Raw genomic sequence first — 137,364 nt, forward strand, 5'->3', positions numbered from 1 at the left:
AGGCTCCAGCCCCCAGGGGCAAGAGTGTAGGACTCTTCAAGAGTGCCTCTGGTGGCAACCTCAGATGGCCACATTGTTGTACTTATGGCTGTGATTTATTGTGGCAAAGAGAACAAATAAAAATCAGCAAAGGAGAAAGGCACATGAGGTGAGGTGCTGAGGAAAAGGCACAAACTTCCAGGGGTCCTCTGCACACAGGACACGTTTAATTCCTTCAGCAATGGGCTGTGGCGTGTCTTTTCTCCATGTGTGCCATTCAGAGTTTTTTCCTCCCGTCATCTTTTCTCACCCAGACCTTTCATGTGGAGCAGTTGTATGTAAGAGGGACGAGAGCATTTTTATACAACCTATAGAATAACACATCATATTCTGAATCAGAGCAAAATCCTGAGTTTTCAAAAATTGTCAAAGTGGGCTTAAAATCACTCACTCTTTTTCATCCTAATCATCGATGCATTGAGCAGCCTATAAAAGGTCAATCCCTTTCTTGGGAAAGCTGCATTTAATAATCAAACTGCCTTACAAGGAAAAAGGTGAGGAAATTGTATTAATCCATTTTTTGTTGTTTATAACAGATTACCCGAAACTGGATAATTTATAAAGAAAAAGTTCAGCGCCCATAGCTCAGCGGTCAGGGCGCCGGCCACATATACACCAGGGGCTAGCGGGTTTAAGCCCGGCCCAGGCCTGCTAAACAACAATGACAACTACAACAAAAAAATAGCCGGGCGTTGTGGTGGGCTCCTGTTGTCCCAGCTACTTGGGACATTGAGGCAAGAAAAAAAAAAAGAAAGAAAAGGAATTTATTTCTTACCATGATGGAGACTGAGAGTCCAAGGTCCAGGGGCCACATCTGCTGAGTGCCTTCTTGCTGGTGGGGACCCTCGGCAGAGTCCTGGAGTGACGCAGAGCATCCCATGCCAGGGATGCTCAGATCTCTCTCCCTCTTCTTATAAAGCCACCAAGTTTCTCTTACTTTTGTCATTTTTAGGGTCCCCATTGACCTCAAAAATACCTGCATGGATGGTGGCACCTGTGGCTCAAAGGAGTAGGGTGCCGGCCCCATATGCCGGAGGTGGCAGGTTCATACCCAACCCCGGCCAAAAAAAAAAAAACTGCGAAAGAAAATTAAAAAAAAAATAAAATAAAATAATTCTTTAAAAAAAAAAATACCTGCATGGGCTGATGGTCTCACAGGAGCTCATTAGTGACTAATCCTAATGTTAGTTTAAAAGCAACTTTGCTTTTTAAAGCTTTACAAGTGTCCACCTAGAAGTTGCTTCTCTTTTCATATTGTTTCCTTTCCAGAAGATCCACTAGATAAAAGTCATAGCAAAAATCATCAGTTGCACAGACTTATTTTTTTTATGCTCAAAGAATTTAAATTCCAACCCACTCACAGGTGGCAGAAAACTTTTTCTTTGCCACCTGTGACCCTTTTTCTCTGCAGTTTTCTCTACTCCTCTAGTATTTATGACGTTACAAGTATTAACCATCTTCTATCAATTTTATTACCCTTCCAAGTATAATGTCTACAAAATCTGAAGGTATTTTTCTTTTTTTTTTGGTAGAGACAGAGTCTCACTTTATGGCCCTCAATAGAGTGCCGTGGCTTCACACAGCTCACAGCAACCTCCAACTTCTGGGCTTAAGTGATTCTGTTGCCTCAGCCTCCCCAGTAGCTGGGACTACAGGCGCCTGCCACAATGCCCGGCTATTATTTTTTGGTTGCAGTTTGGCCGGGGCCGGGTTTCAACCCACCACCCTTGGTATATGGGGCCGGCGCCCTACCGACTGAGCCACAGGCACTGCCCCCTGAAGGTATTTTTCAAAAATGACTTCCCTGGTGTGGCTCCCTGTCATCCCAGGACTCCTCTGCCCCCAGGTCTGCCCTTAGGCGTGCAGCTCGCACAGCAGGTCCCCACAGAGCTGGGGGAGGAGGCATCATCAGTTCCTCTATCCATTACCTGCCCTGTGTTGGTTTCCTAGGGTGGCCACCACAAATGGTCACACACTGGGTTGCTTAAAACAACAGAAATTTATTGTCTCTCAGTCTGGAATTTATATCCACAATAGAGTTACTGATAGGCCAGGCCCTGCTCCTGCCCAGGCCTCTGGGGAGAACCCTTCCTCGCCTTCCTATTTCTGGTGGCTGCTGGTGTTTTCAGGGCTTGTGGCTTGTAACTCTAGTCTCTGCTTCTGTCTTCACATGACCTTCTTCTCCTCTTTTGTGTGTCTGTCATTGGTTTTAGAGCCCACTAGGATAATCAAGATGGTCTTAAGGTCTTCAATCACAGCTGCAAAGACACTATTTCCAAATAAGTTCACACTCACAGGTTCCAGGTAGGCGTATCTTTGGGGGCTTTGGTGGAAGGCTGGCCTTTATCCAGTGGCTGCTGTGTGCCAGGCATATGCTCAGCACTCAGTGTGCGCTTTAGCCGGCGCGGGAGGGGCTGTGCTTGTTTTTAGGAGATGAGGCCTTAGGGAGTTGCTTGGAGCTGACTGCACATAGGGTTTGGACTTCTTAATCACTCTTTCCTGCTTCCTGGCACCGAAGCCTGTACCTAGAGCTCTGGGTATGCAGGACACCCCACCACCACCACCACCCCGTCTATGAGGGAGCAGGAATAAGGCAGAGTGCGGGCAGGACTATTAAAGCCCTTTCCAGCCACAGTTGTCCTGTGGTTGCCTCTGCCTCCTACAGCAGCAGGTCTGCTCTTGGAGAAAATGAAGAAGCCCTTCAGGACTGCAGCTCCTGCCTCATGCTGTGGTTTGAATGTGACCCTTCCACGATTCAGGTGCTGCCAATGAGACAGTGCTAAGAGATAAGGCCTGTAAGAGGTGATTCGGCCACCAGGGCTCCTCCTTCGTGAATGGGACCAGGTGCCCTTGCCCAGGGGCCCAGTGGAGGAGCTTGCTCCTCTCTGCCCCTTCTGCTTTTCACCATGTGGAGATGCAGCAGGAAGGGAAGGCCCACACCAGACGCCAGGCCCAACTCTTGGACTTCCCAGCCTCCAGGACTGTGGGAAAATAAGTTTTTGTTCTCTGTAAATTACCCGTTCTCACGTGTTCTGTTACAGCCATACAAATGAACTAAGATACCCCACCCAGCTGTGGACCTACCCTAAGATACCAAGCCAGGAAGAGGGGGGTGGTAGGGCTGGGAGCAGCCCCTAGGCCCCATGGAGTAGTGCAGAAGGAGAAAAGGCCACATGGGGAGGGAGAACCCCTGGCCAGACCCCAGTCCCACCAGCTGCTCCAGTGACCGTTCTGTGCTGGCTCCAAACTCACCAGCCGCCAAATTTGAAAGGCAGCGTAATGTGGCAAGGCCACCCCAGCATTCTGTAGTGGAGGAAAGCCCAGGTCACGCTGCTGCCCTTCACATTCTCTGAAGAGGACGGATGCCCCCCATGAGTGAGCCCTCACAAGTAAGGGAGGGGCCCTTGCATTTTACTTCTCCTAGGCCACAGTGGGGCTTTCCAATCCACTGGTTCTCAAAGGGCGCTTCCCTGCACCAGCAGCATCAGCGTCATCAGGGAACCAGCCTGGGGCTAAGTCTTGGGCCACACCCCAGAAACTCAGATCTACTGAGTCAGAAACTCTGGGGATGGGCCTAGCAATCAGAGTGTGGTTTTGTTTGGGGTTTTTTTGTTTCTTTGTTTTGAGACAGGGTCCCCAGGCTGGTCTCAAACTCCTGAACTCCAGTGATCTTCCTGCCTCAGCCTCCCACGTAGCTGGGACCGCAGATACAAGCCACCACACCTGGCTTCACATCTCCTGTGGATGATTCCAAAGCCTGTCTAATAGAGGGCTCTGCCTGGTTTTGTTTAATCACTCAGAGCCAGTGGTTCTTGAACTTAGCAGCACATTGGAATCACCTGGAAAGGTTTTTTTTTGCAATTTTTGGCTGGGGCTGGGTTTGAACCTGCCACCTCTGGCATACGAGGCTGGTGCCCTACTTCTTTGAGCCACAGGCGCCACCCATCACCTGGAAAGCTTTAACAATATAGAGGCGTGTAAGAGGGTTTGGACTTCTCAATCACTCTTCTCTGCTTCCTGGCACCAACGCCTGTGCCTTGACTTCTGTGTACCCAGGGCACCCAGATCAATTACATCGGAGGGTTTTACGGCTCTCCAGGTGACTTCAACCTCCAGCCAAGACACACACGTAAGGCTTCTGGAAAGCTATAACAGGTGAGCATGTCACTGGAGTCCTTCTCCTCCCATGGCCATGAGTTTGTGAGCAGCTTGAATTCTGGATAAAGGAGAGAAGGGGGACTCCCAAGTTGCTGTAACACGAAGAGATGTCATCGTATCTGACACGTGGTGAGAAATAGGCGTGTTCAAGGGTGTGTGAGCGCACACATGAAGGTTATTTCCTTCAGTGAATGCACTTTTCACTTCAGTGTTGAAGAAAAAAGTCTCATTTACAATACAAGTGGCCATGGCCCTGGATCCTGGGACTCCTCTGTACTTCCTCTATTTGTATAAAAAGGTTTAGCCCCAGCCACTTTCTATCCCTATCTTTCTCTTCAGGGTGTGACTCCCACTTGAGGACAGAGTCTGCTTAGTAGCTGGCAGGAGTCCAGGCTGACCAGGAAGGGGGAATGGTCCCAGGGTCACCCGTTCCCTCCCCGGCTGGCCCACTCCCCATCTCCAGCTTCTGTATGGAATAATGGCCAACAGCTAGCACCAGCTTTATCCCTGAGGCTGTGCCTGCAGGGAGGGAGCTGAGGAGCAATGGTAGCACCTAACAGCTACTGAGGGAAGTGCCTGGCTGAGCATTGGATGTCCATTTGTCTGAGCTCATCCTCACAAGATAGGTACCTAACCACAAGGTGGGATGGGCACACCCATCTTACAGGTGAGGAAACAGTCTCAGAGACTCTCAGCCAGTGAGAGGTGGGGCAGAGATGTCCGGCTCCACCTCACTGTGTGTCAGATTTTGAGCCCAGAAAGAGGCTTCAGGGCATAACCACTGCCTCTTCCTTTCACCACATGCTGTGCTTTTTTTTTTTTTTTTCTTTAATTGAGACAGAGTCTCACTTTGTCACCCTGGGTAGAGTGCAGTGGCATCACAGCTCTCAGCAACCTCAAACTCTTGGGCTCAAGCAATTCTCTTGCCTCAACCTCCCTAGTAGCTGGGACTACAGGTGCCCGCCACAACGCTTGGCTATTTTTTTTTTATTTGTTTAGCAGGCGTGGACCGGGTTCAAACCCACCAGCCCTGCAGCATGCGGCCAGCACCCTAACCACTGAACTACGGGCACCCAGCCACATGCTGTGCTGCTGACAGAGTTGCAGGTTCTCCACACCGACTTCCCGAAACAGCGGAGCACTGCCGCCCACCACACGCTGGACTTGTGGCTGAGCAATGCTGTGCTCCACCCAGGGCAGGTGTCTCACCTGTGGCTGCTCTGGTGACAAATGTGGACCCACAGGTACGCACAGGTAAAGCCTCAGGCCCTTAGTCATGTCGTGTGGGGTTGTGGGCTTCTGATCCTGAAGGGCCCTTTCCTGCAAGTCTGAGCCAGGAGTGCCTTCACCTCCTCGATCCTCAGTTTCTCCATCTGTAAAGTGGGAATAACAGGGGCATGATGACGAAATGGGAGCTCAGTCAGGACCTGGCACGTAGGGAGTACTCCATCCACAGGTGGCCCTGTTCCTTGGCCAAGCAGTGGGGAGGGATGGGGGGGGCAGACCAGAGACACAGCAGCTCAGCAGGCAGCTGCCTAGAGGGGTCTGCAGCACTTTCTGTAGATAAGTCGGTCATAGGGCTGAGGTTTGCTGACACCAGAGCTGTGTGAGCTAGAGGCAGGCCAGCAACAATGATTAAAAATATCACACTGCAAATGCAAAGACAATAGGAAATGGCTCATCCACTGCTTATAGTAAGGAAAAGATACAGGCAAATGTACAAGTAGGGGACAGACAGGAGGTGGTGTGTTGAATCTTGTGACGGGTGGGATAATGGAAGGGGTCTTGCTTCTTGAATGTTTTTTTTTTTTTTCAGAGTAATATGAGGATACTTTCTTTAATATTTCTAAGTTTTAGAAGTAGATTCCGAGATCCCGGTAGATCAGTTTACAAGAGCGGTGGCTCCACTTCCCAGGAGAGAGCTCCTTTTGCTCCTTCTCTGAGTGAACAATAGTTGTAGGGTCCCCTCTAACGTGCTGGTGGAGATCACAGTTGAACAGCATCCATTCTCTTCAGCCAAGATGAAATAAGCACCTACTGTGCGTGTGCCAAGGGCTCCCTGCTCAGCACATGGACAGGACTTCACTGTCCCTGGTTCTGTGACCTTGTGGTGCCCCTGGGCACACTGTCTTCCCCCACCCCAGTTCACTGAGCACCCAGCAAGGGCCAGGCCTGCACTGAGCACTTGGCACGTATAACTGTGTCTCTTTCTCATTCAGCAAGTTTCCGTTGAGACCCATCCCTGGCTCTGGAACCCAGAGGTAGAGCAGGTCGCTGCCCTCCTGGACTTGAAGGACGGCAGGCAGCAAACAGGAGTAGTGATAATTCCAGACAGGGCCACATGCAAGGAGGACTCTACGGCAAGAGGATCCTCTAGCAAGAGAGAAAGCAGTGGGTGGAGGCGGGCCTCGTTCAGTAGGGGTGAGAAGGGTGTTCCTGGGAGGTGACTGCTCAGGCCTGCGTCCCATTCAGGAGCCACCTTGTGACGAGCCCAGAGCGGGTGCTTCTGGCAAATGCCAGGGCCCTGAGCAGACAACACGTGTGGGCACATGGTATTGTCACGAGTCCTTTCTCTGGAGACCAGAAACCCAGTTGTGGTGTTGAGGCTGTGAGGACAGCAGGGGTAGGGTGGAGAAGCCTTGCTGAGGGCCTCCTGCAGGCTGTGGTAAAGGGTTGGATTTGACTCCAGTACTCCCTGGAGTAGTGAAGGGCTAAACAATTCATGTGGATTCATCACAAAACACATGTTCCTCTCGAATTTCATATAAGAGATAACTGTTGCCAATACCCATGAAACAAGAACATTTGTAAATCCAGGCAGGGCTCCCAGGAGGGTCTGTGAAATGTCAGAGCTGGTTCAACCATCTTGTTCACATCTGAGAAAACTGGTAGCACCCAGGGTGGGTGGAGATGCTGGCTAGGACTTTTTAAAGAGATGGGGCTAAGGCTGGGACTCCAGGCTCCTCACCCCACTCATCTTCTTCCTCTGCCCATGTCAGCTTCAGCTGATGGCATGTCTATATGTTTTTGAATTTTCCAGGTTGGTGCATCCTGGTGAGGCCATCCAGTCGTAAATAGAATGCACTGCAATGAAAACTGGACCCAGGACATTCATCATCAAGTTTAGTTCCAATCAAGTGAAGATTTGTGCTCAGAGGATTATTCTCACCGACTGGTTTCTGCCTGATGCTGTGCACCCAGCTGCTGGAGCCGCTGGTTGAGCATTTCAGCATTTCCTGTTCTGCATGTAGGTTCAGATCATGGGTGGTTAGATTTGATTGTTCATATGAGGGCAGAGTGAAGAGCCAGCAGGTGAAAGGTAAGGAGTTCAAAGGCAAGTACAAACCACAGGCAGCCCGACCCAGGAGGCCAGGTCCTGTGCTATCACAGAATCACTTTTACATCTGGAAAAACACAGCCTACGCCACATGATCCTCAACCCCCAACCCCTTCCTGACTCATGGCCTCAAAAAGCAGGGCCACCATTGTCTAGATTCAAATCCACAGACATACAAATTTACAGATTCTCTCCTTGGAGCGGCTGGCTACAGGAAGCCCAGGGCTGTCACCTGATGGGGCCCTGTGAGAACTGCCATCTCTTGAGGCCATGGGCTTACCAGCCCTGAGGGCATCTGCCAATCAGACTATCATCTCAGCATAGGGTTGGGCCTGCTGCAAGTGTATTCTCCCTCTGTCTCCTGCCTGAAATCCCAGGGGTGCCTCTTCTGGTGCTCCTTGCCCACTCTCCTTGGCTACCTATGGGGGACCTACTCTTGAGGAACAACAGGTGGACTGGTGGCCTTCCCTGTGACATCTGCATACACTGATCCCATGGCTGGTCCTGCCCACTGAGCAAGAAGCAGGACTGAGAGCCATCTGACATTGGGTTGGCCTTTGTCTCCTACAACTTAATGTAGCTTGAAACAATGGCACCATAAGCCCACTCCATGGCCCCTGTGCGTCCCCAGGTCTAGGTGAGCCTTCAAGGCAGTTCAGTAGGGATTCAGTCTCCCAAGTATGAGATCTGTAGGCACTGTCAGATAGTGGGTGACCCAGCAGCCCCTCTGACCTGCCAGCAATGGTGTTGCTGAGTTAAGATCTGAGGCTTCAATGAGAACAATGAAGAGAGGAAAAGAGGAGGTGGGGCCGCAGCCGTCCTGGTGAGGGTAGCTCACCACCACAGGGATGCCCCAGCGCCACCACTCCATACTGGCCTTGAAACTTCTCCACTTGGGTCCCAGCAGACATTTCACTCTCACTCTCCAATACCAGAAACATCCCCGCTCCTCCAGGCAGCATTCAGAACACGTGTCCCACCCCCAGGCTCCACGGGCCATCTCTTCCCTTTGAGGGAGGGGCTCTACTTGAGAACCATCTTGGATATGGGCCTCGGGCCAGTTTGTGAATTTGCTGAACCTTTGTTTCAATCCTTCCCTCAATTTCAGCTTGCTCACTGCCAAGGAGTAAAATCTACCCCAGCAGCCTCACCTTCAGCCCACCATTACCTAGTAGTGATGCTGGCTGCTTTTGGCCCTGTGGGCCTCTACCTTAGGGTGGGGGGCGGTCAGGCCAGCCATAGACTGACTTTGGCCAGTCAAGGAGAAGGGTTTAAACAAAGGTCCTCCTTCCTGACCTTTGGGGTACAGAAGATAACCTTGAGGGGTGCACCCTGGAAGCCTCTAGCCTTGGCCACCGCCTCATCTCACCAGTACAGGTGAACCCCAATGAGGCCTTGCAGGAGACCTTCCCGGCCAGGTGACAGACCCTCCCTCTCCTGAGGCTCCACTCTCGCTGGGGCAGGTGCCTAGAGCTGACCAGCAGGCAGGTCCTGAGCAGGTGGAGAGGCCCCACTGTCTGCCTCCCCTTCCTGTGAGTAGGGGGTCTATGCCAGGGGTATGTCAACCTGGGGAAGAGCCTCCTTGAGCAACAGAAAGCTCTTCTTTGTTAATTGAAGCCCATTCTTTGGTTCTGCCCTCCAGAAATTTGCTCACATGATCAATATGCTTTTAATTAAACTTTGACTACGTTGAGATGACTATGTGGTCCTCTGAGTCCTTTTCTTCCTTATGCCAACAAACTTCTCAAAGTATCCTGTGGTGGGGTGGGTCATGTGGTCACAGGGAGCTGTCAGATTCTCAGATCTTCCCACCTCCAAGGGGTTGGCTCCTTTGTTCTGCCTGTTCAGGACATCCAGCCCCTCTTGAAGGCTATAACCTTAGTTGGACACACCCTGGCAGAGGCACAGATGTAGCGAGAATGAGGGTAATTTGGTGTGAGATTCATGGGACATGTAGGGGTGAAACACCTGTCATCCTCTCTCTTTGAGGCTCTCCAAAAAAGCTCAATCCTAATTACCCTTGTCCCAAATGCCCACCTCCCTGGCACACAGTAGGTATTCAATTAATTCTTTTTTTTTTTTTTTTGTAGAGACAGAGTCTCACTGTACTGCCCTCGGGTAAAGTGCCGTGGCATCACACGGCTCACAGCAACCTCTAACTCTTGGGCTTACGCGATTCTCTTGCCTCAGCCTCCCAAGCAGCTGGGACTACAGGCGCCCGCCACAACGCCTGGCTATTTTTTGTTGTAGTTTGGCCGGGGCTGGGTTTGAACCCGCCACCCTCGGCATATGGGGCCGGCGCCCTACTCACTGAGCCACAGGCGCCGCCCTCAATTAATTCTTATTGAACGAAAGGTGATTCAGTTTCCCTGCAAGAGGGGTGACCCACTGCAGCACTGTCCACCTGAGAGGCTTCACCCCTGCACAACACTCTCCTGTCTCCCACACCAGGAATGAAGAAAGTCTCTCCTAGAAGTGTCCTCAAGGTGTTCCAAGAGGAAGGATGGTGCCCAAAGGTCTGGACTGGGATCTCCTGCTGAGAACAGAGGACTCTAGACATTAAGGTTGAGCAAAGAGCTTTTTATTCAAACAAAGAGGCAAAGGTTTGCACCCAGCCTCCTTCCCTATCAGTCCTCATCAGTTGCAGTACTTTCAGTTGAAGGCTAAGCAGAAGAATGTTATGCTGTCAACAGCTGCCACAGAAAGAAGGCCACTGTGTCACTGGCATGGGGGGGGGGGAGGGCTCAGGATATTGGACAGGTTATTACCCACTTAATCCTGGCTGAGACCCAGTTCAGTGCTTCCCGGAACAGGGCTGACGGATGTGGCTGAGGTCTAGCATGGAGGCTGGATTGGTGCAAGGAGGGGCACCGTCCACTTCTCTACTCCAACTTTCCATTCTAGAGCAGCCGGTCTAAAAACAGGATTGGCTTTGGGGCTGGGGAGTATGTCTGCTTTCAGGCCAAGCTGGCCCCCAGGAGGAGCAGTTTTAACCCCAATGTGAAAGGACATTCCTGCCATGAGGATTTGCAGACCCCTCTGACCTTGCGCCTGAACTCAGCACAGAGGCCAATGTTAGAAAACAGTGACTGGAAAACCCTTTTCCCTTATTCTGATTGCTGCCTCCTGACCCCAGGGGGCTGGCACTGTATTCCTGCCTGGCTGCAAGCCAGTTAACTGTCTTTAGAGCTGACTTGGGCTGCTTATGTCATCATCACTAAATATTAAAGCTGATAGGGACCAAGAAATGGGGCCCGCAGAATGGGTGGGAGGCCCCCACCTTCCCGGTTCCCTGTTAGTGCTGGAGTCCTGTCATCACACTTCTGGCCTGGACACACTGGAGAGTTTTGAGCAAGATTAGGCTGAGGAGGCTTTGTGAGCACTGGCCCCTCTGAGCAATGCCCCAGACTCTAGGGGGTCCCCAGAGTCATCACCCTTCACGGACTGCCCGAGTGCTGTCTCCTGGGCTCTCCCTCCTTTCTCAGTTTGGAGGCCGTACCTCCCAGCACTGACCTTCCCCATTGAACTGGTGCAGCAGGTCCCTTTAGGCCAAGACACAGGCCCTTTGCCTGGTGCTGGAAGTGGGGCCCTCACACAGAGGTCTGGCATGGGTAGGCTCTGCCTGGTGCCTGTGCCTTTCACTGATGCCAGCCCAGAGGGGGCACAGGCCAAAGAGAAGAACGGAGGCCTAAGCCGGGGATTGCGGGGAGGGGATCCATTTCTTACACTAAATTGGGATATGAACCCTTCTCTTGGACTTGGTACAGAAACAACCACTGGAATGGGGTTCAGGAGCACCAGGACCTCTGTTCAGTCCTTCGGCCATGCTCACAGACTCCCCAGGCTCAAATGGGGTGACTAGGGTCCAGGTTACCCTGGTGGAATGTATGTGTCTGTCTCTGTCTTCCTGGTTCATCAATCTGCAGGCCCTGGCCATCACTCATCGTTTCAGAGAGACAAGATGGGCATCGTCTTGAGAAAACTGGCCTAAAACACACAGGTAGGATTTCTGGTCAGTTCTACCCACGTGTGCTATGAGACTCCCTGTGAGAGGGAAAGTTAAATTAAGTTCTTATGGGGGATGTTAGTACCTCTAAATAAGTCCTTCTTCTACCCACACCTGTGGGTGGATAGATTTGCAGCCACAAGGTGGGACAGCTCCAAGCTGACTCCATGAAGATTCCAGTGTCTTTGGAATGGGAGCTAACTTTTGGTGCTACCATCCTAATTCAGGCTCATGTCCATGGGGGGCATGTCCCCCTGTGTGCGTGTATAGCTTTTGTTCAAACAGAGCCTGACCCCTTGAAGGTAGATGTGGCAGCCACATCTTCCTCCTAATTTCAATAGGCAGAGAGGGAGCCTTTTTCAGGATTAGACAGGCATCTCAAGGAAGGCCCAGGGAAAGCCCTTTGCTACCCTGGTCAGGCTCCCTTTGCTGGGCAGAGCTATGAAAGCTGCCCAGCCTCGGAGAACAGCTCCTTCTCAGGAAAGACTCTTCTTAGCAAACTCAGAGAAAGTCTCCCACCTCCTCTGCTGTCCCCAGGCCACCCTCCCCCCAAATCATGGGCAGCAGGCAAGGGAGGGCCTGAGGGGAGCACCATGCCCATGAGTCCCTACAGCCAGAACCCAGTAGGAAGGCAGTGGGCACGCATTGTGTTTGGTCCACTCCCCACAGCGGCATCTATTCATCTATCACCTCCACAGAGTCCTCGTCCTTCATCTCCTCTGACGGCTCCTCCGTTGTCTCCGTGCAGTCGGTGTCCGTCAGCGACGCCACCTGCCGCACCAAGTCCTTATTAATGGGGATCTCCGGCTGACATGGTCTGGAGAAGGGGTTGAACCAGTTCAGGGAGAGGTCCCCACCAAAGGTCTCTTTCACCGACTGCCAGCTGCCCGTGTGCGTCCTGGGTTGATTCTTTCGTTTGAGGCGTTCAATGCCCTGGGGGGAGAACGGGACAGAGAAGGTCAGTGTGGTGGGGCCGGGCACCTCCTGCACACACCTCAGGGTCTGAGAGGGCACAGCCTGCTGTGGCCTAGGTGGGCCCTGGGAGGCCTGCAGAGGGCTGCTGCTGGGGGCAGTGAGGGGGAGCACAGCTGCTTCCCACCATCAGCCCTGCCCTTTCTTCCACAGGCGCAAGGCCCCTGCAGGCACCAGCTGGACGCCCATCTGCTGAGACCACCAGCAAGGCTGACCCTGCCGAGTATTCTGGACCACTCCCACCAGGGTCGGTGCTGCAAACATAGCATGAAGGAGGCTGAAGGGGTTAAGGGAGAGCATGGCATACAGCAGCATGCCAGGGAAGCAGCAGACGCACGCGAACTAGTGCCAGCATGCAGCAGGCAGCCGGGGGGCACAGGGTGGGCGCGGGGACCTGAGGGCTGGGGCCAGGCTTGCTCATGCAGTAGACGCACCCTGCCGCCTCTCCCAAGCCGCCCACTCACCTGCCTCTGGGTGTCGGCTGCGACTCAGCCACCAAGCCTCAGAAGGAGGGTGTTGGAGTTGGGGAGAAGCCCAAAGGAGTTACAGACACAGCGAGGGTGTCTCTCCAGGCCCACAACACCCTCCTCAGAGGCTTCTGATCCCCCCCTTGAGGCCACTGCTTCTCCATCTCTTTTGGAAGCCAAGGGAAATTTGCTGTGGATTTGCTGGCCATGGGCACTGCTCTTTCATGTGACTTAAGACTACCTTAGAAAGATCTCTGGGTACCTAGTTCTACTTTTCCACACAAGATCCTTATATAACGGGTATAATCCTTTGCTATGCAGATAGAGAAACTGAGGCACACATAGTTGGAGACCTGGCCATGCACTAGGTCAGTTCTTCTCCAGCACTTTCTTCCCACACCGTCTCGGAGATTTTCCTCGAATTCCAAAAAACTCCAAGTTAAAGAGTCTGATCTCAAAGTATCTCTTCATAAGATACTTATTAATTACTAAGCAGAAAAACAGTACTTTTACAGTAGGGTTAACTACTACTTTGATTACCTAATGATATGAAACGTTACCGACACCACATGCCTGATACGGTGCTCCTGCCCCAAACACATGACCTCAGTCTGACTGTGAGAAAACATCTAACAGACACAAACAGAAGGAAAGAATACGACCTGTAATCTTAAAGGGTCTAACTCGGATGAAAACGTTTTCGAACCTGATAGCAATGTTAGCTTACAGCACTGTGAGTGCACTAAATGTATGCTTCAAAATGGCTCTTTTTTTTTTTTGAGACAGAGTCTCATTTTGTCGCCCTCGGTAGAGTGCCATAGCATCACAGCTCACGGCAACCTCCAGCTCTTGGACGTAAGCGATTCTCTTGCCTCAGCCTCCCGAGTAGCTGGGACTACAGGCGCCCGCCACAATGCCTGGCTATTTTTTTTTGTTCTTGTTGCAGTTTGGCCGGGGCTGGGTTTGAACCCGCCACCCTCGGTATATGGGGCCGGTGCCTTACTACCCACTGAGTCACAGTGCCCTAAAATGGCTCATTTTATATGATTTCACCTCATTTAAAAATAAAGGACATGAAAGACAAAGGCAGACTGAGGAATGGTCACAAACTGGAAGACACTAAGTAGACACGTACAATCCTGGGGCTCTTGGGACAGAAAAGGACATTAGTGGGACAGCTGGAGAAATCTGAGTAAGGTGCCCAGATTAGACAGTAGTGCTGTGTCAGTAAGTTCCTGGGTTTTTGTATTTGCATTATGGTACTATAACATGTTTGCCTTTGGTGAGGCTGACTAAAGAGTATATGGGAAATCTTTGTACTGTTATGGCCACGTTTTTTGTAAGTCCGAAATTATTATACAATAGAAAGTTAAAAAATAAAAAAATTACCAATAATGTGGGATGCAAAGATTTATGCAATACAAATGTGAACAATGAATTATAAAAATGAAAAGCTGGAAACCACCCAAAGGCCCAATAATGATGGCAAAGTCAATAATTCAACAAAGCAGAACCCTGTGCAACTATTAAAAAAATGGCGTTAATACAGTTTTCCATAGCATTGGAACACTGTGTGGTTACCTTTGGGGATGGAATTTTAGATAATCTGTTTCTTTTTGTAGACTTTTCACACTTCCCAAGTTTTTACCAATGAGCAGGTGTTACTTTAATGATGAGAACAACAAAGGCTGTTTTAGAAAATGGACTTTGTCGACACAAGTCGCGAGGGACCCTCCTGTGGGCCATGGGCACAGGATGCCACACTGTTCCCTGAATGACCCAGGTATCCCTTTTTAGCTGAAGTAGCAATGACCAACCCAGGTAACTTGCGTTGGGGCCTGCATCCCTTCCTGGGTGATCATCTGTAGGCTGTCAAGAGATCTCCTTTAACTTGATCACATGAGAACTGGGACATTACCATGTGGCACACCAGGCTACAGAGGAGACACCCAGAAATGATAGATTGGCTGTGTCCATAGTGACTTGGACTCATTGACGTCTTCAGGGCTCTTTGTGAGGAGGTGGGCGTTAGTACTGACACTTGGCAGACGGGGAAACAGAGCTTCCAAGAGGCCATGCTAGTGGCCAAAGCGCATCTGACTGGTTATGCAGCAGAACTGGATTAAAGTGAATGACTTCTCCCCATCTAGTGTATTTCCAGCTCTAGTGCAAAACCCCACTCTGCCTGTGCTGAGCTCAAAGTCAGAGGCAAGCTGGAGAGAGGAACGAAACCAGCACCCACGGGATTGCTATTTCCCCCTCATGTGGCATGTTCCCAGAGGAGCACTCTTGGACTACACACGAAAGCAATAAATATACATGATACTTCTATGATGTGCTAAACTCAACAAGGGCATACGGCATTCCAGGCAGATCCTGGCCTGTCGCCAAAGTCCTCAACCGTTCAGCAGACGAATGTTAAAGTAGTGTCAACTTTGAGTCTGGAAAGGAGAAAATATTCCAAATGTCTGATGTGTAAAAGGGCATCAGGGCTGCTTTTGTTGGGTAGGCCTCAATTTTGAGTTCTATGTGGAATTAGTGGTGTCCTGAAGGCCAAGGTTTTAAGCTTGAGGTTTGCAGAGGAGCAGTAATACGCACGTTAGCTCCAGAGAACACAAACAGTTGATTCCTGGTAAGCAGGCAATGGTTTACACCAGCACCTCTCACAGGGTGTGTGTGACCTTGGCATCTTGGCCCAACTTTGCCTGGGTAACACATGAACTGTGATCTGTGAACAAACCCACCAGGACACCAACATAGATGCATGAGGACTAAGGCTGCAGAGGGAGGCAGATATCTAGGCATGTGCCCTGCACAGAGGCAGCTGCGACCCCAGAACAAGAAGAGGCTGTCTCCCTGCTCTGCACATCGGCAGACGGAGTCAGAGCCCATGCCAATGTGCCTGTTTGTAGCTGGCCAGATAGCACGTCTCTCTTCATTGTGATTTCACACCTTCACACTGTAGCCCAGAACATACGTGCACGTACATGCTGCCAAGTTTCATGAAAGAATACTTATCTTATGATGTATAATGCATATGAAAACTTTCTTTCTTTTTTTTTTGTAGAGACAGAGTCTCACCTTATTGCCCTTGGTAGAGTGCTGTGGCGTCACACAGCTCACAGCAACCTTCAACTCCTGGGCTTAGGCGATTCTCTTTTCTCAGCCTCCCGAGTAGCTGGGACTACAGGCGCCCGCCACAATGCCTGGCTAGAAAACTTTCTTTTAAAAAATGCTACTTGCAGGCTCGGCGCTTGTAGCTCAGTCGAGGTAGGGCACCAGCCGCATACACTGGAGCTGGCAGGTTTGAATCCAGCCTGGGTCTGCCAAACAACTACAACCAAAAAAAAAAAAAAAAAAAAAAAAAAAAAAAAAATATATATATATATATATATATATATATATATATAGCTGGGTGTTGTGGCGGGCACCTGTAGTCCAAGCTACTTGGGAGCCTGAGGCAAGAGAATGGCTTAAGCCCAAGAGTTTGAGGTTGCTGTGAGCTGTGATGCCACAGCACTCTACCCAGGGCAACAGCTTTAGGCTCTGTCTCCAAAAAAAAAAAATGCTACTTGCAAACCACGAGCAGTGGTAGCCCATGATTTGAAAAGTACAGCTGTAACATAATGTTTACTAAAGGCATACCACAGCCAGGCACCATACATTTGCATTCATTATCCTCCCTGAATCTTCACTCTTACCAACCTTGTGATTTGGATTATCATCCCCATTTTACAGATGAGACAACTGAGACTTAAGTAAATTACTGCCCAAAGTCATACCTTGGTAGCAGATGTGGTAGTTAGTATCCAAGCAGGGACTTGAACCAAGGGCTTAGGGCAGGACCCAAATGCTTGGTCATCTGACTATATCACCTCAATTGATGAAATTCAGGGCTTCCTTTAGGTCTGTCCCAGAGCATGCGCCTTCTCCAAGTTTTGTGGTAAACACTCCTCTCCAGTGCCTGCCATTATTTCTTGAATCAGCTTCATCAGCTCCCCCAGTGTGCGCTGTGTGAGGTGGGGTGGGGGGGCTCCCTAGGGGCTGCTCTCTGCTTTGCTATGGAAAGCAGCTGCTCAAGTCAGCAAGGATTTCTTTTTTTTTTTTTGAGACTGAGTCTCACTATGCTGCCCTCAGTAGAGTGCCATGGCATCACAGTTCACAGCAACCTTTAACTCTTGGGCTTAAGTGATTCTCTTGCCTTAGCCTCACAGGTAGCTGGGATTTTTTTTTCTTGAGGGAGAGGGTGAGAAAAGAAGCCTTCAGTTTGAGAACAGACTGGTCAGTGGCTTGTTTCTGTTTCACTATGAATTCTCTATCTTCTAGGACAGCGGTTCTCAACCTGTGGGTCGTGACCCACAGGAACGGTATAGAAGGGCCATGGCATTAGGCAGGTTGAGAACCACTGCTCTAGGAGGTGATCCTCAGGTCAGGCATGTGTCTAAAGCAGCTGTCACGTGGTTGAGGCCCTCAGACGGGAAGCAGTGGCCAGGACACGTGCAAGTGTCTGGGTTGGTACAACGCTGCCGGCTCGATTACTTGCCAGCCACCTCTTCCATCTCCTGGCTCCCTGGTGGCCCTCTTCTTTCTCTCTCTCCCTTCTGGGCTGGTTCCTAATCCCCAGGGGCCTTTGGTCCAGAGATAGGCTTGTCTGATGAGATGCACAAGGAGTGCCGGGCAGACTAATGATCTGGCTCTGCTGCAGACTCTCAGTGTTTTTCTCAGCATTCATTGGTTAGGGGGCATGGGCCACAGGTCATGAGAAAAGCAGGGCTCAGTGGCTTCTCAGCAGTGGGAGTGCCTGTCCATTTCACAGTTGGCGCTGAGTCCAGCAGCACACAGGACACACAGCATCAGGGGTCACTGAAGGCTAATTCTCAAACTGGAGTGTGCAGCAGAATCACCTAAAGGCTAGTAAAATACAGGCTACTGGGTCCACGCTCGAGGTCAGGTTCGGTAGGTCTGAGGTGGGCCTGGGAACGTGCTGACAAGTGCCAAGTGCTGCTCCTGGGCTGGGAACCAGGAGAAAAGCCTTGATGAGGATTCTAGACAATTTTTCTTTCTTTTTTTTTTTGTAGAGACAGTCTCACGGTACCGCCCTCGGGTAGAGTGCCGTGGTGTCACATGGCTCACAGCAACCTCTAACTCCTGGGCTTACGCGATTCTCTTGCCTCAGCCTCCCAAGCAGCTGGGACTACAGGCGCCCGCCACAACGCCCGGCTATTTTTTTGTTGCAGTTTGGCCGGGGCTGGGTTTGAACCCGCCACCCTTGGCATATGGGGCCGGCGCCCTACCCGCTGAGCCACAGGCGCTGCCCTAGACAATTTTTCTTTTCATGCTTCTTTGATATCTAGGGTGGGACCTCTGCCCTCTACTGGCTGGTTCACCCTTTAAGTTCGTGCACTGCAAGTTTTGAAATAAGAGAAACTTAAAACCCATTAGCCTGGCTGGGAGAGCCCAACAGCCTTCCGGAGATGCCAACCTCGCACAGGTGTTTAATGTTCGTTAATTTACCTCACCAGAAAGGTTTCTGTGTCAGGATGGTGGACTTTAAGTATGCAGCCTCGCCAGGTGAGCAAAAGCTGGTAACACTTTGGGCTTTCCCAGGAAGGAAGTATGGTATTATAAAGACAAAACGGTCTGACTGAAGGGACACTTGGCATGTGCGTTTCCACCCGAATGTACTTTGCGTACACGTCACCAAGCCCATGCAAATATGCAGATCTGCTTACGCCTAAGCCTTTTGCATGTTCACTCTGGTTTCTATGACACAAACCTGAAGATGACAGATGGAAAGGAACCTGGAGATCCCCTAATTCAACACACGACATCTATATTTTTCATTTCCACTCCCAAAAGCTCACGTTCTGAAAGACTGGCCACTGCTGTTCATTTTCCCATGAGTGCACCATTTAGCGTTGTCAGAGCTGCTGTGCCACCCTTGTGCAGAGAGATGTCCTTTTTCATTACATCTAGAAATGCTGAGGAGAGTTCAGGGAGCCTTTTCTTTCTGTGTGGACACTAGGCTGGGAACCAATCACCATGTTGCAAATGACTGCCAGGGTCTCAGTCATGGTGGTCTCAGAAAAATGTTATCAGTTGCAACAAAAATGAAAACTGATATAGGAAAAACATAGGAAACCTTGGAGTATTCTTATCTTCTAAGTACAGCAGGCTTGAGAGCTGGGGTACATTCATTATTTCCAGCTAAAGGGCTTGTAAAAGCCCAGAGGTAGGGTGGTGCCTGTGGCTCAAGGAGTAGGGCGCCGGTCCCACATGCCAGAGGTGGCGGGTTCAAATGCAGCCCTGGCCAAAAACCAAAAAAAAAAAAAAAAAAAAAGCCTGGAGGTAGAATCGTACAGGGTGTCTGAAGGAACCTCTTTCTCTGGGAAAGATAAATATAGTATGTTCGAGCTTAAATTATGAGTTTCTATTTTTAAGATTCAAAAAAAATTCAATGCACCTTCAGCACTACTTACTGCATTTCTTAGAAATTCCATGGGGATGTTATGGAATTGAGATTAAAAGAACCAGGCTTTTAGAAATTAAAGAAATGTGTGTGAAGATGGAGTCTTTTCAGCCTCCTTCCCCTAGAGGGCGGGCCAGAGCTGCAGCACCCTTCCCTCGGGGCCTGATTCAGGGTCTTAAAAAAGGCATGTGGAGAACAAGCGCTATAAGCTAGATCTAAAACTGCATTTAAAAAAAAGACTTAGGACCTCAACCTTGACTCTACAGCACGGATAACACAGCAGAAGCAAGTCAGAGTTAACTTAGAGAGAACGCAGACTTCTTTGATTAAACACCTGAGGGATGATCTTTCTCAGCTCTCATGGCTTAACACCAGAGGCGCGTGCTCCACAAAGCAATGGGCCAGGACGGGGTGGAGGTTTTCTGCACTTTCCTACGGCTGGACTTTGCTTGTGGTGGTTGGGCAGAGGAAAATGGGTCTCCCCCAACCTCCCACTCCAGGAGCAAACTCTACAGACTTGATTTTTCCAGTAGCAACTGAGAGCCCAACACCATCAAGGAATCAATTCAGGCTGCTGACAGCCAAGGGAGAGGCCTGGTGGGGTGACACCATAGGTGTCCTTTAAGGAGAACGAGATGTAAAAGCCTCATTCAAGAGAGAGAGCAATGAAACAGACACTCACCCAGAGAAAATGCAAGCAGACTATGGACAGCCTGAGGGTAACACGGCCAGAGATGAGAGCTAAAGCAGAACAGCTTTGGAAAAACTTTATTGCATTTTGTTTCCATGTGGAAGCACTGACAGAATTGAAGAGGCAGCATGTTCCACTTTTCTGAAAAAAAATCACATGGCTAGATCAACTTTCTCCCTACCCAGGACCAGATTGAATGTATTATCCCCCAACCCCATCCCAAGCAAAAGCTAAAAAAGGGGGTTTGTGGCAATTGTTTAAAAAACAATGTGTGAGAGGTGACAGATGATCAGTATGGGGATCTGTTATCTTTGCAGGGAAAGGCACTTCCTGCCTCCCTCCTCTCCCTGTCTCCACCACCTCTTTCAAAGACCAACACAGGGATCACCTCCCAAGCGGAAAGCCTGTTCCCCTCAGTGTGGCAGGCTCAGGTGTATTGACAATTCTAGTGAGTGGGACGGCCACCTGTCAAAAGGGTTGGGGGCTGTAACGTTACCCCAGCATCAGGGTCAACCCTATGCTAGGACAACAGCCTCCCAGGTTAAGATACAGATTAAGACATGAGTATGTGTACATTTATGGGTCTTAAATATCAGAAAGTGACCCCATTTTGGAGGGTTACAAACTGAGAAGGGGGTAGATGACAGGGCCATAGGTGTTGGGCATCGAGGCCTGTTAATTCTGTTACCCTCAGAATTCACACTACTTAACTGAAATCTTGCTGGGGAAGGGAGGTGGGACGGTAAGAAGTAGTAGATGTAACAAAGGAAAATGTAGCTTGCCTGAAATTGCATGATTTTTTTTCTCTTTGATTGTATAAGGCATTTTGAACTGCAAAAACTTCTTTTGTCACACACTTCCAAATAATCAGAGGGAATATAATTGCTGATTCCAATACAAATAAGACCCCTTTTATCTCTCTCCCAGCACCCCCCAAATCATTCTACACCCCAAGCCCATAAAGTACAAGGCAGGCAATTGATTTTGTGAATTAGGAGGCAAACTGTGTCCACTTAGGGGCGGAGGCCACTGTGCAAAGTGCCCTTGCGAAGGCTCCTGCCCTGATCCTGCCCCTCCTGGGCTTCAGAGGATAAGCATCCATCTTCAGTGAGGTTTTAAGTCACACTGGGGGGCCTGCCACGGCCTCCGGGGCAGTGGGAGGTCAGGCCCTTCCTGGTTTTCCTACGCATCCCCCACCAGGCGTCCAGACTGGTCCATCCACGCGCATCACGTCTCAGTTAGTAGAAGTGGGCACAGCTGGGAGACTGCACCCTCCACATTAGTCATGCCAGACAGACAGCAGAGAGGAAACCAGAGGCCAGAGAAGTGATTTTAAAAGAAAAAAAAAAAGAGTAGCTTCGGTCACCAAAAAAATTGAAAGATGATTTTTAAAAAATAAAACATGGGGCTTTTTTTTCTCTGTAATGCTCAGCCATTTTACTTGAGACATAAAAAAAGTTTTAAGAGTAGTTGTTTTGCTTTTTCTGTTTAAACATTCATGTGAACAGACTGGACGGTAGTGCTGTGATGTGGTTTGTGTCTGAGTGGCAATGCTGGTCAGGGTCCTTCAGACCACATACTGGTACGGGTCTGCCTTCCCTTGGTCTGGCGTGGCAAAGGGGCTGGCCCAGCCTAGAGAGAAGGGATGGCCAAAAACGGCTTTCATGTTCATCCATTTTGTTTTTTTAGCCCATCTTCTCTCTTCCTTTTTCAATTGTTCTATTCCCTGAAAACAAGAACAATCATACTTTCAGTCAAGTACTTCATTGCTGTGATTTCTGGGGAGGGATGGCCATAGCTTGAGGTGAATGGAGTACATGCTTCCTTTGTAAAGCAATAAGACTAGCTACACAGTACATCTTTCTCCTCTTTTTCTCATAAAAAATACTACTAAAAAAATCATACTTTTTTTGGTGGGCACACATCTACCCATTTACCTCCAAGAAAGGAGGGGAAAATGAGCAAAATTAGCAGGCGCCTAAGCCATTGTTCCTAATTATGCCGATCCGGTGTGTTTTAAGTCAACAAGCACATCATCTTATCCAGACTTGGGTCCTCACTGGGCTCTGCAGAGGGGCTTCTAACGACCCCAGAGCTGGGCTGTGCATGGGTGTGCTGTGAAGGCTTTGGCGTGAGAAGCCTCAGAGCTGGTGGGAGAGCTCACAATCATGGTAACCAACGACGGCCATTATTCTGGGATTGGTTCCTAAGAAGTCTGAAGCTACTGTGACCAATTTGTAGACCAAAAAAAGAAAAAAAAAAGAAAGAGTAACAGATCAAATTACTGCTCTGGCGCTGTGAGTCTCGCCAGCCTGGGGAATCAGGAAGCACCGGCTTAGTGGGGCTGAGGAGACACGTCTGAAGAGGTCAAGCAGGAGCGAGAGACCACAGGTGAGGGGAGAAGTCACCACACAGGAGGAAGGAAAGGGATTAGTGTAGTTAGAGGGTGGCACGGCCAGGCCAGTCAGCCTCCGTCATGGCAGGGTCTCTGATGCTCCCTGGGGAGAAGCACGGCCGAGACTGATGCAGCAGCAGCAGCTGTCCCACAGCCTCTGCTGCTTCCCCTGCTAAGTCTCATGGGGGAAAAGGGGCTGAGGGGAAGCTGCTTCCTCCTTTCTTCAGATGGAGCTGGTCAGCTGCCAGAGGGGGTGACCAAAGGGCAGGGCAGGGCCTGAGAATGGGGCCGCTGCTCAGAGGGATAGGAAAGCAGCAGCCTGGTGGGAGCTTGGCCAGGTGTCTGTCTGCTGTGGTGTCTGGTGAGGTGGGGCCTGGGGGGCAGCCAAAGGGGCTGGGAAGGTACAGGGAAGGGGAAGACACCTTTGCTCACTGCTGCAGGGCCTGGCATTACTTTCTCCTTTCCTCTCCAACTTGATCCCTTTAGGAATGGCCTTGACAGGGAGGAAACTAGGACTTGTGCCATGGGAGTTTGCCTTCTGGATCTCCCAGACCAAGGCCTGCATGGCCCAGCAGTGTCCCTGCAGCAGGTAGGGCCTGATAGTCACCTCCCAGGTCCCTTGGAAATCTTACAGGTCTTACTCAGAGAAGTTGATCATATTTACTGCTTGGATACACAGCTGGATCTACACCACTAGCTACAATTTTTACAAAAACTCTTTTGCAATGATATTATTTCTAATAAAAGTTGGCCCCCAACCCTCTAAACCACCAGGAACTCCCACAGATCCAAACAACAGTGCCCTGGCCCACTGCCTTGTTACTCCCACGGGAGGGCAGCCCAGCACAGCGATGAGGACTGTCTTCCTGAAGCCTGCATCTAAAGCTGACTACCCAACAGGCCCAATGCCCCCACCCAGTGCCCTTAGACCACAACTGAGAGCTGCTGCTGGGGGGACCTCAGGACATGGACCACAACCTCACAACTCCCCTCTGCACACTTCAAGCTGTGTTGCTCCTTCTACCTTAAGCCCCTTATCTGGACCCCAAGCCAAGAAAGAAAGAAACATCCACACTGTGGCCTTGGATTGACAACCTTGAGGCTTTCACACTCAAGAAGGTCAGGAGGTGGCTGGAGGGGTACCAGAAGAGTGGCTCTAGTCTAGCCAAACCAGTAGCTTCAAAGCTCCCACAGAAGAAGCTGTGGGCAGGATGGGAGAGGGTGGGAAGAAGGCAGAAGAGAGAGAGCCAGGGCTGGACCAACCAGAGGTGACCCAGGGGCCAGGCAAGAGCCTGCTGCCCTGGGGCTAAAGGCAGACCTGGCCCTAGCTGCATTAGGATACCCTGTTGACCAGCCCGTCACCAAGCCTGTGGGCCTGAGATGAGAAGGCTGTCCTCAGTGCCTAGTGAAGTGCTCAACACAGAGCAGTGTGTAAGGAAGGACCATCAGAGGGGATGGAAGGAATCGTGACAAAGAGCCTTTCAGTCAAGGCTGCCGGGCCCCATTCCTGGCATGATCTGCCGTGGCTGCCCCAAGGCTGGAGGACTTGTGTATGTAAGAAGGCCCAAGCGTCAGTGCAAATGAAAACTATGCCCTGTGCACAGGGGCCTGGCTGCTGGGCTCTCAGGTCTGGCCTTGAGTAGCCTTACTAGCAACACTGTCCCTGGAGCCCACCCCAGCCCGAGGCGCACTGGTGGTGGGCAGGGCCACCCACTTACCGTCTCATCCGTGCAGATGGAGTGCACCTGGGTCCCAAACATCACTGATGTGAAAATGAGGAAGAGCAGCCCCTCAAAGCACAGCAGGATGAGGAGGATGACCGTGGTGGGTGGAGAGAAGGAGCTGCACTCTGAAAGAGAAGGAACATGTGGGGTCTGGGGCTGCCACCCACTGCCTGCTGCTCAAGCTTGCTGCCCTGGCCCTGCGTCTGGACCTTGGCAGGGATCATCCTGGGTTGCCGCTGGCCTCTCACTCCCTCAGGGTCACGCTTCCCTTTAACACAATCATTCCTTGATTACTGTCCCTGGTGCCAAGCACATGGAAGGGACTCTTTACTGAGGCATGAAGGCCTGATGACACCATGGGAGACCCTTCCCTCCCCGGAGAGTACACTACAGGACACGGGAGGAGAGGCCTGCTGGGCCTGCTCTCTCGTGTGGCTTTTCTGGGCGTTCCTATATGGGGAGCTGCCCTTCTCTGCACCTCCACCTGCTCACAGGTGACAGGGAAGTGCAGATCTGGAGGATCATTGGTGGCTTTGGCAGAAGGGAGTCTCACTGCCAGTGTTCACCCTGACTACAATGTGAGTAGTGCCCTCTTCAGGGTCATCTGGATCACTGAAACCTTTAGGCTCCGAGGCTGGGAGTCAACCAGAAGAAGAGATGTGGGCCAGAGTAGGTACTTTCACTGTCCTGTCTCCTTCCGTGAGCCCACCCTAACCTGGGGTGTGACATGAGGCAAACCTCCACCCTCTCCAGGTCCCTACCCATCCACTGTAAAGCAGGGAGGTTTGACTAGAGGTGTGATTTGATTTTAAGCAATTGAATCCTTTGTCTGACAAAGTCTAAATCAGAAACCGAGGAGAGGTAAGGTGCTATGGAGGTAGCGAGGGTGAGCAGGGAGGGGAGCCCCTGGAGATGTGGGCCACATGTGGGTAATGGCTAGCCCAGCTCTTGGCACCGATGGCAGAGGCTAGGCCCCATGGTCAGTACTCATACCTGAAGACTCTTGCCCTTGACTGTAGCTGCCCGCTCAGGCAAGCTGGGGTTGTTTGGTTTCCTTCCTCCAGTGCTCAGGCTGGGCTGGGGAGGTCTGATGCTGGAGGGCAGAGTTGAGCTTCTGGTTTTTGGATTTCAGGGAGTAAATGCCCCCTTCCAAGTCACCCTACTGGCTCCCTCACAGGAGTGGTGGGAGAGGAACTGGAGGTCAAGTGTGAGCACATGGGGTGGGGGGAGGGTAAGGAGTGTCTCATCTAAATGCTTTTGTCTCCTCCTGGAAACTTGGTTCCTTGCTGGGCAGGGCTTAGCCAGGGTGGCCTACCAGTCTGATAGGCTTGTCTTGGGTGGCCTTGGTCTAGGCAGGGTGCTGAGAAGAACTAAGGTTCTGAAGTCTGGCAGACAGGGCAGAGTGTGAATCCTGACAGCAACTCCTGATTGAGCTCTAACGCTGATGCTACTACTCACGGTCTGTCCCTGCCCCGTCCTTCCTAGCCCTTGCATTGTGGATTACCTGTTTCCTTCTGTACTGCTTTCAGACCTGCCTCTTCCATACACTTCCCACTGCAGGAGGACAGGAACTTTGTGTTGTTCAGGTGTGAATGGACAAGACAAAGTTCCTGACAACAAAAGAATCTGGGCAAGAGATTTGGGCTTTCTGAGATTTTGTTTTCCCTTCTGTACAGGGGAATTCATGAGTACACAAACATGTTCAATGGACAGAGGCACCTTCCTCCTCCTCACCTGCCTTGACTACCCTGGAGCTAGAGGCAGAGCCCAGGGCCGTGACCTGTTCTTTCTCCTTCCAAAGCTATAAGCATCCTTCCCCACCCTGGGATAAGCCCCAGGAATAAGAAATGGGAACCAGATCCAGGGATTGTAGAACCACTCCCTAACCCTTCTTCAAACATCAACTCAAGGCATCTGCATTCCGGGGGGTGGGGAGATGGTGGAGTGTAAATGCTGCCCCCTCTCACATAAGCTCCTATGGCCCTAGAGCTCCACTAGGGCCAGGAATAATGGCAGTAACTGTCAAGGCCTCCACTTTGGGACTGTCTGTGCCCTTCTAGTCTAACTGACATAAGAGCTGGGTGTCTGAAACCCACTCAGACAGGAATCTTGACGAAAGGCAATTAAGAGTGTGGCTGGGAGGATGTTAGCCATTGGTATCAGCCAGATAAGAAATCTCGCTCCATACCTAGGCTTGAATTGTAGCCCTCTTCTTAGCTGGGTGATCTTGGGAACTCGCTCAACCTCTGTGAGCCCTAGCTTGTGTCAACTGCAAAGTGGGGAGTGCTTTCCTACTGTGCAGGCTTATTGTAAAGGGCAAAACAAAGCAGTGTTCAAAAAGCCCTTTGTGCCATGCCTGGCTCCTGGTAGGCATTAATAAAATGGTCCTTGTTGGCACCATTCCAAAGACAGGGACATTGTACCTCATCAACAGTCTCTGTCACTCCCATCACTGCCCAAATCTGTTAATCTGATGACAGGTGGGAGGTGTTTGAGATGATAAAATGTGTTTGTTAAGACTCCCCTATCAAGTTGCCAAGGCCACATGTGGAATTGGTCGGGCTCTGCAGAGCCTGTGTGCACTTCTAGAATGTTCACCAAGCTATTCAGAACTTGTTGGCAGCTGACCCTGCTATGCAGAATGGCAAGTTCTGCAGATGCCCATTTGCCCCCACCCTCCTCTCCTCTCCCTACAGTCCTCCAGCCTGACACCCCCTGCTCCAGCTTATGCCAGAACTATGGCAAGAAAATTCTGAAGTTGGAATGTACAGGGAGAGCAAAAGTTCTGAAGATGGTAAAAATGAGAAAGGGACTCTCTGAGGGAAAAGCAGAGAAAATACGATGTTCCTTGCTCAAGATATCTGTCCCACAGATTGTGAGTACGGAAGACTCACAGCCCACAGGTGGCCTCTTATTTCTTTTTCTCCAGCATCTGTTTTTTCCCTTTAGGATTTGTGTCATCTTCTGGCTGAGTTCCTTCCTCAGCATGTGCACATTTAAATGGAATAATTCTAAAGAAAATCAATTTGTCTACAATCTTGATGTAAATTAATGATTCAATATAAACTATGAACAATGGTTAAAAAACCACCACCACAAAAAACCAAATTAACAAAACTCTCTGTGTCCTAGCCAAAAAGTTAAAAATGGATCTCTGCAAGATTGGGAAAAAAATGACCTTTGATTAAAGTGCTTTGCTTGAAGACACAGAAGCAAAAGGTCTCTCCTAGCACGGCTCCCCCCACTGGAACTCGCCTCTGTGCTTACGTGGGGCTTGCAGTCTCCCTGGGCACGCTCAGTCCAGACTTACTACTTTACCTGTTGTACTGACTTTAAGGGACTGCGTTTTTGCATGAAGAGAGTTTCGGGCCTCTGCTGTTTCTTCCCTGTTCAGTCCATAGGCTTGCAGGAGATCTAATAAAACGAGGTTGGCCCCTGGCACCATGAAGGAAGCCAAGAGCCTCCCTGCCCCCCACTTGGGTCACACATCTGCCCTGGAGCAGGAAGAGAAGCCCTGGCACATACTCACTTGTCCAATCTTCTTCAAAGCAATGCAGGAAGTGGAATCCCACCATGATGAGGGCGTGCAAGGAAATGAGAGCTATGTACATCTGAAACAGGAAAGCAGTGTGGAGACCATTGTTGTGAGAACTCTTTGACCTCGAAGGCTCCTGGGACATAGGCTCTCAGAATCTCCCACTCAGGAATACTTAACTAGGCAGAGGCCTGACCTCAAGGGGGTCAGAATGACATCTGGTGATTCTCCCCATGGTCCATGCCCCTCAGCACTGGGTCTGACATGAGCAGCCATCCTTGGGAGGATGTGGAGCCAGAATGGAAATGAAGTCCAGGCACTAGGCAGTCTGGGCTGTCTGGGTGGGCGCCAGACCTGCTGCTTCTTAAAAAAGTCAGGGTGCTGACTGCTGATGGCCCTCCTAGTCCTTGCACTAAATTCCTCCTATCTGCAACTTGGGAATTAAAGACATTACCAAAACTACCTTCTTGAGCCACTTAGATTCAACACTTGGGATAAGAACCAGAACACAGGGTGGTGCCTGTGGCTCAAGGGAGTAGGGTGCCAGCCCCATATGCTGGAGGTGGCGGGTTCAAACCCAGCCCTGGCCAAAAACTGCAAAAACAAAAACAAAAACAAAAAACAGAACATAGCATTTGAGCATAACTAATCATGCTGAAATCAATTTCCTAAATGCTCAAGTGAAGGAACAGGACCTTGACCCAGGGAGACCTTTGGCAGGAAGTCAGAGATCTACAGGGCTAGGCAGTATTCTGAACAGCAGCAAAGAACATCATAAATGCTGAGAATTTTCTTTTCTTTTTTTTTTTTTGTAGAGACAGAGTCTCACTTTATGGCCCTCGGTAGAGTGCCATGGCCTCACCCAGCTCACAGCAACCTCCAACTCCTGGGCTTAAGCGATTCTCTTGCCTCAGCCTCCCGAGTAGCTGGGACTATAGGCACCCGCACAACGCCCAGCTATTTTTTGGTTGCAGTTTGGCGGGGGCTGGGTTTGAACCCTCCACCCTCGGTATATGGGGCCGGCGCCTTACCGACTGAGCCACAGGCGCCGCCCAATGCTGAGAATTTTCAAAGGAACAAAGTGCTCCATTGCTTTGCAAAGAGTGGGGCAGAATTTGGAAGGTGACTTACTGTAAACAGGACGAAGTACTTCTGGTTGTTCTCGCCGACACAGTTATTAACCCAGGGACAGTGGTGGTCCATCTTGCGAATGCACCGCTTACAAACACTGAAATAGGCCACAAGTCAGATCTTTAGGCATCCTCACAGTGTTGGGAGGGCCCCCAGGGAACCGTGACCCATGGATGCAGCTCCACTGCTCTGAAATGGCTGCCTCGGCCACTGCCAGGGGGTTTGCTGGGTGTATGTTGCAAGGGGTTTAGAAGGCAGAGTCAGAACCCCTAGGGTCACAGTCATTCCAAACAGGGGGACAGAGTCATTCATCTTCAAGGTCTCTCATCTTGTTTAACATAAGTAGGATGTAACTGGCATGGCTGAGACAGAAGCTGCTCTCCTGAGGTAATGTGGAACTTAGAATTTGGTTTACTGAGGGAAAGAATGAAGAAATAGTTTGGAAAACTTGACCTAGTGGGCTACGATACAGAAAACAGTTACTTATTTTCCCTGAAGACCAAACAACCAAGGGAGGGGTAGGAGTTCCTGATGCACTACTGTGTGCTACCAGGGAGGGCATGGCACCTCTCCCCTAGAGCGACAAAGGGAAGGGCTATTTCAGAGTGAGGTCAAAGGGTAACAGGAAGGGCTGGGTGCAGTGGCTCACTCCTGTAATCTCACTGCTTTAGGAGGCCAAGGTGGGAGATTCTCTAGACTGGGCTGGCAACATACCAAGACCCCACCTCTAAAAAAAAAAATAAATAAATTAGCCAGGTATGGGAGTGTGTGCCTGTAGTCCCAGCTACTTGGAAGTCTGAAGCAGGAAGATTACTTGAGCTTGAGAGTTGCAGGTTGCAGTGAGCTGTGACTATGCCATTGTACTCCAGTCAGGGCGACAGAGTGAGACCCTATCTCAAAAAACAAAACAAAACAAACAAACAAACAAACAAACAAAAGTTAGAAAAAAAGGACAGCAGGAAGCCCAGTTCCCAGAACCTTATGGCTCTAAGACAATATCGTGCCTAGACAAAGCAGAAAAATCATTTGAGCTTAGCTAACTTTATCTAATTAATTTGCATATTTTTAACTTGTTATTGAGACAGTTTCAAACTTATTTGATAGCAAACATTACTCCCACTCCCCTTGAGACAATCTAATGATATGAAACAAGACTGATGGGAATCTTGAAAGCCGCTGCTTCCCAAACTCCAGTTAGAAAGAGTCATTTGCCAACAGCTGTCCTCATTGAAAATCATTCCATTTTTAAAAATTCATTATTTTAATGAATTTTAGGCTCTGTATCTTTGGGGTATTATTTGTTCGAAACTATTTAAAATATAAATATATACAAGCTTAGAAAGAATATAATTAGATTTTCTTTTAAAGGTTCCTTAGTTCACACCAACTTTTTTCTCCACTAGTTTCCACAACTAACTTTATCTCAGGTTCCTCAAAATGCACACAGTGGACAACGGTGGGCAGACCCTGCAGGAAAGGCTGGGCCTTGGGTCCTTGCTGGATCACACTCACACCACTGTGCTGGCTAACCTCTTGCTGATCACCTGGAATGGCAGGGAAAGCATGTGAGCAGGTCTGCTGGGTGGAGGTGTGGTGGTGTCTGACTTCCAGGGCCCAGGAGCTTGGACCACTCCAAAGAAGTCCTCAGGGCAGGGAACAACCACACCCCAAGGAGATGTGTGCTTTCTAAGCCTGACAGAAACTTTGGTGGCAAGGTAAACCTGGGTCTGCTAAGCTGCCTCAGTCTAACTGGCGAGACCTCAGCCTTTTGGTTTCCCTGTACAGCTATAAGGAACACATGCAAATAGATACCGGGCCTGGCCTAGACAAGTGGTGGGTTCATACTGGTCTTTACCTTTGCTCTTCTCCACAATATCAAAGACCTTGCTAACACAGGTATGTTAGGAATAGGTATATCTCAGAGATGCTGGCTAGGCTCCAGAATCTTCCTGGGGACCAGGAGGGCCAGGTGAGAAACTATGAAAGGGTGACAAATGGAAAGCTAGATACCAACAACTCCATTACCCAGTCCCTGTCTCTCTGCTGCCAATTTAAAAAATACATATATATGCGACTGTGTATACAGAATATATATAGTTAAACTGGTAACACCTGTTCTCAGTAGACAATTTAAAAAGTACAGATAAGTAGACAGTGAAGAGTGAGTTGCTCCTTGTATCCTAGCCCTCAGCCACCAGGCACCATGCTCCCTTCACGAAGCCACTCACCATAGCCCATTTCTTGCATGTTCTTCCTAAGACCATCAGCTCTGGGATTCCTTAATCCCCTCCCCATGCGGGTAACCACCTCTCTGCTCCAGCCTCCTGAGAGTTTCTTCTCCATCTGCACTTATTGTTCAAAGGGTTTTCAAGGGGGTACTCTTGAGGCAGCGTTGGATGAGTGTCAGGGAAGTGCCAAGTGGCCGGACATTCTCTGAAACCTGCCACAAGTTTAAACAAGCTCTCACAGCAAAGCCGTCCTTCACTCCCCTCCCAGCCTCTCTGAAGAGACAAGGCATGAATACCAGGAAGCTGGTTTCCCAATAGGCTGAGTCTCACTGGGCATCCAAATCCTTCAGGGTGAAGGGAAAGTAAATACAATCCACTATAAAAGTTGGTCTAAAATGCTGGTCCCTGAGTTTCCTGTTTGCAAAGATATGAAATGCCAAGTTGGTACTTTTCTCCTTGGGCCAGGTGGCAGCAGACAGTGAGTGGGGTGAGGCCAGCCCACTGTGGCTGGAGGCACTGCTTGGAGGTTGACTTGCTCACAGAAGACTCAGCTTGAATAGCCTAGGGCTAGAGCTTGGAGCACGTAATGGGAAGGCCTGGAGGCAGTTCTTGGAAGGGGGGAGAGAGGCCATTCCATACCCTGTCTGCTCACACAGACTCAGAGCCGGCCTGGTCTCCAGTCACACCTGCTGGCACCTTCCCTGCTGTGGCTGTGGATGGCCTGTGCCTGAAGGACTTTTCTGCATTCTGCTCTGAGGTGCTCTGCTTGGCTTCCCTTGCTCTTGTCTGTGCCCATCACCTGGCATTTCTTTCTAGCACTAATTCCCGCATGTAGTGGATGAGATGCTGTGAGCGAAGTCACAGGGACTGTGCGTGCAATAAGAAATGTCCCACACGGAGGTCGTTTTTGCATCCTGGCCTTCCAAGTTTTTCTGGCCCCTTGCAGTTTCTCAATCACTGTTTCATAAGGCAGCACAGCTACTCTTTGCTTCTTCCTCTAGGTGCTCTACCCCTTTTCGGGGCTCACCTGCAGTCTGCTTCTCTGGAGCTTCTGTGTACTCTCCGGGAAGTATGAGGGCCCTTACTTGAGAGTCAGCTCCAAAGGATTGGAGGGGGTGAGGCTCTCTTGCCCATCCTGGATGATGGCTCAGCACAGAAACACAGCCACTTCCCACGGGGCCTCTGCTTCTCCCTAAAGTAGCACTTACCAAGCGGTATCATGGTGGAGGAGCGTGTCTGCCCTGCCTGGGTGGAGGCTCCTGGGGTCAGTGTCATGTCTAATCTACCCCTGTAAGCCCAGAGCCAAACCCAGGGCCCTGAGTAGAAGGGTCAGTGAATGAAGGGAAAGAGCAAGCCTGGGAAATGAGCTCAATCCCATCAGACTGGGATGCTCCAGTAGGGAAAACAAAAAGAAAACAGCAAGAAGGTACTTCATGTATAGTATTTCATTTTACACCTTATGGGCAGTGACCACAACCATCAGCAAAGAGGACAACCACACCACACGCTGAGGCTGGCCCAGAAACGGCGCTGGGAACGACACTGCAGTGCAGAGGCCACAGTGCATCGAGGGCGGAGCCTCACTTTGAGATCTGGCCAAAGAAACTTAGGCTCTCCAAAGCAGCCTCAGCAGCACTATCCTGATCTCTTAGGGCTGTTGTGAGCACCAAATAATGTTATGTAAACTGCTTACAAAACAAAACTAGTATTGTTTATAAGTAATCACAATCATGAGAAAGACCGAACAACAAGAATGGGCAGGGGCTCTATGCAGCCTGTAACCGTGTCAGCTGCAGTGTATCTGGGGCGCCGAGTGGGATGAGATCTCTGCCTCCTCATGTGAGCACCTAAAGCAGAGCCTCATGCCCAGGCCATCCAGAGCAGCGTACATGGCTCCCACATGCTTTCAAGGTCCTTCTGAACAGGAGAGTGGACATCAAGCTGAACACAGCCTGGCGTTTCAGAGTGTCTTTCCTGGGAGGGAAAGACCCACCCACACACCACAGGGCTGGAAGGAACCTCTACAGGGTGTACCTGTGGACCCACCAGACCAGGGACCAGCAATAGTCTCAAATTCTATGAACTCTGTTGGGCAGGGAGGAGCCAAACAGCTGGGTACGTGTGCCCACGTACCTTAGCCTGAGTGGATGAAACTGACATCAACTTTCTCTAGCCTCTAGCAGCCTCTGGCCTCAATTAACCAGAAACAAACCCAGTTTGTGGAGATTCTGCTTATCCAAAATAATGGGTCCCCACATGGCCTGGGCCACCATGCGCCATCACGAAGGAGCAGTTACCAGCACGCATTCTGAGGCAGAGCTGGCGGCTCTCAGGCATCCTCAGATGAGTCCGTCTGAACCAGCAGATCTTGTTTTGCTCAAGTTGGTTTGTGAGAGGAAAGGAAGAGGTGGTGAGGAAAATGCCAGGCAGGGAGCAGCCAAGGGCACTCAGGGAGGGAAGAGAAAAGAAACACTGTGATGGACAAAAAGTTCTTTTCTACAAAGTTAACACCTCCTAGCTACTGGTCCAGCCTGTATAAACCCAGCACATCCCTAACTCCTTACATTCTCCTACTAACAAGTATCTTCCGCTTGTTGAGCTAGGTGACTCATGCAATTACTCATATTCAGCCTTCACAATGAGCTAGGATGGAATAACTCTTTTTACAGAGGAGAAGGCTGAGGCCCAGAGAGGGGCAGCACCTGGCCTGAGGTCCCACAGTGTGGCTAGGGACCACACGGGACTTCCAACACTGACCTCTGCAACTTCAAGGATGATGCCCAGCCACACTGGGCTACCCAAGGAACCACATAATAAGAAACTGGGTTTTTCTGTTCAGGTGGTGCTTACTTAGAAAACAGCTGGCTCCTTTTCCTGTGGCCGGAAAAGGCTACACTGACACCCCTGTCTCAGGCACAAGAAGCCAGCCTTGAATTAGATCTGAGAAGGAAGCTGATCAGAGACCCAGTCAGGAGACAGCAATCTCCACCAGCCCTAGCCCAAGCTCCTCGGTCCTCTCGCTCAAGTAGGCAGCAACCAGTTGGGGAGGTCTGCAGCTCTCTCTTTTTTAGAGAGATGAAAGTTGTTATTAGATTATAAATAAACAAAATTATACGAGTCATCCCCAAACTGGAGTTCGAGTGCACAGGGCCCTGTGACAGAAAGTCAGAGCCACTGTGACTCAATCCTGTTTCTAGTACTTACCAGCTATGGGAACCTGGAGCAGTCACTTGAACGCTTTAAGCCTTAATTTCCTCATCTAGGCAGGAAGATGAAAACAAGATGACTAAGGAGGAGACAGGGCGGGTTGAAGGGCCTGGGACACAGCAGGTGCTGAGGAGCTGACCATGGAATCTGACTACTGGCGACTGATGACTCTCCTCCAAGAGGTGGGTGCGGGGCCCACATGGAAATGCTGCCTGTTAGCTACTCAGCTCTCTCACAACCCAATATCTCCATAGCCTCAGCCTGAGAAGGATGACCTCCAGCACCAGGAGCAAGTTCCTTCCTCCACAAACCCTCCCCACCACAAACACACATACCAGTCTGAAAAGGAGGCCAAATGACATTTCTATAATTTAGCATTTATAGTTCCTTTATAATGATACAGTGTAATTTTTAGCTAGGTGTTTTCTCATCAAGAAGACTGAAAACAAAAAAAAAGACGAAAAAAAAAAGAAGACTGAAAACAACAAACAAACCGAAAACAAAAGGGAAAACTCACCACAGGTAAGATGAGGAAGTGGCCTTTTTAGTTTATTTCTACAACAGTCATAAACTCTAAAAGTTTTGTTTTAAAAGAAAGCCTGCATTCAAGGGCAAACCCTCCAGGTACTAGATGTTCACAGAATGATTTTTAAAGTTTTGTTTATGGTACCCCTGTAAGGTAGGAAAAGCAGGAGTCCCTTCGATTTTTTTTATTTTTTATTTTTTTTAAATTAATAGAGACAGAGTCTCACTTTATGGCCCTCGGTAGAGTGCCGTGGCCTCACACAGCTCACAGCAACCTCCAACTCCTGGGCTTAAGCGATTCTCTTGCCTCAGCCTCCCAAGTAGCTGGGACTATAGGCGCCCGCCACAACGCCCGGCTATTTTTTTTTTTTTTTTTTGGTTGCAGTTTGGCCGGGGCGGGCCCGAACCCACCACCCTCAGTATATGGGGCCGGCGCTCTACGGACTGAGCCACAGGCACCGCCCTCCCTTCGATTTTATACATACCAAAACAAAGGAGGGGACAGTCAAGGGCCCACCCAAGTCCTACAGCAGGTCCAGAGCCAAGTCTGGTAACGGGTATCCTGAGCCCACACCAGATGCCCTTTCCCAGCCAGAGGGGCAAGTGTGAGCATATGGGGGGTGGGGAGAGAAGAGGAGAGGTGGGAAGGGACACGAGGTGGACCCCAGCAGTGTACCTGCAGTGGTGGGCTCGGTCGGGCTTGATGCTGCAGCACTTGGGACACTTGTACACCACCTGCCCTGGCTTCAGCTGTAAACTCTCGATGAACTCTTTCGTGGCATTTCCTTTGGGCACTGCCCCCTGGAGGAAAGACGGAAGGCATCACAGCTAGGCTGGGGGTTCAATCGGTTCTAAGGTCTGCAGTGGGGAGAAGCAGCAACCACACACAGAGACAGGACATTGTGATCCCAACACGTGGACTCTGTCTTCTGAATTATGTCAACACCAAGGAATATTTATTAATCAAGAATTTTCTGAGGAAATGCCATTAGCCCACATTAATTCCTTGACGAATTTTCTACACCGAAGAATTACATTGTTCTTTATTATTTTCTTTCTTTTAAATAATAGGGTTATTTTATTTTTGCAGTTTTTGGCCAGGGCTGGGTTTGAACCAGCCACCTCGGGCATATGGGGCTGGTGTCCTTCTCCTTTGAGCCACAGGCTCCACCTCTCTGGATTATTTTCTATTTTCATTTGCTAATGTTTTCATTGAATCCACTCTTTCCTATATAAATATTACTGAGGATTTGACTGCCTATTTTTTGGTCTACATTAAATTTCCTGGTAACAGCTCCTGTCTTTCTGCATTTTCATTCATGAGTATGTATCTAATTAGTCCACTTTCCCCAAATCAAAATTTGCAGCTCTGGCTGGGTACCTATAGCTCAGCGGCTATGGCACCAGCCACATACACTGGAGCTGGGGGGTTCGAATCCAGCCCAGGCCTATCAAACAACAATGACAACTACAACCAAAAAATAGCCAGGTGGTGTGGTGGGCACCTGTAGTCCCAGCTACTTGGGAGGGTAAGACAAGTGAATCGCTTAAGTCCAGGAGTTTGAGGTTGCTGTGAGCTGTGACACCACTGCACTCTACTGATGGTGACATAGTAAGACTCTGTCTCAAAAAAAAAAAAAAAAATTGCAACTGTACATGTTAATGGGTTGTTTATTGGGACCAAGTTTTATTTATTCATTTATTTTTACCAATACTGTTGTTATGAAGGATTGGTAACCTGTATTTAGTTCTCTGTGAATCCACAAGCAACTGGGAGCCACTGCCCTCAGGTATCTGACTAGCTATCCAGCCAGAATGCTCTGTGACTTGCTGGCCAATCCCATTAGCATGCTCGTGAATACTTTGTGTTCCCTGGAGCCAATGGCACAACCAAAATGCCATAACAATGTGCTCTCACTGTGTACCCATCCAAACAGAAGGGAAGTGGGCAGTGCACAGTCCTGAACAGGGTCTTGACAATCAAACCTTCACCAAGTACCTACTTGCTGCTGAACCTTCTGCTCCCACCTACTTGCTGTAGACTTCAGGAATCAAAGGTCTCTGCTCCCAAGAGGCTCATGGTCTTTTTGAGGCTAACAAGCAATTCTAGTAAAAGGGGTTACATGCTGCGGAAGACATTTGTGTGTTTGTGTTGAGGGAGCACAGAGGAGGCAGCAGCAAATTAACCAGCAGAATCAGAGAAATTTTAAGAAGAGATGTTTAAGAGCTATCCTGAGGAAAGTGCAGAGGCTTGCTAGGTAGGCCTGTGAGAAAAAAGGATTCTAGCAGAGGGGGAAAAGCATAGGCAAAGATGTGAGGGTAAGCATGGTATATTTGGGAGATGATGAGAAAACCAGTGTGCTAAGCCCATGGTATGCGTTATCAGCAGAGAGGCTGGATTGATGGGCAGGGGCCAGTCATGTGGAGCACTGAATGCCAGGCCCAAAGGTTGGGGTGAGATTTTTCTTTATAGGCAGCCCAGAGCCATTAGGTAACACTGGTCTTCAGGAAGAAAGCTCAGTTGCCTGTGCTGTATGGATCAGATGAGAAGGAGAGATTAAAAATCCCAGACACCACTTAGGAGGTTACTGTTGATGATCTAGTAAGGAAGGACTGAGTTATGAAAAGACTGAGGCTGGAAGAGAAGAAAGGGAGAAAAATTCCTAGATCTCAATCTATAAAAGGTGTGGAGAACAATTTAAAATTGTGATAGTGGAGGGGGTGATGAAAGGGAGGACATGAACCTCAATAAGGTTTCCATTTTTAGCAGCTGGTAGGTGATGGCACCCTTAAGCCATTAACAGAGCACAGGAGAAGTTAAGTGGGGGAACTCTACCTGCTTGGCCCAGCTCTCAAACAAGAACCAGGCCAGACACCAGGTCAAGTGACCTCCATGGGCTGAGACTGGGGCCTCACCCTCTTGCCCGAGGGCCCTGTGTCAGGTCTGCACAGCACTAGGCCCACAACTCAGTGGTCATCCATGAGACAGCACAGTCATGCAGTCAGAGCAGCATCAGAACAAGAGAATCCAAAATTGCCCCAAGTCCTGAGTGGGCCCAGGAGAGTGTGGGTTAGGTGACAGGTGGGGGTTTTAGGCAGAGCATCCCTTGTTGCCCCGAAGTAGGGCTGACGGGCTACACCAGACCAAATGAGAGGTTCTCAGAGCAGAAGGGATGAGGACTGGGTGTCAAAACCTTTCCTATAAAAAGAAATTCTGGAAACTTCCTACAAAAGAATTCTGAGGCGTGGCACCTGTAGTTCAGCAGCTAGGGTGCCGACCACATGCACCGGGGCTGGTGGGTTTGAACCTGGCCCAGACCTGCCAAACAACAATGACAACTACAACAACAAAATATATAGAGAGAGACAGAGTCTCATTTTGTCGCCCTTGGTAGAGTGCCGTGGCGTCACAGCTCACAGTAACCTCCAACTCCTGGGCTTAGGTGATTCTCTTGCCTCAGCCTTCCAGGCGCCTGCCTGAACAACCAGCTATTTACAAAAAAAAAAATTTTTTAAACTGATTTAAACTCTTAAACTGATAGAGGCCATCTATAGCAAACCCACAGCCAATATTGTATTGAATGGAATTAAATTACCACTCAGATCAGGAACCAGGCAAGGTTGCCCATTGTCTCCACTGCTTTTAACATTGTAATGGAAGTCTTAGCCATCACAATTAGGCAAGAAAAGGCGATCAGGGTATCCATAGGTCATCCATCAGGTCAGAAGAGATCAAACTTTCACTCTTCGCAGATGATATGATTGTGTATCTGGAAAACACCAGGGATTCTACTACAAAACTCTTAGAAGTAATCAAGGAATACAGCAGTGTCTCAGGTTACAAAATCAACACTCATAAATCTATAGCTTTTACATCTATCAACAATAGTCAAGCTGAAAAAACAGTCAAGGACTCTATTTCGTTCACAGTTAGTACCAAAGAAAATGAAATATTCATCTAACAAAGGACGTGAAAGATCTCTATAAAGAGAACTATGAAACTCTAAGAAAAGAAATACCTGAAGATGTTAACAAATGGAAAAACATACCATGCTCATGGCTGGGAAGAATCAACATTGTTAAAATGTCCATACCACCCAAAGCAATATACAATTTTAATGCAATCCCTATTAAAGCTCCACCGTCATACTTTATAAAGATCTTGAAAAAATAATACTTCGTTTTATATGGAATCAGAAAAAACCTTGAATAGCCAAAACATTACATACATCAGAAATAAAAACAAAGAAGGAGGAATCCTGCTACCAGACCTCAGACTATACTGTAAATCGATAGTGATCAAAACAGCATGGTACTGGCACAAAAAACAGAGACGTAGATGTATGGAACAGAATAGCGAACAAAGAGATGAACCCAGCTACTTACCGTTATTTGATCTTTGACAAGCCAATTAAAACATTCAGTGAGGAAAAGATTCCCTATTTAACAAATAGTGCTGGGTGAACTGGCTGGCGACCTGTAGAAGACTGAAATTGGACCCACACCTTTCACCATTAACTAAGAGACTCTCACTGGATTGATTAAAGATTTAAACTTAAGACATGAAACTATAAAAATACTAGAAGAAAGTGCAGGGAAAATTCTTGAAGAAATCGGCCTGGGCGAATATTTTATGAAGAGGACCCCCAGGCAATTGAAGCAGCATCAAAAACCCACTAATGGGACGTAATCAAACTAAAAAGCTTCTGCACAGCCAAGAACATAGTAAGTAAAGCAAGCAGACAGCCCTCAGAATGGGAGAAGATATTTGCAGGTTATGTCTCCAACACAGGTTTAATAACCAGAATCCACAGAAAACTCAAACGTATTAGCAAGAAAAGAACAAGTGATCCCATCTCAGAGTGGGCAAGAGACTTGAAGAGAAACTTCTCTGAAGAAGACAGATGCACGGCCTACAGACATATGAAAAAATGCTCATCATCCTTAATCATCAGAGAAATGCAAATCAAAACTACTTTGAGATATCATCTAACTGCAGTAAGATTAGCCCACATCATAAAATCCCAAAACCAGAGATGTTGGCATGGATGTGGAGAAAAGGGAACACTTCTACACTGCTGGTGGGAATGCAAACTAATACGTTCCTTTTGGAAAGATGTTTGGAGAATAGAGACCTAAAAATAGATCTGCCATTCAATCCTACAATTCCTCTACTAGGTATATATCCAGAAGATCAAAAATCATATTATAACAAAGATATTCAAACCAGAATGTTTATTGCAGCCCAATTCATAATTGCTAAGTCATGGAAGAAGCCCAAGTGCCCATCGATCCACGAATGGATTAATAACTTGTGGTATATGTACACTATAGAATATTATGCAGCCTTAAAGAAAGATGGAGACTTTACCTTTTACATATTTACATGGATAGAGCTGGAACACATTCTTCTTAGCAAAGTATCTCAAGAATGGAAGAAAAAGTATCCAATATACTCAGTCTTACTATGAAAACAATTTATAGCTTTCATAAGATTATAGCCCAAGAATATGGGGAAAGGGGAGAAGGAGGGGAGGATGGGTGGAGGGAGGGTAATTGGTGGAACACCTATGGTACATCTTACAAGGGTACATGCAAAATTTACTAGGTATAGAATATAAATGTCTTAACACAATAACTAAGAAAATGCAGTGAAGGCTATGTTAACCAGTGTGATGAAAACATTTCAAATTGTTTATAAAACCAGCACATTGTACCCCATGATTGCATTAATGTACACAGCTATGATTTAATTTAAAAAAAAACAACAAAAAACCTTTCCTACAAAAAGAATTCTGGAAACTCTTCCTACAAAAGAATTCTGAGGCTTGATGCCTGTAGCTCAGCAGCTAGGGTGCTAACCACATGCACCAGGGCTGGCGGGCTTGAACCTGGCCTGGACCTGCCAAACAACAATGACAACTACAACAACAACAAAAAAATAGCCAGGAGTTATGGCAGGTGCCTGTAGTCTCAGCTACTTGGGAGGCTGAGGCAGGAGAATCGCTTAAGCCCAAGAGTTTGAGGTTGCTGTGAGCTGTGATGCTACGGCACTCTACCGAGAGCGACATAGTGAGACTGTCTCGGAAAACAACAACAACAACAAAAACAAAAAAATAAAAAAACAAAAGAATTCTGAGAATGAAAGAACCACTGAAGAAACAGAAAAATCTTCAAATGCAGAGAATGCAAAGGAGCTGCAGTTTTGTCTTTTGCTAAGAAAATGACTCACCATGGGTAAAGATTGCAGCTAAGGAGACTGCAGAGACAAATCAACCAACAACTCCCTCCTCAAAGTACGTGCCATGCCAAACATCCTGGGAAGGATGAAGAATCTACCGGAGCCAGGCCTCAACACTGAGTGGACATCTAGATGTGCATCTGCAGCGAGGTGCCTGAGGCTGAACACTGGTGAAAGGCACAGCCACCAGGGCATCAGGAGTGCAGGGAGGCAGGAGGACTGAGGAAGGCTGGGAAGATCCTGGGAGATGCTGCTCAGGGGACGGGCACCTGGGAGGAGAAAGAGGCCTTCAGACCTCCCAGCCTCCTCTGCATGTGGCTCTGCTGAGCCTCCCCTTCTCCTGCCTCAGGCAGGACCTGTTAACTCCTGAGAAGGACAGCGTGTGGCTGCCTTGTCAATCAGAGTAATGACGGCTGCCCCACTGATGTGTCTTGAAGATGAGGAGCTGAGGGTTCATGAGGAGCAGGAGACAACGAGGCAATAAGAAAATCTAAAGGTTACTTGTTCACACACACGTGCTCGTTTCACTGGTGAGGCTCAGGACTGACAGTGAGATGGAGATGAGGTATGTTACACCCTTTCAACTCTCTGAAGTGTTTCATTAATTATTATTTTGTAAACATGATCTTTCTGTGTTGCCCAGGCTGGTCTCAAACTCCTAAGCTCAAATGATCCTCCTGCTTTGGCCTTCCAGAGTGCTAAGATTATAGGTGTGAACAACCGTATCTGGCCAAAAATATTTTTTAAGTTCAATGATATAGAAATAAAATCTGGCCAGCAAAATGCAGTCAGAGATCAGGAAAGTCTATGAGAAATTTTAAAAGCAAACAAACTTTGGTATATATATGCAAGGACCACAGGGTGTGTACAATGCCATTTAGAATATAGTTTTGGATATAATAAATATGCTATAAAAATACATAACTATTGACATAGGAAACATCTATGATAGCTTTATATATATATATACACACACACACACATATGCATATAAACACGAAAAAAGACAAAGATACACCCTTAAAAAAAAAAAAAAAAAAAGCCAGGCATGGTGGCACATGTCTGTCGTCCCAGCTACTAAGGAGGCTGAGGTGGGAGGATTGCTTGAGCCCAGGAATTAAGGCTGCAGTGAGCCCAGCCTAGGGAACAGTGAGACCTCATCTCTTAAAACAGAGAGACATGCAAAAGTCTTAGTGGTTATCTTCACACAGCAGGATCACAGGCACTTTTGGATTTTCTTGAGTATATTTCTTAAATGTTCTATTACAAACACGTATTTCTTGCAATAAGGAAATACAGTAAAGCCCTGAACAAAAAAATAAACCTCAAGAAGGCTCTGTCCAAAGAAGGAATATGACCATCTTCCCTGAAGTGTGTAACCAAGACAGTATTACTAGCTAATCATGAGACATCCAAGGGCCCCCACTGAGGCACTGGCGAGGGCCCAGGTCTGGAGGTCTTCATGAAGGTAAGGCAGAGCCCAGATCACACAGCATGAGTGGATGTCCAAGTGCCTGGGAAGGGCACTGATCTAGGCAGAGGAAAAGGTCTCTTAAAAGCCCAGAGGGTCTTATTTTTCATTGTTTTTAATTTAAAAAATAATTTGGTTTTGGTAACTGCATGACTTTTTGTAGATCCTGAAACTACCACATCACAGCTGAAGTCACTACTGTCATAAGCATAAGAGAAAAACGTGCAAAGGGACATCATTTCCCCAAGAACATGAAGCAGTGTGGCTAAATTTTTCTAACTGAAAGCCCAGGTTGTTTTTGTTCAGGCCTGGTGTTTGAGAAAGTCCCAGTCACCAGAATTTGCTGTAAGCCCCAACGACCCCATGTAAAGGGCTACAAGAGGAAACCTCTAAACCAGCAGTTCTCAACCTATGGGTCGCAACCAACAGGAACTGTATTAAAGGGCCACGGCATTAGGAAGGTTGAGAAGGGCAATCAGCTCTCATGTGGTATTCTCATCATTGCCTCATTCCAAACCATGATTAGAGACATTATTTAGCAGCTGAGCCTTTCTAAAAGTGTGCCCTTCTAGTGTGACTCTATTTGCATAAACCTGGAAGGCTTATTCCCATCCAGCACAGGCCCCACCTGCCAAGCCACCTGGCCCATCTCTCAGAGCCAGAGAGCAGCTGGGCCAGCCTGGAGACATGAGCTTTCCAGGTTCTGTCTCAGACAACTTTTCTTCCCTCCCTCCCTCCTTCCCCTTACTCCCCTACCCAACCCCTCTCTTTCTTTCTTTTGAGTATCATGCTCTTCCAGGCTTGTCTCCACAGATGAGATGAACTAAGAACTCCTTGTTCTTAGTTCATGGTAAGGAACTTTTCTCTGTACAATTCCGGACAGATGGCAGGGGTTGGAAGGCCTGCTAAGACGTTTTTGCCACTGCTGTCTCACTTGCACTACCGAGACACACCTACTCCTCTCATTCTTACACACTTCACAGGGATGTCTTAAAGATTCCACATCACTACAGCCTGGCAGATCCAAATGTGCTGATTTTTTTCCTTCCTCATTTCTTCTTTTTTGAGACAGAGTCTCACTATGTTGCCCTGGGTAGAGTGCCTTGGTGTCACAGCTCACAGCAACCTTAAACTCTCGGGCTCAAGTGGTTCCCTTGCCTCAGCCTCCAAGTAGCTGGGACTACAGGTGCCTGCCACATGCCCGGCTATTTCCTCCCTTATTTCCAAAGTAATACTTGTTTGTGATTTTTAAGAAAGAAAATATAGATGAAAAACTAAAAAAGGAAAAATTCACACTTTGATAACCCAAGATTAAGTACTATTAACATTCTGAAGTATATTCTCTTTGTACACAGAAAGTCAGAAACATAAAAAAAAAAAAAAATCATACCACTGTGTATATTGGGCCCATAGTGGAATAAATTATATATAGTTTAAAAGAAGTGTGTAGAAACTGTGAAAGTGTTTCTGCTGTGGTCGGGGCAGAGCTCTTTTCCTTTCCAGCCTCTGCACAGAGCGCTGAGTTCCTAGTAGGGAGAATACGTAATGTGTATGTGTGTGTGTGTGTTTGGGTAGTAGGGGTAGGGTGTGATGTGATGCCACCAATCATTCCTCTTAGTGGCTAGCCCACACTTCTAGTAACCACCTCAACCTTTTCTATTTCAGAGACTATTGAACTGCTGGAATTAAATGCCCTGTGTACTCCTTACCTCCCTGGACCCACCAGTCCCACTGTCCTGGGGGATTAGGCTCCCAGCTGACCCTGGCTCTCAGGGGCCCCTTATTATTACCTCTGACCTTAGCCCCGTGTTCTCAGCCTACCCCACACCTTCCCTCCGCTTCGTAGCTAAGCTTCCTGAAGCCCTGCGTGCTTGATGTCTCTGTTCACCTTTCACTTACTCTGTAGTCCACTACTTTCTGGCACCGTCCCCTCCACGCCAGGGAATGAGTCTCACCACTGAGCAATTCCCAGAGGCCAACTCTCAGCCCTCTTCTCCCTGTCTGGGGGGCTGTACCTTCCCCTTGCTTGTGAAATCGCCCATCCAGCGACCCTCAGGCTCTGATTCCCTGCTCATTCTGCATTCTCTTCTGGACAATCTTTCAAATGTTGACCTCCGCATCTTCAAGAGGCATCATGCATGCACAGCTAAAACTGAACACACTCCTTTCTCCCTGGACTTTCCCCCCAATTCTCTCTTTACTTGCCTGTGGCACATCCATCCATCTTGTCATCAGAGCAGAAATCCAGTAGTCATCCCCGATTCTAAGCCTCTGCCCCACATCCTACCCACGCCACCAGGTTAATCCTGCCCAAACTATACCTAGAATCCTATGTGTGTAGCTCTCCCTGCCGCACCGCTATCATGACTGAGTTCAGATGATCTCCCAGACCTTCCTGCCTCTAGTCTCTCCCTTGCATCCTGTAGCCCTACCTCTGTCCTTTCTCCCCACTGATTTCCAGAGTTTACCTTCTAAAATGTGAATCCAGTGAATCCAATCACTTATTCCCCTGGCCTAAAAGCCTTCCATGGCTCCCTAGAGGCTGTGCACTTGGGCAGGGCTTACAAGGCCACCACAACCCAGCCCTGGGCCACCAATTCAATGCTATCTCCCTCCCTACACAGTCTCTTGCTGTGGTTGACCTAGAGTCTCCCAAAGGCACCATGGGCTCTAAGTTTTTCTTTCTGCCCTCCAGTGCCCCAATCTACCCTCCTTTCCCACCTGCCAGGTACCACCTTGCCTCTCATAACCAAATCAAAACGAACCTAGAGATCACCCCTTCTGCCTTCTTTCTTACGACCCCAGGCCACACCCATGGTAGAAACCATCACTGAGCCTTTGTGCTACCACAGTTTGTATGAGTATTAGAACACTTAATTTAATTACATTGTATGTAATTAAATTGTATGAGTATTAGAACATTTAATTACATACCATCTCTTCTAAATGACTGTAAATTCCATGAGCACGGACAATGTCTGTCAATTTGTAGCCCAGTAAATTGCCCAGGGCCTGGCATGAAGAATGTATTTAATAAACCCACACTGAATAATAATGATACAACATTTATTGAGTTGCCAGGCACAGTGCCAAAGGCTTTATAACAGAACTGTGTTTTGTCAGTTAATTCTGACAATAAATCTATGAGGTACAGACTCCGATATTACCCATTTTATAGATGAGGTAACTAAAGTACGCAAGTCAAGTGACTTCCCAAGATAACATGGCTAAGAAGTGGCAGAGGTAGGATTCAGACCCAGGCAAGTCAAATCTGGGCCCTAGGCCACTACCAGAGGATGAACATGTACTTGTCAGGTACTTCTTATTAAGTGACTTAGAGAAGATTTTTTTATTTTTATGCTTTGATGCCACAGTATCATTCATTCTACTGCCAACAATTATGTCAGCACACTAATATTAAGAATGAAATAGTCCTAGGATAATAAGTCTTGTTCCAATAAGTATCTAGGACAAAAATGAGTGTAAAAAGGACACAGTGGAAAGCAGTGAAGACAGGTTCTAGAAAATTGCCAATGATTTTAAGGATTCAACATTTCCCATCCACTTCAAGCAACAACAATGAAAATTACTTTAGGACCATGGGATTAATGTGTGACACGCTCCCTCTAATAACTCTCCCAGGAGCACAGAGCACTGCTCCAGGTGCATAGCCTCTAGGGAGCAGAGTGATCAGCCTCAGGCCTGCATCACAGGACCATCTGTCTCCTCCACAGAAAAGTAGGAGGTATGTGGTCCACAAATGGGTCACTTTCTCTCTCTGGAAGCAGAAAGATTTTACTACTGGAAAATCAGTTGCGCAGCAGCAGATGTGGAGTTGCCTGGCAGGAAGGAGAATGCAGCAAGCTATCCAAATGGACCCTGGGGCAACTCCCCTCACCTGACCCAGGCAAGATGCCAATAACGTAGGGCAAGATGGGCGAGGCCTTTCTCTGGCTGCACCCTGCACTACTCAGCCTGTCACAGGAGGACGCACATGCTACTCTTCCTCTGCTCCCCCCCACCCTGCCCCGGACAGACATCGTGCCAACTGGTTCTGCATATAAGAACCAGTTGCTCCTTACTGCACATGCTCAGTAAGATTGTGAAAGAGACTCCAAGAGGGAATACCAGCTGCATATTTGATGTGAGCCCCAACATTTCCACTGATGGTTTTTGGCAGCTGAAACTAAAATCAGTGGCTGAAGTGATCTGAGATTGTCATGGCAGTCTGTTTATAGAGAGGTGTTCACAGGGTGAAATTCCAAGGGAGGGGGCAGTGGCAGGCAGACAGATGAATTTTGTTTCTCTTGACAATGTGGTTAAGTTGAACGGATTTACAGTCATATGTTTGGGTCAAAGATGGACCACATGTAAGACTACACCGTGTTTTTACTACACCATTTCCATGTTCAGATGCACAGGCACTTACCACTGTGTCGCAGTTGCCTGCAGGATTCAGAACGGCAGCATGCTGGGTAGGTTGGTAGCCTGTATACCATCCGGCCTCGCTGTGCAGCGGGCTATCTGGGTGTGCGTAAGTTCACTCTATGGTGTTGCACAGTGATGGACACAGTGATGAAATCACGTAACAGTGCATTTCTTACAGTGCATCACCATCATTAAGCAACACATGACTCAGAGTTGATCCAAAGAAAGGAGGGGTAAAAATATGCTGATTGTAAGGGTTTATACAATTGCTGTGATTGTGTAACTCTTGGCTTCGAGCTTCCTGGCAGCCAGGACAAAAAGAAACAAGCTATGTCTGTCAGCAGTAAGCATCTTCTGGGAGACAGGCATTGTCCCAGATCTATAATTTAAAGGGAATCTCCTCAGGATTCCTGAAGGAATTCAAAGGATAAGAATTAAAAAGTATTTGGAAAATAAAATGTGGTGAACTGGGAATGAGAAAAAAGAGAGACATAAAGGTTTCCGAGGCCAGGTTATCTTTAAGAAGTTGCCTCCTTGGGGCAAGAGGAACCATTTTAGACCTCTAGATGTTTGAAGTGTTTCGGGAACACAGAAAGCTCCTTTAATGCTATTACACAACCTTGGAGTAGGTAAGGAGAGGGTATCAGGAGAGCAACACCAGTGCAACTCACACTCCGGCCGCAATGCCTCCAGCCCAGCCTATCAGCTGCGGACCTGCTCCTCTTTCCATTTGTCTTCCTCCCTCTGTTTACAGGCCTGTCCCTTTAACCCTGTTTCTCAAATGGTGGTCTCACCTCCAAGGTGGCCGCTTACATATTCGCCAGTCGTTTCTCTCTTCCCTTTCTGTTCAAGTTCTCTGGGGACCCATCTACTGCTGCACTGGAGTAAAGGGCTGCTAAGTCATTTACTTACACACAGATGGCGGTGGTGGTTGCAAGTGTTCTGATTTTACACTTGGAATAAGAATTTCCAAGCTGGAAGTGGCACAGTAACTATTGCAGGGAGATTATAAAAGTTTTGTTTTTTTTTAAACTAGTAATGCTAATGAAACAAAATGATACATAATGTGTACACTGTTAAAAACCTTTGGGGCGGCGCCTATGGCTCAGCGGGTAGGGCGCCGGTCCCATATGCCGGAGGTGGCGGGTTCAAACCCAGCCCCGGCCAAAAAAAAAAAAAAAAAAAAAAAAAAAAAAAAAAACCTTTGGATGTTAAGTTCTGAAAAATGTGTGCAACATGAGTTCTTAAGATACAGAACATTATAATCCCATTAGGGAACTCCTGAGAACCTTGAAGCAACCCCTATCTACAGACAGATCCCTGCAGTAGCAGTGAGGAAGCTCTAACTTGATCTGCTTTTCATTTGGGCTCAGATGGGAGCTGGGAGCTCCCATCTCTGCTGCCCCACTTCTCTGTTTTACATCCTGGATTTTGCATAAGATATCATGTGCTGGGGGTGGGGAGAGGGAGGCGTTGACATGAAAATCCTGAGAGGGGCCACATTTGTAGGACATGCTTTGAGTTGGTTGCCTTACTAATGATATTTAACAAATTCTTCATTTTTTGGCCCAGTTTTCTTTTGGGCTACCTATGAGAAGCTAACTTGCATTTGGGATAAGTCTAGAGCTCTCACCCATTTTGGACTGGAAATGGAGCAATACACCACAGCGAGAATCCTGGTCTCCTATATCCACTGCAAGGGCCAGCCTGTGGAGGTGCGTGGAGAGGCTGCAAGCTTCCATGTGGTGTATAAAAGAATAAATACACTTGAGGGCAGTGGGAATGGCAGGGTGAAGCCTCCTCTCCCACTGCCCAACATCCAGTTCCCTGATTTCACATGCCTCCTATAAACCGAGAACCTCTATATTCCACTCTCTGATCTGGACTTCCTCCGCCAGCTCCAGACTGGCTGTCTACTGCCCACCTAGCATCTCTGCTTGCATGTAATGTAGGGGCACTCTGGCCAGAACACAAGCCTCTACAATCCGCTCCTCCCCAGACTTTCCCACCCAATAAGAGGCACCTGCAATCCCGCAGCTGCTCCAGCCAAGACTCTAGAAGGCACACTCTGTGACTATCTGCTCCGTCAGCTTTCTGACAGCAGCGCTCAGCCTGGAAGAACAGGAGAGATATGGGAGCTTTAAAGCATCCCAATACCCAGGCTCTCTCCCTTAGGCCAATTACAGTAGATTCTTGGGGATGGGGCCCAGGCATCAGTACTTTTTTTTTTTTTTTGTAGAGACAGAGTCTCACTGTACCGCCCTTGAGTAGAGTGCCGTGGCGTCACACGGCTCACAGCAACCTCTAACTCTTGGGCTTACGCGATTCTCCTGCCTCAGCCTCCCGAGCAGCTGGGACTACAGGCGCCCGCCACAACGCCCGGCTATTTTTTTGTTGCGGTTTGGCCGGGGCTGGGTTTGAACCCGCCACCCTCGGCATATGGGGCCGGCGCCCTTCTCACTGAGCCACAGGCGCCGCCCAGGCATCAGTACTTTTAAATAGCTCTCCAAGGGATTCTACAGTACAGCCAGGCTTGAGAACTAGTGGCCTCAGTGACTCCAAAGCCAACAACAGCTTCTCTCTGGCTTCACTGATTCCACCTTGTGCGGAGCCATCAGCATATCTTGTCTGGACACCCGCAACACCTCTAGTCTCCCACCACTACTCGTTGCTCTTCAAACCTCCATCACAAGCACAAAGCAAACCAGATCACATCCTGCCTCTCTCATGGCTTCCCACCACACTTAGAATAAAAACCAACGACCTCACGAGCCCTACCAGGCCCTCTCCACCTCTTCTGGCCTCTGTTTCCCCACATTTTTAATAAACCAGGTCTTGTAACCTCCCTTCCTTCTTATTTTTTTGTTGAGACAGTCTCAGTCTGCTGCCCTGAGTAGAGTGCTGTGGCATCATAGCTTACAGTATTACCTCAAACTTCCAGGTTCAAGCAATCCTCCTGCTTCAGCCTCCTGAGTAGCTAAAACTATAGCTGCATGCCACCATGTCTGGCTAATTTTTATATTTTTAGTAAAGACAGGGTCTTGCTCTTGCTCAGGCTGGTCTCGAACTCCTAAGCTCAAGTGATCCTCCCTCCTTGGCTAGGATTAAGGGGTGAGCCACCACACCCAGCCCTTGTCCTGTTTCTTGAACATGCTAAGCACATTACTTAGTAGTAATGACTTAGTAGTGACAGAGGTACCACATGACTTAGTAGTACCACATGACTTAGTAGTCACAGAGGTCTGCAGGCCTCAGGAGTTCCTCTCCTCTGCCCTTGGGTCTTCATTTGCAATTAGGGGTGGTAAACCTCCAGCCTTAAGGTCTTAAGGCCACAAGTGGCCTTCTAGTTTCCTTAAGTGAGGCCTTTTGACTGAATCCAAATTTTACAAAACAGATTCTTTTATTAAAAGGAGTGTGAGGCTCGGCACCTATGGCTGAGCAGCTAAGGCAGCAGCCACATACACCTGAGCTGGTGGGTTCGAATCCAGCCCAGGCCGGCCAAACAACAATGATGGCTGCAACAACAACAAAAAAAAAGCTGGGCATTGTGGCAGGCACCTGTAGTCCCAGCTACTTGGGAGGCAGAGGCAAGAGAATCGCTTGAGCCCAGGAGTTGGCGGTTGCTATGAGCTGTCATGCCACGGCACTCTACCCAGGGCGACAGCTTGAGGCTCTGTCTCAAAAAAAAAAAAAAAAAAAAAAAAAATGGAGTGTGAAAGAGAAAGATTTTCTTGTCTCTTTTGGTGCTTAACAAAGAACAGTCTTGAAATCAGAAGGCTGTAGTTTCCCCACCCTAGAAAGAGGCCTTCTGGGACTACCTTGATCCACTTGATCTAAACTAGTCCCTCTTCACCCTAAAAAGTCATTACCATATCACCCAGGTCACGTGGTTTTATGAAACAAAGCCCTCCTCAATTTTCTGAAATACTTCATTCAATCATGTCTTCACTGCCTGACCCCACCATGAGAATATGAGCTTCAGAGGGCAGGGACTGTTGTCTGTCTTGCTCACAGCCATATCTGTTGCCCTGAAAGGAACCTCTCACAGAGTAGGCACTCAATAAACACAGCCTCTCATCTTGTTCCCCCACCAGTGCCACTCCTCCTCACCACTGCCAGAACAATCCTTATAAAATGACAACATTGTGTCTAATTTGTTTAAAATCCTCAGGGGCTACAGCCTGCCTCTCATCACCTAATTCCCTCGTCTTTGGCATCCCCACGTACATCATAAACCCAAACCTATTTTCCTCCTCAGTCCCTACCATCCCAAACAGCTCCTGGCTGCCCAGAGGTGTCACACACTAGCCTTTCAAAGTCTTTGTGCACGCTGCTCCCTCTGCCTGTCTTCTTGTCCTCAACGTCCCCTGCTTTGACAAGAACTGGGTCGGGCATTACCTCCTTCAAGCAGTCACCCCTCCCCGGAGTGGTTAATGTCCTCGCTCTTGTTCTCGACTAGCAATCATGTTTTCTTCTGCCATAGCCTTGATCACACAGGACCGTCCTCACCTGCATTCTCTAAACAGAGGGCACCATGCCTGGGGCTTAGTAGACACTAAACCATGAACCGAATGAAATAATGTCTTCTGCTTCTGTATCCCCAATAGCAAGAACAGCATAAGAATTTGTAAGTCCTTAACTTGTTTTCAGAACGACAACATTGATGTTGCTGGGAAAACTCTTTTTATAACCCTGTGCTTGGGTCACTTAAGTTATACCCCCGTACTTCATTTTCTTCAGGAGATGGCTGTTCCGTGATCCTGTAAGCAGGACTAACCTCACAGTGTGTTTAGTCCCCCTGGGGCACATGCAGGAGAAGAGGTGCTGTCTGGACCACTTGCTGGTGTGTAATTGAGCTGGGAGAGCTGCCTTCCCTTGGGACGGATTAATAATGCCCCTCCTGAACCAGCAAGAAATGGAGCCCTTCCACGACAGGAATTCAGGACCCCATCGTCATCACTGCGCTTTCCCTGGGGCTCATAGAAAGGAAATGTACGTGACCTGTGTCGCTGCCGCTGGCAGTGCTCTCCCTCTTGACTTAAACACGCACACCCACACACTGAAACAAGCCACAGGAGGTCTTTATCCAATAACGTACTGTTTTTCCCACACAAGAGAATGAACAGGAACAGAGGGTTGAATCCCAGGGTGCACAAACACTCACTAGCCACGTGCACAGCGTGGTATATTTAGCTAAGTCATCAAGCAGAACACCACTGCTTTACCCACAGATATTCACCAAGAGGCACTTGCTGTAGCCTGAAATAGGCTTGTCCAGCTTTTCAGGAAAAGATGAACCTCCCCAAGCAAAGTGAAGGCCATTTCCGTGCAGATTCCTGGAATTGGATGTGGCTTTAATTTCAAATCCACCCAGTTCAAGCCCTATCTGCATTGGGAAGCCCCATTCCGACCCCACCCTCCAGCATGCTTTCTCCTCTGAACATCTGCCCCAGTTTTCAAGGTTATCTGTACTTCTCTAACCAAGGTCCAGGTTTCCCCTGGATCAACTGATATACATGTCAATGTACATACAGTGTCATTCAACCAAGTCAGACAGATCGTGGTACATGTGGTGACCCCTCTTCCCTAATCAGAATTTCACAGAACTCTGAACAAGGGGATCCACTTCCCCAGCCAGCCCTGGCTCTCCTGTTTCCCAAATTCCCAAGGTCCAAGGGCAGCATGCAGGCTGTGGCCATGCCTGGGCCAGAGGAGGAGAGTGTGGGCTGGTCAAAACAAGCCCAGACATACTCACGGGATCCGTCAGCATGGCCCGGCAGTGGGAAGCCAGGGCCAAGAAGGCCAGCAGGTTGAACACAAATCCGTTGATGATGCTGTACACGTAGTCTCGGGATGGAATCAGCATGACAAAGAGGACCACAAACTCCGCATAGAGGACCAGAAACCAGGTGACAATGGCACAGGCGATGCCACAGCCATCACGGATAAACCACATGGTTCCCACAGGACCAGGGTAGGGTGGTGGGACACACTTCTCCGGCTGGAGGTATTCTGGTTTCCGCTCAATGTCTCGGAAGTGGTGGGTGGGGATAAGCATCATAAGCTATTCTGTCCATACTGGCATCTGCAAGAAAGAGGAAAGAACCCAGAAACTTGGTGTTATCTTATCACCAAGGAGACTTGACAAAATTCCCTTTCCAAAGGGAGCCATAAGTATCTATGTGCAAATCCCTTGCAGAAAAGTTGCTAAACTCCTTGCTCATTTAAAATGTGAGTGTTCAAGGCTTCTCAGCCTTTTGGCTAAGATCAAATGTAGTAAAGTTTGAGTTTTCCCTACTCCTGAGACTTAACTTAGCCTTTGTGAAACAGGACCACTTTGTTCCAAACCTTCTTGTGACAGATAATGAAAAGGGAGCCTCCAGCAGGGGTCCTCAAACTACAGCCCGCGGGCCACATGAGGCGGTGTGATAGTATTTGTTCCCGTTTTGTTTTTTTACTTCAAAATAAGATGTGCAGTGTGCATAGGAATTTGTTCACAGTTTTTTTTTTTAAACCATAGTCTGGCCCTCCAATGGTCTGAGGGACAGTGAACTGGTCCCGTTTAAAAAGTTTGAGGACATCTGCTAAAGGGTAAATGTCCTGCCCAAGGTCAGCTGTCCAGGAACCGCAAACTCAGCATGTCAATGTGAGGCAGGACTGGAACCCAGGTCTCCTCCATATAGTGCCTCCACAGCTAGGGAGGGGAGAGTTCCACGAGGTTTTTGCACCACCTGGCCGTGGGCTTTGTGGGCCTCTGTCCCCTCACTTGAGCAAGCACCCACATTGCAGTCCTGGCCACTCTGGTGAGGAACCTGTGGCCTTCTGATTTCAAGAGTGCTCTTTCTAAAGCACCAAAGGTGGCAAGGAAAGCTTCCTCTTTCTCTGCTGCACCTCTGGGCACCTTTTAACTTTTTGTTATGTAAAATTTGAATTCAGTCAGAAGGCTACAAGTTTCCTTAAGGCCACAGGTTCCCTACCCTCTCTAGGAAAAACATTCATTCCTTCAGAAATAAGTGCTGAGCAAAGCAGCCTTTCTAACAGCCGCAACTCAAGTCTTTGGGGACAGCAATGAAATAGCTAAGATGACTACAGTCTAGGTGTCCACAGCATGTGCTGCAAGACAAAGAAAGCTCAGATTCCCTCCTCTTCTCTCTTAGGCTGACCTCCTTGGCCTGCTGCATCACTAAGCAGTTTCCTCATTTAGAAATGGTGTTGGCTCAAGCTTCCTGCCAAATGTAGGTACTGTGGAAAAGCCTCCCATAATATAGACAATGACACAGTAAGTGATACTCCAGTCTTTTGAGAACTCAAGTAACTATACAGCAGGAGAAACCACTCAAAAGCCTTCAGGCTATGTGTGAAGACTGTGGCCCTGAAAGGCAAGGGCAGGCTTTCAATTGTTGTGCTGAGTTATCCTTATCCTTTTTTCCCAATTTTCCTCTTCCTCTGATGTCCTCACCTCCATCAAAGAAAGAACACCTGGGGGCGGCGCCTGTGGCTCAGTGAGTGGGGCGCCGGCCCCATATGCTGAGAGTGGTGGGTTCAAACCCAGCCCGGGCCAAACTGCAACCAAAAAATAGCCGGGCGTTGTGGTGGGCGCCTGTAGTCCCAGCTACTCGGGAGGCTGAGGCAGGAGAATCGCCTAAGCCCAGGAGTTGGAGGTTGCTGTGAGCTGTGTGAGGCCACGGCACTCTACCGAGGGCGATAAAGTGAAACTCTGTCTCTACAAAAAAAAAAAAAAAAAAAGAAAGAACACCTGGAGTGAACAGAGTACAGTCATGGAAAGTAAGGACGTGTTCATAAAGCTGAAAGGGCAGAGCAGTAACGACTACTCAAAATGGCAGGCATTATAGAGTCACAAGTTGCACAGACTAATAATGCAGGGTGGTCCTTATAGGCTGAAAGGCAGTCAGATGTGTACCACGTGCTTGACCAAAGGAATATCAACTCAAGAAATACAGTGACTATCACACCTTGTGTACACTGTACGAGGGAACAAGAGGTCATGACCAATACAGAATAACCATCTCCAGCACAGTGAAAGCCTTGCTGGTCCATCAACCAGAATTTTCAACAAGGCAATCCTGTGCTCTCTGGAGGACAGTGGCAATTAAGTGCTGCCAGACAACTTAGAGGCATTAGAAGATAGGGGTATACCTTCTGAAACACCAAACAGAAGGACACTAGAAAGTCACAGATTAGGGGTATCTGGGACCTGATCTGTGCCCAGTAAATTCTAAAATCCTGAACTCTGTTTACACAAAACCAACCAAACAAAGCTGATAACCCATAATGATTTAAGAGTTGATGGAAGCTCAACAATTTGACAACTTCCGATTGTAAGGATTCTTTTAGATTTTCCTGCTGCCATGCAGATTTGTATGTATATCAACCATGTTTCCAGAATTACTATTTAAGCTGAAAACCAACAAAGTTTAAATGGACCACAGCCACACCTTTATATATTATCTTTGGTGGCTTTTGTACTATATTGGCAAGAGTTCAGTAGTTGTGACCCACAGGCCCTAAATATTTACTCTCTGGTCTTCCAGAAAGGCCCGCTAATACCTAGTCCACGCAGTTGTCGTCCACCAAATAAACAGAGCCACCATGACTCTGCTTCTTCTGCAGAACAGGCTGGTGGGACAAGATGGTCAGTTACAACTCAATCCACCCCACTCCCACCTGTGCCCAAGGGCCATCTCCCCATAACCTACGTATGCTACCAGATTGTTCTTTGAATATCATAAATGGCAAGGCTTTCATAAGTGGATGTTCAAATAAATTTAGAACAATTGCCTTCTTTAAATACTTCTAGTGACTAAATTGTGCTAATAGCATTTTCAGAGGAGCTGATTGCATTCTGTCCTTTGACAACTGCTCCTTCTTAATTGTACTTATGGCAATAACTTAACTAAACTAGTGTTATGTTTTGTATACTAAATATTACAAGATATGGTATACCTTCTGAAGGAATAAGCCCTTTCACAAAAGTAAACTTCCCAGGTAACTGTCCTTGTTTTAAGGAACAGACATACTAGGATGGTTAACATGCAAATCTTTCGCCCCCCAAGACAGGGTCTCCCTCTGTCACCCAGGCTGGAATGTAGTAGCATGATTATAGCTCACTGCAGCCTTGAACTGGGCTTAACTGATCTCTTCACCTCAGCCTCGCAAAGTGCTGGGATTATAGGAATAAGTTACCATGCCCACCTGGAAATCTTAACAGAACCACATTTAAAGAAAGGAAGGAAGAAATGAAAAGAGGGAAAAGAAAAGGACAGGAATTATAGCTTTTCCTGCCATCCACTTCTTCTGGAATGATTTAGAGTTATTACCAGGAACATCAATTACTGGAGTATGTTAGGCAATGCTGTCCTCAGGGGCTACCTGAATTCACTCAGTCTCGGCCCCACACCAACTGGTCTGTTCAGATTATTAGAATTCTGGCACTTCTGCTGTCTGGTTCTTAGTTTTCCTTCTCCATTCCTGCTACTGTCATTTCTGTCCCTACAGTCACTAATCCTACCAACATACTCTTTATTTACTACTGCTAATGGGCTGCAGGCTAAAAAAGCAAATAAAACTACATCTTGTTAGATGTATTTATAAAAGGCCTTGTGTACTAGGCCTTTAGAGGATACCTGCTATGATCCCCCAGCAGACAGTCCTTGAGGGTGGAAGCTGCCTTAGTATTAGCCCAGGGCCTGGCGCAGAGTGGCCACTTAACACACACGCTGATTAAAGGAACATATGAGCTTTGTGAGCCCAGGCCCACTTCTTGGAGACCTTGTCTCCTTTCTTTCAGGGCTTTAGCTATATTCTGAATGGTGAAGGGTGTGCACCAAGTAGGACCACAGAGCAGGTGAAGTGACCATTACTCAAGTAGCCAGAATGTTCCATCTTTAAAACAATGTGAGATCAAAGAGTATAAAGGGCTCTGCTTTCCCCCCCACTGGTAAGTGGGAGTCTGTGATCTGAAAAGGACCCAGCCAAAGACACACCTGCCGGAGCCAGACACTAAGTGTGAAATGAAGGGCACATTCCAGCCCACATTTCAGGGTTTCAAAATACCCCAAGTGAAACCAAGCAAGACATACTACTTTGTAAAGTATATATACTTGACTTAGCCCCCAGGCCTCCCCAAAGCAATGGAGGTAGCTTTCCAACAAGGATTTGCTCCTTAAACCAGCCAACTGAAAAGCTGAGAGATATGGGGGAAACCCCACTGTGAAACAAACTGTACATGTTCCCTTCACCCTGCCCCTAATCGGAACAACAAAAAGGGCAAATATAGCCGCCCTTTCCTTTCCTGTTTTGAATTAGGAAATTCCAGTCCTTAGGGTTGAGCAGGAACTCTTTGCCAAGAACCCACCTACACACATGAGTTCTGACTTCTGGGGAGCTGGGCAGAAATGGTTGCTAGGCCTCTGTGAAGGCTCTCAAGGAGGATGGTGGACCCCAAATCCCCAATACCACCTGCTGCCAGCACATGCCCTCTGAGGGCAGCCTCCTCCAGCTCCCCCTCTCCCAGTTTGCTCTCTAAGGTCTCCCATCTTCATGGAGCAGCCACTAAATGCAAGGAACTGTGCAGGGTCTCACACACGAAGGACGATGAGGACAATAATGTGTGTGTGCTGCTCTGCTCAGGCCCTGCCATTTCCCCTTCTCTGGTTCCTCATATGATACAATTAGTCTTATTTGCTTTTTTCTATTAACCTGCAAGTCCCATTTTGTTTAGCTCTGTAACCCAGTATCTAGTATGAACATGTGCTCAAATTAATAGTTCTTGAATGAATAGACCCATAAATCAGACAGATATACAAACAATAATGCTAACACATAGACGACTGATGAATTGCACAACAAAGGGGCAAACAGCACACACACCCCCACAAACCCAAACGCCCAAATCCCCAACAACCCAGAAGTGAGACAGACTTCATCATGGAAAGGAGTTTGGAAGGAGTTGGATCTGAGCAGGGGACAGAGCCATGTGAAATGTACTGCTTAGACAAAGGGAGGAGGGGTGGGTAGGGCTGGCAGGGAAAGTGGTGGTGCTGATGGCAGGGTTAGATAAGCAGGATATAGGCTGTATAGAGAGGGGGCAGGGAGTGATTGGAAATAAAAGCTTTATGGGTAGGAGAAGGCTGTGCTTTAGGAAGCCTTATCATTTCATGAGTTGGGATTTCACCCCAGAGGTACTGGTGAGCCATTGAAGCTTCTGAGGAAAGTTGTGAGAGGCTCACATCCGTGCTGTAGCCAAGGCCACTGTGGCAGTGTGGCAGGTAAGATAGATGAGAGGGCTGAGTCCAGAGGCTGACAAGCCCTGGAGGCACTAAAGGACTGAGTCTCATTTTGGTGGTATGGAGTTTTCTTCTCCTACAGGCGGCTAATAATTTTCCAAGGAAAGACCTAGAACAATGATCATTTTGTAATTGTAACTATAGGAATATATATTGTACTTTTTGGACTCTGGGTTTTATGGCACTCTTTCATATTCTTTTTTTTTTTTTGGAGATATAGTCTCACTCTGGTGCTCTCACTAGAGGCATCATAGCTCACAGCAACCTCAGGTTCTTGGACAAAAGTGATCCTCTTGCCTCAGTTTCTTTCTATTTTTAGTAGAGACAGGGTCTCACTCTAGCTCAGGGTGGTCTTAAACTCCTGAGCTTAAGCAATCCACCCACCTTGGCCTCCTAGAGTGCTGGGATTACAGATGTGAGCCACTGTGCCTATATTCATATGTTAGTAATCCACGTTCAAAGAACTTTTTCTTCTCACCTGACATAAAAATGTACTGAAGCCCAGAAAGGCAAAGGAACTAAGCCTGTGGGGTAAGGAAGTCATAGGAGAAATGGATTCCCAGATTTGGAGCTCTGGAGCTCCCTAGAGCTAGCAAGATACGGTGTGAAGATACGGTGTGATGTCAGAATGATGATCTGCGGAGGGCAGTGTACGGGACGTCACAGGAAATCAGCTAGTCTTCTTTCCTAGAAGCCCAAACTAAGAAATGACTAAAGTGCTCATTTTCTAAAAACAAAAAAGACCTGCTTATGGTCCAGAGAATTGCCTCCAGATCTGTGTACAATATATGTGCTTCATGATACCTAATCACAGGTGTGCCCTTCCACTAGCCAGAGACATAAATGTATTCAGTGAAGCAGAATCTGGTGCCCCATGAGCCCATGGTACTGGGTTGCTGGATCAGCCTTGAGGTATACCACCTCTGACTCAATTCCCATGTTGCCTTTCCATGACTGGACAGCTCAAAGAGTTTGGAAATGCTCATGCTAAGGCCTAGCTCATAAGCCCATTCCACTGTGGCACATCACAGGTTCTCTAGGCCAAACTCCCAGCCTGGCCAAGTGTGGACCATTAGCAATGGGCAGAGTCCTGCTATAGCACCTCAATCGGTCAGTTGCTGAACAAGGGGTAAATCCCTATAAATCTATCACTTGGCCTAAAAAACTATTCCATAGTCCATGCTTTATTATAGATAAGAGTCAAAGGATGACTATTACATAAAACATGAAAGTTCTGTATTGGATGTATGAGGGTCCTAAAATACCACTGTTTTCAATCCATGAGTGTCTCAAACATTCTTTTTTGTTGTTAAGACAGAGTCTCACTATGTCGCCCTTGGTAGAGTGCCAGGGCATTACACCTCACAGCAACCTCAAACTCTTGGGCTTAAGTGATTCTGTTGCCTCAGCCTCCCAAGTAGCTAGGACTACCAGCACCCACCACAACGCCCAGCTATTTTTTGTTGCAGTTGTCGTTGTTTGGCTGGCCTGGGCCGGGTTCGAACCCGCCACTCGCGGTGTATGCGGCTGATGCCGTAACCACTGTGCTACGGGCGCCAAGCCATGTCCCAAACATTCTGATCCTCTCAAACTGCCAACAAGTTCTACCCTGTTTTCCCGAAAATAAGACCTACTTACAGGAAAGATAAGACATCCCCTGAAAATAAGACCTAGCGCGTCTTTGGGAGCACACCTTAAAATAAGACACTGTCTTATTTTCAGGGAAACAGGGTAGTTCACCTGCTTTCTTGAGACAAGATCCTATAATGAAGTCATAGAGTAACTCTTGTTTAGCTAGTCCAAAACCAAATCCTTAGAAGCAGCTCAAAGTACTTGGTGAAGATTCCTTTTCTATAACACCATGCCCACCCACATTCTCACATTACATGTGTTCATGAATAGCATGTCGGGACTGTATAAAGTAACATTAAACAAAGGGCAATGAACCAAACCATTAAGGTCATGACATACCTGTACACAGACTTTTTTAACGAAATCAGGTGCAATTATTTCCCTTTGGCTTAGAGATAAGGATCATCTAGATCAGCGGTTCTCAACCTTCCTAATGCTGCAAACCTTTAATATAGTACAAAGGGATCACGACCCACAGGTTGAGAATCACTGATCTAGATACTTAAAAAATAAAGTAAAACTGGGGCGGCGCCTGTGGCTCAGTGAGTAGGGCACCGACCCCATATGCTGAGGGTGGCGGGTTCAAACCCAGCCCTGGCCAAACTGTAAAAAAAAAAAAAAAATAGCCGGGTGTTGTGGCGGGAGGCTGAGTCAAGAGAATCACCTAAGCCCAGGAGCTAGAGGTTGCTGTGAGCTGTGATGCCACGACATTCTACCAAGGGTGATAAAGTGAGACTCTATCTCTACAAAAAAAAAAAAAAAAAAGTAAAACTAAAATCCAGGCATTAAACTTTCTGAGTTCCTATAAGCAACTATATTGTATAGTTGAAAAACTCAAGCTTGGCGCCTGTAGCACAGTGGTTACGGCACTGGCCACATGCAATGAGGCTGACGGGCTCGAATCCAGCCCGGGCCAGCTAAACAATCATGACAACTGCAACGAAAAAATAGCTGGGCATTGTAGTGGGCGCCTGTAGTCCCAGCTACTCGGGAGGCTGAGACAAGAGAATCGCTTAAGCCCAAGAGTTTGAGGTTGCTATGAGCTGCGATGCCACAGCACTCTGCCAAGGGCAACATAGTGAGACTCTGTCTAAACAAACAAACCAACAAACAAACAAAAAAAACCTCAATTTCATCAATTCCTTAGCAGATGTCATGAACATCTGCAAGATAGTAAAAATTCTAAAATAGGAGGCTTTTGGCTTAAATGTTTCACTTAAAATGTTTCAAGTGAATATATATGAAATCTTAATAATCTAGTATTATGCTTTGACTGCTGTTGGGGGGGCTAGTCTGGTACTCTTTTCAACTTTCTATAAATAATGTATTCCCACCTAAATTATTTTTTTGACCATAATTAATTAATTCAGCTTGTGGTTAAACAATCACTTAAAATGTTCACTCAATCTTTCAGGGTAGTATCTGATATTTCTGTAATAACTCTCAAATGAAATTCATCCTAATGAGTATAGCATTAACCTTCTATGCCTTAAATCAGGGGTCCTCAAACTACGGCCCGCAGGCCACATGCGGCGGTGTGATTGTATTTGTCCCCATTTTGGTTTTTTACTTCAAAATAAGATATGTGCAGTGTGCATAGGAATTTGTTCATAGTTGTTTTTTTTTAAACTATAGTCCGGCCCTCCAACGGTCTGAGGGACAGTGAACTGGCCCCCTGTTTAAAAAGTTTGAGGATGGGCGGCGCCTGTGGCTCAGTGAGTAGGGCGCCGGCCCCATACGCTGAGGGTGGAGGGTTCAAACCCAGCCTCGGCCAAACTGCAATAAAAAAATAGCCGGGCGTTGTGGCGGGCGCCTGTAGTCCCAGCTGCTGGGGAGGCTGAGGCAAGAGAATCATGTAAGCCCAAGAGTAGAGGTTGCTGTGAGCCGTGTGACGCCACGGCACTCTACCTGAGGGCGGTACAGGGAGACTCTGTCTCTACAAAAAAAAAAAAAAAAAAAAAAGTTTGAGGACGCCTGCCTTAAATTATATAGCCTTAAAAATATTCCTCCTCTAGGACATCTCACATTTTAGAGTGATAGACTTAAAATATAAAAGCATTCACAAGCTAGCCCTGCAACATCGAAGATGAATAAACAGTCCATGGCCTAGACACTTAGAAACAAGTCTGGTCAAGTAGAAAATTAATTTACCTGAGTTACAATTATCTGTGTAAGTACCCAAAATATACAAATGTTATGCCCATTTTTAGATGAGTCTCAAAAAAAAAAAAAAAAAAAAAAAGAATGAACCATGAATCACTGTGTTTGAAATATTTCATTAAAAAATAGAATGAGTCACTTTTTCAAAAAGGTAAGGGTGTGGTCCAAAGCCTAACAGAGGAAAGGTACCTTATCTTCTGCATCGCACCTGCCAGGCAAAGCAAGTGTCCAGACAGGCAGAGCAGGCTGGTCTGTTTTTTTTTTTTTTTTTTGGCCGGGGCTGGGTTTGAACCCGCCACCTCGGCACTGGTCTGTTTTTAAAAGATCTTTACCAACAAGAGTACATTATTTCTCTGTCCACTTGCCTCTTATCTCTGTCATACCCAATCTTCCCCTCCAAAAAGTAAAATACCATACCTTCAAATCAAACTTTGTACATATTCAAGTTCATTGAGGAAACCAGGAAGTGGTCAGTACGCTAAATTTTCCTTCTTGCTTCGTAATCAGCCACCTTCCTATAAAACCCATTCACACATACTCAGACTCCTGACATTGATCCTTATTTCTGAAAAAGTCTAGGATTTGGACAGCTCATGGAGCCTAACAGTTCTACTTACTATAACAATTTTACTACAGTTGGCTATTTTACCACTTATGGGATTTATTGATGTATTAAAAAAATATACACCCACATACAGTGTGACATAACACAAGGGACAAATGTTGGAGATCAGCAGCAGCTTTGAGTAACACGTTCTACTTTCCCTTTATACAGGCATGTCTTACTATATGCTGTGATGATGAGAAAAGCTGTGACAACTTTAAGACAATACTACGTACCAAATTAAGTGGTAAATTACTATCTGAATAAGAATTTTAGAGCTGGAAGGAATGTTAAAGACCATCTAGTAGATTTTAGTAAAATTTTTCTGTTCTACAGATGTAGAAATTCCATTTGATTTTCTGTCTAAAACTTATGTTTTAGGCAAAGCATGTAGTAATTGCAGGGTGTCCAATCTTTTAGCTTCTCTGTGACATATTGGAAGAAAAGCTGTCTTGGGCCACATATTAAATACACAGACACTAATAAAAGCTGTTAAACAGAAAGAAAGGTACAGGCAGCGCCTGTGGCTCAGTGGGAGGGCGCCAGCCCCATATACTCAGGGTGGCGGGTTCGAACCTGGCCCCGCCCAAACTGCAACAAAAAAAATAGCTGGGTGTTGTGGCGGGCGCCTGTAGTCCCAACTGTTTGGGAGGCTGAGGCATGAGAATCACCTAAGCCCAAGAGCTGGAGGTTGCTGTGAGCTGTGACGCCACGGCACTCTACCAAGTGTGACAAGGTGAGACTCTGTCTCTAAAAAAAACATAAAAAAGGTCCACGCATAATTTTCATGATATCCGCCACCACAGATAAGCAAAAACATCCTCACATAATCTACACATGGACTGGAGGCCCATGGGAGGAATGGACAGGGCCACCAACATGAACTGAATGTCTATTATGCTTGAGGACTTTACAAAGCTGCTCGTTTTAAGGTTTACACAAAAGCACAGCAGCTTTTATTATTCTCTATTGCAGAGGTGGAAAGACTAAGGCTCAATATTCCTAAGGTCATAGAGCTAGGCAGTAGTGGAGCCAGAATTCAAAACCAGCTCTGCTTGTCACCACAGGGGCTCACACTGTTGTCAGGGTTAGAGCACAATGGTGTCATAGCTCACAGCAACCTCAAACTCTTGGGCTAGAGATCCTCTTGCTTCAGCTTCCCAAGTAGTTGAGACTACAAGCACAGGCTACCACATCTGGTTGTTTTTTTTCTACTTTTTGTACAGACACTATGTTACCTAGACTGGTCTCAAACTCCTGGCCTCAAGAGATCCTCCTGCTTCAGCCTCCCAAAGTGCTGAGATTACAGGCATTAGGGATTTATAATCCCATACCCTTCAGCATAGCATGTGGCTTCTTTTTTTGTGGGTGTCCCGAAGGTGGGGGGATAGGAGGAGTAAATGAGCAGGAAATGTGAGTTCTACTTCCCAGTTCCTCACATGAATTTGAGGGGCCTGAGAAGTCTCTTCAACTTGGCTGTGCTGTCTTTATCTCTAAAGGAAAGAGGCTGGACTAAGATCTCTAATATTCAGGCCTCTTTTTAAAAAAACTCTCCTGGTGGGCGGTGCCTGTGGCTCAGTGAGCAGGGCGCTGGCCCCATATGCCGAGGGTGGCGGGTTCAAACCCGGCCCCGGCCAAACTGCAACAAAAAAATAGCTGGGTGCTGTGGCGGGTGCCTGTAGTCCCAGCTACTCGGGAGGCTGAGGCAGGAGAATCGCCTAGGCCCAGGAGTTGGAGGTTGCTGTGAGCTGTTGTGTGACGCCACGGCACTCTACCGAGAGCAATTAAAAAAAAAAAAAAAAACAACTCTCCTGGAGAGGGGAAAATTCTCCTGGAAGCCCGTAATACCCATTTTTCTTTTTTTTTTTTTTAAGCATTCCTTTTTCTTTGAGCATGGCACCCACTAGACAACCTCACACAGCTGTGCCCTTGAAGACATAGCCTTTGGGAAAGAGACTGAGATTTAGCAGGCCTCTGCCAGACTCTGGGCCAGCCTGTTTTACAGATGAATAAAAAAATGAAGCTCAAGGAGCCAGTGGGTCTTGGACAAAATGTTTATTGAGATGGCTAATTTACTTTCTAGGACTATTGGATGGTCTGGATGGTACCTACCATGATCTGTTTAATTGTGCTGCCATCTCCCTGCATTATATCCTTGTTGAAGGAAATCTACAAGCCGGCGGGAAATCTTCATGAAAACAAGACACTACTGATCCTGCCACCCAATGAATACTTATTAATGAGTGTGACACTCTCATAGGTTGTGAAACCCTTTGTAATCCTGTGTGTGATCTCATGTGACGCTGAATTGTCATCTGTGTCCATCAGGGTAGGTTCTGAGATGGACATTTTGCTTGACTGTTGCGTAGTGTGGGGCATAGTGAATAGAGGGTAGGACTGATTCTTTCAGACCCTTACTGAACATCTGCCTCCCAGGAGCACTGGGCTGCACACTACACATGTCATCCTATTTGATTCTCACATCTACTCTATCTCGTAGGTATAAACACTTACTTTCCCATCCCCCTGTTACAGATTAGGAAATTGAAGCACAGAATTTGCCTGTATCCATGTTTCCAGGCAGCAGTGGAGATAAGATACACTCCCAAATCTGCTCTCACTCTAGAGCCTTCTGCTTTTAACTATTTACTAAAACAATTAAATTCTTTTTTTTTTTTTTTGTAGAGACACAGTCTCGCTTTATGGCCCTTGGTAGAGTGCCGTGGCCTCACATAGCTCACAGCAACCTCCAACTCCTGGGCTCAAGCGATTCTCCTGGCTCAGCCTCCCGAGTAGCTGGGACTACAGGCGCCCGCCACAATGCCCGGCAAAAATTCTTTTTTTTTTTTTTGCAGTTTTTGCTGGGGCTGGCCTTGAACTCACCACCTCCGACATATGGGGTGGGCGCCCTACTCCTTTGAGCCACAGGCACCATCCAAAACAATTAAATTCTAATAAGTAGAATATAAAAGAGGGAAGGGTGCTGATGTTTCCACCAGTGACCTCGAGTTACTTACAGTTTGGCCATCTTGTCCACACATGGCTATACAAAGATGGTGTTATCGGGTGGGCTGCATGCAAAGGTGTTCATAGGCCACAGGCCTGATAAGCATTCTGTACTCTAAAGTGGGACCCTGCCTAACATTTAGAAGACTGATTCTGCCCAAACTTAGAAGGCAGAAGGACTGTGAAGCCTCAGCCAGAAGAGTCACCCTAGGATTGACTCCAAAATCTGCTTCTGCTGGCAAATACTTCTTGTAGGGTCACGTACAGAATGCTGATTTTTCTAAGAGAAAGCCCACCCATGCTAGGCAGAGACCAACCACCAAAGGCTCCCACCCCAGTGCTGAGAAAGGCACCTGGCTTCACATTGTGCCATGCGCAGGCATGTAGCCACTGTGACATCACCCAGCAAGGGCTTGGCTTATTTAGCTAAAAGTAAAAGTGCTTGGAGGACTCTGAAAGACTAGCTAGGGAAGGGAAAAAGAGAAGCAGTTATTGGAATTCTACCTGGCTTCAAGGGGAGTCACGTGGCTTTTAGGTCTCTGCTGAAACCATTTATCTCAGGCTCTGTAAGCAGTCATGCAAGAGCAGAGCCTTGGGAGGAACCTGGGACTATGGAAAAACAAGGCTTACCTACCTAGGGAGGGACTCTCTGGCACCTGCTAGAGGGCTTTGGAAATAAATGAGAGGCTAAAAGGAATGGAGACTGGGTTTAGAGTCAAGAGGCCAGAATCTATTCCTAGTCCTGCCATTTACCAACTTCCTGAGCCTGAGTCTCCTCATTCTATAAAACAAGGAGGAAGAGCAAGCTGATTGCTGAGGTACCTTGCAAGGCTGAGATTCTATGGGTCCTCTGTTTTAGGATTAAACCCAACAATTTCTTTGCTAATTCTTGGATTTAGTATTTTCACCAAAAGCTTCCCTTAACTTCCTTTCCCTATTCTTTGCTAATATTCAAAAAGAAAGATATCAGTAGCTGTCTCTCTTAGCCATTTTCCTGAGCATGTTCAGTTTTTTTTCTGTCAAGTATGGCATGTAATTACCATTTCTTTTGTTCATTCATGAAACTTTTTTCAGACTGGAAAAAGCACTATCAAAATGGATCAAATATTACAAAGTGGTAAATGACAGAAACATCAGAAACCTCAAGTTAAACATGGCCATTTTCAAGGCTTAAATGTTTGCATATCTGGGATCTATTCTGAATTTTACAATCTGGCAAGATATTCCCTTTGGGGTAGAATGTGGCTTAGGCTAACAAACTTGTTCAATGATATAAAGTAAGTTAATGGTAAAGACCAAATCTTAAAACTACATGCTGCCTAGTCTTTCCACCATAGATTGTTATCTTCCTAACCAACCTTTCTGCAACTTGATTCTCTGCTACTATTTTTTGGTTAGAAACATACACTTCACATATCAAAGTTAAGACTTATTGCAATAGGACTATGGCTACAACTATCCTTACCCCCTGTAGGCTCACCTTGCTAAGGTAAGAAATTGATCTCCCCCAAAGGCATTCCATCTCCATTGACCCTGAATAGGAGACAGTCATGTCTCTGATAGCACAGAAAATCCAAAGAGTTCAATTGCTAAGTCTCTACGTACTAGGAAGGCTATGGTGTGGAGAAGACTATAAAAGATGAAGTTTTCCCTAGTATTTCAGGTGTATTGGAACGAATGACTATGGATTAGGTAGGACATGCAACTATAGCCTTCTCACCTTCACAGTGGCCATTTGTCTCTAGAAATCTGCTTCTAAAGAAGAAAGCAAATGTCTTTTAAAAATGCAAAAACAGGAAGGAACTAGAAACAGCAAGGTATTAGCTTCATTTTTTCCCTCTGCAGGTCAATATTGAGACATCACTCCTCCATTTCTGCTTCAGATTCTGTTCTTTTCTATGGCTATCAGTGTGTGGGGGTACATGTGTATGCGTTTAAATACTTCCATATTTGGTAAGTAGGATATGCGATCCCCTTTTCTCATACCTGCCTTAATGAGACATAGGAAGCACCATGCCATGCTCTCAACATGAAACACACACGAAGATCCTAAGACTCTTCCTCTACTTGGGAATTTGTCCACGCATTATTGTCATTTTTTCTACAGTAATCCCAATATGGTGGATTACTTGTATTTAATATTCTTAAAGACAAGGGGCAAGCAAGAGAAATGCAAAGTGTTTGAAGCAAACAGATCGATAGCTCACATGGTACTTTTCCAGGGTGTCGGACTAATGGTGAAAATGCAAAGGAAAAGGCCTAAAACTTAACCATGTCTGCTTAAGACTGGTAATAAAATGTTTCCTGCTAGGCTTCTAAGAGCTCTCTGTAACTTCACCACCAAAGACTCAGCACTGCCCCAAAGCTCTTTTGTAATTGGCTTTTATTGCTTTAATTATCCAAGGCAAGGTGGGACAGATTTACTCCACCTATAATGTTATTATCTTTGCTCACTAGTGACTAGCAGCAGCTCTTTACCTCTTGTACTTGATGCCTGGCCTCCAGAATTAGCACCTTATTATAGGCAGGCCTTTCTTCCAATTACCACACATCTCAATTAAGCAGTTATTTTATTGTCTTGTTCACACACTAGTTCAAGGTCTTGGGCTCCCCAACTATAATAAATCCTAAACTTCTCTAAGGCAGTTGCTGTGTTTTGGGTTTCTTATCTCTTTAGGCCCATGAACCCTAGGAACTTGCAGTTATGCAAACACTGATTGTCTGAAGAGTTTCTAGATGTCTTTTCTGAGTATGGCACACACTAGGAATCTGGTCTCTACGCATGCCTACTCAACCCTCCTACCAGATCCACAGGCTTCTTTGCTATTGAGGACTCTCTCCTTAGCTACCTGGAGTTAAGCTCTATTCTGTCCCTGTTCAACCTTTTCCCTTATCTGAAAGGGTGGGCAGAAACAAACACAGGGACTTCCCATCGGTTCCATATTCCTCTAGAACAGTGGTTCTCAACCTGTGGGTCGCGAGCCCTTTGGGGGTTGAACAACCTTTTCACAGGGGTCGCCTGTTGTAGCCTGTCGGGCCTTTTTGAGCATACTGAGTTTTTTTTTTTTTTTTTGTAGAGACAGAGTCTCACTTTACCGCCCTCAATAGAGTGCCATGATGTCACAGGACTCACAGCAATCTCTAGCTCTTTGGCTTCCGCGATTCTCCTGCCTCAGCCTCCCCAGCAGCTGGGATTACAGGCGCCTGCCACAATGCCTGGCTATTTTTTGGTTGCAGTTCACTGGGGCTGGGTTTGAACCCGCCATCCTCGGTATATGGGGTTGGTGCCCTACTCACTGAGCCACAGGCGCCACCCGAGCATACTGAGTTTTGGAACTTCTAAATCAGCGGTTCTCAACCTGTGGGTCGCAACCTCTTTGTAACAATGAAAATACATCCTGTGTATCAGATATTTACATTACGATTCATAACAGTAGCAACATTACAGTTATGAAGTAGCAATGAAAATAATTTTCATGCTGGGGGTCACCACACAATGAGGAACTGTATTACAGAAAATTAGGAAGGTTGAGAACCACTGAAAAAGGATTCAACAGATGTGAGTTTATGCCTGAAATGACTCCTTGCTTTTGGAATTAAGATTATCTCCCTTATCAAATACTCTGATGAATGAACTAGAGCCTGTGGGGAGACTGTATAAGGAGATGGTTAGGAGCAAGTGTCCTCAAACTTTTTAAACAGGGGGCCAGTTCACTGTCCCTCAGACTGTTGGAGGGCCGGACTATAGTTTAAAAAAAACAACTATGAACAAATTCCTATGCATACTGCACTTATCTATTTTGAAGTAAAAAAACAAAACGGGAACAAATACAATCACACCGCCTCATGTGGCCCGCGGGCCGTAGTTTGAGGACCCCTGGTTAGGAGTACAGGCCTGACAGCTAGAATGCTTGGCTCAATTCCTGGCTCTGCTATTTACTAGTTATATGACCTGTAACCTTGGTAAGGTGTTTAACCTTCTGTCACTTAGTTTCCCAATCCATAACATAGGGAATAGTACTTGCTTCATAGGGCTGCTGTGAGAACAGAATAAGTTAATCTTTATAAAGTGCTTAGAACAGTGGTTCTCAACCTTCCTAATGCCCCAGTCCTTTAATACAGTTCCTGTGGGTGGCAACCCACAGGTTGAGAACTGCCGGCTTATAACATTGCTTGGCATGTAATAAGCATTAAGTGTTAAAGAAAATTAATAGTATAGGCTTTTAGAATATACAGACCTACAAAATAAAGGCCCCAGATAATTTGATAGTGACAGAAAAACAAGCTGGTTTAATAGAATAATGTCACCCATAACTTCTTGTTCTTTTTTTTTTTTTTTTTTATCAGACAAAGTCTCACTCTGTTGCCCAGACTAGGATGCTGTGGCATCAGTCTAGCTCACAGCAACTTCAAACTCTCGGGTTCAAGCGATCCTCCTGCCTCAGCCTCACAAGTAACAGGTGCCTGCAACAATACTCCAGCTAATTTTCTCTATTTTTAGTAGAGATGGGTCTGTTCTTGCTCAGGCTGGTCTCAGCTCAAGTGATTCTCCCACCCTGGCCTCCCAGAGTGTTGGGATTACAGGCATGAGCCATCATCATCGAGTTTTTGATTTTTCTGGCTATCATACATTCTTTGGATTGCTTCAATAAACTGGAAAAGAAGTCTGAATTTATGAGTTTTAAAGATGTCTAATGCACTATCACAGCAAAGGTGATAAAAATGCTCTGGCAGCATTTAAGTAGACTAGGGAAGGTGTCATTGTTTTAGTAGACAATTTAAAAGGAACATTTTACTGTTTATATCTCTCATATCTACTTAGTCTAATATGTCAGACATTATTCATAACATTATTTAATAAATACTGCTGACCCTTTTCCAGCATGGAACCTTTTTTCAATTGTCAGGGGGACAGTTCAAATATTCCACATTTTAAAAAACATATTGAAAGATTTTTATATAAAGATGACTCCATGGTATCCAAACTCAGACTTTTTTCCCTGTGTCTTTTCTGATCTGTCAATCTGCTGCCATATTTTAAATCCTCGGTCCCCTTAGATATACCCTGGCTATTAAAATTCTATCTCCAAGGTCTTTTCTTTCTGAACAATCTCAAGCACAAAATATCATTTCTAACATCAGCAATCCTTGTTCTCACATAAGAGTTCTTCACATAAAATCCAGCTGTCCAACCACACACAAAATCATCTATGCACCACATCAGATGGGGCAAGTCTGCCTTCTAGAAAGGAAACTTCTTCTAGCTTCACTTCTCTGAGTTTCCCTGGAGGACAAAGTCCAAACCTGTAAGATGAGTTCCCTTTAGGTGCACCTGTAGAAGACTTTGCAGAAACATTAAGAAACACCTAATGTCCAGACTATTAAGAAGTGATCATCTATTTTGGAGATCAGAAGTTTAGTGCTTAGAAATGTGGGCACTCTCTATACTCTTCCTAGCCCTCCTCCCAGGCCCACTGATGTCACCGTCATAGCTCTAACCACCATGTTCAGTGGTTACCTTGGCTCTGGAGCCTTCAGCTCTGCCTGGGAGGCTTCTCTGGGTATAAAGTGTGTCTTATCTTAGGATTTCAAAGCTAGCACAAAGCCCATGCATAGTAGTCTCACATTAGTTATCTGTGAAATTGTATTTGAAGCTATTATCTAAGAAACATCAACTTTTTTTTTTTTTTGCAGTTTTTGGCTGGGGCTAGGTTTGAACCCCCCACCTCCAGCATATGAGGCCGGTGCCCTACTCCTTTGAGCCACGGCACCGCCCAACATCAACTATTTTTGATGGCTGGGCTGTCAAGGATTATTTTCACTTTCGAGAACAAAGAAGTTTCTTAAAAATGGGACATCAGGAGAGTCATCAGACACCCTTCTTGCTTCAACCAATTTGGGTTAAATTTCCCCCATTTATCGACAAGACTCTTTTAAAACTTGTATCTTGCCCTGTCTGCCATGTGTTCATGAGCTCCTTCGGTGACCCCATCTTCACTTAGCAAGTAACCTCCCTGGATATTCAAGGCCCATACTCGGCCACTGCACGGGTTGCCCCCCTCCCTCCCTGTAGCTGTCTATAGCTACCATTCCCATCAAACTGGGACTTCCAGTTAACGCTAGGAAACCCAGGCATTGCATACCTCGCCATCGCCAGTTACTAAGACCTCCCTGACTCCCTTTAGGACAATACTCTGGCGACCACCGAGGCAAGGGGACCCTGCAAGGTAGTGGATCAGCGTTTAGTCTGCCGGGGATTGGAGAAGGGGGGGGGGGGAACGAGCCAGCGAGAGAGCAAGAGATATTCCTGGGTGGAGGGGTGGGGATGCCTCGTGACTTAAGTGCCCTCCACTTCCAGCCCGGACCTTCCTACGGAGAACGACCTAAAGAGGGCTTCATCGCCTTTCTTCAACAACCCTAGGGACCAGGGAAGTGAGGGGAGGGGGGCGATAGCCCCCCACTAGCCAATCACGACTTCCGCCTCTCTCTCTCTTATACACACACACACACACACACACACACACAAACACACACACACACACACTCCCTCTCTCTCTCTCTCACGATCTGCTACTTCAACTCAGCTCTGAGCAAAGTATGCCGCACGCCTCTCCCCGCCTCTTATTGCGAGCTGCCGGCCGGTGCTACTCGCCTCACCCCAGCTTCTTCACTGCCACCCCAGTTCTTCCTCCCAACTGACCGTGAAGCCGGAGGCAGTTCCCCAGTCCCAGGCCCCCCGTGGGGCTCCTGCTGCCGCCGCCGCCGCCTCCTCCCGCAGCCCCCAACCTGGGACCCGGCCCCGGGCTGCGGTGATAGCTCCCTGGCACCAGGCGCCGCGGCTCGCTGGACTCGGCCAGACACCGGGCGGCGCGCAGGAGAAGCCCATGGAGCTCCGGGCAGTGGCAGCGGCCGCGGCTGCGGGAGCGGCCGCCGCGCGAGTTGATGACGCGTGGACGGTGGGGGGGAGCGGTCGGGGCGGCGGCAGCGCGGGCTGATGACGTGTTTGCTGGCGGGGCGGCTCGGAAGCATGGCGTCGGTGGCGCTGAGCGAGGCGGAGAAGGTTTACATCGTGCATGGCGTCCAGGTAACTACAGTAGCGGCGTCGGCGGCAGTCGACCCTCAATTCGCTGGGGAGGAGGCAGCCGCTAGTCTGGGTTTTTGCAGTCCCACGCCTGCAAAGGACTGTTAGTCTGCTTGCAGCTTTCATGGTCAAGAAGATTGCGAACCCGGGCAGGCGGCGTTGGGCCCTCTCGGAGGCCTTTCAGCCATCGCTCACTTCAGGGGGCCGAGCCCCAGTTTTCTCTTCTAGGAAATGGGAATTTGGAGGTGGGCTTTCGGCTCGCTTTTCCTCACCTGGTTGGGAGGCGCAGAGAGAAAATGCACCCGAGGTGAACGCGGTTTGAAAATATAAATCGCCTTACAAATAAAAAGGAAAGAGTGTTTAAAAAGCAGCTAAGGTCTTCCGTGCGCAGTCTTCAATCCCAGATTTAGATCACTCGGGACGTGAGTTGACTGTTGGACCTGGTGACGAACTATCCCGTATCTCTCTCTGGCTTTGTCTCCACTTGTTAACTCAGGTACCGTCTTCCCGTCAGAGTTCTGGCGGCATCCCCTCCCTCTTTCCTTCATGCCTGTCCTCAGCCTGGACCAACTGCAGTCAGTGGTTCGGTGATGTGATGTAGCCATCAGATTAAGGCGGCCAGCTATCATTAAAGCTCCACAGTGCGTCAAGGCCATGTTCATTGTTAAATTGTGCCTTTGTCTTGCTTATGATAGAGGAGGAAACGTCAGTATTTAGCCGACAGATTAAATTTGGATAATAAAGTCAGAACTTACAGCCATATTTTAGTTATAAATCAAGATCAGGAATAATGATATAATATGTGTATTACTGGGTAACATGTCTGTTATTTGTATTTGGGTGGCATAAAGATGCTTAAAAGCAATTAGATTTGTCTTTTCCTGTCTTGTTTTCGTGTCTGCTTTGATTTTTATCCTCAAAGGGTGCTTCTTGGAAAAGTATTAAGGATAAATTTTCATCTCTAAATCGGAAAACCATTGGTTTTCTTTCTTTGTTATCACAGCTATGAAATACTGATTCTGTCCTATTTGCTCTCATATTCCATCTCTGAAAGTGGCACCAAGGAATGGGGGATAGGAAAACCAAGTGTGTCCTTTTTGTCTGTAACCTCCTAGAGTAGAAATGTCTCCCAAACATCCAAAATTTCCATGGCAACTCACTAGCTATTCAGCAGCAGAGACCCACCTGGTAATAAGTGCATCTTTATTACTTTATAATGTGTCAGTAAATCACTTAATATTTATTACACACGTGTTATTTGCTGGGTGTTGAGGGGAGAAAAGGAACATAAGCCTAAGTTCCTGGCCCTTGAGGTGCTTAGGTTCTTGTTTGGGCAAAGTTAGTTTTTTTTTGTGTGTGTGTGTTTGTTTTTTTTTTCGGCCGGGGCTGGGTTTGAACCCGCCACCTCCGGCATATGTGACCGGCACCCTACTCCTTGAGCCACAGGCGCCACCCTGGGCAAAGTTAGTTTTATTTACCATCATATATACAGCACTTAGCATATATGTGGGAAACAGGATGCTAAAACATAGTTGTGAAGTAAATAAATGAAAGATAGGACAGAGTAAAGATGACTAAAAGAAAGACAAAGGAATATAAGGTATATCCCAAGGAATAGTATAGTTAATGGGAATTAACTATACCATTAAAAGATTCTTAAAAGATTTTAAGAATACCAGGGATTAGTAATGCTCCAAAGGCTTCCCTAAGGAAGTGAAATTGCTTCACTAAATCCATGTCATGTGTCCTTCTTGTGTTTCTTCTTCAGGACTCAGTAGTCACTCAACACAGAACTGAGCTAAACTTGGGATGGGAAGGAATCTGCTCTTATATAGCTCCCATGCTAAAACACAGATACAGAAATTACAGATTTGTTTGTGTGTTTATATATAAAATTGTACTGAGTGCTATGAAGGAAACACCAGGGATGCAGTCAGTCTCCCAGGTCAGAGGAAGCTTCCCTAAGAAAATGGCATTTTAACTGAGCTCTCAGTATGACTAAGAATTAAGTAGACACGAAACTTCCAGAAGGAAGGGATGGTGAGTCCACAGGTCCTCAAGTGGAGGAGGAATTGTGGAGCCACAGGGTTGGACTGGAGGCGGAGGTGAGAGATCAGTTTTTAGAATTGTCCAGATGCCCTGTCCTAATGGTCTTGAAGTCTCAGTTACTCCCTCATGGTGGATTTAGGACTTGTCTGTGGGAGCCCCTTAAGTCCTAGCCACTTGGTAGGTACTCAGTAACATTGAATGAGTAAGGAGGCTTTAAAGGGGCAATGGCAGTGTTTTCATTTTTTTTTCTTGTTGTTTTTTAAGAGATGGGGTCTTGGTCTGTCATCCAGCTTGGAGTGCATGGGTGCAGTCATAGCTCACTGAAGCCTCAAACTCCTGGGCTCAAAGGATCCTCCTGCCTCAGCTTCCAGAGCAGCTGTGACTATAAGTGCACCATTATGTGTGGCAAAAATTTTTTTTTCTAAAGACTAAGTCCTGCTATGTTGCCCACACTGGTGTCCAACTCCTAGCCTGAAATAATCCTCTCATCTCAGCCTGCCAAGATGCTGGGATTACAGGTGTGAGCCACCATGTCTGGCTATTTTCACTTCCTAAATTAAACCTTCCTCTCACCAGTACCATGGACATACTTGCTGGAACACTCAGCTGTATATACATCACAGAGCCATGGAGAATATAACTGACTTCAAATCAACCTCTTCATAAGGACCTGTAACTAATATGCTACATTTATGGAGGAGCAAAATAGAATATACACTGTCTGAATAAAGGTCAAAATGCAGGTGAATGAACCTACTATGGAATCTGTGCTGATTCAGTTCTAAGTTTTTCTAAGCTTTTGTTTAGTTAGTTGGTCATAGCATGCCAGCAGGACATCTTAAGCATTGCCTACCCAGAGTCCTGTTCTTAACTTTATAGCCCTAGTCATTTTGTGTTTTACTTTTTGTCTTTGGTCCAGTAAGGTTAGTTTCAGCTTCTGAATTCCCTTTCCCTTCAGCTTTTGATTCCTTCACTATTTTAGGGAATATTTTGTCTTGGTTTGGTGATAACCAGAAGCAGCTGAAACTAACCTGATGATGTTGTGTTGAGGTCTTAGTTGCTAGTAATGGTAATTAACAAACTGGCTCAAGCAAAAAAAAAAAAGTATGGATAAGAAGTCTCCAAATATTTCTCCAGAAATTCAAGGGCACTTGGATTTCAGCTTTCCCCTACTCATCTATTATGCTTTTTGTGCCTTTGCTTTATTCTTAACTCCCTGCAGTTTGGCTTTCTGTTTCTCAGGCCAGAGGTAGAAAAAAATGTGGTTACTTCCCAGCTCCTGGGGTTATAGTTCTTCTGTATAAGACTCTAGTCCTTCTACATCAGTTCCAAATTTATCTTCCCAAGAGAAAAAATCTTTTTGGTTCAGCTTTGGTAGGGGAAAGGATGGACAGAATAATTGTGATAATGGCCCCTAGGAGATGTGGCATAGTTGGGAGAGGGCCGTTGAGGGGAAAGGAGTCCGGATCCTTTTAGGTCCTGGCAGAGAACAGAATCTAACGTAGATTGTTCAGGAGACTTCTATGATGTGACTCAATATAGCAGTATGGACAGGTTTCAGAGAATCAACAAGAGATGTTGAGAAACCCAAAGACAAGCAACCAAAGGGAGTAGCTGCCACTTCTAGACCAAAGGGGTCAAGGGAAGAAATACAGTAGAACCTCCATAGTGACCACCTCCCTATATTGACCACCTCCTTTTCTTTTCTTTTTTTTTTTTTTTAGACAGAGCCTCAAGCTGTCATCTTTTTTTTTTTTTTTTTTTTTCACGTTACACAATTCAGTTTCTTTCATTTTATTTTTAAGATGACTTCATTTCTCAGGACAAAGTGACACAAATACAAGCAGCAGTCCTTAGGGCTGGCTAAGTCCATGTGTATCTGCTCTCTTAAGTACTAGCTCAGCCCTTAAATGAGGAATTACAAATTTAATAAGTGAGGGGAAAAGTATAGAATAGGGATTCTAATCAAACAAGAAAATCAAAATTAATGACACTGGTACTCTATTCTTCATATCAGTACTAAAACAAACTCAACCCTTTCAAATCAGGGAAACTGCCATTCCATTCCTAATAAAGGGGATTTTACAAGCCCTATAAAGGAAAAGAATTATAAAAGATGTAAACCAGTTTGCTTCCTTTAAACACACTGCAATATAGAAAAGAATTTTTTTTGTAAGCTGCTGCTTCTGAGTTGTGCAGACTTCATGGTACCTCAGAACCCCAATAATTAAGCAGTTCATGACAAAAGATAAAAGTGAAAAAGTAGACACAGAGATCCGTGAAGACTTCGCCCATTTTGCTATAGGTATCCATTGATCGATTTATTACTTCAGCAGGAATTCCAGATAACAGAAGTGCAGCTGTTAGTACTGTTGTCTTTACTTTCTTTTCACCCTTAGGAAAATATTTGTATAGTCCCATGTACGCAAGTTGTAAAGTAAGAAATGGAGCAAATATGGACCGCGCCCGCGGGCCTGTGAAAGCCCATGATCCGGTTGATGCGCTGTTCCGAGTTCATGAGCAGCTTTCTCCGCCGCAGTTCGGCTCGACGCTGGGAAGCTGACAAGCCTGAGCCTGCTGGGACCCCGGACCTGTCCCCACCGTCGGTAGCGACGGTCACCGACTCCATCCTCCCCTCCAGAATCTGGGAGTGGTGACGGTGGCTGCGGCAGCAGCTGCAGCTGCGGCGCGTCGCCTTTAGGCAGGGCCGCAGGGCGCGCGTCCTCCTCCCTCAAGCTGTCATCTTGGGTAGAGTTCTGGCATCACAGCTCACAGCAACCTCCAACTCCTGGGCTCAAGCAATTCTCCTGCCTCTGCCTCCCAAATAGCTGGGACTACAGGTGCCTGCCACAACACCCGGCTATTTTTTGGTTGCAGCCGTCATTGTTGTTTGGCGGGCCTGGGCTGGATTCGAACCCACCAGCTCAGGTGTATGTGGCTGGCGCCTTAGCCACTTGAGCCACAGGCATCGAGCCAACCATCTCCTTAAGTTGACCTAATTTTCGTAGACTGGATGTGCATCACATGTATTATCAGTACAGTAGGCTTAGTTCCTTATGTTGACCACCTCTGTATGTTGACTAGTTTGTTACAGTCCCTTGGGTGGTCAACTTACAGAGGTTCTACTGTAAGTGCTACTAGGTGCCAGTGGTGGTTGGAACTGTGGAGGAAGGGCTGCCCAGTGGAAGTTGTAGTCTTGGATAGATTCAGGCACTGTCAGTAATGTGGTCCCAGCTTGGTTGGGGCTTGGGGATACCCTCTGATCTTCTTCTGATATCTTCCATTGGCCAAACTCAGCCTGAATCAGCAAAGAAAGTTTGGGTCAACCTAGCACACAGATTAGGGCAGGGAAGGGCAAAGAATGGGTCCACCGTGGGGAGGCGGATTAAATGGAAAGGTTGATAAGGAGGCTGAGGTGGGTGGATTGCTTGAGCTCAAGAGTTTGAGACCAGTTGGAGCAAGAGTGAAAACACATCTCTAAAAAAAAATAGCCGAGTATTGTGGTGGATGCCTGTAGTCCCAGCTACTTGGGAGGCTGAGGCAAGAGGATCACTCTACCAAGAACAACAAAGTGAGACTCTGTCTCCAAAAAAAAAAAAACAAAACAGAAATGTTGATAAATCAGTATTTTGATATTTAATTTGGTATATTAAGTCCTGTCTCAACCTTTAAAGCAGCGGTTCTCAGCCTGTGGGTCATGACCCACAGGAACTGTATTAAAGGGTCGCAGCATTAGAAAGGTTGAGAACTATTGCTGTAAAGGCTGAGATGTCCCATTCTTGTTAGGTACATATTATGTCACAATTTATATCTCACTGAATTTTTTTTTTTTTTTTTTTTCTTTGAGACAAAGTCTTACTCTGTCACCCAGGCTAGAATGCAGTGGCATCATCCTAGCTCACTGTAACCTCAGACTTTAGGGTTGAAGCAATTCTCCTACCTCAGCCTCCCAAGTAGCTGGTACTAAAGGCATGGACCACCATGCCCAGCCAATTTTTTCTATTTTTAGTAGAGACAGTGTCTTGCCGTTTCTCAGGTTGGTCTCAAACTCCTGAGCTCGAGTGATCCTTCCATCTCAGCCTCCCCAAATGCTGGGGTTCCAGGTTTGAGCCATCACCCTAGTCTTATTGCATCTTTATAACAGTTCTGTAGGTAAGTATTATCTCTTCTTACAGATGAGGAACTGAGCTCAGGTTAAGTCACTTGTCTAAGGTGATGCTGTGTGTGAGTGTGGAGCTGGGGATCCACATTTGACTGACTGCAAAGCTCCTATTCAGCTCTCATGCCAACTTTCTGCTGCAGTGAAAGTCATCATCTTCCAGTCCCTAAATAAGGACCCAGAGGCAAAAGCAGGAGAGAATCCCTGTTTCTCTACTTCTCTTCCTTTCTCCTTTCCTTTAAAGCTTGTGGTGATACAGGAAGTGGGGGGAAGGCCCTATTGACCCGCTCCTCCCATGTTTTAGGCCTTATAGTATATGATATATGCTGAGGCATTATCTTTTTTGGCAGTATTTTTTTCCACCTTGATTATCAGTTGTTTTTTTTTTTTTTTTTTTCTCCAGACAGAGTCTCACTTTGTCACCCTTGGTAGAGTGCCGTGTCATCTTAGCTCACAGCAACCTCAAACTCTTGGGTTCAAGTGATCCTCTTGCCTTAGCCTCCCAGGTAGCTGAGACTACAGGCATCCACCACAACGCCCGGCTATTTTTTAGGGACTGGGTCTTCTCCTGCTCAGGTTGTTCTCAAACGCGTGAGCTTAGGTAACCCACCCGCCTCAGCCTCCCAAGTGCTGGATTACAGGTATGAGCCACTGCGCCCGGCTCTGATTATTGTAAGTTTCTTCAGAACCTTATTTTGCCTTTGTATGTATAGCTTTTGTCTTTCTAGTATCTCGAGCTATTTTTATTCTTTGTTCATACTATTCAGGAACTTGGGGGCACATTTCAGAATTTCTAGAATCTAGTATTTATCCTCTTTTCTGGCTTGTTTAGCTGACTAGATGTGTTTTCTTCCACAAGAAGATACTGGTAACCTCTTCTTAGTCCAGGAATCCTAAAGCCTTAAAGTATGTTTTACTCACCTGTAAAAACAGATTCTCAGACTTTGCCTCAGCCGTCTGAATCAGCCTCTCCAGGGTTTGGGCCTAGCAATGGACACTTTTATAAAGTGTTGGGAGATTTTGAAGCGGCCACTAAATATTGGCCTGTGGGCCAGCCACTAGCCTGAGAGAGGCCAGAACCTGATGTAGGTATCTCTGCTCCCTCCTGCCTGAGGTCAGATGGTCTCCTGCCTCTGTTTGAATGAGGTTTTGAAGTCAGACTGAACAGGCTTCCTTTCCCAGCTTCATTGTTTACAATAAGTGATTTTATCTGAACAGCTGAGCTTATTTTGCCCTGTGTAAAATGAGGACATATCCACGCAGAGGTGGAAGGAGGTTAGAAGGCATGATAAGACCTGAGATGCTGAGCACCAGGCATGTGGTCAGCCCTAAAAAAAAAGTTGGCTCCCCAGAGTTCAAGTTTTATTTTCTCCATCAGAAGTGTGGCTTTGTTCTAAACTATCCACGCTATATCCCCATTCTTCACAGTGACCCCTTTAAGGGTTTGTCTATGGCTGTTGATAGGTTAGGGATTCTCAGATTATCTCAAGAAAAAGGGGTATTTGTGACCAGAGCTAGAAAGTCCCATGACAGCTCTGGGTACCTGGGCCCCATCATGATCACCTCCTAGTCTGTGTAGCTGTGTCCTCATGTCTCTGGTGACACCCTTGCTTTTCTCTGCCAGCGTTTATCCTTTGTCTGCAGTCAGTTGCCATGCAGCTTCCCTCCTGCCTTGGTAAAATCTGCCTTGACTGTTGTGTGGCCGCTTCACTGCCCCCCACCACCCCCCATTCTACATCGTGTCTTTCAGCTCCTCTTTAACACCAGTTTTCCTCATTTTCTAGACCAGCGATCAGATTCCAAAGAGATAATCAGTTAGGCCTGCTAGTATTTCATGCCAGAAAGAGCTGGTCACCCTGTGGATCATACACACCTACTCTTAGTCCCGGCTGTTGAGGTGGATGTGGCCTCTACAAAGCTGTAGGCACAATAAACTTTCCCCAGTTCAGTCTACTGGATGCTGTGGCCATGACCTGGACAGCAAGCTGCCCTCATAAATTCAGACACGGCCAAGGCAGTTGATTAACCCCACTATGGTGGCTTTTCTCTTGGAGCCCTGTCAAAGCCATTTCATAGTATATTCTAGCTGTCCAAGAGAATTGTCGCTGAATGTCTCCATTTTTTTTCTGTGTCTCTAGCTTTAGTCATAAGCACTTCTAAGGGCACAGCATGAAAGACAGAGAACAGGGCCTGAGCCTGATTTTTAGCTCTGTGCCCTTTCTGTTTACAGAATCATGGTGCAGAGAGTGTGTGCCCAGGCACTGGAGTACAGGCTTTGTGGACTACATCCTTTCAAAGGAATGCTGGGTTACGCAACAGGCCTGCACAGTGAAACAAGGATCAACAGCTAATTTTGGCTACAGTGTCTTGCTTGGGCCTGGGCCTGCACAGCTGGACCAGATGTGGTCCCTTTCTGAAGGTTGGGGAGGTGTCGCTTTCTGGTAAGGTAAGCATTTTAGTTTTATTTTCCCCCAGGAAACTCTGAGGTATTAGAAAAGCCAAAGCAGGTAATAAGAGGTTAACATCCCCTCAGAGGACTGCCTCGAGTCTGGAATCCTGCCAGGAGGGTTGGAGTAGTAGCGCCAACTTGCCCTGGGTAATAGGACTGGGCTGCTGGGGTAAAGCAGCTGTGATGCCACAGTACTCTACCAAGGGCGACCTATTGATTCTATGGGAATCACTAGTTAGAGGGAAAGCAGCTCTAGGCTGAGTTAAATGTCCTGCTCTGTCACAAATGTGAGATTAAAACTTGGCATCTTGGTTTCCTCATGTGTGACCTCCAGGGATGTTTTTGAGGACACAGTGAGCTAATTCAGGGGAATAAAACTGCTTTGGGGGGACTCTTGTGTGTTACACTGCAGGGGGCTCCCATTGATAGCTTATGATATTGGGTTTCTCCTATAACCTTGTGAGGTCAAGGTTATTCCCACTTCCTACATAAAATAACAGGCTCAGAGCTGTTGAGGAACTTGTTCAAGGTCACAGAGCTAGTATGTGATAGCAGAAGTTTAAATTTAAGTTGGAAGGTGACTCTTTCTACCATACTACAGCAGGGAGGGTTGTAATGATGACATGGGTAACAACTATTTAAGTCACCAAGAGCTATCCTAGCATCCAGAAGCCCTTGATCTAAAGGACAGTACACCACCCCATGCTGTTATCCATCAACTGTCAACATCTCTTAGTATTTTAAAAATGGAACTTATACTTCAGGGAGACCCCTGTTTAAGGGTTTACACATGGATTCATTCCTTTGCTCCTGAGTACTGCAGGTAAATAAAATTTCTTGTAAGGTACGGGGTCCAACAAGTTTGGGCAATTTCCTAAGCCTTTTATAAAGAAAACTGAAGTTTTAAAAGAAAGTTGCCTTGAGTGCCAGTGATTTCTGGGCTTGTTAGTTTGGTTTTGGGGTTTATTTTTCTTCTTTTATGTGCTTTTTTCTATTAAAGAAAAATTTTGCCCTGTGCATACTTGGAAAGGCAAATGTATAGCTTTTCCCCTGAGCCTTCTGCAGGAGGTAGAGAGTGAATTAAGGGTTGAAAAGGCAAGATCTTGTCATGTGTGGTGACCAGATGTTAGGTTTCCTGGTTTGATTTTCAAATGCTTCTAACTGCCTGTGTGACCTTGGGCCATACATTTGACATCTTTTAACTTCAGTTTCTTCATTTGTAAAATGGAATGAATATTTCTTTTTTTTTTTTTTTTTTTGTTGAGACAGGGTCCCACCCTATGCCCCTGAACAGAGTGCAGTGGGCGTGGTAGCTCACCACAACCTCAGACTCAGGCTGCGGGCACCCCGCTGCCTCAGCCTCTGGAAGCCGCTGGGATTACAGGCGCTTGCTGCGGCGCCCGGCTGGGTTTTTCCATTTTTTTCACGAGTCGGGGTCTCACTGTCGCTCAGGCGAGTCTGGAACTCCTGAGCTCAAGCGATTCTCCCTCCTCAGCCTCCCACAGTGCTGGGATTACAGGCGTGAGCCACCGCGCCCGGCTGGAATGAATATTTCTATCTTTTTTTTTTTTTTTGAGACAGAGAATCAGTATGTCGCCCTCAGTAGAGTACTGTGGCATCATTGCTCACAGCAACCTCAAACTCTTGGGCTTACGCGATTCTCTTGCCTCAGCCTCCCAAGTAGCTGGGACTACAGGCACCCACCACAACACCTGGCTATTTTTTGGTTGCAGTTGTCATTATTGTTTAGCAGGCCCGGGCTGGGCTCAAACCCGCCAGCTTTGGTGTATGTGGCAGGCACCCTTACTCACTGAGCTATGGACGCCAAGCCTGAATATTTCTATCTTAAAGGGTTATTGCAAAGATTAAATGCATTAATGGAGTGGTGTTTCCAATACATTATCTGGTATGTAGTAAATGCATAGCAGGTAATAGCTGTTATTATTGCAAATAATTGCAGCCATTTTAATTTATAGATCTGTAGAATTAGAGAATCATCTTTGAGATGATCTAATTCAATTTCCATCTTTTACAAACTGGACTAGTTTCCTCCATCTTTTAGGAAACTAGTCCAGAGAAGAAAGGAGCTTGTTCTGTGTTAAGTGGCTAGTTTGTGCCAGCACCTGGCCTGGAACCCAAGAGTAATGAATGCTCCTAGTGAGTGAAACTCTGTCAGAAAAAAAAAAAAAAGAGGAAGAAGGAAAGGAAGGAAGGAAAAAAGAAAAGAAAGAAAATAGCATAGCACAGAGAAGGGGATAGGGACAGTTCTCTCTTAGAGCTTGCTTTTCTAAGAGTTTTATCTATGAGAACCACAGTGACATTACACATACCCAGAAAGTATTAAATAAGTAATTAAAAGTAACCAGGATGGGGGTGGGAGACAAAATGGAATACAAACAGTTACAAATGAGCTTGTGTTGCAGATTGAATAATACAACCAAAGTGAAGGGCAAGGGGAAGAAAAGAACTAACTTAAGTAACTGGAAAACAAAATTTGCCTGGGTACTGTAAGTCTAAAGACAAAAAGAACTTAACCCAATACTGCATTGGTAGATTTATTTCTCACAGGGGTATGGGTTAGAAGTTCTGCTATTGTGTGTACTAAAACTGAACAAATATACTAGTACATTGTAGATAATGAGAGCCAGCTTTCTCCCTGGCTGAGAAACAAGTTACAAATTAAGAAAAAGAGAAAGGTTTGAATGAACCCGGTGGTGTTTGATTGGAACTAGGCTATCAGTATGAACTCAATGGCTTTGTAATGGATACCTAGATAGATACATAATTAAATATAGATGTGTGTGTGTGTGTGTGTGTGTAGTGATACCCCAATAGCTATGAATTTAGCAGCCAGATCCTAGTTTTTAAGTATCATTTTTCAATATCAAAGAGTTGACCCCCAGGGCTGGGGCAGGGAAAATACAAGAGGCTGGAACATCTTGTCAGGAAGAAAGGAGTACTCAGAAGTTGGAGGCATGTTGAAAAAGCACAGGAACTCACCCAAAGGAGTTCTTAGTGGCCAAATCTGCAACATTTGGGCAACAAAATAAATAATGATAGCACTGGATTGTAACCATCGCATAAAAGAGGTATCTATGTGTTCTACTGATATAAATAAGTCATTGAAGAAATAAATGGGCAGAAAGGGCAGGCAGGGCATAGACCACCCTGAAAACCATCTTCTGCAGAAAGGGTTGGCAGGCTTCCTGTGAAGTGCTAGATATTGAAGATTTGGGACTTTGCAGGTCATGTGATCTCTGCTGCAACCACAAACCTGATTTTGTAGCACAAGAGCTGTCATAGATAATACCTAAATGAATGAGCATGGCTGTGCTTCAGGAAAACAATTTGTAAAAACAAGTGGTCTTATGAAAGATAGAACACAACTAATAGCCCAGGATGGAGGAGAGAAATGGAGTGGGAAGGGAGTGGATGGGGGAGGTTTGATAGAGGGAGGGTAAAAGGTGGGACCACACCTATGGAGCATATGACAAGGGTACAGGTCAGATCTGTCAAGTGTAGAACATAGATGTTTTGGCATAGATGTTTGGCATAATCAAGTAAATGAGGTGAAAGCTATGTTGATTGGTTTGATCTGACCATGTCAGATTGTATTAAAAAAAAAATCAACACATTGTACCCCACATGTGCATGAATGTATTCATGATCTATGTGTATTTGACTTAATAAAAAGAAAAAGTGTTGGTTAAAAAAAATGTAATTACATGTACAGTTATATACCCACATAACAAAAACAAAATATAACAGTCACCCCATACTTCAATCACTATGCAAAATTCATCACGCCCCTACACAGGTGATTCTCTTCTGTATCCTGGCCGCAATCACTGGCGTGCATTCTGTTGCTATAGATGAGTTTGCATTTTCTAGAATTTCACAAAAATAAAATAATATGGTATAATTATTTTATGTATATATGTTACCCATGAGGACTAAAGGGATATTAAACATATATGTGTGTATAAAAAAAAACCAAGTGGTCTGTGGGCCTTAGTTTGTTGACCCTGTTCTAGAGAATGCCTCTTTTAGAAAATTGGGTGTTTCTTTGGCTGTTTACAGAGTAGATTTTGTTAAATGGGGGGGAGGAGTAGGAGAGCTGCAGTCAAGATTGTTGTAATCTGTAGCTCTGACAGCATGCACTTGGTGTGATTTTAGAATTGCAAATTTGGAGAGAGATGGTTTGTTTCATCTCTTCTTCAGATCTCATTTGTTTTGTTTAATCTGTATAGTGGTATGTAGTGTGGACTCTGCAGTCACTGGGCATGGGAACCTAGCCATGTCCTTACTAGGTGTAGGAACCTGGACAAGTCCCAGCTTCTCTGAGTCTCCATTTCCTATGTAAAACAGAAATGTTGTTATTAGGTATGAGGAGGATTTTGGATAATCCACTGAGAGGAAAAGTTGTACTGCATATTTCTTCTCTAGGGGGAGAAAGGAGTGAACCAGTTAGGAGTCTGCTGTTTGGGCCGACAGCCTTAGGACTGTGGTTGTTGCACTTAGGAAGACCTCCGCGTGGATGGCCGTGGATGTGAGGACTACAGATGTGTGGAGGTGGAAACCGATGTTGTGTCCAACACCAGTGGGTCTGCAAGAGTCAAGCTGGTGAGTACTGTAGCCACAGTTCATGCCCAGGGAGAAATGGGTAGCCCTTAGAGAACTAGCTGCAGACCTGTCCCCTGGCTTTTAGAGTGTAGATTGTGCCTGAAGAAATCTGAGACCCAAGCCAACCCCAGGGTCTATCCAGATCTGAAGAAATCTCCTCCTCCTCAGAAGGCCACTTTCCAAGTGCCATTACTGGAGAGTCCTCCCCGGGTGTATGTCCAGAAGAGGAGGGAGTTGATGGGGTTCCTGGTTGCCTGTCCTGAGTGAGGACCCTTCTTGCCTGTATCTGCAGGGTCACACAGACATCTTGGTGGGAGTGAAAGCAGAAATGGGGACGCCGAAGCTAGAGAAACCAAACGAAGGCTACTTGGAGTTCTTTGTTGACTGGTCAGTACTATGCAGATGTTTTTTTAAAAAATGATTTAAAAGATGAAGATTCAGAAAACGAACCTCTTTCCTGTGGAGCCCACTTTTATTGTGTACTTATTTAGTTATTGTTCAGCCATTGGCAGGCATTTACTGACCTCCTTCTGTGTGTCAGATGCCAGGAGGTCTTGGCTCAAGTCCTGCCTTTGTCTTGATCACCTGGCCTTATTTTCCCTGTCTGAAAAAGGAAGACTTCTTCCAGGAAGCTCAGCATATGGTGGTTATGAGGATCAAGTGAAATGATGTGTGTTTTGGTGCTTTGAAAAATGTCAAACACAGATAGTAAGGATCATTTGGTCTAAAATGCCCTCTTCCTGCTTTAGCTCTGCAGAACTGTTCATGGTTTGCGTGGCAGACGAGGCCAAGGATCAGCTGAGCAGCCTGACAGGCTGAGGAAGTGGCAGCTAGGCAGATGGCATGAAAGCAGGGACAAGTAAGGGCTCTGCAGCGTCTCCAGCCTGCCCTCGGCCAGAATTTCACCTCACCATCTCTGGCCAGCTATGTAACCTGAAGCTAATTACTCGGTCTCTCTGTACTTAAATTTCTTCATCTAAAAAATGAGTACAGGCTCGGCGCCTGTGGCTCAAGCGGCTAAGGCGCCAGCCACATACACCTGAGCTGGCGGGTTCAAATCCAGCCCTGGCCCGCCAAACAATGACAGGTGCAACCAAAAAATAGCTTGGCATTGTGGCAGGCACCTATAGTCCCAGCTACTTGGGAGGCAGAGGCAGGAGAATCGCTTGAGCCCAAGAGTTGGAGGTTGCTGTGAGCTGTGATGCCACAGCACTCTACCCAGGGTGACAGTTTGAGGCTCTGTCTCAAAAAAATAAAATAAAATATGAGTATAGCCAGGCAACATGGCTCATGCCTGGTAATCTCAGTACTGCAAGAGGCTGAGGCGCGAGAATTGCTTGAACTCAGGAGTTCAGGACTTGTCTGAGAAGAGTGAGACCCCTGACTCATTAAAATAAATGAAAAACCCGGTCAGACACTGCCTCAAGTGCCTATAATCCCAGTGGCTTCTGGAGGCTGAGTCAGCGGGATGCCCACAGCCCAAGTCTGAGGTTGCAGTGAGCTATGACGCCAAAGCACTCTGCTCGGGGGTATAGGGTGGGGCTCTGTTTCAACAACAAAAAAGATTTTTGTTGGGGTCTGGTCACATAGGCATCCTCTGCTTAACACATAAAATTCCAGACTTTTTTTTTTTTTTTTTGAGACAGAGTCTCACTGTGTTGCCCTGGGTAAGTGCCATGGCATCATAGCTCACAGCAACCTCACACTCTGGGGCTTAAGGGATCCTTCTGCCTCAGCCTTCCAAGTAGCTGGAACTACAGGTGCCTGCCATAACACCTGGCTAGTTTTTCTATTTTTAGTTTTTCTATTTTTAGTAGCGAGGTGAAGTCTTGCTCTTGCTCAGGCTAGTCTTCAACTCCTGAACTCAGGTAAACCATCTGCCTTGGCCTCCCAGAGTGCTAGGACTATAGGTATGAGCCACTGCTCCCAGCCAAAATTCCAGACTTTTAAAAGGAAAGCAAATGTTCAGCACAAGGCATCTTATTTGCATGATCTAGGTAAGTAGACCATCCCCATCAGTTTACTGTTGACTGGGAACACTCTGAGAGCCAGGTTCCCAGGTACCAGCCATAGGCCAACCTTGCACACAGCCCCTTCTAAAGATAGCAGCTGCAGGCTGCTCTGGCAGACCTTTTCTGCATGGATGCTGACCTACTTTGTAGAGTGAGTTACAGTCTTCACTTCCAAACACAGAAGTAGATTCTCACAGTAATCTTGTGAGAGAGCTAATAAATAAATGGAGCTCAGAAAAGGTTAAGTGACTTTTCTGAAGTTCCATAGCTAAAACTGCCAGCTTAGATCTGTCTGACTCTGAATCTTGGTTCTTTTTACCTTTAAAAAATGTGATGATATATTGCCTAGGCTGGTCTGGAACTCCTGGCCTCATATGATCCTCCCAAGTCAGCCTCTCAAGTAGCTGGGATAACAGGCATGCACCACCACGCCTGGCTTTTTCTGCTTCATGCAGCCTACAGAAGCCAGCTTTAGAAGAATGTTGTACTTGAAGTCCCAGAACTATCCATGCTCGTTTTTCTGGTCACTTTTCTTTCCAGACCATTCCTGCCCCTTGCCCTGGCCCCCCAGGTCCTCCTTAGCAGCTCTCTTCCCTTTGTTCTCCTTAGCAGCTCTCACCAGTCTGAGCTGTCCAGTCAAATTGACCCATTCTTTAAATTACTGTGGGTGATGGGGACCTTGTTCAGATTCTCAACTTATCCCTTTCTTTGCTACCCTTGGTCTGCCTAATTCATGGCAGTAATCTTCACTGAGGAGCAGACACCATGTGTGAGGACCTGTCATTTGCTTTCCTTTTCTTCCCCTTTGTTTTCTTCTACCTCTTTCATTTTAGGCAGAGCAAAGACAAGAGATAGTTCACTGTGCTTCTGTGTCTGAACATAACTCCATGTTAGCCTGCTGCTCTTGTCTCTTTCTTGTCTCAGCTGTACAGGGAGGGTAACTCCAGTTGAGAGAAGGCTTTAGCTGCCTCTTTTCAAGCTATGCCTTTGGAAGTAGCCTCTCTTCCGGCTGAGAGTGGCAATTGCTTTCTGGTCTCTTTTCCTCCTTTGTAAGTCTTAGAAGGGTCCCAGCAGGCCTAGGAGCTCCCATTCCAGGTAGTTCTTCTGAATCGACTTCTCAAGATGCATAGTCTCAAGGTGGTAGTACACTGTAGTTTAAGTGGCTCAGCTAATGTGATCAGCTCAGCAGGTGGAATCACTATGAGAGATTCATAAAACCCCGTTTTTCCTACAGAGATGGGAGAGGTTACCAAGCACTGATGGTTGCCATATGTATCAGCACCTCACTTGCGTTTTCTAGGGGCAACTCTTAATTGCATAAACGAGGAAATCCTTTTATTTTGATTCAGCAAATAGGAATGGCTTCTGGGAACCTGTGGATGTGTCAGCAGTAAGGTTGCCACACCTCTATTCCAGTGGCAGGCATGGAGCCTCTGCTGGGGAGTTCAAGGCACTGGCTTGTCCCCAGGGAAAAACATAGTTGCTACCCAGTGGAAGAAAAGTAATTGGAAGGTGGGAGACTTTGAGCCTTGCTTGATTTAACTTTTTATCAACAACTTCCAGGTTTTAATAATTTAAATTCTCAGTGGTAGAGTGGTCTCAGAAAACGAATTGCTTCTCTGCTAACTTACTTCACTTTAGTTTTGTCTGCTTAGGATGATAATACATGGAACTGAGGTAGACATTATTTCTCCTTCCTGTAATTTACCCTCTATTTTGGAAAGATGAAAAATCTTGGTAGTCTCACAGCCTTTTGGAAATGGTGCCCAGCTGCACTAACTTTGAGTCCTGCTCCAGAGCTGCCTGGAAGCGCTTTCACTAAACTGGGAGCAAAATCAGACCTTCTAACTCCTGTGTCATATATTTGGTGTGCTAGTTGTAACCTGAGAAAAGGTCATTTTAAATGAGAACTCAGAAAAAATTAGAGAAAGATGGTGTCCATGTAAATCCCAGAGAGATAAGAATTTAGGGAGCTGATGCGTTACTCTGGGCTGCCACTAGGTGGAGGACCATCGGGTTGCTCCTCAACTCTCCCACCATCCCGTTAAGAGTGTGGCTTAGCCACTCAGAGAGGCTTGGGGTTTTAACTGAGCAAGTTTAGGAGACTGTTTTTTATTCTTAAACATTTCACTGTGTTCAGCACTTGCCACTTTCCTTTGGGGTCTTAACTCCTTTATGGTGTGGTCATTTGTATTTTTGTTTTACTCATATTGAGCCAGAATCTTTGCACTCTGTGCTCCTTGCCTCTTAGTGCTGCTTAAAGGGGACAGTGCTCTTAACTGAAGGGTTGCGGGTGAGGGGCAAAGCATAGAAGCAACCTGCAGAAGCCATTTGAGGCTAGGTGTGCCCAAAGTCTCCAGAGCTGATGAGATAGCCCTCCTAGAAATGTCAGAGAACTATGAAACACTCAGAATGCACTGCTCTTCTGATACCCATTTATAGGGAAACTTCTGCAGCCTGAGAAATGAGCACAGGTACACACAGAGATACAGAGGAATCAGCCTTGAGGCTTTCTTTGGGGCCAGGTGACTTCTGGAGGGGTAAGACCTTGAGTTAGTTTTGCTCTAGGTACCTCCTAAATCACATTTTCTGCTGTGGGCCTGGCCTGATGTGTAAGACTCCATAGATTTGTAGGCTAGATTGGTTGCAAGGGAAGCAACCATGGGCCCAGTGTCTAGAGTCCCACTCTAGGTAAACATGGCCTTGATCTCAGTCTACCCCAGTAAAACCAGAAATGTTCCAAGCAGGTGGAGCAGGGTGGAGGTGGTGAGTCAGGAGAGGTGGAGAGCTGGGAGGGGCAGCGTTCCCAGGGTCTTTATTAGTTTATTTAGTTTAGTAAACTGTTTCCCACAACTCTGGAAGAGGGACTGCGTCATGCTTTATGAAGGGTCTTAATTGGTTTTGGTAACTACAAGTGCAGAAAACATTTGGTTTTATGCCCAGAAAAGCCAAGTGTGTTCCCCTACTGAAAGACTATATTGTGATGCATTTGAACAAGGGGCTAGAATTACCCAGTCTGTGTGTGTTCTCTTCTCTCACAGAGAGAAGCTTTTTATTAAGGGTTCTCTTCCCTTGGTTGCATTCTTTGTTGATTTCAACATTTGTGGTCTAGTAATAAGCCCCAAGACCAGAGCAGCCATTCAGTACCATAAGGCAAAAGATAAGCCCAAGGAAAGCGAAACCGACTGATGTTAGACTATAAGCCAGTCATGTGGAATTACAGAATCTGGGCAGTCCAAGAGAGCATAGCGGATAAGGGCCAGTCTACCTAGGTTAAGAGTCTTAGCTCCTTCGTTAATGGTTATTTGACGTTGGCCAAATTACATCACCTGCCTGTGACTCAGTTTCCTTATCTATAATGGGGTCAATATTGTCCTATAATTAAGTTTAAATGAATAAATAAAAATAAAATGGTGTTAATACTTCTTAGGGTTGTGGTGAGAATGAGATGAATTAATACATCAAAAATGCCTAAGAATGGTATCTAAATCATACTGAATTCAAAAAACTGTTTAAGTTTCCCTTATAAAAGGGAAAACTTACATCATCTGGGGTCTCTCATCCTGCAGGGTGAATCCTACCTATGAGATTTTTGTTTCATTTAGAGAGTTTTTTTTTTTTTTTTTAAGGTAAATTAAAATGCTGTGAGGGCTGAAAAGTTTGCCCCAGACTCCATCATTCCCTATTAATTACATGTGTCCGTTTGTTCAGACATATGTAGTTACTTGGCTAACCCCTGTAGGTCTTTTAGCCCCTGGAGATGGTCTCTAAGTTCCTTTCTAGGTCTACATTTCTGTTGGAAAGGATCTTTGTGCTGTGAGCACTCCAGTGATGAGGTGGAATCCTCATTTCTGTACACCAGCCCCTCCCTTCATCCGTTGGTGGAATTGGGGATTTGGGGTTTTTATGTTACTTAAATCATTGAACCCTATTCCCTACGCAGAATAATTACCTTCCATTTCCCCAGCCTCCTCCCTAGAGTCACTTCATGACAGGGGCACCATCCAGATGCAGGAGCATTCCATGGGCTCCTGGGTCTCCAAACCTTCCTCTCTGCCTGACTGCTAACTATGTTGAAAGGATGACTTATTTTTAAAAAACCAAAAAGCTGTTTTAAAATGGGTAAAAGTTCCATTTTAAATTAGTCTGGTGGCAAAAGCAAAAACCCATAATAGGGCATGATTTCATAGGTAGATTTAATTTGGATAGTTGGAAGCTGGGAGTTCTGTAAACCATCCCCTAGGGCTGTAGAAGAGTTAGTGCAGGGTGCTGCCTGTGGCTCAAGGAATAGGGCGCCGGCCCCATATGCTGGAGGTGACTGGTTCAAATCCAGCCCCAGCCCAAAACTGCCAAAAAAAAAAAAGAGGTAGTGCATTATCCTGGAGTAATTAGCCACACCCAGGAGGATTGCCCCACACATTCAGGAAAAGGTAAACATTTTTGAGGATAAGCATCTCTGACTAGGTTTGTCTACACAGAAATCTCTATAGATGGATTTTTAAGCACTTAAAACATGGAACTTAGTATAGATTGCTTATTGTTTAAATTAGAAACAGGTTGTGTTTTGCTGGCTGTGCAAAGTGAAAACTTGGTCCCTAGTGACTTGGTTATTTCACCATAAATGAGCTGATTTTCACTGCTGGATGCCTGTGTTTAGCTGAGGCAGTGAGGAAACAGTGAGGTTGCCATGGCAGTAATTAGGTTTCTCTTGGGGACTTTAAAGTGAGGTTCTGCTGGCTGATAGTGGTAAGAGAAGACTATAATTAGAGAAGCAAAATTATTATTATTTTTTTTTAAAGACAGAGTCTCACTTTATCACCTTTGGTAGAGTGCTGTGGTGTCATAGCTCACAACAACCTCCAACTCTTGGGCTTAGGCCATTCTCTTGCCTCAGCCTCCCAAGTAGCTGGGACTACAGGTACCCGCCACAATGCCCAGCTATTTTTTTGTTGCAGTTTGGCCAGGGCTGGGTTCTAACTCACCACCCTTGGTATATGTGGTTGGCACCCTACCCACTGGGCCACAGGTGCTGCCTGGAGAAGCAAAGTTATTATACAACAATGTGGTCTGTTTTAGGATTCATTCTTATACCAGTATTATTGAGATTTCTTTTAGGGTTATATAAGTTAAGTTGGCACAGCCTAGGGTGTTCACATAGGTTTTGCTTTACTTGGAGTCCCCCTGCCTCTCTCTGGCTTGACCGGCCCCTACTTACCCCTGGTCTGAGGTCTCCTGCTACCCCTGTCCCCCACTTCAGTTTGCTTCCTATCATAAAACTCCTTTGCTTCACTGGAATTGCTGGCTTTGGGTCTACATCTGTAGGTCTCCAGTGGCTGGCACAGGGCTGGGTAACTTCCAGGTGGATGAGGGGATAGAAAGTTTTGATTTTATAGAGTCCTTATTGAAGTAGCTGATGTCTTACTTTTCTGGACCTTTATTGTTATAGTAAAATGATTACTGCAATGTTTATGTATCTCACACGCACATTAATGGTTTGCATTAAGCCAAAACTCTCAAAAATGTCCTGTTAAACACTTCTGAGTAGTGTTTTTAGAGTGGCAAATGGGTGTGTGTGTGTGTGTGTGTTTATTTTAGAGAGAGGGTCTCATTCTTTGACCCAGGGCTGGAATGCAGTGGCTTGATCAAAGCTCACTGCATGCTGGGTAGGGCGCTGGCCCCATATACCGAGGGTGGCGGGTTTGAACCGGCCCAGCCAAACTGCAACAAAAAAATAGCCGGGTGTTGTGGTGGGCACCTGTAGTCCCAGCTACTCAGGAGGCTGAGGCAAGAGAATCGCCTAAGCCCAGGAGTTGGAGGTTGCTGTGAGCTGTGATGCTACGGCACTCTACCGAGGGTGATAAAGTGAGACTCTGTCTCAAAAAAAAAAAAAGCTCATGCTTTAAGTTCTGGGTTAAAGTGATCCCACCAGCTCAGCCTCCCAAGTATCTGGAACTACAGGCACGTCGTGCTACCAAATCCAGCTAATTTTTCTATTTTTTGTAGAGACTTGGTCTCAATACTTTATCCAGGCTAGTCTCTTGAACTTCTGGCCGTAAGTAGTTTTCCTGGCTCAGCCTCCCTAAGTGCTGGAATTACAGGGATGTGCCACCACCCCTGTTGAATACTATTATTAATAGTTCTTTGTTGAGGTAATTTGGCATAGTATAAAAAAGCCATAAAGGAAAAAAAAAGTTTTTCTCTTGAAAAATATCAAATAAAATAAAGGGGTAACCTAATATTTAATCAACCAATAGTCTTTCCTTTACTTTATTCATTTTCCTTCTCTTCAGTACAGTGATAATCTAAAGTTTATGGCATAAACTGATAGGCTGTCATACGTGTCTTCTAAATCATTCCAGAAAGGTACTGTGCTTTCATTGTGGGTTTTGTATTGAGAGTAGCATAGCACATTCTAAAACTGTGAGACTCGGGATGGTGTTTATGATGTAACCCCTCTGCAAGCCAGTGTTTGATTCTCTAGGCCTCCCAGCTTCCTGGGCCTGACAGAGTGTTTATTGTACTCTGAAGATCAGAGAGTTAATCATTAACGGCTGACTTCACAATGCCGTCGTTCTCTTGTTTCTCTTTGACTAAAGATGGCTTCTATTAGAAGTCATTGGGAAGTCCCATCACACTCATTGACAAATCCAGGGTGCAATGCTGGTCTGGTTTATTGCATGTGCATGTAGGCTGGAAAGGTGGCAGATGCCATTTTCCCCATTTCAGTGACTTTCCTTATAGAAACTGTTTTTTCCAGCATTCCACAGGAAACTGGAATGAAGCCTTGCCCCTTTGCTTTTGGCATTTGGAAAGACTCATGCAGCTTTTCCATTGTTGTTCTGTGTAGTTCAGCCAATGCTACTCCTGAATTTGAAGGTCGAGGAGGTGATGACCTTGGCACAGAGATCGCTAACACCCTGTACCGCATATTTAACAATAAGAGCAGTGTTGACCTGAAGTCCCTCTGCATCAGTCCTCGGGAGCACTGCTGGGTCCTCTATGTGGATGTGCTGGTGAGTATCGTGTTGATGTGCTGGCCATATTCTACCTTTGTCGGAAATCACTTGGCGTACTTTTCTCCTAATGCTTTTTTCCTATTTGGGTGGATGTTTTCAATTTATAGGGTGAGATTAGTTGGGAAAAGATGGTCTCCTATACTAATTTTTTAAATCAGATACAGCATATATATAAATAACATACGTATAATGCCGTTCTATAACAAAATTATAGTCATATCATGGTAGCACCTAAAATTATTTACAAAGTTGTCAGTGGACAAATAAGAAATGCTTTCTGAATGGTGCCAGGCAGAGCTGATGAGCAGAATTTAGACAGGCTGGCACAGTGTGTATGGAATGATGATAAGCAATTTATGTGCATTCTCATTTAAACCTTACAAACCTTGTGAGTGGATACTCTTATATTCCCCACTTATAAGTAAGGAAACTAAGACAGAGCCTCAACTCCTGAGCAGTGCTGTTGGCCTCAAAGCCAGGTGTGTGTGATGCTTATACCTGCTCTTGACTTCACTGTGCCATCATCCCTTAGTAACATCTGGGAGCCCAGCTGCTCTGAGGCTCTTGTGTCTTGGGTGAGGACCCAGAGGTCCTGCCTCCTCCCACACAGGTTCTGCTCCCCTAGGATCTTTCTGGACCAGCCCTCCATTCTCACCCTGATATTTTCACTTTCAAATAACTCTACCCAGCTTTCGATGCTTGATGGTAACTTCTCTGGGTAGCTGTAATTAATTTGCCTTTGTGTAATACTGTAGCAGTCAATGCTTATTCTTGTACAGGCTCTTGTTGGGTCCATTTTATTCCTCATTAAATTTTATGAACCTTGAGATTATTGACTACATGTTCCACTTGAGATTGAGGACACAGGTTAAGCCATTGACCAACAGATTATTTAATGAATATGGAGATAAAGGAGGTATTATAGATTGATTATGAACTTCATGAAGAGAAACAGCTGGCTGCTGTCAGCCCTACATGAACAGGGTAGAGCTTTGGATATTTTAAAATTATATGATAATAGATGGAGCATAGTTAAAAGATAGCAGTGTTAGCCGTTGTCTAACAGGTTAAGACTATACTGAATGTTGATGCTAATGGGGAAAAGTCATGAAATTGGAAGTCTGTTTACTTTTTCTCATCTCTGATAAGTAGGATGAATCTTGTAGTGTGATTCCTACGAAGCAGATAATTTCACAGGTCCTGGTTTTGAAGAGGTGGGAACCAGCAGCCTGCAGTCTTCCCAGGACTGTAGAGGCAGGCTTTATAAGTGCTCAGGGAGGCGCAGCCCCATGGTGTGAACTCTCAGGTTCCATCATGTCTCTCCCCTCCCCCACCAAAAACTTTATTAAAGACTTGTGTGTTACTGCACACTGCATTTGCCCTTTGATGTATTTGTGCACACTCTTGGTTTTGTAGGAGGATGGCCCAGTGATGAGGACTGATGCACTTTTGAGTCAGTCTCACTTAAAACAACAGCCCATCCTTCTATCAGTGAAGGCTTTTGCGAAACTGATGAATATAGGGAAGTTATTTCAGCCCAGAAGCAGCCATCTTCTTCCACAATTGGGAATCCCCTGGCAATGTGCACTCTGTCCTGTCCTATGTAGACCTTTATTTTTAAGACTCTTGGCATGTGTATTTCTTCTCAAATATTTTTTATTATTTATTTATTTATTTATTTATTTTTGAGACAGAGTCACTACGTCACCCTTGGTAGAGTGATGTGGCATCATAGCTCATAGCAACCTCAAACTCTTGGGCTTAAATGATTCTCTTGCCTCAGCCTGCCAGGTAGCTGGGACTACAAGGCACCCACAGCAATGCCTGGCTATTTTTTTGTTGTTGTTCTTGCAGTTGTCATTGTTGTTTAGCTGGCCCAGGTTGGGTTCAAACCTGGCTCCCTCATTGTATGTGGCTGGCACCGTAACCACTGTGCTATGGGAGCCAAGCCTCAAATATTTTTAGAAAAGTTTTGCTTACTTTGGAAGAAGACATGAGCTTTTGAAATGTCATCATCGGGCGGTGCCTGTGGCTCAAGGAGTAGGGCGCCGGTCCCATATGCCGGAGGTGGCGGGTTCAAACTCAGCCCCGGCCAAAAAAAAAAAAAAAAGAAATGAAATGTCATCATCTTCAGAAAAATTTTTAGTGAATTAGAAAAGCATTTTAGGGTGGCGCCTATGGCTCAGTGAGTAGGGCGCCAGACCCATATGCAGATTATGGCGGGTTCAAACCGGCCCTGGCCAAACTGCAACAAAAAAATAGCCAGGCATTGTGGCGGGTGCCTGTAGTCCCAGGTACTCAGGAGGCAGAGGCAGGAGAATTGCCTAAGCACAGGAGTTGGAGGTTGCTGTGAGCTGTGACTCCATGGCACTCTACCAAGGGTGACAAAGTGAGTCTCTGTCTCAAAAAAAAAAAGGAAAAGCATTAAAAAAAATTACATTACGAATGAAGTTGATCAGTTTTTGTCATTCATACAGTTTGCATCTGTGGAGGCTTCTTCCTGCTTGAAAGCAAAGGTTTGCCATACGCCTTGATGAGAAGGTGCTTTGTGCATGTAAGGTTAGGGGTAGACTTTTGTTTGTGGAGTATTATCGTAAATTTACATACACTGAGGCGGCTCAGTGCCTGTAGCTCAAGCGGCTAAGATGCCAGCCACATACACTAGAGCTGGTGGGTTCGAATCTAGCCCGGCCCACCGAACAACAATGACAACTACAACTAAAAAATAGCTAGGCGTTGTGGCGGGTGCCTATAGTCCCAGCTACTTGGGAGGCTGAGGCAAGAGAATTGCTTAAGCCCAAGAGTTGGAGGTTGCTGTGAGCTGTGATGTCACGGCACTCTACCCAGGGCGATAGCTTGAGGCTCTGTCTCAAAAAAAGAAAAAAGAAAAAAATACACTGAGGAGATCGAGACTGTTTGAAGTGCAGTGGGGGAAAGAAAACCAGTCTTGTCACTGGATTTGTGAAAAATGAATCACCGATGATTTATCTTTACCAACTTGTCTGTGTAGTACTCATATAGAGCCTTCGGACAAATATTCTTGGTACCCTGCCATGTTTTCATACTTTTATTGCAGACATATTTACCTAAAACCTACTACTTGTTTTCAGTATTGTGTTTTCTTCAATTGAGTTATTTTATGGGCGTAAAAGTTTAACTTCATGGAAACTCTTCTTTGCTCTTTGTATGTTTTTAATGGCATCGATTTTTACCCCATATGAGGTAACTGTTAGGAGTTTGTCATACTAACAGAGTACAGGTGACCTTTGATGGGAGACTGGTCTTTCAGTGAGCCCTGGGAGTGGTGATGAGAACCAGCACGTGGGTCTGTGGGGTCTGTGGCCTTGAGCATGGGAAGGAAAGCAGGCTCAAGAGTCGCCGCAGCACCTGCAGCTGGCTGTATAGGTGACAGGAGATGCTGAGCCTGGTGCCTGAGCAAACAGTGACGGGAAATCCAGGAGGGGCAGGTTTGTGTGTGGGACACATGTTTGCTGTCTGGTAGGCTGCATTTCTTAGTAGTGTGTTTTGCAAGTTTGCCTTTGGAAAGAAGCCCCTCCTCCCAGAGCGCTTCAGAGTAAGTTGCGCTGTTTCTCTGAAGGAACTGTTTCAATTCATGCATCTTGAAAGAGGGAGGTGTTTGTGACCAGATGTGTCTTCCTGTTCTCCAGTTCTGCTTCTTTTCCACCTCTGTCACAGAAAGGATTTTTACCCCTGGGGTGTCTCTCTGTGACATTACCTGTTCTGTGCCTCTTATTTGCCTACTAGTTTGTTCTGAACCTCTGCAGGTAGCCCAGGCTGGCTGCTTTGGATCTTGGGCCCACTTACTCTCCTCCTATCTTGGCTATAGTATATTTAGCAAAAAGACTGGGCTTGCCTGGCAGTAGAGGGAGAAGGGTAGGACCTGTGAGTACCTGTTACGGGCTAGGAATGTTCAGGTTGTGATCTCATTTCATCCTCAGAGAAAGAAGCCCTGTAAAGAAGCATGGCTTTGCCTTACTGATGGAGAAACCAAAGCTCAGAGGACATGTAGCAAGTGGCAGGGACAAGTGTCCAGCCCACACTGCCTGACTCCAGGGAGCACCCTAAGTTTTCCCATTGTGTGATGCACCGTGCACCGTGAAGAGTGTGGGCAGACCTGGGGCCAGGGAAGGGCTCATTCCTTTGCACCCTGTGGAGGAAGACAGGTTGATTGGTGCCTGCCCTTCTGGAAGGCCCCTCGGCAGATATTCAGGGTTTATTTTAGCATTCTGCCCTGTTAATTTCATATCTAGGCGGTAAGCTAGAATGTTGAGAATCAAAGTTTGTGTCCGCTTGGAGTGAGACAGCACAGCACAGTAAAAGCACTGCACTTCGCTGATGCTTGCCATGTGCTGAGCACTTCTCTCAGGGCCTTACAAATAGGAACTCTTTCCACCTTTATAACAACTCCTTGTACAGGTGACCTTTGATGGGAGATTGGTCACAAGACTGGTCTTTCAGTGAGATAGGTGTGATTTTCATCCTCCAGATGTGGCCCAGAGAGGTTACGTACCACCCAGGGTCATGTGGCTAACTGGAAAAGACAGGAATCAAATCCAGGCACACTGACTCAGGAGTCTGGCCCAAGCCCCTTTGCTGCCTAGCAGTCTAATCTGAATAGTCCCCTGAGTAGAAAAGAGCTTCGTCCAGTTGCTAGGTGAATACGTGGCAGTTACAAAGGCAGGTGGTGACACAGACTGGGGATTACATTTTAATAAGAAGCATGCAAGGATATAGAAGAGAGAGTTTGGGCCGGAGGTCTACTTGGAAAGCTTAAAGGTGAGAATTAGAGGTTTGCTGTGGGCATGAATGAAGTGCATGATGGGATGTTCTGGGTATGATTGTTGAATCTGACTTAGCTGAGTTTGGAAGGCCCAGGCGTAGGGTCTGCCTGTCTGTCACAAATAATCACCAAACTCATTCTTCATAGCAGCCCTTCTGAGCTCTGGGATTAGGACTGAATAAAACCATAGAGTCCCAGCCTTTAGGAGTTCATAGTGTTTAGGTGAAGAGGAGACAGATTCTAAACAAAACACACAGAAATATACGACTTTTCTTTCTACTTATGATTTCTCTCCTTTCTTATTCAGGGCAGCCCAGTTGGCTTTATTCATTAAGTTTAGGCCAAAGCTTCTCTAAAACAGGGGCAGAACAACCTCCTGCTTTCCACTGACCTTTGTTGTTAGATGGGCACACACCAGTGCACTCAACCCTTCCGCTTATGGTCAGAATCTTTTTTGGGAGAGCCTAGTTTTATTATAATTAAGGAAAACATGCAGCAGTGTTTCATGTCAGACCAGTTGTATATTGAGCATTATATAAGAGCTAATTCCTCTAGTGAGTATGAATTTGGTAGTAGCTGCAGCATTAGTAGCGACCATTTTCTGAGGCCAGTCATACGTTAGCAAAGACTGGAGGCTTTGCTCTAACTAACAAAGACTGGAGGCCTCAGGCTCTAACTCTGAGGCTGCATTGGAAGCTATTTAGGGCAAAGTAAAGGTGATCAGTCCCTCTTTCAGTGCAGGCCCAACTGGCTAGAGTGCCTATGAGAGGAGCACATGGCAAGCCAATACCTCTGAGTATTGGTACCCAGCCAGGGCCAGCTGTGACCTTGCATGTGTGGCTCATTTGAGCACAGCCATGACCACGCAGCACTTGCAGATAGGTGAACACACTATGTCAGTGAGCTGTAGCCACCACATGGTTTGCCAGGACAGCAGCCATGCACTCTTATCTTTATTTTATAAACACACATTCACTATTTCTTAGGAATCAGTGTACTTTAAGTGGGGTAATATTTAAAGTAAGAAATAATGTCTGCTTTTTCTTCCCTTTTTAATCCCTGTCTCCTTTAGCTGCTGGAATGTGGTGGAAATTTGTTTGATGCCATTTCCGTTGCTGTTAAGGCTGCTCTCTTCAATACAAGGTGAGTCTTCACTGGGTATGGAGGCTCATGCCTATAATCCTAGCACTCTGGGAGATCGAGGTGGGTGGATCGCCTGAGGTCAGGAGTTCAAGACCAGCCTGAGCAAGAATAAGACCTCATCTCTAAAAAAAAAAAATAGCCAGGGGTTGCAGCAGGAGCCTGTAGTCCCAGCGACTTGGGAAGCTAAGGCAAGACAATCACTTGAGCCCAAGAGTTTGAGGTTGCTGTGAGCTTCGCCACAGCACTCTACCTAGGGTGACTGAGTTAAGACTCTGGCTCAAATCCCCCTCCCCCCAAATAAGGTGAGTCTTCCTGCAAACAGCTCTGTAGGCCTGCAGAAGACCAGAGCAGACACTTATAATGGAACACTGAGAAAATTTTTATTGTCGCTCATAGGTAAAGATAGCAAGGAGTATCTTGGTGGTATCTTTTGTTTTTTTTTAATAATGGGTACGTAGTATTTTGATAGGGTACATGTGATAGAAACTGATGGTATCTAATATTAATCTCCAGAAAAGAGAGATTTCATAAGTTAAAACTCAGCATATACATATAATTCTGTATTTATTTTTAGTATTATTTTCATAAATAAACATATACCATGTAGAAAAATAATAGAAAACTGCAGAGAAGCAAGAAAGAGTGGATACCACCTACATTTGGTCAGCAACTCAAATAGTGTTCCTGGGAAAACTTGGGGACAAGGATTTTGGCTATTTTATACTCAGCTCTATTCCTCGCACCATGAACAGTACCTGACTCATAGTGGGTGCTCACATATTCCTTGATTGTACACACAAATGCATTAATAGCAGCCTGCTCTCCAGTTTAAGTCAAAAATAAGAATTTATGGGCCAGGCACAGTGGCTCATGCCTGTAATCCTAGCCCTTTGGAAGGCCAAGGTGGGTGTATTGCCTGAACTCAGGAGTTCAAGACCAGCCTGAGCAAGAATGAGACTCTGTCTCTATTAAAAATAGAAAAAAACTAGCTGGGGATTGTGGCAGGTACCTGTAGTCCCAACTACTCATGAGGCTGAGGCAGGAGGATCGTTTGAGCCCAAGAGTTTGAGGTTGCTGTGAGCTATGATGCCATAGCACTCTACCTTGGGGTAACAGAGTGAGACTCTGTCTCAAACAAACAAACAAGAATTTATGCCACTGTGATTCAGCCTTCCAGACAGGCTATATAGAAGGGATAAGGTGCTAAGCTGTTTTGTTTTGTTTTGTTTTGTTTCAACCAAGTCTCACTCTCTCATCTTGAGTAGAGGGCATGGCAACATCATAGCTCACAGCAACTTCAAACTCCTGGGTTCAAGGGATCCTCTTGCCTCAGCCTCCCAAGTAACTGAGACTACAGGTATGCACCACCAGACCCAGCTAGATTTATATATATATATATATATATATATATATATAGATATTTTTTTTTAGTAGAGATGTGGGTCTCACTCAGGCTGGTCTCAAGCTTTCGAGCTCAAGCAGTTCACCTGCCTCGGCCTCCTGGAGTGCTAGGATTACAGGTGTGAGCCACTGTGCCCAGTCTGCTTAGCTTTTCTGGAGTTGACATTTCTTCTTTTTGGTTATTTAGCCTTTCCCACTTTTATGCACTAACTACTTTGAGGAAAGTTTGCAGCATTTGCGTAGGCGGGAGTATACATTCCATGAGAAGGCCTCCATTAAGATAACAGAGGATCCTGGGGTATTAAAAAATGAGGATTAGGGGCAGCGCCTGTGGCTCAGTGAGTAGGGCGCCAGCCCCATATGCCGAGGGTGGCGGGTTCAAACCCAGCCCCGGCCAAACTGCAACAACAAAAAAAATAGCCGGGTGCTGTGGCGGGCGCCTGTAGTCCCAGCTACTCGGGAGGCTGAGGCAAGAGAATCGCTTGGGCCCAGGAGCTGGAGGTTGCTGTGAGCTGTGTGATGCCACGGCACTCTACCAAGGGCCATAAAGTGAGACTCTGTCTCTAAAAAAAAAAAAAAATGAGGATTAGAAACTTCTAGCAACAGGCTCAGCGCCCATAGCTCAGTGAGTAGGCCACTTACACCGAGGCTGGCCGGTTTAAGCCCGGCCCGGGTCTGCTAAACAAGCAAGACAACTGCAACCAAAAAATAGCCGGATGTTGTGGCAGGCGCCTGTAGTCCCAGCTACTTGGGAGGCTGAGGCAGGAGAATCGCTTAAGCCCAAGAATTAGAGGTCGCTGTGAGCTATGATGCCACTGCACTCTACTGAAGGTGACACAGTGAGATACTGTCTCAAAAAAAAAGAAAGAAAAAAGAAACTTCTAGCAACTTAATCTAGGGAAATTACTAAATAAGTAAGCAAAGATACTTATTCTAGGTTGTTCATCACAGGTCTTTATAGTGGTAAGAAATTAGAAACAACTTGAAGGTCCAGTCTAAGAGACTAAAATTCACACTGCCATATGTTTAAAGGCTTAATGATGGTGAATGTAGACTAACTGTGTAATTTAAAACAAACAAAATGCAGGATGGGATACCTGCTGAGAAAGAAAGCTGTGGAGTCCCCCACCCCTAACTGTGCCACTAGAGCTCTTGGTGAGATGAGTGAGCCATGGACCTGGCACTCGTGCCCACTGTGGGAGGTTGTGTGCTAGATCCCATCAGCAGCAGCTTGTGCTTGGGCCCTGTTGGAGGAAGAAAGAAAGTTACCATCTGATGTATCTTGAGCCTCAGAAATGACTTCCTGTCTGCCAATTGGTTTCCTTGGGCACCCAGGCACAAAGAGAAATTGGGAATTAGATAAGGCTGGTATAGCTGTGGGGAAGGTGTTGGGCAAATTGTATGTCAGGATGGTAAAATCCAGCTGCTCAGAGTGAGGAAGACGCGGTCATGGGCACAATTACGATCTCATCCCTACACCAAGAACAGCCTTGCAGAGAGCAAGGAATGAGGGCTCTGAGCCATCAAGTGCTCCTGGTACGGGCAGAGACCTGCACCCTCAGGACCTTTAGAAGGATCTTCTTTCATTCTTCTGCTCAGAGTTGTGGCCAGATGGTTGGAAAGTTAAAATAAAACATTCTGTGTGTATGTGTGTGCTCATGTACACACTTATTTTTTTAATGTACCAATCAAAGTTCCACTGATTACCTGACTTGTTCACATAGGATGTTACTTAGTTCTTACAACCTAGGGGCCCCTGATGTGGAAGCTCGAACCAGGGTAGTAGGACTCCTTGACCCTTATTGACATTCTGTGGCTAAAGTTTCCCTGGTCTGGATTGTGTAGGGATGCAGGGGTGCATTGTGAGGGACGGCCAGCAGGGCTGTATCATAGAGGGCTTTTGTCAGAGGAACTGGGGAAAGCAGAAATACTGTGTCCATTATAGCAGCTGAGTGGAACGCCTTTTCCTTCCTGGCTCCTCTACCCTGGACTGGAGTGAATTGACTTTATGGGTTAAATGTGTTTTCCAGCACTCAACTCAAGAAACAGTGTTGGCCAACATCCCAGAAGTTTCTCCCACCTCCTGTAGCCCGGCATTCATTACACTGACTAATGATAACCAGTGTCCTAAAACTATATGGCTTATTTTTATACTCGTTATAAATGGTATCATATACTACGTTCTTTTTCTTTTTTGTGTCTGCCTTGTTCACTGAGCATTATGTTTTGATACCTGTATGTTGTGGCCTATAGTCACAGCTAGCTTCTTGCTGTGTGGTGTTCCTCTGTGTAAACCACAGTTTATCCGTTCTGTTGTTGATGGACATCTGGGTAGTTTCCAGTTTGGGGCTATTATAATAGTGTTAGGGCTGGACACTAACATTTGTGTACTGATTTTGGTGTACAGATTTATCCATTTATGCGGGGGAGGAACGTTTTGAGTCACAGGATATGGCTGTGTTTAGTGACAGTAGATACTGCAAAACGGTGTCCAAAGTGCTTTTACCAGTTGATACCCTCACCAACAACGTTGTGAGAGTTCTGATTTGCTCCATGTCTTGGCCAACTCAAGTTTTATTTTTGTCATTTTAATATTAACCATTCTGGCAAATGTGCCTGACTATCACTTTGTAGTTTTAATTTGCATGTTTTGGTGAATATTTAAATTGAGCACCTTTTCATGTGTTTATTGGCTACTCGGAAGCCCTATTTTTCCCTTTATGATAACACTTTGTATATCCTGTTTAAGAAGTATTTGCCTAGTCCAGTGGTTCTCGACCTTCTTAATGCCACAACCCTTTAATACAGTTCCTGTGGGTCGCGACCCACAGGTTGAGAACCACTGGACTAGTCCAAGGTCACGCAGATGTTCTGTTTTTCCCGAAAGTGTTAATGTTTTATCTTTCACATTTGTATCTCTTGGTGTGGATTTTGTGTGTAGTGTGAGGGAGGGTTGAGACGCATTTGTTCCCCATGTGGACATCTGGTTGATCCAGCATTATTTTCTAGAACTCCTTTCCTCACTGTACTGCTGTGCTGCCTGTGCTCTTTGACAAGGATGACGAGGATAGAGATGGTAAAGTAGAGGGATAGCATAATTTTCTGTCGTGAGACACAGAGATTCCAACTCCTAGCCTCGGTCTCAAGAAAAAAGTTATTTTTTCTCCTTCCAATAAGCAGGAATTTTAACTGTGCTTCTGCTTGCAGGATACCAAGGGTTCGGGTTCTAGAGGATGAAGAGGGGGGGAAGGACATTGAACTGTCTGATGACCCGTATGACTGCATCCGACTGAGTGTGGAGAACGTCCCCTGCATTGTTACTCTGTGCAAGGTAGAAGTTTGCATCTTAAAGTTTTTGTTTTCCCTGTGGATGTGGGTCTCTAATCCCAACCTGTTGAAGTTATTTAATAGAGCAAGAAGTTATAGCAGGAGGCTGAATGGGTCAGGTTTAATTCTACTAAAATCACTTCAGAAATCAGGGGGTGTGGTGAAATGTTCAGACAGAAAGATATTGGGTCTTGGCTTGGCACCTGTATCTCAGTAGCTAGGGTACCAGCCACATACACCAGGGCTGACCATTTCAAACCCAGCCCGGGCCTGCCAAACAATGATGACAACAACAGCAACAACAAAATAGCCAGGCAATGTGGTGGGCGCCTGTAGTCCAGCTACTCGGGAGGCTGAGGCAAGAGAATTGTTTAAGCCCAAGAGTTTGAGATTGCTGTAAGCTGTGACAACATAGCACTCTTCCAAGGGCGACAAAGTAAAACTCTGTCTCAAAAAAAAAAAAAGAAAAAGAAAGATGTTGGGTCTTGCCTCATTCTTGAGCATGTTTATTAGCACAGACCCTCTTGAGTCACCCTTGCCATCAGGAAAATAGGCACATGACACCAGGAGTGGATTTCTCCCGATGCTCTCTGTGGGAAGCCATTTGTGGCCTTTGACTTGAAATTTCACTTTTAACCCTTGTCAGGCCATCTTCATGCCATCTTTCCATTTCACTTTTTTTTTTTTTTTTTTTGTAGAGGCAGAGTTTCACTTTACACCCTTGGTAGAGTGCCATGGCCTCACACAGCTCACAGCAACCTCCCAACTCCTGAGCTTAAGCGATTCTCTTGCCTCAGCCTCCCAAGTAGCTGGGACTACAGGCACCCGCCACAATGCCCAGCTATTTTTTTGTTGCAGTTCGGCGGGGGCCGGATTTGAACCTGCCACCCTCGGTATATGGGGCCGGCACCGCCCTCTATTTCACATTTTTGTTACACCACTCACACAGTGGCCTATAATAGAATTGTAGAACATTCCTTCAGATGCTTTCCTTATGAACAGAATCTAAAGTAAGGTATTGAATGGGCAATGTGTGTTCCTTACTGGTATAGTGATTCCTACCCACAAGGCCATCAAGGGTGCGGCTTTTGGTAATATGTTACTCACACCTGTGCTGTGCTGCCCTAACTGACTTTGCAGATTGGCTATCGGCATGTGGTGGATGCCACTCTTCAGGAGGAGGCCTGCTCCTTGGCCAGCTTGCTGGTGTCAGTGACCAGCAGGGGAGTTGTGACGTGCATGAGGAAAGTGGGGAAGGGCAGCCTGGATCCAGAGAGCATCTTCGAGATGATGGAGGTGAGGCTGTGGTTCCAGGGCAGGTGCTGATCCCTGGCTGGGAGTGCTTGCTGTTTCCTTCTCCTTTGGTCATACCCTGCGAATTCTCCCCATTCACTAAACAATGACAACTACAACAACAACAACAAAAATAGCCGGGCATTGTGGCAGGCACCTGTAGTCCCAGCTACTTGGGGGGCTGAGGCAAGAGAATTGCTTAAGCCCAAGAGTTTGAGATTGCTGTGAGCTGTGACGCCACCGCACTCTTATCAAGGGTGTGACCCCAAATGTGGAACTTAGAGAGTAGCAAGTGTGGGCTGAGGGTCTGCTGACCTAGCCAAGGCGGCTGGTTGTGAGGGCTCCAGACTGGGAGGTAAGGAATCTACCAGTAGCCATTGCTTTCCTTTGCAAATTGTTCTTCCTCTAAGTTTCTACATTATTAGACTTTGATAATGTAAAGAGTCTAATAATTTCTCTTGTGAGACACAGAGATTCTAACTCCTATCCTCAATCTCAAAGAAAAGAAGTTATTTTTTCTCCTTCCACCAAGTCTGCTAACTCTGATTGGGAGACTACAGCCCCATGGCCTTGTCTCACTGTTTATATCACATGGGCATGCAGCAACTCTGAGATGGCTGGATGGCCAAGCTGCGCACCCCAGGGCTTGCTTTGCAGGCTGCCGTCCTCTACCTCTGCTCTTCCCTGCAAATCCAGACTCAGAGGCACTGAAGCCCTCACGAGCCCTGGCATCTTGTCTGTCTCATCTCCTCTTGTCCTCTCTGTACCTTCATTCATATGAATAGCCAGTATCACTGTTTGGTGGACTGCAACATTTTTCTTTTTCTAATGTTACAATGAAAATCTTTCCAAAGGCATTTTGGACCTTAACCCTGATTTTGCATTTTGTAGAGTTGATCACTTTGCAGCCTTTTAGATTGAGACAATATTTTCATAAGAGTTTTAAGTCATACTTGGAATCTCATCCTATATTACAGTTAGGGGCCAGAGCAGAGGGCACACATTTAATTACTTTGGGAAGAATATGCCTACAGAGGATTGGGCCAGGGATCTAGGCTTGGGTCTCTTTCTTCCTGACATTGTTGGGAATGGAACCAGTGGCAGAGCTAAATTTAAACTGCTGTGGGAATGCGCAAGACTTGATGGGGTGGAGGCTTGTGGTTGGCTTATTATATTCTTAAAGTGATTGATGAGCCTGGAGACAGAATAACAGTTTCATAAAGAAAGATTTCTTTTTTTTGAGACAGAGTTTTACTACATCGCCCTTGGTAGAGTGCTGTGGCATCACAACTCACAGCAACCTTGAACTCTTGGGCTTACATGATTCTCTTGCCTCAGCCTCCCAAGTAGCTGGGACTACAGGCATCTGCCACAATGTCCAGCTATTTTTTGGCTGTAGTTGTCATTGCTGTTTGGCAGGCCTGGGCTGGGCTGGAACCCACCACCTCTGGTGTACGTGGCTGGCGCCCTAGCCACTTGAGCTACAGGCGCTGAGCCAAGAAAGATTTTTGTATATTATTTTTTTCTTCTTTTTGAGAAGCCCTCTTGTGTGTGCTGTGTACAGGTGATTACTAAATTTGGGGGCTGTCTGAATTCTTGATGTTTTCTTTTTTTAATAAATTAATTAATTAATTTTTTCATTGCAGTTTTTGGCCGGGGCTGGGTTTGAACCCACTACCTCCAGGTATATGGGCCAGCGCCCTGCTCCTTGAGCCACAGGCACCGCCCCAGTGTGTTTTGATTCCAACACTCCACTGTCTTTAGCATCTCTCTCCATGGCAGTAACACCAAAGACCCCATCCAGACATCTAAGCAGTTCTGCTTAGAGGCTTGGTGGGAGGTGATTAAGAAACTGCTTGCTGGGTGGCGCCTGTAGCTCAAGGAGTGGGATGCCGGCCCCATATACTGGAGGTGGCGGGATCAGACCTGGCCCTGGCCAAAAACTGCAAAAAAAAAAGAAAGAAAGAAAGAAACTGCTTGCTGGCAGGTGCCTATAGTCCCAGCTACTTGGGAGGCTGAGGCAAGAGACTCACTTGCACACAACCGTTTGAGGTTACTGTGAGCTATGACACCACGGCACTCTACCAAGGGTGACAAAGTAAGACTCTCTTCAAAAAAAAAAAAAGGAAAGAAAGAAACTGCTTGCTGAAATCTCCTCAGCACCATCCAGACAAACTCTGGATTCCTTGTGGTCTCACTATGCCTTTTCTCTGCAGTATCGTGTGACATGGCCATAACCAAGCCCAAATGTGGTTGACAGCTTTGCTATTTGTAAAGCAGGCTTTGTCACTTCTTGTTCGCTGCCTGAGGATTAGTGTCTTTTTTTTGTTCATTTGTTTGGTTTTAGTATGGAGGTTTGTCTGAAATGTAAGTATAATATTATGTTGTTGGGGTTTGTTTTTGTTTTAATTAAATAAAAGTCTTCTAAGGCACACAGAATGTGTGCAGCATCAGAATGGCTGGCTGGCAGAAAGAGAAGCTTTTCCTGTTCCGAGCACATGTGCCTCACAGGTGGGTGTGTGCTCTCTCCCCGCCTTCTGCAGACCGGCGAGCGAGTGGGCAAGGTGCTGCACTCCTCCTTGCAGAGCATTCTGCACAAGGAAGAAAGCCTGGGGCCCAAGAGACAGAAAGTCGGGTTCCTGGGGTGACGTGCACATCATCCCCTCAACTGCGGAGCGTCTGTTTTTTATTTTTCCTTTCAAACTGAAGTTTGCATATATTTTTCTTAACTGTTAATGAATTTAAGGCCACATTTGTACCTGTAAAATTAAAGTCTATTTTCTGGTCTGGTTTGGTGTGTCTGGACTTCTTCAGCTATAAGCTGAGGTGCCATCTGTGACCCTCAGAGAGTCTGGCCCATGCCTAGTGAATGGCAGCCAAGCCTAGGATCTGCTTCCAAGGGAGAGGGTTCTGGTCGTGGGCTCCCCGGGGCACTCCTGCTCCAGGTGTTCAGAACAGCAATAGTAAACACACTGGAATAAAGAACGGGCAGGAATGGTTTAAAGAAAATGTTTATGATATGTCTTGTGACTTTTTTTTCCTTCTTGTTGAGCTTTCAAATTAAGAATCACAAAGAAAAGTTCATTAACCTTGGGCATTTGGGTGCTTGTGGGAGTGGGAAGAGAGAAGGCAGGTAGAGCCAGGGAGCCTTCCCAAATCCTAGGAAGCACACCTCTGGCTTCCTGCCCTCCAGGAAATCCAGGTACCACTCCCTACGGTCAGGGTCTTAGTGTGGCCACATTGGCTCTTAGCCAACCTTTCCTTATCACTCTTGTTCAGAAACTGCTTTGTGTTACATAACCACTCTCTGGTGCTATCTAAGATTTCATTGTTGTATCAGATTTAAGAAGGCTGCTTTAGAGATGTTGCCATTTGATTACTCACCTGCCTTCATACTCTGGGGATAGAAGGAGAGGCTGTTCTTCAAAGCCCAGAAAGCCCTTCCTATAATCCTGTATTCTACTCAGCACAGTGTGTTAGAAGTGCATCTCCTCCTGAGTAGGACAGTCTGTTATTTTCCAGGGGGACCAAAACTCCTAAATTAATCTTATAACACCCTGGGGAAGGAGCTGATTCTTGAAGGAGAGTATTTCAGCTGTGGCATTTGCTCTGTGCATCTCAGACAAATGGAATAAGGTGTTAGGAATTTATTGCCTAATGGAAAGACCATAATGTGAGCTGAAGTCCTGTGGACTGCTTCCAGAGGCCGTGGTGTGGGGGCCTCCCCCCAGTACAGCCAGGTCCGTCCCTGTGGAGAGAAGCAACTGCCTGGCCTTGGGCTTGATGCTGAACCTGCTACCCTGTTGAGAACACAGCCTGGATTTTCATCTTTTACGTTTTTCCAGTGATTTCCAGCGATTGTCTGTACAGGTACCATGACACTCAGTGCTCTTGACAAGGCAGAAACCAACATCATTCCTCCTCCCCTGGTCCTGGCTAACTGCCCACAACATGATGAGACACTGGCAGTGGTGATACAGAGATGGCAGCTGAGTTTGAGTGATGTCTGGAAGGCCAGTTTGACAATCAACTTCACTAGATCAGTGGGAGGTGCATGAATTGCAATCGGTACTATCAGAAACATGAAACTTGGCTCTACTGTGTCTGCCTTCGAAAGATGAGGCATTGGTAGGCCAGGATCCAGCAAACAGCTACCCAGCTGGATTACAGTGAAGATAAGAAAAGGAATAGATGTTAGCATCTGTCTCTAACCACCCCATACCTTTCTTTGGAGGCCACCCCTACATATAAGATGTGTATGTCACAAATGAAATAAAATATAAATAAAGTAAAATGAGCAAGGTCACTCCCCTAGGAGAGGCATTTATTGGAAAGGTCTGATTAGTGTAGCTTTCAGAATAAGAGAATACTGAGAGCAGAGACTGGCAAAGACTTGGAAAAATATTGTCCTGGAGAGACCTGTTTCATCCAGCTCAGCCACAGCTGTCTTTAGTGACCTATAAATAAAAATACCAAGGAGAATGTTGAGGTGGACCAAAGTAACAGCAGGTATGTAAGAAATGCACTGTTGTTGATATTGAGTAGCTTTTATTGTTGCTGTGATCCCTTGGTCTCCCACATCACGTAAATTCAAGCCTGTAAAACACATGAATTTAGAATATTAATAGCTGTTTGCATTTGCTCAATAGAGGTAGTGGTCTCAGGTATAAACTACCAGTAGTCAAAAATTTATGCTGCTCCAGACTTTCTGGAAACAATCTGGCAGTGTATTAAAAGCCTTAAAAATGTTCACGCCCTTTGACCTAATGTTATAATAATTCTACTTTTGGGAATGTAACCAAAGTAAGTAATTCAAAATACAAAGGGAGAGAAAACATGAAACTCAGAAAGTTCATCTCAGTGTTAATTTGTACATCCCAAATAATGGCCATAAGGTAACGCCAGTCAGTGAGGGACCTGTTCAGTAATGTCCTGTGTGTCGTTAGATGGTTCTGGTGTGCTGCTCCCTGTCCTCAGCCCTGTCTCAGGCCGGCCACAGCTGCAGGCCTCAATGCACTGCCTGTCAGCAGGCTCGCTCCCAGTGCTAGCCATAGACCTTTGCTTTCTTAGGCGCTTCTGACACTGAGTCCTGGAACACTGGCAGGAGCCCACTTGGCATCTAAGTGTAGCCTAGTTCTGGGCACAGTCCCTGGGGGATAGGAGCCATGGAGAAATGCTGCTCTGTTTGATCCTTGGATGGACAGTTTTGAGAGGTATTTGATGTACTCGTCAAACTGCAAGGTGCAGTCACGCCCCAGGTGCTCGTGACTGGGATCAACTCTTCCCTGTTTTACTCTCCTTAGTCTTTTCCTCTCTCACCCTTTGGGAACACCTTCCAAATTAACTACCAGAACATGAGTCCTTGTCTCATGCCCTGCTTTTAGGGAGAATCACAGACTAAGCAGTTGGTACCCGTAGTCACCTTAAAAAGCAGACCCTCCAAATGGGAGTTAGGAACTCCCATTGGCAGGCGGCAGCAAAGGCCTGTAGGTAATGGATAACCTACAGCATGATCATTACCAAGACTTGCCTGTGGTGGTTGAGATGAGGTGCAGGAGGAGGAAGTGCTGGGGCTAGGCTATGTGAAAGCACTTAACCATAGAGTAGTGTGGAGTTGGTGGTAGTAATGAGAACTGTTGAGTGGGCTGACTTCTTTTAACTGCCATAGATAGCCTTTTAAAAAATGGCAGGCTCTACCAGCCATCAGCTGTGGCATGCTATAAAAACCAGCCTTCATAGTACAGTTTAAAGAGACTGATCTGCAACTGTGGGGTAGAATGTGCTGAATTTCATGCCCAGGATTTGCTTGTGCAAGGGTAGAAGAATTGCAAAGGATGCATCCTCAGTAGGTTATTTTTGCAAAAGTCAAGGCTTTCATCAGGAAAGAAGGGGACTTGGGATAAAGATAGGATCTTGGTCCCCCACCTTCCCTGAATCCTTAAGGCAGGGAGAAGTCCCCACCCCTTAGCCAAAGGAGAGCAGCAATTCCTTTCCTGGAGACCATGCAAAAGTCATACCAGAGGCAAATGCCTCACAAAATGATGGTTGAGCCTCTGTACCCCTTCCCCCCCCTTAATGTCATCCAGACCACTGACTAAGGTCAGATGATAGCTCCACCTGAGCTGAGAAATACAGTTCCTGCTGTAGGAAGAAAGAGATTACTGATCAAAATGATTGCAAGACCCAGCTTGGAAATATGTCAGGGAAATTGAATTGGGAGTGGATCTTGAAGGTGTTGGACCAGGGCTGTGGCTGGAAATGGGGTTTAATATCCTGGCAAGGAGATCGAAGTTGTTCCTAACTCACTCCAGGAAGAGCCCCTCTGAAGTTTGAACCTGGCAATCATGAGAAAAAATAAGGAGAAGATAACCAGAACTGCCTTGAACAGAGTATTGAGGAAAGGGCTGCAGGGTTTACAGAAATGAGCAAGTTGGAATGGACTCATCATGTGAGCCTGGAGAACTTGCCAGTTTTCTGTGACCTCCTGGATGACACAGAGGCCAGTCTTCATGAAAGCACAAAGAAGGCACTAGGGAGGGGTCTTGGACTCCTGGAGAAGGTCAGTCGTGCCTGTCATCTGTAGAGTTGGATTGGCCACAGGAGATGCTACCGTGGACCTGGGATCTCTAGTGTTAGCAGGTTGACAGGATTTGAGACAACAGAGGACAGGTGGCATCACTTAGCCATCAGAGGCAAGCTGAGTATGATTTTCATGATGTAGGCTGGCAGTCAGCAACAGCTAATAGATTATGTGTCCTGAGGGGTAAGACAGTCAATTGAGATTTTACTTATAGAAAAATTTTTTAGAAGAGTTGGAACATAGAAGGCATAAGCCACCATGATGGGAAATTCCAGTCCTTCCTCCACAGTTTCCAGATATAAGCTAGTTCACAGAGCCAAGTCTATTGACTGAAGAGGTTGGTTCCTTTGAATAAAATTCTCTGATAGTACCGTAAGTATCCATAATAATATTTCCCTAATCTGGAGTAACTGAGCACTGGAAAAGGTGATTTAAACACTTTCAGACTGGCTTGACGCCTGGCTCGGCACCTGTAGCTCAGTGGCTAAGGCGCCAGTCACATAACACCAGAGCTGGTGGGTTCGAACCCAGCCCAGGCTTGCCAAACAACTATGACAACCGCAACCAAAAAATAGCTGGGTGTTGTGGCAGGCACCTGTAGTCCCAGCTATTTGGGAGGCTGAGGCAAGAGAATTGCTTAAACCCAAGAGTTTGAGGTTGCTGTAAGCTGCGACATCATAGCACTCTACCAAGGACGACTTAGCCTCTGTTTCAAAAATAAAAAAAATAAATACAAATAAAGACTTTCAGATGTGAGTTCTGACTTGATACCTATATCAGGGGCCTGAAATGCCACCAAGTGTCTCTAGTTAAAAGAAATAGGGGATGGAGGCCAGATAATAAGATATGACACAAGTCTGGCTCATGATGTGTTCATTGGGTCCTAGGATTATTTCTCTGTCCCCTGATGCATAGATGAGGGGGATATGATTTAATTGGGATGGTATAAATGGTATGGAACAAGAACCACGATTAAGAGTCAATGTTGGAAACTGCCTCCCCTTGTCAAGAGAGTAAATCAGAAGCAGTGCTGGATCTTGGGAAGAGTTGCAGAGCTCAGCACCAACATCAAAGACCTAAAGGATGCAGAGCGGTGTCCCCACGGTGGCCTCTGTAATAGCTAGATGGGGATCAGGGTACGTGACAGGACCATCACAAACATAGGCAGCCCCAGGTTCAGCTGTTGTGCTGGATGAAGAATCTTAAGGAGGACAAGTCAACACAGCCTTCGGCACTGTGTATGTGGCTGTAGATTAGGCAGATACCTCTTTTACTCCTTAGCTTTTACTTGGGAAGGACTGCAAAATGTGTTCAGTGTCTTGTCTTTTGTCTATGTGAATCGCCTGCTTTATGTCACAATACAGTTTGCAGGACCATCACACTGATGTGTCTATGTTGGTAAAATCATGTTCATTGGATTTGGTGCGTGCGAAGTGGCAAATAGTTGGAAGTCCTAGTAAAACCTGTGCAAGGAGGGGGAAGTAACCCCATGACGCTTCAGGAGACTGCTGCATTGGTAATATTTTTTTGTTGTAGGACATTCTGAGATGTCTCCTTACCCATCCCAACCCGACCCAACCCTCCCCGGATATGAGAGAGGTATAGTATTTGTTGGAACTCTGGATTTTGGAAGCAGAAATGCTATACTTGAGAATATTGCCTCAACCTATTTATTAACTTAAAAAACTTCCAGTTGTCGAGTGGGAACCCAGAACACCCTAGGACTCTGAAGCCCATCCAAACTGCATCATAAGCATCCCTCCTGCTCCATGTGACTGTCGGGGTGGATAAGGTGCTGTGTGGCTTCTGGGAGGCCCCAAGGGAGAGTTGTGGCAGAGACCCTAGGATCCTGGGGCAAGGCCATGCGGTGGGAAACTGCTCACCTCCAGCTGAGTGAGTTTGAGAAGCAGTTCCTGGCTTGCCACTGGGCCTAGTTAGAGACTGAATACCTGACCCTAGGACCTTGAAGTGACCTGAGCTACCTACCGTGAGTTGGTTATTGTCAGACCTAGTAGGTCATGTGGTTGGGTGAGTGCGGCAACAATGTGTGCGTGATGGGAGTGTACAGTCAGGATCAGGCCTAAGCAGCTCATTGGGCATGAACAGGAAACAATCCAACTATGCCAAATTCCCCTGTCACCATCCCTGGTTCATGGGTACCTCTCATCCCTCAGTGGGGAGGGGATGCCTGCAACCAGCTGGTGGGAGAAGAAAAGCTGGTCTGGTTTGTGAGTGAGTCATTTTGATATATTGACAAAAGTAAAAAAAGACACTGCTGCCACATTGCAGCCCTGCCCAGAGATTACCCCGTGGGACTGCAGGGCAGGAACCGAGAGCGCAGTGCCTTTGGTGGTTCAATTTGCATGAATAAGGATGCATGAGAACTGGGTAGTAGGGATTGCTTGGCTAGTTGGACAAAGGCCCAACAGGAGTCAGAGGGGATGATCAGAGAGAAGGGATTGGACTAGTGGGAATGGGTCAGAATAGTGCAGGTCGTTGGGAATCATGGCAGTGCCCATCCGAGGACATCTTCCAGAGGAGGCACCCAACAACCACATGGTGACTTCCAGTTATGGGTGGGTCATGGCAGATCACTATTCATTCTGCCACAATTCAAAAAGCCAGATACATTTCAATCATGTCTTTAAAGGGTTGGGGGGCTTTGGAAGCAAAGAGCATTTGCATGGCCTAAAATTCCAGAAAAGGGAGAGACTTTCTGAAGTGAGCAATCAATCAGAAGCCATTTCCTTCCCTAGGAAGGACTGCAGATTCTGGACCTGGGAAAAGCATCAGGCTTGGTGAACATGGAGGGACTTTACTGGGGGGAAACAAACCAGCAAAACTTCTGGCAAGGCTGTTCATTTGGAAGCTTCAGGATCTGGAAGCTCATAGCTGGGTTTACATTTGCCAAGTTCTAAGGCAAGCCGGGAGGCCATGGGGTGTTGATTAAGTTAGATTGGAATGTCCTGTAGTGTCCAGAGGCCAAATCAGGCTTTCTGTTTTTTCTTGTGTGGCAGGTGAGCGTATGCCAAGCTTATTCTTCCCAAAGTCATGGATCAGGTGATAGATACTCTCTCTTCCCTGCAGTGGAAGGAAGGGGAGGAAGATTGTTGAGCTCCCCAAGACACGGGGCAGCGTGGCTGCTCAGACTAGTCCTCCTCTTCCCCACAGCTTTTCAGGCTGCCCAACTGTCCCCATATGTCACCTCAGTGGGCTCTTTGGAAGAATCCCATGTGTCAAGGTATTACCTCATTTTACGGAAAAGGAGGTTGGTCTTAAATAACTTGCTGTCAAGGACAAGTGCCAGGTATCTCAGCCATATTTGGAACTCTGGACCCTCAGTCTTCTTTCCATTGCCACACTGTCAAGTTTTAAGGACGACAAAACAAGGAATGTGAGCCCATGAGAGCCAAGACCTGGCTGAGTGGTGTGTTGCTATCCCCAGGGCCTACATAACACAGGGCCTGGCGTACAGGGCCAAAGCCAACACTTGAATGAATGACAGTACTAGGCCAGGAAAGTTGGAAGAGAACAGATGACCTCCCCAGTGAGGGTCACTGAGGCCAAGGTTATAGGCCATTTGTCTTTGGTTTTGACTGAGGGCTTAGTCCTTGCAAGAGATCTGCTTAGTGATGTGCACCCTGGATACTCTTACCTTTAAATGGCAAGTGGGAAGTTCTCTCCCTCCACGGCCCAGGCCACAGTTCTTTTGACATGAAGCCAGTGGAGCTAAAAGGAAACATCTGTATAGAGAGATGGTTGGGGTGGGGATGGCTTCATATCAGGCCAGAAGTTTTCATGTTGTTTGGGCTGATAATGGGTGGAGTGGCCAGAGCTTGTTTTGTATAACAGACTTCCAGCAGCTTTGGAGGAGGAAAAAACTACTTGAAAACTGAAATGTGCCTTTAGAGCTCTCTTCCTCCAATTTTTCTGCCTCTGGGTCTTGTTATCAAGATCATTCTTTGTACAGGGAAGTTGGTATGAAAAGACTGGGCCTTGAGGCTGGTATGTTAGTGAACAGACATTTCCTTGAGGGCAGGTCACTCTTGTGGCTGAAACCACTCCTACTCACTGCCCCAGGGGATAGCTGAAGTCTGCTGGACAGAGCCAGGAGAAGGAGATCTTTAGTGCAAGGAGACAAAATTGATATTGTCCTCCATGTGTGGAGGGTGACATGGACTCCATCAGGGCTGTCAGTAAATCAGTGTGGTTGGCCGTAATGGTGGTGTCCCAGAGGCTGGCTTGTCCTACCATAGGACGTGCTTGATGACAAGCCAAGCATATAATGACAGAACCAGTTGCTTTTCAAGTAAAGAGCTACCTGTCCCTGCAAGGGTTTAAGCAACATAAGGAGATGTCTGACAGGGTCAGGGGAAAGGGGCATCCCGCTTGGAGAGGTGGGTAGGCTACAGGACCTCTTCCAAACTGCTTCTTAACTTACAGGTCGAGACACAGGGGGGCCACCTGCATCTTTTGAGGCCTCCTGCAGCAATTAAAAAATGACAAAATGCCAAAACAGGGTTACCAAAACTAGTGATGTATTTTAAATGTTTACTTTTAATGAAAGAACACTTTTTTTTTTTTTTAATTGAGAGAGAGGCTTACTTTGTTACCCTCAGTAGAGTGCCACGGTGTCATAGCTCATAGCAACCTCAAACTCTTGGGCTCAAGTGATCCTCTTGCCTCGGCCTCCCTAGTAGCTGGGACTACAGGCACCTGCCACAATACCTGGCTATTTTTTTATTTTTTTGTTAAGCAGGCCCGGGGCGGATTCGAACCCACCAGCCTTGGAGCATGTGGCCAGCACCGTAACCACGGAGCTATGGGCACCCAGCTGAAAGAGCACTTTTAATGCATACAAATATGGCATAGGGCAACATATTATTGACACAACAGAACTTTTCTTAAAACATCATTCTGAAGGCGCAACAGCTGCTGGTGATGGGCACGAGTTTGAAGTTGTAATAGGAACTTGTCTTCTGTCAGAACTGGTCATGTCTCCCCACCCTGTAGATCCTTCCTGGGAGACAAGCCGAGCCTAAATCTGAAGAAGGTCCAGGCCACTTCCCTGAGTCTACATAAGTCATTTCAACAGCATAGGTGGATGCCCAGGTATGTGTGGAGGAGCCCTACATGCACGCGCACACACACACAAACAGGCAAGTGCCGTGTACACACACACACATGCACAAGTGCTGTGCACACACAAACAGGCTTCGAAAACTGCTCACTGCTTAATGGAAACCTCTCCAGAGGTGTGGAGTTCACCTGCCAGGTTGAGTAGGAAAGAGTCACACTTCCCCCAGGGAAGATGTGGACCCCTTGCATGAGGGCTAATGTTGGACAGGTGCTTACTAGCTCTCGACCACCCCTGGGCCTCCAAGCCTCTCCCCACCTGCAGCCAAAGTGCTTGCTGTGTGAGCTCTGATCCAGCCCTCCCTCGCCTGGATCTCCATTGGCCTCCCACAGCCTCCAGGCTGGGGTCCAAAGACTTTGATGTGCCTCAGTGACCCCATTAAACCACATCTCCAGAGTTATGTTTTGCCCACCCCCATTCCCATCATCTCCAAGCCTTTGCTCATCTGTTCCCTGCCTGGAGCCCTGCCCATATTCATTCAGTCTCCCCTCCTGTGGCCAAGCCCTCTGTGTCCTTCAATGGGGGGCCATTATTCCTTCCCCGCCCTCCCCTGGCTTCATTAAGTTCCCTGTGACACCGCATTGCAGTTCTGAGGGTCTTAACCTTCAGCTTCTGCCTGCCTCATATTTAGAAAGCATACTCCTTCCATTTCCCTACCACTGAATGGCCATAATAAAGTTGGGGCAAGGTAAGAAAACTGGGAAAGCAAAGGAGTTAAAAAAAAAAAATAAAAAAAAAGATTAATTTTTCCTTGCCATCTGTTATCCACCCAGAATTCCAGGAAGCAAAGCCCCTTACTAGGTTATGTAATCATCATGCCCCAAATTGTCTCCCTAAGGGCCTTGCTGCAAATATGAAATGCTGTCCCATTCTGAGAATGTGAGAGGTGGAGCCCAGTGTCACTGAAGGGCCGTGCAAGCTCTCTGGTCCTTGCCCAAGGTTCCCACCCTTGGCGTGATCACAGTGCTCAGGGCCAGGCATACCACTCTCCTTCTCTGGCCTGCAGAACATGCCCCTCCCTCAGTTAAATGGGGCGAGTCAGAGTCCCTGGAGGACAGAGAAAAGCCTGAATTACATAGTACTGTATTTTCTTTTTGAAAAATCGCAAACTTAGAAAATTTGCAACTGCAGTTCATTTTCAGGAGGAAAATGGCCTATTTGAGTAAGTTGTCCACCCGGTGCTACGTCAGTGTGTGTTTCCTATAGACAAAGACACCATCAAGTCAGGAGAGAAACAGGGATGGAGTCATGTGTCACTTAGCTGTGGGGTTGTGTTCTGAGAAATGCATCGGTAGCTGATTTTGTTGTTGCATGAACGTTCTAGCGTGTACTTACCCAAACCTAGATGGCACAGTCTACTGCACAGCTAGGCTATGTGGTAGCCTAGTGCTCTGAGGCATGTGATGGCACATGACTGTACTGAATGCTGTAGGCAACTGTAACACAGGGGTAAGTGTGTATCTAAACATATCCCAACGTAGAAAAGTACAGTAAAAATATGGTATCAGAGATAAATTGTGAACGCTTGGGCTGGGTGCAGTGGTTTGTGCCTGTAATCCTGGCACTCTATGAGGCTGAGGCAGGAGGATCCCTTGAACTCAGGAGTTGGAGACCAGCCTGAGCGAGAGTGAAACCCAGTCACTACTAGAAATAGAAAAATTAGCCTGGCATTGTAGCAGGTGCCTGTAGCCAGTCCCAGCTACTCGAGAGGCTGAAGCAGGATGATCATTTGAACCCAGGAGTTTGAGTTTGCTGTGACCTAGGCTGATGCCACAGCACTCTACCCTGGGCAACAGAGTGAGACCCTGCCTCAAAAAAAAAGAAAAAGAAAAAGAAGATAAAAAGTGGCACCGCTGTATAGAGCACTAACAACAAACAAAGCTGCAAGACTGGACGTTGCTCTGAGTGAGCCAACGAGTGAGTAGTGATTGGATGTGAAGGGCTAGGACATCAGTGTACCCGACTGTAGACTTTATAAACACTATACACGTAGGCTACATTGAATTTATAAGGAAAACATTTTCTTCAATAATAAATAATCTCAGCTGACTATACTTTTTTACTTTATACGCTTTTTTTTTTTTGGAGACAGAGTCTCACTTTGTCGCCCTCAGTAAAGTGCCATGGCACCATAGCTCACAGTAACTTCAAACACTTGGGCTTAAGTGATCCTCTTGCCTCAGCCTCCCAAGTAGCTGGGACTACAGGCACACGCCACAAGGCCCAGCTATTTTTAGAGACGAGGTCTTACTCTGGCTCAGGCTGATCTCCAACCTGTGAGCTCAGGCAATCCACCCGCCGTGGCCTCCCAGAGTGCTGGGATTACAGGCGTGAGCCACAGTGCCCAGCCTACGCTTTTTAATCTTTAACTTTTTGACTCTTTTAAAATAACACTTACCTTAAACACTGTGTTTTCTTTCTTTTTTTTTTTTTTTGTGACAGAGCCTTTACTCTGTTGCCCCAGGCTAGAGTGCTGTGGTGTCATAGCTCACAGAAACATCAAACTCCTGGGCTCAAGTGATGTTTTGCTTCAGCCTCCTGAGTAGCTGGGACTATAGGTCCCCACCAGAACACTCGGCTAGTTTTTCTATTTTAGGGGTCTCATATTCTCAGGCTGGTCTCACTTCTGCTTAGGCTGGTCTTAAACTCCTGAGCTCAAGCAATTCACCTGCCCTGGCCTCCCAGGCTGCTAAGACTACAGGCATGAGCTACAGTGCTTGGCTTATTTTCTTTCTTTATATCCTTATTCCATAAGCTTTTTCCTATTCTAAAACTATTTTATTTTGTATTTTTTACTTTTTAAGTTTTTTTTTATTAAAAATTAAGACACAAACACACATATAATAGCGTAAGCCTACACAGTGGTCAGGATCATCAGTTTCACTGTCTCCACCTCCACATCTGAAAGGTCTTCAGGGCCAGTAACACCCACAGAGCTGTCATCTCCTATGCCAACAATGCCTTCTTCTGGAATACCTCCTAAAGGACCTGTGTGAGGCTGTCTTGCAGTTATCTTATTAACAGTAGACAGAATACACTCTAAAATAACAATAATATAGTAAACCTGGGGGCCGGTAACAGTGGTTTATTACCATTATAATTCTGTACTGTACATAATTATATTGCCATACTTTTATACAATTGGCAGTGCATTTGTTTACATGGCGTCACCACAGATACGTGCAGTAATGCATTGCCGCTGTGTTTCGATGGCTGTGATTAAACCAGGCAATAGGAAATTTCTGCTCCTTTATGATCTTACAGGACCACCATTGTATATGTGGGCCGTCATTGACAAAAATGTCCTGATGCAGTGGCGTGACTGTGCATCACCACCTGCGCTCCTCAGACCCCATCACGTTTCTGCAGTTGTCCCACTGGCATCCTTGACAGCAGGGGGTCAGGTGCAGAATCACATGCTGCATTTGGTTATTCTGTGTCTTCAATCTCCTTCGGGAACTGGATAGTTTTGAAGATTACTGGCAGTCAGTTTGCAGAATGCCCATCGGGGATGGGATTGTCTGAGGTGTCCCTGGCAGGAAGCTCGTGGAGCCCTGTTGCATTCTCACTATAGCCCCCAGGTGCTGCAAGTTTTTAACCCCATTGGTAATGGCGTTTGCTTTGGTCACTTGATTACGGTGATGTCTGCCAGGTTTCTCCACTATGAAGCTGCTCTTTTTCTCGTTGGGATGAGTATTTTGTGGGCAGGCACTCTGAGGCTGTGAACACCCCATGGGGGAACATACACTTTCAATGTATTTCCCTACTTACTTCTGTGTGCAGTAGTGGTTTCCTATTTGATTCTGTTACTATTATGGATGCTTAAATTGTCTTTGATTTTGGCCACCAGAAGCTCCTTCAGGTTGGCTCTGTGTCCTACTGACATGCTCCTATCATTCCTTAACCACTTCCTTGTTTTCTGGCAAAACACCATGTTCCGGGTTCCTTTTCTGCTTTCCCTGCCCCAGTGCTGGAATCAGCCATTTCTCCATATCCATCTATAGCTATGGATTTACCTTTATATGTTCAAGCCTACAAGGGCACGCTGATTACTCTAATTTTAATCCTGTAACTCTTTTCTCTGACAATGGGAAGCTTGGCTCCCATGTCTTGAGTAGATTATTTGTTCAATCAGTGTCCCTGTATGTACCCAGTCTCCTAGCTTTGCCACCCACCCCTGCTCTCCTTGCTTGGTCTCCAGTGGTCCAGGCAGGCCCTTGGCCTTCCTCCAGCTTGCAGAGCTCTGACAGTGGTCCAGGCAAACCCTCCAGCCTCCCTCCAGGCCCAGATGCCTCCCTCTAGCCTGCTGGGCTCTAACACCCCACACCAGTCCATCCCTGCTCCCTCTTTGACACTGCTCTAAGGTGCCATAGCTTCTCCCTCCTCTGCTGTGGTTACCACCTTTGTTCTGCCCCACTTTTTGGCTTTAGGACCTGGACTGTTGAGAAAGGGAAGGCAAAGAAAGGATGGCTCGCCTTGTTTTTATTTGTTTGTTTATTTGTTTTTCCACTGGCTGTCAAATGCTCTTATATTGAAATAATTTCCTTTGTACTTTTTAACTAGCTGGGCATTCCACAGCACCACTGTTGAGGTTATCTATGACGTCATGAGGGTGGTGGCCATTAACATCCTGTGCCATCCCCAGGATTTTTCTAATGGTTCCAAAGGTTCTCTGGCTAAAGATAGGTGCTGCATCTGTCTGGCACTGTGGACAATCTCATCAAAAGTGATATTTCTGTTGTGTTTAATGTTTTTCTGTCTCTCAGCGGTTCCTTGAGAGCTTTGATGAGGGCAGAGGCGGAAGGTACCACTTCAGTCTGGGCCTGTCTGTTCTGGGTAGTCAGTTTCACTGTCATCCTCAGACCTTCCAGTCATCAACCTTTTTTGGAGACAAATCCAGGGGGTTGATCTTGGGGGCCAGGGCAGATGTGGCACTAATTTTGCCACTGGTGCATCTCAGGTACACAACTTTGATCTCGTTGGGGTTGAACTTAGGCGGCATAGTGGAGGGGGCTGGTGTTCTGGTGTTGGACAAACCTGGATTTGGGACGACTGAAGAAAGTTGCACCTTGGCTTCCTCTGAGCCGAAAGCTCCCTTATATTTTTTAACAACAAATGCAATTAAGTACATAGAGACAGTGCTACAAAATAATCATAATGAACACTAACCCAATCAGGCAGCCAATCCCAGATCACTCTGCCAAGAAGCACCAATGCCCCTTAATAGCTGGGCAGCCTGGGGAAATCCCTTACCTCACTGAGCCTCAGTTTCTTTAACTGTAAAATGGGGGAATGACAGTACTTCCCTCATGTTGCTGGTGTGAGATCTCTGTGAGCTAGTGACAGTGACCAGCACAACCTGCCCAACTGCTCAAGAGATAAGAGCTATGGCAACTACCATGTATTTTTCAGAATCCTAGAAACTAATGACTTGTTTTAGAAGGCTGGCCAGGATGCTGGGTGGGTGTTCCCTGGGCAGCAAGGCTCTGTGGCTTTTAGGCCTTCTTCCTTTTTCAGGCAGGATTTGTGTTTGTTTTTTATTTTTGGCGCCTGCTGCCAAGTCTGGGAGGGTTTCTTGGACAGAGGTCCTCGGGGCTGCTGCCTTAAGACACGCAGCTCTGGCTGTGGCTGCCACTGTGTTCGACCCAGCCCACTGCAGGCAGCACCGCACAGCAGCATGGAGTTCTGGGGGGCCTACCTGCTTCTGTGCTGCTTCTCCCTCCTGGCCCAGGTCACTGCCGAGCCCCCAACCCCCAAGGTCAAGAAGGCTGCAAATGTCAAGAAAGGTAAGGAGCAGGACAGGGCCCCTCCTCATCTTCAGGGAGCAGGTCCCCCTCTCCTTCTCGTGTCCTCGTGCTCTGTCCCCTCATTTTCCTCTTTGCTGAGTCATCTAGGGAACTTTAGTAAAGTACCCTCTGAGACCTGAGGTGGGGGTGGGGGGGAGGGTTTCTCTGATAGCAGGGCTGGGTGTGAGAACCGTAAGGATCCCTCACTCTCAGAGTCAGAAAGAACCTTCCAGATCTTCTAAACTGACCTCTGCTCTCCTCCTCACCCACCCCAAATATTTTAAAGAAACCAAACCTTTGGCTTGGCAATGTGAGGATGCTCTATCTCACCAGCAATACTACACGGGCTGTGCTTTGTAATCTCCAAACCTCAGTTTTCTCAACTGTGAAATGGGGACAGTAGTATCTGCTCAGAGGCTTGTTTTGAAGATTTTATGTTACAAAATATGTAAAGGCACCGACCCTGGTGATACACCTGATGCCCAGAGGGCACATACATATATAAATAAAAGGAACAATGAACTCTCAGTTCCACAGCCTCCGGGAAATAAAAATGTTCAAACTGTGTACCAGAGGCAGCTTTGCTCTCCTCTATAGCCTCTGAGAGTTAGGGGTGTCCTTGAGTCGCCTTGGCTGCAGTAAGACCAGCTCTCACAGCCCCGCCTGTAGTGAGATCACTCCAAGCTGTGTTGAGACAACAGCAGTGGAATGCCATGGCAATAACCTGGCTGTCACCCCCATGGGGATCAGAGACAAGGAAAGAGAGTTCGAGGGGATAAGGGTGGGGATTAGACAGAGAAATAAGTGGCTGGGACCAATAGCACAGAAAAGGGAAGAAAAGGGTGTGGGGGTTTCCCTCAGGCCCTCCCTGAGGCTCTTCTGTAAATTGACAGTTGCCCACCAGCCAGGAACTAGGGAAGTCCACAAAGATACATCAGAGCCCCTAACTGGCTGCTAGCCCCAGAGGCTGGGACAAAAAACAGGGCAGATCTGGGTGCTGATAGGAGATCCTCTCTAAGATTTCAGTTTACAAAGTGAACAAAGAAAAGTTCATAACAGAATGAATACTACGCTGATGATTGCTTTGAAAAGGGGATTTACAGAAGAATAACTGTTTATATATGTATAAATTTTTTCTGGAAGGATCCACAAGATTTAGTGACAGTGATTAACTGTGGGAAGAAAATCTGGGAGACTAGGGACAGTTTCAGCTGGGAGGGAAGTGTTTGGAATTTTAAAAGTCATATGCATTTATTACCTTCTACACAGTGTTCATTCAAAAAGAGAAGGCAGTAACATGCACGGCTACGTCTATGAGCGTTAGACAGAGGTGTCACCAAGGGACATTCTTGGTAGTGGAGATGGCTCCAAAGACAAATAATGGAATTTTCAAATGTTGAAAATCATTGCCAGTTTCTCAAGTTTACCAAAGATTTAGTATTTATATATTCGATTATGTAGTCCCTATATTCAAGCATGTAAAAAAGAAGTGGGTCAGAGTATGGTTCTTGGTTCTCTCCAGCTGTTCCATCCAAGCCCTGGCTCTAAGTGGTCTCTGTGGAGGACCCGTGTGGGTCCAGGGCTCTGGAGGCCTTCAGAACAGCCAACAGGGCCCCAGTGGAATGGCCACCCAGCCCCACCTCTGGCTGAAACCTCTTCAATGTTCTGATTCAGCTTGGTGTTTTTTCCTTCCACCCACCTACAGGACAAACGCTATGAAGCTCTTTCTCCAGGCAGGGACCAATAAATATGCTGGGCACAACTGCAGGGAAACATGGTCCCTCCTTTTAAGATGCAAACCCCAGTGGTGGCTCTCACTCAGGTATTGGCATCATCTGGGTTATACATTAAAACCCAGGTGCCTGGGAATGCTGATTTAGGGTTCTGGGTAGGTCCCAGCATCTGCCTTTTGCACGAGTCTCCAGTCACCCCTAGGCACGGCCAGGCTCAAGACGCTCAGGAATAGTATAGCTGTAGGACCGGGGCCCCAAAGTATGGCAGAGGGTCTAGAGGAGGGACAGTCATACCCAAGAGGACCACTTGGTTCCCAGGCCAAGAGGCAGAGAACACATAGTCAGGACCTGCACAGGGCAGGAAGAGACAGCAGATGCTAAGTCCCCATCCTGGCCTCCAGAATGGGGTGAAAAGGGGGCCCGTGGTACTTTGGGGACCTCATCGGCACCTGGGGCCACCTGGCCACACTTGGCTCAAGAGCTTAGGAGCGAAGGATGGCTTCATAAGGGGTCACAGACCCTTAGAACAGGGACTAGGGGACCTGGAAGGAGTCCATTCCACTAACAAACGTCACGAATCTGAGGCTGACAGAGGGACAGCACAAGGGCCTCCTGACTCCTAGTACAGGGCAGTGGAGACAACCCCTACTCCCACACCTTCCTTGGGTAAAGAAAAGTGCTGTTAGTTTTTTTTTTTTTTTTTGAGACAGAGTCTCGCTCTGTTGCCCTGGGTAGAGCTGTGGCATCATAGCTTACAGCAAACTCAAACTCTTGGGCTTGAGCAATACCCTTGCCTTAGCCTCCCAAGTAGCTGGGACTATAGGAGCCCACCACTTACACCTGGCTAGGTTTTGTATTTTTAGTTGAGATGGGGTCTCACTCTTGCTCAGGCTGGTCTTGAACTTGGGAGCTCAAGCAATCCACTCAGCTTGGCCTCCCAGAGTGCTGGGATTACAGGCCTGAGCCACGGATCCCAGCCTGCTCTTAGCTTCTTGTTCCTTGGCTAATCCCTAGAGGACCCTTTGCACATTAAGCCTTCTAGGTTCTGATTACAAAGGTACTCATTTTGAACCAACAAATTCTAGAAAGGCACCCCTTTTTGTGGGCTGGCCGGGCCTAGCCAGAGCAAGGCTTAGGAGCTGGACATGGGCCTTTTCCCTTGTGGTCTCTGCTGAACGCACTTGCGCAGTACCCAACTTGTACAGCCTCACGTGGCGCCCTCTGCTGGTGAATCATGGGACCGGGTCCAGAGCTGCTGTGAACCTACCTGAGGCAGAGTCCCTGGTGGGACACACAGAAACACGTAAAGCCAGGCTAGTTTGCCAGCCCCAAACCCTCTCTTTTCGTCTTGCTCATCTGGGTGTTATTTTCCTCATGTGTGATAAGTTACATCATTAATTTCTTTTTATACACATGTCTGTCTAGTCCATGATTCCCCTGCAAAGGCATCTTATGGGTGTTTTTTTTTTTTTGGCTCTGATCTCACTCCTCATGAATGTGGACTTGTGCAAGCACAGCCAGATGGGCCATAGACATGTTCCTCACCCTCTGCCCCAAACTGAATGTGGCCTTCCTGAAGCCCAGGGGTTTTAGAAAGACTGGGGTCCACCCCCAGAGCTTGTGACTTGCACACACACAGAAATATGTTTCCCCTCCTGTCCCTGCCAACTCTTGTGCAACGGGCTCTGTGTGCCATCATACAGGTGGGAAAAGTGTGGCTTTGAAGCCACATGAGCTGGGCTCTGGGCCAGCCTGCCAGTGGTGCTGTGCTATCCTAGGTGAGTTGCCTGGGCTTCGTTTGTGAAAGGAAGTGGTCCAGGATGACAGTTACTCGTGTCCTAGGTGGATTATGAGCATTGCACAAGATGGCACAAGGGAAGGCCACACCCAGAGCCTGGCCTGCTGTGGCTGCCCCATTAGTGTGAAAACCCCAGGTTCCTTCTGCCCCTGCATTACTAGAGGCTGTGACAGGCACACACTCTGTCCCAGACTTCCTTTCAGTCTTCTCCAGAGTCCTCTGAGGTGAGGCTATTAGCTTCCATTTCACACAGGAGGAAACTGAATTCAGAGAGATGAGTAGCTTGCCCAGGCAACCACATCTGGGGACCTCTGGGCCATGCACGTGCCCGCCCCAGGCTGGCATACTGCCCTGCTGGTCTGTCATGTTCTTCCAGCCTGGGGGGCTGGGAGGGCTCCTGCTTCCTGTGCTGTTCTCCTCTGGAGCTGAGAGTGGGAAGGGGGTCACTGGAGGCTCTAGCCCTGCTAAACCCAGCCCCACTGACAATCCTGAACAGTGTATTATAGGTCTCACTTCAGCAGGAGCAAGTGAAAGATGGCCACCCAGCAGAAGGAAGACCATGAGTGCCTGGGTAGACCACTGCCAGCTGGGATATAGAGAGGAAACTGTCCCAAGTTACCTGGTCGAGGGGCTATTTCTCCTCGTCCTTTGTGGCTGAGAGAAGCCCAGCCTGTGCCTACCCTGCCTCAGTCGCTACTCTTCTGCCTTCCTCACTTATTTTCTTCTGTCCATCCTAGAGGTTGTGAGCCCGAAGATGTTTGAGGAGCTCAAGAGCCAGCTGGACAGCCTGGCCCAGGAGGTGGCCCTGCTGAAGGAACAGCAGGCCCTGCAGACAGGTGAGCGCAGGCAGTGGCCTCTCTGGGCAGGAGCGCCTGAGAGAAAGGCCCCAGCTGGCAGCCAGCCACGTACCTGTCCCCCCAGCCAGCACACAGCCTGGCTCTACCCTGATGCAGGCCAGGGCATCAGGTTCAGGGAGCTGCACCCCTGAACTGCTCTCTCTTGGGGAGGTCTCTTGATACATGTCCGCAAAACCCTCCCAGGTATGCACAGACACATCTGGTCACAGCCGGGGGGTACGGAAGTGGGGTGTCCCAGGAGGACGAAAGGCTCTCCAAGAAGAACCTGTCACTGTCCAATAGAAGTGTGACCCCTGGAGTACTCTGTGGGGCAGAGGTAGCTGCCCATCCTTTTAACAGAACCTCCAGGGACCCCTCCACTCAGCTGGCTTCTGCAGCCCCCAGGAGCTTCACAACCCTGTGTGTCAGCAGCTTTCCCAGTGCCCTCTCTCTCCGGCCATGACTATGCCCGGTCAGGATCGATCATCCCTGTTTTAAAGAGGGGTCAGCCGGGGCGTAGAGAGTCCTGAACCTGGCCTCCTTCCATGACTGGTTAGCCGCAAAGCTTGCCTCGAGCCAGGTGTGGGCTTTGGTCTCTCTGGCTCTGCACCAGTGAAGTAAGAATTCTCAAAACCACAAAGCTGTGGAGCCTGAGTGCACAGTGAGGTCACGGCCACTGCCCCCGCACTGTCTGGCCAGCCCACCTGGCAACGTTCCTGTCATATTGTCTCCATTCCCATACACGTCAAAGTCATCCACCCCTATGTGAGCTTGCCCTCCTTTCCCTGGAGAACGTAGGCTTGCACCAATAGTAGCCACGAGGGCTTACTATGTGCCTGGCACCATTTACCAATTTGCCTGGTACAAGTTAACTCATTCACAGCAAACCCATGAGGCCTGTTACCCCATCCTCACTCCAATTTTCTACCTGGACCTAAGCACCCTGCTGAAGCCAAGAGGAGCAGAGCCTCACTTGGCTCTGCTGTCCTGTCTCTCAAGTCATCTGCTAAGAATCATGTTGACTATGCCTCAGCAAATCTTTGAACCTCAGGGTGTCCTGTCTCTTCTCTGACCAAGGCCCACCCATCCTCAAGGCCCTCTCCTCCCCTTCTGCCTCCAAGGTCTTTTGCACACTTCCTCTCACTCAGATCCTTTCTTTCAGTATTCACACTTGCCATCCTTTTGTCCTGCTAAAGTGCCAGTCTGCCCTTCCCACCACAGGGCCTTTGCACATGCTTTTCTCATAGTCTGAATTGGTACAAGATCTGCCTAATAAATGCCTCTAGTATTACCTCCTCAGGAGCCTCAAATCCCCCATCTCAGTCAGGCTCCTCACTTATAAGCTCTCACAGAACAATGTTCTTTCTTTTATCACACTTGTAGCAGTGTGTGATGATGTTCTCTTTTGTTGCTTTATGTCTATCTCCCCCCACTAGACTATTAGCCCCAAGTACACAGGGGCCGTGATTGCTTTTGACCACCCTTGTCTCTCCCACTACCCTCCTCAGCATAGCACCTGCCACATATCGAAAATATGCAGTAATCTTTGTTGAAGGAGCATACATGACTTTGGACAGCTTCCCTAACATGGCAGGTGAGGGGATGGGGCTCCAGAAAGCATCTCCTGGGAGATTTTTTACTTCAAGTATTAGAAAACCTAACAGTGGTTAAACAGAAAGTGAGTCTCCAAGTAGGCAGCTATAAGTTTTGTTCAGAAGCTTCACCCCTCATGGTCCCAAAATAGCTGCCCCAACTTTAGGTATCATGAATACATTCAAAGCAAGAATGTGGCTCAGCCACATCTTCCCCATTTATCAGGGAAGTAAAAGTCTTCCACTTCCATCCTATGGACCAGAAGTCTATCATATGGCCACCTGTAGCCTCAAGAGTATCTGAGAAGGCCGAAATGTGGCTTTTCCAAAAACCTCTATAGTGGAGGAAGATGAGAGGAGTTGGGAAGCAGTAGTGTCCAGCACAGAGGGAATATTAAGAATGCACACAATGCCACTCTGGGCTTCAGTTTCCTCATCTGTAAAGCAGGCACAGGGAGAGATCTGCAGGGTAAGCTCTAGGGTTTCCCTCATGGCTGAGCTATGTGGTGTGCAATCAGTGCAGCCCAGGTGCCTCTTGTTCCCTGAGGTGAGGTGAAGTGGTGGGGACTTCCCTGCACAAAGTTCAGGACATGTGGAGGTCCAAAGCAGCCTCCTCCATGTCTGCTGATTCCCAGGAAGCTCAGGGCCTCCTGGCCTCCCTTGGGGACCTTCTCTTGGTGTCTTTACCTTTAGTATCACAATCCATAAATCACCTTGTCAATAAACCCACCCCAAGCATTCCTGAGCCCTGTTGACCTAACCAAAGAGTTGAGGAAATAAGGGGTTAGGGGAGGCAACCCTTCCCTTTCCCAAGCAGCACCTGCACGGGAGGCACTCACCTGGGGTGTCTCTGCCAGGCACGAGAAGGCAGAGGTGACCCAGCCGGGGCTCTATGCTTAGGGAGCCTCCATGTATTCATGGAAGCACTTGCTCCCTTAATTAAAGGATATGCAGGAATTAGAGAAGATATTGAGGACTGATTCCAAGCAGGGGGAAGGGTAGGGGCAGAGGTGTAGAGGAGGTGTGGGTTAATCAGCGGATCAGGAGTAGGCCAGAATGACAAAATGTTAGGAGTGAAGACAGCACGATGGGAGCAGCACTGACTGAAGACTCTGCTGGAGAGAGTGTTACAGGCAGGGTTCTTGACAAACAATGCCAAGACAGTCTTTAGCTCCCAGGATCAGCACCCATGTTAGGAAAGGGGCAGAAAGAAGCAGGGTGGGCAGAGGGAGAAGTCCAGCTACACTGTGGTCTCCATGAAGGACTGACACAGCTGACTGCAGAGGGAGCCCTGAGGATGGGATGACCCTTCAGCACTGTCCTGCGTTGGAGCCAAGGGGTCATTGGTCAGTCACTGGGTGCAGGCGCAGCCTTAGGAGAGATGGCTGTCTTTTGCAATCCTCAAAGGAGGTTGAAAGCTAAGGACTTTCTTCCTGCAGCACTCCCAGCCCCCAGTATAGTAAGTCCCTCATCCCCAATATGGCATAGTGTCCCAGCAGGAAGAAAAGGCAATGCAGGCCACTGGGCCACACTGCTGGATAGCAAGAGGTAGGGCAGCTGGCTTGGGACAAAGCCTGAAGGAAGACTGGTGTAACACTTCAGGCCCCATTTGTAGGGTCAGCAGCAAGAGGACAAATGGAGGCATATACTTTATCTGTCTAGATATTTATATTTCCATTAAAGATCAAGCTAAAATACCCCCAAACCTCTGCTAAACAAAAACACATTCTATCCTCCTAACTTGACCAAATATGTACCTCCATCACAACCTTTGAGGCAGCTTCAAACTGAGAATTTGTGGACTCCTCAGAGTTTTCTGCCTGAAAGCTGGTCCAGGTCCACAGCCCCCTGCCTTCTCTTCTGTCTGAGGGCTCCTGCAGGCTCCCCACCACCCTTCCAGCCCTTGGGAGAGCTGATTCCTTGCAGACCTGGAAGCATGGAGCCTCGTGGGCAGGGATTTCAGGTCCTGAGCATCTGGTGTGTGGTCTAGGCTCTAGGTAGGCAAGTGCCCTGGCTTGACCTTAGTGGAGGAGTATGGCCAAAGGAGGACCACAGCAGGTGGCTCTGGCTGGGCCACGTGGGAAGCTGACTCTGAAATGGAGTTACTTTATCAGGGGCTCTCTTTGGATTCACACCTGTGGGGGGTGGGAAGGAAGCAGAACTGGGCAGAGGAAGAGCTGAGCTGTAGTGCAGGCCCAAGGCCAGCCTGTACAGGTGTTTCCAAGATGAGAGGGCAGAGATGACCTGGCCCTTACACTCCCCATTCCTCAGGCACTGCAGGTAGGTGCCCTTGTATGGGCTGTGACTTTGGGCTAGGTGCTCTGCGCAGAACAGCAGCAGGAACACCAAGAGCTCTTGAGTGAGGACCTGGCCCTGCATGGCAGTGTCCACCATAGCAGGGTCCTCAAAGGGAGGCAAGAGCTGGGAGTGGTGCCTTATGCCTGTAATCCTAGCACTCTGGGAGGCCAAGGCAGGAGGATCCCTTGAGCTCAGGAGTTCAAGACCAGCCTGAGCAAGAGTGAGACCCTGTCTATGAAAAATAGAAAAATTAGCCAAGCACTGTGGCAGGCACCTGCAGTTCCAGCTACTTGGGAGGCTGAGCCAGGAGGATTGCTTGAGTCCAGGGGTTTGAGGTTGCTGTGAGCTAGGCTGACACCCTGGCACTCTAGCCTGGGGTGAGAAATGAGACAATGTCTCAGGGAAAAAAGGTGGGGACGAGGCAAGGTCAAGACCCTTCTTGCCTCAGGGGAGGAGTATGGCCAGAGGAGGACAGGGGCTGTTGGGGACCAATAGGATAGTTGGGACGATATGGGATGGAGGACCCTGGGGCCGCCCCCGGCACTTGGTTCTTTTGCTCAGGACCCTGGGACCTTGGGTGACAGCCCTTTCTCCCCCCTCCCAGTCTGCCTGAAGGGCACCAAGGTGCACATGAAGTGCTTTCTAGCCTTCACCCAGGCCAAGACCTTCCACGAGGCGAGCGAGGACTGCATCTCGCGCGGGGGCACCCTGGGCACCCCGCAGACGGGCTCGGAGAACGACGCCTTGTACGAGTACCTCCGCCAGAGCGTGGGCGACGAGGCCGAAATCTGGCTGGGCCTCAACGACATGGCTACCGAGGGCGTGTGGGTGGACATGACCGGCGGCCGCATCGCCTACAAGAACTGGGAGACGGAGATCACCGCGCAGCCCGACGGCGGCAAGGCCGAGAACTGCGCGGTGCTGGCCGGCGCGGCCAACGGCAAGTGGTTTGACAAGCGCTGCCGCGACCAGCTGCCCTACATCTGCCAGTTCGGGATCGTGTAGCGCCGGGCCGGGCCATCTCGCGGCCGCAGCCCCTGCGTGCGCTTGGAGCCTTCTTCAGCTAATAAAGTTGGTGCAGCTTGGCGCCGCAGTCCGTGCCGGGTCCGCGCGCGGGCAGGCGGAGGGCGGGGGGCGGGGGGCGCTGCCAGCTGCCCGGCCGAGGCCGCCCCCTGCTGGGGAGCGAGCTGGGCGCACCGCGGCTCACACACCACGGCCGGGTGCTCCACGGGAGGACGGCAGCGAAGGAATACGGGAGGCGGGAACTCGGCCTGCTGCCTTCTTTCTTTTTATAACTTTTTATTTTCACATAATTTCAGATTTACAGAAAAGTTGTTAGAATTTATGATCCCCCAATATTAACGTTTCCCTATATTTGCTTGAACTTTTTATTACTTTTTGACAGTAAGTTGCAGACGTGTTCTCACTTTACTCTTAAATACGTTAGTGTGTATTTCCTGAAAATAAGGATCTTTTCTTACATAAGCGTAAGGACGACGCAGTTATCCACGTCAGGAAATTAACACTGACACGAAATTGTGACCTAGCTTACAGCCCTTATTCAAGTTTCCAAGCTTATTTTGTAGAATCCTCTTCTACCCGTTGGAGTCCAGCACTGCCACCCTCCTCTAATTCCAGGGAAGAGCGGGGGCCCAGTGCTTACCTCTCCTGCTGTTTTGTGTGCGCGGAGGCCTGCTGGGGGCTGGGCAGAGGGAGGAGCAGAGGCTGCCCACAGGGGAGACTGGAGTTGGCCCGTGAGTCACACATGACAGTCATCAACACTGCCCGGCCGGTGTGTCCCTTTCCTTCCCGCGCTTTACAGAAGCTAGGCAGGGGCCTGTCCATATAACTGCATGCTGGCAAAAACGTCTGCCACTTACAGAGAACACCACATTGCAGGAGTCTTAAATACGTTGTGTTATTTAACCTTATCTACCCAGGAAAAGATGTTTTCTTATCGCTATTTTACAGAAATGGAAGTTGAGGCTCAGGGAAGTTCAGTGACTTCCACTCATCACAAAGCCAGTAAGTAGCAAAGTCAGAATGTGACTCAGGGCTGATTCCAAAGGCCTTAGCCTTTCCATCATCACTGCTATACCTGTTTCGTGTGACTGGAACTTTCCTGAAATAACACATCAGGATGTGGCCCAGTGGTCCCCAAGGCTATTGGCTGGCTCCTGGCATGAGCTGGTGCACCAACCATGGTAAGCTCAGCTTTAGATACATACCCTAAGGGAAGTCCTCTTTGTCCACTGGCCACGGCTATTGCTCCCCTGTCTGGGTTTCTAAAGCATCTTTTCTCTCTGGTTGTCTTTTAGGGTATCTTGCTTTCAGTAATACATTGATGTTGGTTTGATTTGATCAATGGGGATGGGGTGAGTAGCTGGTAGTGACCTGTGTATGTAGTTTGTGCCAGGCAGTCTGTTCATCATTTTCACAGAAAGCAATTCGTGAAACTCAGCCATTCGGGAGGAGGTGATGAGATCCATTGGTGTAAGTGCAGAAACTGAGACCCAGAGGGTGATGCAGTATGTTCAGGATGGATTCGCTAGTGAGAGGCAAAGCTAAGACTCAGTCAAATCTATGTCTTATAACTCTAAGTCTGGGACTCTTTACACCCCGTTTCCCAATCTCTTAGCTTTCTAGCGGATATAGGTGAGTAGGGGTTTTCCAAAACTCCTGAAGTGGGTGGCTGCCTCTATGTGTGAGCTGGGTCCTGGTGGAGAGGCACTCACTGCAATGCCCCTTGGGTGGGCAGCCAGCATTGCCCACTTCCAGCAGCAGGTGGCAGTACGGGCAAGAGAATAGGTACCCATCTTCCAGCGTCTCCAATGCTCTTAAATTTGGGATGTTGAGTCCAAGGTGATTCCCTCTCCAAGGGGCCAGCTAGTGCCTCTCTCAGGAAAGTAGCAACTTGGAATAAAATTTGGCATGCCTAAAGTCTTTGGGGAACAGGGGATGCTAATTTCCTTTGCCTTCCCTTGGCTGCCTACATGTAAAAAAAAAAAAAAATTGGGATATTGAGACCTCTGCACTTCAAAATGGGTGCACTTGTCCTCTTATCTTATCTTTATTTTAAAATTTTGACATTTCATTCACATGGATTTGGGGGCATTAATTTCAATTTTTTTCAAAAATTTTATTCAGGCCAGGCGAGGTGGTTCATGCCTGTAATTCTAGCAGCCTGGGAGGCTGAGGTGGGTTGATTGCTTGAACTTACAAGTTTGAGACCAACCAAAAGCAAGACCCCATCTCTACTAAAAATAGAAAAACTGAGGCAAGAGGATTGCTTGAGCCCAAGAGTTTGAGGTTGCTGTGAGTTATAACGCCATGGCCCTCTACCCAGGGTGACAGCTTGAGACTCTGTCTCAAAACAAACGAACAAAAACCCAACCAAACAAAAAAACACAAAAATGCCATTCAAATATTATTGATCTTGCTTCTAAGTTTTTTTTTGGCATTCCCTTAAGTTTCATACCTCAAGAAAGTAGCTTACTTAACCCTGGTCCCTGCCCTGCCTCAGAGGTACAAATTTTGGAGAATTTTCCAGGGGTCATGCAAATAACAATAGGTTTAAGGGACTCAGTTTCTAGATCTTTGACTTCTATATTACTCTTTACCAGAATTTAGCTGCCTGGATGTAGGCCTAGGGTAGAGGGTGGAGGCCTCTTTTTCCTATCTCTTTTTTCCACAATCACTCTTTTCTCACTTCACAAAAGAAAGGCCAACTCTTCCACCAGTTCTGACCTGACCATGGTGTGTTGCCCTCCTGTGAGATTGCCACACAAAAGGATTATTTTTGAAATACTGGTCTAGGTATTGAGCAAGTAAAAGACAGGGTAAGGGTCGGTGAGACAGGTCACACCTCTAATCCTAGCACTCTGGGAAGCTTGAGCTCAGGAGTTTAAGACCAGCCTGAGCAAGAGTGAGACCCATCTTTACGAAAAATAGAAAAAACTAGGTGGGTGTCATGGAAGGTGCCTGTATTTCCAGCTTCCCAGGAGGCTGAGGTAGGAACATTGCTTGAGTCTAAGAGTTTGAGGTTGCTATGAGCTATGATGATGACACATCACTCTACTAAGGGTGACTCTGTCTCAAAAAAAAAAAAAGAAAAGAAAAAAGACTGGGTAAAAAGTCCTTTTGCAAATGTAGTGGTTTCCAATTCTTTGCCTTCAGGGACCTTGGAGAAAAGCCTAATCAAGTTGTCAGTTAACAGACCATACAAAATAATTTCCAATGACAAAAAAGCTTGTAACCTGTACCTTAGAAGTTCAAGTATTAAGTGACATCACTATAACAAAACTCCCTTTAGTCTTACTAGCTTACTTATCTGAACAAAGTTTCTCACATTTTCAACTCTGAAAATGAAACATAGGAGTAATATTGATGCTGAATCCTGCTTCATTCTAGGTCATACGAGCCAGTTTTCTTAAAACCCATTCATCTGATTAAGAGGATTACTCCTATGTATAAAAATCTAGTATGTACCTTTGATGTTTTGATCAACTGTGTGCTAAT

General features: G+C 46.9%; 3 protein-coding genes, 1 long non-coding RNA gene and 1 other non-coding gene across 12 annotated transcripts; 4 read left to right on the top strand and 1 right to left on the bottom strand.

Annotated features, from left to right (window-relative positions):
* Window positions 1–1,144: 1,144 nt before the first annotated feature.
* LOC128591739 (uncharacterized) lies at window positions 1,145–9,211 on the top strand. The gene is made up of 3 exons (XR_008381644.1): window positions 1,145–4,194; window positions 5,200–5,451; window positions 7,238–9,211. It is a non-coding gene; the product is annotated as an uncharacterized LOC128591739 (long non-coding RNA).
* Window positions 9,212–10,124: 913 nt separating this feature from the next.
* Window positions 10,125–72,676, bottom strand: ZDHHC3 (zinc finger DHHC-type palmitoyltransferase 3). Of its 7 annotated transcripts, XM_053599422.1 has the most exons (10): window positions 72,433–72,676; window positions 52,780–53,109; window positions 35,561–35,685; window positions 28,925–29,021; window positions 27,788–27,869; window positions 27,577–27,672; window positions 24,253–24,383; window positions 12,398–12,473; window positions 12,231–12,311; window positions 10,125–11,521 (listed from the first exon to the last, which is right to left on the bottom strand). In XM_053599422.1, the coding sequence occupies exons 2-10, from the start codon at window positions 53,083–53,085 to the stop codon at window positions 11,475–11,477; spliced, it is 1,041 nt and encodes a 346-aa protein (XP_053455397.1). In that variant the 5' UTR covers window positions 53,086–53,109; window positions 72,433–72,676; the 3' UTR covers window positions 10,125–11,474. The 7 variants fall into 7 exon arrangements, with proteins under 7 accessions (XP_053455397.1, XP_053455395.1, XP_053455398.1 ...); XM_053599420.1 differs by having other exon boundaries at window positions 12,231–12,473; XM_053599423.1 differs by lacking the exon at window positions 27,577–27,672 and having other exon boundaries at window positions 10,129–11,521; window positions 12,231–12,473.
* A 33-nt stretch (window positions 72,677–72,709) lies between these two features.
* On the top strand, window positions 72,710–109,872 carry EXOSC7 (exosome component 7). 2 transcript variants are annotated; one of them, XM_053599430.1, is made up of 8 exons: window positions 72,710–72,816; window positions 85,992–86,093; window positions 86,386–86,480; window positions 94,953–95,118; window positions 100,995–101,065; window positions 105,674–105,797; window positions 106,934–107,089; window positions 108,733–108,886. In XM_053599430.1, the coding sequence occupies exons 1-8, from the start codon at window positions 72,727–72,729 to the stop codon at window positions 108,796–108,798; spliced, it is 870 nt and encodes a 289-aa protein (XP_053455405.1). In that variant the 5' UTR covers window positions 72,710–72,726; the 3' UTR covers window positions 108,799–108,886. The 2 variants fall into 2 exon arrangements, with proteins under 2 accessions (XP_053455405.1, XP_053455404.1); XM_053599429.1 differs by lacking the exon at window positions 108,733–108,886 and adding an exon at window positions 109,630–109,872 and having other exon boundaries at window positions 72,711–72,816.
* A 14,483-nt stretch (window positions 109,873–124,355) lies between these two features.
* Window positions 124,356–133,932, top strand: CLEC3B (C-type lectin domain family 3 member B). Its single transcript, XM_053599432.1, has 3 exons — window positions 124,356–124,589; window positions 128,858–128,956; window positions 133,451–133,932. The coding sequence occupies exons 1-3, from the start codon at window positions 124,481–124,483 to the stop codon at window positions 133,849–133,851; spliced, it is 609 nt and encodes a 202-aa protein (XP_053455407.1). The 5' UTR covers window positions 124,356–124,480; the 3' UTR covers window positions 133,852–133,932.
* Window positions 133,933–135,701: 1,769 nt separating this feature from the next.
* LOC128593005 (small nucleolar RNA SNORA67) lies at window positions 135,702–135,843 on the top strand. The gene has a single exon (XR_008382195.1). It is a non-coding gene; the product is annotated as a small nucleolar RNA SNORA67 (small nucleolar RNA).
* Window positions 135,844–137,364: the final 1,521 nt, after the last annotated feature.

This window comes from Nycticebus coucang, chromosome 8 (genome assembly GCF_027406575.1).
Source record: "Nycticebus coucang isolate mNycCou1 chromosome 8, mNycCou1.pri, whole genome shotgun sequence".
Classification (NCBI taxonomy): Eukaryota; Metazoa; Chordata; class Mammalia; order Primates; family Lorisidae; genus Nycticebus; species Nycticebus coucang.

What these genes read in the sequence shown, in the direction of transcription:
- CLEC3B (XM_053599432.1), top strand. Translation starts at nt 124,481, where the DNA reads ATGGAGTTCTGGGGGGCCTACCTGCTTCTGTGCTGCTTCTCCCTCCTG. An exon ending in GGCTGCAAATGTCAAGAAAG is followed by an intron (nt 124,590 to 128,857) that starts GTAAGGAGCAGG and finishes TGTCCATCCTAG; the next exon opens with AGGTTGTGAGCCCGAAGATG. An exon ending in ACAGCAGGCCCTGCAGACAG is followed by an intron (nt 128,957 to 133,450) that starts GTGAGCGCAGGC and finishes CCCCCCTCCCAG; the next exon opens with TCTGCCTGAAGGGCACCAAG.
- EXOSC7 (XM_053599429.1), top strand. Translation starts at nt 72,727, where the DNA reads ATGACGTGTTTGCTGGCGGGGCGGCTCGGAAGCATGGCGTCGGTGGCG. An exon ending in ACATCGTGCATGGCGTCCAG is followed by an intron (nt 72,817 to 85,991) that starts GTAACTACAGTA and finishes TGTTGCACTTAG; the next exon opens with GAAGACCTCCGCGTGGATGG. An exon ending in GCATCTTCGAGATGATGGAG is followed by an intron (nt 107,090 to 109,629) that starts GTGAGGCTGTGG and finishes CGCCTTCTGCAG; the next exon opens with ACCGGCGAGCGAGTGGGCAA.
- ZDHHC3 (XM_053599420.1), bottom strand. Translation starts at nt 53,085, where the DNA reads ATGATGCTTATCCCCACCCACCACTTCCGAGACATTGAGCGGAAACCA. An exon ending in CTTTGAAGAAGATTGGACAA is followed by an intron (nt 27,673 to 27,787) that starts GTGAGTATGTGC and finishes TCGTTTTATTAG; the next exon opens with ATCTCCTGCAAGCCTATGGA. An exon ending in CCTTAAAGTCAGTACAACAG is followed by an intron (nt 24,384 to 27,576) that starts GTAAAGTAGTAA and finishes CTTCTCTTTCAG; the next exon opens with AGTGCAGCTCCTTCTCTCCA.